Source organism: Pelobates fuscus, chromosome 8 (assembly GCF_036172605.1).
Source record: "Pelobates fuscus isolate aPelFus1 chromosome 8, aPelFus1.pri, whole genome shotgun sequence".
Classification (NCBI taxonomy): Eukaryota; Metazoa; Chordata; class Amphibia; order Anura; family Pelobatidae; genus Pelobates; species Pelobates fuscus.
In genome coordinates, this window is record NC_086324.1 from 65222381 (window position 1) to 65366559 (window position 144179).

Genomic DNA, 144179 nt, shown 5'->3' on the forward strand with positions numbered 1-144179 from the left:
CGGTAGGAACACACAAATGTAATCCAACATTACAGATAGCTGCAACATTGCAGTGAGAACAAGGGATTTTCATTAAGACATAACTTCAATTCATAAAAGCTTTTTCATCTGGACAGTGAAAATATGAGTATGTCCAAACTTTTAGAAGCGCAAGAAAAAACTAAAACCTTTTACAGAGATTGCATATAGGCTCCAAATAATATTGCGCTTGAGGCAGATGAAAAAAAAAAATCGTTTAGGAAAAGATTTAATATTTGTTTAAATCAGCCTTAGGGATTAAAAAGACATATCTCCTTTTTATAAGCAGATGAGAAATGGGATTTCAGTAATTAATTTTCTTTTAGCACTCTGAAAAACCAGCAACCCATATCATTGATTTTCCACCCGGGTAAAAATGGTGAAGTCTAAAAATAAATGCACATATTAAGACACACATTAAGAGAATGATATTATTTATATATCTGATTCTTCAGTACAATAAAACCATAAATATCTTTGCAATCTAGTATAGTTATTCAAAAAATTGGGATTTTATTGCTAAAAATACTATTATATATGAATATACTATTCATGATAATTAGAGTGCAGCAGTCAAGAATATGACATAGTGACATTTTAGAGGGCACATGATCACACTGGGTTTGCCAGACTTACAAGGTTATTCAGTAAAGTGAGATTAGCAGAGAATTCAAAGTGGTTTTCAAATTTAAGGCCAAAATACTAAAACTGAAAACAGAATTGTCTTTTGAGAATTTTTTTCCATTTTGGCTCTTATAAATTTTGACATTTACTTTGCAGCCCCAACAATTCTCACTTTTTACAGAGTCTGTTTTAATTTTACTGTAAGTTTCACATTACTTCAACATATAAAATATATAAAACAGCAAGTTTGGCAGCCATGTTTGAATCTGTGAGCACTTGGCGCACAGTAGAGATAGAGAACCAAACTTTACAATTTATCCGTCTATTTATAGCATAGTTCGTACAATATACATATTAAGTTCTAATATTTACTTTTAAGTCCACTTAAAATAAACTCTCTCCCCCAATAAAAAAACAATTATATATATTTAAATGCTTTAAGAATGCTTTAAGAATTAAAATCTGCGTGCAACAAATTAGTATTGATAAACCTATGCAAGCTTATTTCTAAGGGATAATTATGGCAGTTTGAGCTTTATGCTTATCGTCAGATTTCAAGAAATCAGTATTCTAAAATGTCCTGCGTACAGCAGATATATTGCTAAATTAAACACACAGCAAAATAAATGTGTGCATTTTCACTTTAAGGGAATACAGCTTGGTCGTGGTTCCATTTGGAAATATTTTTTTAAAACTCATTCTCATTGTAGCACAGGTAGCAGTTGGAAGCTGGTAATACAATTAATGAGCCAGTCGGATTGGACAAACCAGACTTTGCCCTGACGAACAGTAGATGGACAGTATTTAGATGTTTTGTCATAGAGAATGTATTGGGTGCAGAACCTCTGGTCAGAGTCCACTTCCGCATGGTAAGCTACTGTGTTAATGCTCTGCGTAACGTCACTATCTGGCTTTGGCTGCCGATTAAGAATCTGGCCTCCAGCGACCTTCACTAACTCCATCATGTCCTCCTTACGATGTTCTTTGAAGCAGCCAAGGAAGTAAAAGTAACATCCATCCAGCAACTTTGGCAGCTATACAAAACAGAAATATCAATTATAGTATGACATAGCAAATGAGAACCAGCCAGGAAAAAGAGCCAGAAAACCCCCAACAAATGAAATAAGATTTTCAACGTGCATTTTCTATGCATCATCGTCTAAGACTTATCCCTTGGGTGGATAATCATCAAACCTCAGATTGTAAAAACACATTATTAAGTAACGTTTTCTTTCCTTGGACATTTTGAGGCACTGTATGCCCTATGACCTCATCTAACCCTGTAGTCTAGAGAAGTGGTCCCTAAACCCAGTCCTCATGGACTACCAACAGTCCAGGATATATGTATTTCCCTTTATTTAAATGAAGATACTGACCAAACCTGCACTGTTGGTGGCCCATGAGGACTGGGCTGGGGACTACTGGTCTAGAGGTGGAGCAGGAGAGCTTGAGCAACAGGCAGTACATATCTCTTGTCTGCTCCTTCATAGCGCTACACAAGCTCATAGACCTGCTGGAGGCATACAAATACATAGAAAAGTTGTGCAATATTAGTAACAATACCACCAGTTGCCTATTTAGAATGTGGCAATTCTTTTTCATGAAGTAGCTTGTCAGCTAAAAAACAAGTTTAAAATAAATAAGAAATGTTAAAGAAAATGACATTATATATCTTCAGACTTGATAAACAGAGCTTTACTAGTGCCACAAAGCCAATTTGGCTCACTATGCACCTAATTCCAGCTGTAATACTATGATTTCTCCACATACAGTATTTCTGTTAATACTGGATTTCAAACTAAACTCTAATCATTGAACCAATGCCACTTGGAAGATTATGTAAATATCTACCACCATGACATCCAAGTCAAGAGTCTGAAATTACCAGTATCTCTTCTATGATTACTTGAAAGCACGGTTCTGAGATTTTAACAGATGCTGCCAGTGTTTGTAACTGCCCATCAAAATATCATTCTCCTGCTACGGAACAAGTGTTGATGGTCTATAAAGTGTGGTTACTAAAAGGAATTAAAAATTTACCAGCTGTTCTCTGTTCAACCTGGCTCTATGAGGTCCACCGTGCACTTCATACTTGTTTTCAGGTTCTCGGCCTTGAGATGTAAGAGAAGCTTTCACCCCTTTATAGACAGGAGGAAATAAAGTTACAGTTCTGTGCTGATGAGAATTTTTCACCAGGGTCTCCCACAAAGAAATCCAACAGTGTTTGACACACAACAGCTAGCAAAAAAAAACTCTTTTAAAGGTTTTTTTCCCCCAATGTATTTGTTTTTAATGTATGCAGCTGCAAAGTTTTATATATACAGTCAAAATTGCTCTGACAGGATCATGCATTGTACTTTTGTAGCAGAGCTAGACAGATGTCGCAATAACATCGCTCTTGTGGATATTAAAAGCACTTATTTAAAATGTTGAATTATTTAGAGCTCTGTTTTTTTTCTTTTCATTTTTCCCATTGTTTTTCCATATAATAACATGTGTGCATACGGTTAAATATGAACCAGAACCACTGCAGCTTAATGAGGTGGTACTTTTTATCTATATACTGTCCCTGCAGGCTCAGCAATGTAAACGCTTCCTTCTCAGCTACTAGACGGAATTCCTGTTAGGTCCTGCGTTCTGTGCAGGACCTTCGTTGAGCAATGCTGAATGCTCCCCAAAGTGTTTAATTGATTTAGTGCATCTCTTTGAGGAGCAGAGCAGCACGGTATTTGGCACAATTGCATCCCAATGCTTTTGTTTAGGAAAGCATTGGATTGGCTGAGATCATTAAGATTGATAATATCAGCCATGGAGGCAACAGGAGCAGCACGGTGAGGGAGAAGAGGTAAGTAAAATACCTTTTAACTCAATCCTGATGGGGTCCTGTTGCCTAAACACGTAGTCCAGCACTATAATGTTAGGAATAAAGGATTGTATTCCTAACACTATAGTGTTCATTTAACTGACAATGTGTTAAAGGATCCTTTCATTTTACATTAGCTAACCTTTTTGTTTCCTCCTAAAAACCAAACGGGAAAAAACAGCAGGGAACCTTAGCAGAATAATAAAATATTTGCTCATAGCTGCTTATATTGCTATTGGCAAATAAATTCTACCCACACTCACATATATACAAATAAAAAGTGCTTGATCTGGCAACTGTCTTTCTATAATAATCTACAACTTGATAAAAATTGGGCGAAAAAAAGTGGTTACTACAGCAACTAATGCTACATTTATGCTGAACATGTTTTCTGTGAAGTTGGAACCCTGGAAATTGTAGAAATATGTTTTTTACATCAGGGCTTGACAAATTTGTTTAGAATCTAGGAGCCAGCTAAAAAAGTTAGGAGCCAGTCATTTTCAACGAGAAAACACAATTCTTAAAGGGACACTATAGTCACCAGAACCACTACAGCTTGATGTGCCTATAGCCTGTCCATGCAGGCTTTTCAGTGTAAACACAGCCTTTTCTGCGAAAAGGCAATGTTTACATTGCTGCTTAGTAACACCTCTAGTGACTGTCACTCAGACGGCCACTAGAGAGTCCTGAGTCACTGTTGCACCACGTGCAGCCCCCAGGTTCAATGTCTCTAAGCTCTGCATGGAGGTGCTGAATGTTCATCATAGAGATTCATAAATTTAATGCATCTCTATGAGGAGATGCGGATTGGTACATTTGCTGTGCATGCACAAAATCCTCCCAATGCTTTACTAGCTGAGATCGTAAAGATTGATAATCTGAGCCATGGAGGTGGTACCAGTTATCCCAAAAAATTGGGGGAAAAAGGAGAGTAAAAACACCTTCTTCGTGCGATCAGATTGGGCAGATACCTAAACGCGCACACACACATACACTGACAGGCACACACACACTCTTGACAGGCTCTCACTCACACACACACACACTCTCTCTCTCTCTGACAGGCTCACTCACATACACTCTGACAGACACACACATACACACACGCTGACAATAGGCTTGCACGAACACACTCTGAGACAGACACACACACACACACTCTCTTGACAGGCTCTGGCTCACACAAACACACTTTGACAGGCTCACACACACACACACACACTCTTTGACAGGCACACACAAACTGACAGGCTCTCACAGGCACACACACACACTGACATGCTCACACACACACACACTCACTCACTCTAACAGGCTCACACACACTTCCATTTTTACATTTACTCTGCCTGTAGCTCCTCTCTGCTCCCTCGCACTCTGTAATGATGCCGGGGCCGGAATTTCTTCATATTCCGGCTCCCGGCATCATTAGACAGCGCAAGGGAGCAGAGAGCAGCTGCAGGCAGAGTACTGCTCCCTCACGCGCCGCCCACAATGCTCCTGCGGACTGCCGCCCGCCTCCATGCTCCTCAGGGCAGCCGCAAAGCTGCCTCGGCGGCCACACTTACCAGAGAGCTGGCAAATCCAAGGCGCCAGGGTGAAATTTCTGGGATTTGTCGAGCCCTGTTTTACATATTATGTTAGGAACCTTATATAGACGTTTCCAGGGCAGACGTTAACATTTCTTCAGGTTACATTTTTGGGGATTTGTGTACACAAAGCATACATTAAAGATTTACAATCTGGAGGTTGAATTGCAAAATTGATATAAACACTTTGGATTCCCTGTCTCTGTAGTGTGAAAAAGGCTGTCAGGCATTATGTGAAAAAAAAATGTGAATTTTTAAAATGTAAATAAAATAGTATGTAAAATTACCCACAATACTTGTGTAAAATCAATACAATTAACAATGTTCAATTGGCCCAAGCTAAAAAGGCTTCTCTAAAGTCATTACTTTCCAAGTTGTGCTTGCAGAATTAATTGGAACTCCCACTTTGAAAACAATTTGTTGAAGGAGCTGAATGCAGTTCGTACATCACGCACGCACGCACGCACGCACGCACGCACATATATATCAATCCATAAAAGGATAAAAGTTGCATTACAGTACATTTCCTGGTCTGCTTTTGTATAATAACTATGAAAAGTAACACTACCTGTTTATGGACATATTTTTGGAAATATTGTGAACATGCTCTAGGAAGTTGCAGGACAAAAAACACCCCAAACAAACAACCCCCCCCCCCCCAAAAAAAACCAACAGTGAGGTTTGGTGAAAGGGAGCACCGCTAGATGTGCATATTGAAGTAAAGTGATTGTACAGCGGAGCAAAATTTGTTGGCACTTTATAATAATAATAATTATAAAACAGTGGAACCTCGGAACTCAAACTTAATCCGTTCCAGAAGGCTGTTCGAGTTCCGATTTGTTCAAGAACCAAATCAACATTTCCCATAAGAACTAATGTAAATTTGATTAATCTGTTCCAGACCCCCAAAATTACAGCATTTTAACACAAATGTTATAGAAGAATAATGCCTTACATCATGGGTCGTCAACCTGGTCCCTACCGCCCACTAGTGGGCGTTTCGGGATTCCAGGTGGGCGGTAGGGATTTTCAAATTTTTTTATGGATTGGGTGAGCGGGCGGGCGGGTGCGAGCCGGCGGTACCCCTGCGACCGGGTACCGCCATCACCACTTGCGGCCCCGGCCCGGGCGGCAGTCCGCCGGGGCCGCATATAGAGGGGTCCATCGGGTGGCCCATGCTGTCAGGGCCACCCGATGGATGTGGATTGTGAGGGGGCCCGGTCAGCGCTGGGCGCTTTAACAGCGCGACCGGCCCCCTGTGATGACATCATCTCTGCTGGGAGGAAGTGATTCCCCGGTCACTCCTCCCAGCATACTGAGAGCCGCGCGGGAGGAAGGAGGAGGAGGGAGTCAGAGTGGGAACTCTGACTCCCATCCACCTGAGCCACCACTGGACCCCAGGGAAAGTCACCCTCCTGCACCTTAAAGGTAGGAAACAGGAGGGTGACTTAAATATAATGTGTGTTTGTTTGTGTATGTGTCTTTGTATGTATGTCTTGTGTGTGTCTGTATGTGTGTCTTGTGTGTCTGTATATATGTGTCTTGTTTTTGTATGTATGTCTTGTGTGTGTATGTGTCTTTGTATGTATGTCTTGTGTGTGTCTGTGTGTGTGTCTTTGTATGTATGTCTTGTGTGTGTCTGTCTGTATATATATATGTGTGTATGTATGTGTGTCTTGTCTTTGTATGTATATGTTTCTTGTGTCTGTCTGTGTGTATGTGTCTTTGTATGTATGTCTTTTGTGTGTCTGTATGTATGTGTCGTGTGTGTGTCTGTCTGTATATATGTGTGTATGTATGTGTGTCTTGTCTTTGTATGTATATGTTTCTTGTGTCTGTATATATGTGTGTATGTATGTCTTGTGTGTGTGTATGTGTGCCTGTCTGTATGTTTGTGTGTGTGTCTGCATGTGTGCCTGTCTGTCTGCATGTGTGTCTTGTGTGTCTGTATGTATGTATGTATGTATGTGTGCCAGCAGGGCCACCATCAACAATTTTGGGGCCTCTAACACAGCTCAAGGTCTGGGCCCCCCTTCAAGCCCGCCCACAGGGCCCGCCTCCAAATCCTGCCCACAGGAATACACACACACACACTAACAGATACAAATACTGCAACAGGCATACACACTGGCATACACACAGTGCACAAACACTGGCATACACACAATGGCATACACACACTGGCACACATACACTGGCATACACATACACTGACATACACTGGCATACACATATACACTGACATACACTGGCATATACACATACACTTGCATACACACACATACACTGACATACACATACACTGGCATACACACATACACCTCATTGGCTGGGGATGATGTGAGTCGGCTGCCTCTCCTTGCGGCCTTTCTCTCCTCCTTCCCGCGCCGAGTAAACTGGGAGGAAGTGACCGGACGTCACTTCCTCCCAGCAGCACTTGCTTCCGGCTGCATTTTTTTTTAAAGGGGCCCGGTCGCGCTATTACAGCGCTGACCGGGCCCCTGAAGATAATAGGGCCCATTGGGTGGCCCTAAATGCTTGGGCCACCTGATGGGCCCCATAAGCGTGTGGGCCCCGGTGCAGATGCACCGGCGGCAGTTCCGCTGATACATGTGGGGCCCGGGCGGCCGGGCCCCCCAGGGCCGCCGGGCCCGTGACAATTGTCACGGTTGTCATGCCCTGATGGCGGCTCTGTGTGCCAGTCTGTTATAGTGGGATACCTAGCTCAGCCTTCCTACTGGGCATTGCTATAAGGAAGGTTAAAAAAGGGGGAAAAAAAGGGAGAAGAGGGGAGTTGACGCACAGATGAGAAATCCTATTATGCGCAAACAGAGAAGTCGTCTGAATATCACCGAAAGAGGAGATATTTGTTTGTTCCTTACGAAAATCTAACCGGATATCAAATATTTAGTCTTGCAGCATCAACCTCAAGGATCTCATTAATCACTAGTAAAGGTAATTTCTATTTACTTTATTGTTTTCTCATTAAACTTTATAAAGTTAAAAACATTATAAACATGCATTAATTGGAAATAAAAAGATAAATGAACGTACATTTTTTTTTTTTTAAAACACCCTCCTTTCGAAAAAAATATTCCACACTTGCGCGATAACTGGTGGGCGGTAAGGAAAATTTTCAACCAAAAAGATGCATTAGTGGGCGGTAGTAAGAAAAAGGTTGACTACCACTGCCTTACATGCACAAAAAACATATAGGAAAATGATAATAAATACTATGTACAGTAAATGAAATGAAAATGCAACTTCACTTTACTTCGTTCGTGTACCAAGACATTTTTTACTCAAAATTTTTGTTTGACTTCCGAATTGTTCGAGAATTGGACCGTTCGAGTTCCGAGGTTCCACTGTAATAGGATAGTACTTGTAACCTCAGTTCTTGAAAATACCTGGATATAGTCATGCAATCATTTTACAATTTTAGGCCAAAATAACAAAACTGACCATACTGGAGATTCCCACCGTGCAATTTAGGACTATTTTGCAATAAACATTTTGTATGATATTTTTTTGGTTTAACAAATATGTACTTACAGGAAAATGTTAAAATCCAGCATCCGACCAGTGTACCCATCATGCATTTCATGGTACGTAGCATTGGCTCATCATTGACAATGACATGAGTAACTAAATTGAACAGAAATCACCATTATTTCTAGGTGCAGTATGTGTATTATTATTATTATTATTAACATATATTATTTCAACTATACTAAGATTAGGGTTAATGGGTGCAGGATCAGGCATTACAATATATTTTTACAACTCAATGTCCGCAATATACATAAATTAATTTACACACATGTATGCACTTTGTAAACACACATCACAATTTATGATACTGCATGATATGTCATACACAAATAATTATCTAAAACTGAAAACAAAGCCCATTTGCAAAGTATTAGTCTATTTTCCAAGTTCTTAACCCCTTAGTGATCAGACTGCTTTTCAATTTTCTTACCGTTAAGAACCAGGGCTCTTTTTACATTTCTAAATGACAATGACGACGGACCTATTGTTCCGTCCCCCACCCATGAGCGGCGGGTGGGGGCCCTACATGAAAATAGGGGGGGACCTAGTGTCCTTTTAAATTTTCCCACGCTGTGTAAAATGACTCAGAACACTGATTGGTTGGAAACAGTTTATTAAACATAAAAGTAAAAAATATATTAACCCCTTCAGGACCGGCCTGTTTTTGCGATGTTTGTACGTTAAGGACCAGAGCAGTTTTAACACTTTTGTGGTGTTTGTGTTTAGCTGTAATTTTCCGCTCTCTCATTTACGGTTCCCATACAAGTTATATACTGTTTTTTTCACGACAAGAAGGGCTTTCTTTACATACCAGTATATATATTATGTCATATATTGTATTTAAAAAAAATAATAAAATATGGTGAAAAATAAAAAAAAAAACATGTTTTTGGACTTTTACTTGAAAAATCTTTTACTTATCTACAAAAGCTAATGAAAAAAACTGCTAAATAGATTCAAAATTTTGTCCCGAGTTTAAAAACACCCAGTGTTTACATGCTTTATTGCTTTTTTTTGCAAGTTATAGGCCTATAAATACAAGTAGGAAATTGCTGTTTCAATATATATATATTTTAAATGTATCAATAGTGACATTGTTACACCGTTATCTGTCATAAATCCCCGAAACACACCTAACATGTACATATTTTTTAAAGTAGACAACCCAGGGTATTCAAAATGGGGTATGTCCAGTTTTTTTTAGTAGCCACCTAGTCACAAACACTGGCCAAAGTTAGCATTTATATTTGTTTGTGTGTTAAAAATGCAAAAAACGCTAACTTTGGCCGGTGTTTGTGACTAAGTGGCTACTAAAAAAAGCTGAACATACCCCATTTGCAATACCTTGGGTTGTCTTCTTTCGCAAATGGTATGCCATCATGGGGCTAATTCTCATTCCTTGGCTACCATACGCTCTCAAAGGCAACCTAACCAATCTGACAAATTTCAATAAAAAAAAAAAAAGTAAAATCAAGCCTTATATTTGACCCTGTAACTTTCACAAACACTATAAAACCTCTACATGTGGGGTACTGTTATACTCAGGAGACTTCACTGAACACAAATATTAGTGTATCAGAACAGTAAAATATATCACAGCAATAATATCCTCAGTGAAAGAGCTGTTTGTGTGTGAAAAATGCAAAAAACTTCACTTTCACTGACAATATCATCGCTGTGATATGTTTTACTGTTTTGAAACACTAATATTTGTGTTCAGCGAAGTCTCCCGAGTAAAACAGTACCCCCATGTACAGGATTTAGGGTGTCATAGAAAGTTAAACACAGTGCTAGCAAATTAAATTATCTGGACTTTTGGCCTGGGTTGGCAGGCAGGTCCCTCAAATTGCAATCATTAAAATTACTTAATTAGGTAAAAATATTACATAAATATGCACGTAGAATTTTAATATATATACATATTTATATATTTGACGTCTACGTGTATATTTATGAAATTATTTATGTAATTATGTATGTGGACATATGTATATTTCGTATTATTTTTATTTATTTATTTATACATAGATATATATATCATTACATTCTAAGTATATTTTGATATAAATATATATATATCAATATCAAAATACTGTTAGAATAAAACTGAATATATATATATATAATTTTTTTTTAATTATTAAAAATTATTTTTATTTTTTGTTATTTATTTTTATTAACATATTATTTGTATTTTATAATAATATATATATACCATATATATAGTTATTATATATATTGTATATATTCGTGTGTAATTTAAATATAAGTGTATTTTTATAATTATATACGTATATATAAATATAAAAATACACTTAGTGTGACATTATATATATGATATATATACATATATTATATATAGGTATATATAGATATAATACATGTATATATAGCATATATATACACATATTTTTTTTTTTTTTACACAGATTTTTTTTTTTACACTTTATTTTGGATTTTTCACTTGCAGGGAGACTGCCTGTCAGCACAGACAGTCCCCCTGCAGGCAGACACATGGACACCTATTGCGGTCATGTGATCGAGTGATCACATGGCCGTGGGGTCCTGATCTGCCGAAGGGGGACTGCCTGGGCAACCCCCCTGGACCGGGTGGAGCACTGATCGCCGCCGTGGGACCGACGGCGATCAGGTAAGTAGCCCAAAACCGTTATGACGGTTCAGGACCGTCAGCGGTCCAAACGCACGTCAGCGGTCGTTAAGGGGTTAAAATAATGATCTGGAACAGTTCACAAGAAAGTGGTCAGCAAGATGGAGATAAAAAAGGACAGTAAACCTGTGTATCCACCAAGGATGGAATTGGATTCTGTTGTTGGTGTATGCCCTCTGGAAACCAGCTGCCTGTGAGGATGGCTTGCTTCTCAGTCCGTTCCAGCTACAGACCTCACTCTAGGCGGTAAGCACTGCTGCGATCCAGGGGTGTCACAGGTCACTGACTCTGTGAATCTCCTGCTGATCTCTAGTCTGTATCCTGTTAGATCTGGGTGGTCTTGGTCTTACACGTTTCGTGGGTGTCAGCCCCACTTCTTCAGAGACTTGATGGCATGCAGTGTTCAAGGGGTTCATTTTATACACATTATTTTAAGTTTTTTGGGGGGCGCTCTGGTTTTTTTTATTTTATTAATCCAACGGGCTTTATGGTTGGCCTTTTTTGGGGCTGAAAAAAGAAGATTTAACAAAAAAGAAGACTTTAAGTGGTATTTATTTTTATTTACAGGGACTTAGTTGTATTGTCCCCCCTCACTATTTTTAGGGTGAGGAGTGTAGGTAGATTTTTTTTTGGGGGGGTGGAGTGGGCTAGGGGCCCCGTTTTTTTTCTTTTTAACATTTAGAGCCTCCCCATATTTTCAAGTAGGTCCACCCACCGCTCATAGATGGGGGCCGGGACAATAGTAGTCTCTAATTTGTCTTATGTTTTAAAGTAAGCTAGAGCAGACATGAAGAAATGAAGAACAGATCCTGAGCAAGGGAGAGAAGAGGAAGCGATCTGAGAATGGTAAGTTTGGCATGACAGTGCCGATTTCATTTTTCAAATTTTTCTGTATCACAGAGTTGGAGATCTTGCGTTCTGTCTCATAGAGGATATACTACAACTGTGCACATTGTATATCAATAATGTATCATAGAACTCTATTGTACCTCTATAGGAAATTGTCAGTTACAGCAGGACTGGGGCGAAAGTGACCTCGCCACTGTTTTTTGGAGGGGCCTGTTTGCTAGCCTCCTGCCCTGGGATGTATTGCCCTTCTAGGAACTGATTTGGGCATATTGTATTTTATTATGCTGCTGCTGGCCCTTTAAGAACCATCTGGGGACATACTGTGGAGTTACTGGGTGGCCACCATTTCATGTATCAGAGGCACATGGTGAGAACAATGAATGGCGGCCATTTTAACTCAGAGACACTGTTTGGACTTTTCTACACGGTGCCATCTCGCCGGTATTTGGTGCACAAAGACATAGTGGAGTAGTTTTAAACTATACAACAGGGGACACATTATACAGTAATTATTTTTCAAATAGCCTGTATATGTTCTGCTTGACCTCAAAACGAAGTGTCGTCTCGTTATTGGGGGAATTGGATTGTATGCTGATTGCCAGGAGTGTAAGCTGATTGTATGCTTTTCCTGTTCAGCTGTTTACAGCATTCATATGCTTGAGAGCATTCATATGCTTCTCCGGTTCGGTGGTTGTGGTGTCTGCTGCAGTGCTTGGAGTCCTCAGGAAGCGCTAGGAGCATCCTTCATCGGAGGTACCCGGTCGGGGTGCCAGGTGATCCGTTACAAGTACCATCAGCTGCCTATGAATTAGCACAGCTAGAGCAGCAAGAACTATCAGAAAAGGCAAGTGTACATAAAAATAACCTGGATATTTTTTTTAAGTGGGACAAATTAAAACTATTCTCATGGAACATCAGATCTTAATAGGTCTGAATTTTAAGATATTTTAAGGTGACAAGCCAAGTAAAAATGCCTTAATCATATTGGAGTGCTTTTAAGGCATATATACTGCCCCTGAAGTTTTCCAAATGAAGGCAGTGCGGTGTCTGAGAAATGGTAGTACTTGCATTTTAAATTTTCCACACCTAGTAGTGGATATTACACAAAATGCTTCTCATAAACATTTAAAGAGAAGCACTGGATAGTGATTGCAATGATTCCCATCAGGAGAGTTGATTGTGGGGGAGCTGACAAGGGCTAGCGTCCAGAGTGAGCTCCTGAAAATTCCTTGATGTAATTTTGATATTTTGCCATTAGCCTGAGTCCCTTGTAACACTGAAAAATAACACCCCCAATCACATAATCTGCGACACTACCACTTTAATGCACCATATTTGAAGTTAATTATTGAGCTTAGTGTGGAGGTATTGTTGTTGGTGTGGGATATAAATGCAGTGGGTGAATGGTGAATACAGCATGGCTTAGAAGTTAATAGAGCAGGTGTGAAGTTTACAAGTTTACATAATAATCATAATTCAATCAAAGATTTAGTGTCATAATGTGATTTATAGAACATACTAGTGTTTTACATTGGTTTTAGATTTGGGATTTAGAGGTGATTTAGGAGGGTCTTAAGTCAACATATGCAGGAGGAGCCATACTATGTACCCTTGAGCTGAAGGCCCTGTTCGCTTTGCCACCTAGCAACGCCACGGTTTACCGTGTAAAGGCTCTGTGTTCTCACTGCTTATCTTTGAGCAGCATCTGTCTGAACGGATACCTTGGCCCAATAATTCAAGTTAAATCACACATTCGAGTTAGCACACAAGTCAGTGACCAGAGGGTTGCTAAAAAAAAAAGAAAATAAATCTTATAGCAGCCTCCTAGAGTAGCACAAGAAACGTTATGATCTACAAGTAAAAATCAATTAATCCCTTCCTGCGAACAGACAACAAAACTCCAACACAACATAAATAAAATAAACTTACAGAAAAACTCTACACACTACACACAGGGCAATAGGGCAGGCAAATTACTAGCCAATAGGCTCAGACTGACAAGCCCAACTCTAATCCCCTTACTTGCTCTCCTCATCAGGACATAAAATACAGACATCAAAAGATATTTCTAATGAGTTTGCCAAGTATTTACCCTACTCTATACAATCTAAACATATATCAGTGTCAGGCACAACCCACTAAGGAAGGAATTCGTAATTATGCGGACAAAATGACCTTGCCATTTTTGAACCTTAAACAAAAACAACTTCTAATGGCCCCAATAACAGTAGAGAAATGTATTAATCTGCTAAAAAAAACTCTCCAAATAAACAAGGCAGCTGGCCCAGATGAATTTTCTAATGCCGATTATAAAAATATTCTCATATTCTAGCCCCACATGTAACTCAGATGTTCCAACAAACAGTAGAGCGTGGCGCAGGGTCCTAGGGGTGGGAAATGCAGCAGCTACTGGTAAATTTCTAAATAAAATTAGATCCTAAAAAAAATATATTAATTGAATATTTATTTACAGTGTGTGTATAATGAATGCAGTGTGTGCGTATGAGTGCAGCGTGTGTGTGTATGAGTGCAGCGTGTGTGTATGAGTGCAGTGTGTGTATGAGTGCTGTGTGTGTGTGTATGAGTGCAGTGTGTGTATGAATGCAGTGTATGAATGCAGTGTGTGCAGGGCCGGTGCAAGGATATTTGCCTCCCCCCCATATGTCCTGACCTCCCCTCCTCCTCCCTCAGTGGTCCTTACCTCCCCACCCCCGTGTTCCTTCACCCCCCTCCCCCAGTGGTCCTGACTCACCCCTCCCCTAGTGGTCCTTACTTCCCCGTCCCCTCCCCTAGTGGTCCTTACTTCCCCCTCCCCTCCCCTAGTGGTCCTTACTTCCCCCTCCCCTCCCCTAGTGGTCCTTATCCCCCCCTCCCTCCCATAGTGGTCCTTATCCCCCCCTCCCTCCCATAATGGTCCTTATCCCCCCCTCCCTCCCATAATGGTCCTTATCCCCCTCCCTCCCATAGTGGTCCTTATCCCCCCCCTCCCTCCCTCCCATAGTGGTCCTTATCCCCCCCTCCCTCCCATAGTGTTCCTTTTCTCCCCCCCTCCCTCCCATAGTGGTCCTTATCCCACCCCCCTCCCTCCGATAGTGGTCCTTATCCCCCCCTCCCTTCCATAGTGGTCCTTATCCCCCCCCTCCCTTCCATAGTGGTCCTTATCCCCCCCCTCCCTCCCATAGTGGTCCTTATCCCCCCCTCCCTCCCATAGTGGTCCTTATCCCCCCCCTCCCTCCCATAGCGGTCCTTATACCCCCCCTCCCTCCCATAGCGGTCCTTATACCCCCCCTCCCTCCCATAGCGGTCCTTATACCCCCCTCCCTCCCATAGTGGTCCTTATCCCCCCCCTCCCTCCCATAGTGGTCCTTATCCCCCCCCCTCCCTCCCATAGCGGTCCTTATACCCCCCTCCCTCCCATAGTGGTCCTTATCCCACCCCCTCCCTCCCATAGTGGTCCTTATACCCCCCCCCCCTCCCACAGTGGTCCTTATACCCCCTTTTTTTATTATTATTATTTTTTTTATTATTATTATTATTTTTTATTATATTTCTTATTTTATTTATATATTTTTTTTTCGTCCCCCCTCCCTGCTTGATATATGGCAGGGAGGGGGGCTCTCCTTCCCTGGTGGTCCAGTGGCAGTTCAGTGGGGGGGAGAGGGGGGCTGGCAGAGCTGTAACTTACCTGTTCTGCAGCTCCTGTCAGCTCTCTCCTCCTCTGCGCCGTCCGTGCAGCTCCCTCTGTCAGCTCCCAGTGTAAGTCTCGCGAGAGCCGCGGCTCTCGCGAGATTTACACTGGGAGCTGACCGAGGTGCTGAACGGACGGCGCGGAGGAGGAGAGAGCTGACAGGAGCTGCAGAACAGGTAAGTTACAGCTCTGCCAGCCCCCCTCTCCCCCCAGTCTGTATTATGGCAATGCAAATTGCCATAATACAGACCTTGACTCGAGTATAAGCCGAGTTGGGGTTTTTCAGCCCAAAAAATGGGCTGAAAAACTCGGCTTATACTCGAGTATATACGGTACCTTACCAAAACCTCGCAAACCACTGGTTTGTTGTCAAAACTTCAGACTAATTTCTAACTAAAGCATTATACAACCATCCATAATTAAAGTCATCATATGCAGAGTTCATGTCAGACCCCTTTTTACATCACTAATGGTACCTGCCAATGGTGCCCTCTATCCCCACTACATATTCAAATTGTTGAGCCATTAGCAGCAGCCGTATGGGAAGATCACAATATATATGGAGTCAAGATCCAAAACACATAGCACACACTCAATCTATTTACTGATGACATTTACTCACACTCACTCAACCAATGATTTTCCTACATAATTTACACCAACTAAGGCACTATAGTGAGCAATCCTACTATAAACTGAACATCATAAATGTACAGGCACTTAGGACAGAGATTGACCAACGCACTCCTCATTGGCCTAAAAACAGCCTTTAACTTCGACTTGCAGTCGGATTATTTAACATGCAACACCTATTTTCCCAATATGATCTTGTTACCAAAAGAGCAACATTTGTTGATGACACTCCAAATCACTGTCAAAAATGTTCCTAAGCAAACTCCATTCCTTTTTCAATAGGTTTATTTGGCAAAACAAAAAGCCTAAAGTGGCTACCGACATATTACATAAACAAGTGCACCCACAAAAGATCTGGAGTTTAGCGAAACCTGGCATAGAGACATTGGTCACACACTAGAACCGGACCAATGACTCAAACTTATCAAACACATTTTTTTTTTTTTAATCTCTGCAGTTTCCATCTGAAACTTGTTCCGAAACTGTTATATATATGGCACCTAGAGCCAGCTAGATTATCTCATATGTACTCATCAGGTGACAACACATGCGAGATTTCATATTGAAGCTGGCACAATAATGCATAGTCATGGTAGCCAACTCTCAACAGCAAGAAAAATTAAATTTGCCCCATCGATAGTTCTTCTTCTTCTCACTGAAATAAGGGATAAGATATATAATGCTCTAGGTATCCCACAACTGGGCTCTCTGAACCATCTACACAATCATGGGAACCACACTCCCTCCCCCTGTTACTTTCTTATTCTCTTATTGTTACCCCACTTTTGATACTTTGCTTAATTTGGTGTCTCAGACATAATCTTGTGTAAACTTGATGATGAAGCTAAGTATCTTCTCTGTACACATTCACAATTAGAGAGTTCCCTTAATACTAAAACAATATAGAGCCTTGGTCTTGGGACAGATTCTCTGTCAGCAATACCTACTTTACGATCACTTACCTGCTTTGTTAAATTCAGAACATATTTCCGCCTTTAATTGTGCTGCAAGCTTGGAGAGATCAGTACGTTGAGCAGTAGTTAGGCCACTAGCAACCAGTACAATAGGTTCTTCCTGATGTTGACGAGGACTTAGCTGTAGATAATAACAAAAGAACCCCCCCCCCAAAAAAAATTTTTTTATTAAAGAATAGTAAAATCGGTCTTGTTCAACTTCATGGCTCTCTACAATATGGAATTAATGAATTCTATTCTCAGTAGCTAATAGTTAAGGCATCTGAATAAGCAGTACAATTTTAAGCTCTTGGGGGCTTGTAGTTTGAATAAAGCACATAGTACCAAATTAAAAAGCAATAAAATCCGAGGTGTACTAAGAATTCAATACCTTAGTTAGATTTTACTGGCATACTCTCTTGTTACAACATAACTGATGATAAGGGGTATTTCACTATTTACTATTGATGATGAAATAGATAAATTAGGATTATATATTTTTTTTATGTGGATTTTCTATGATGTTGGTAAAGATAGATATAAAAGTCTACTAAGCACTTACAACAGTACATGGGTGTGTTACTTGTGGTTCTTTATTTGTTCGTTTTTCAAGAAAAGCGGACTTGATCTCCTCTGTTTCTGCGTAGTCTACAGGCCGCAGACCGAATATATTACTGGTAAAACAAGCACAGATGGGTTTTAAGTAAATGCAATATGTGACTGGATTATTAACTAGGTACATTAGCAGAAACAAGTTTTATTTCCCGTGTCTTGTTTTTCCTGTAGGCTGGACTCTCAACACATACACAAAAAACATAAGCCTCAGAATTACAAGCAAGGCAGATGGGCTGCAGGAGGACAAGCTGCTGAATCAAACACGCTGAATAAAGGAGACGGAAACGACTTTCTCTGCCGAGATGCAACTGTCTCCTGTGTGCTAAGGCACTGAAATGAACTAAATACAGTAGCATACTTGGGAACACATTTCCCTAAAAATCCTATTGTATTTGCCAAAAACAGTATTTCCAGGTGCTAGAGAGGTCTCAGTTTGTCCAGGACATATTATACTAAATTTCTCATATAGATAAATAGTCAACTCCAGAGCAGTTTCAGAATGAAAGTTAAACCAGACAGTCTTTCACTGCTCAAGAACATAGTATATCTTGCAAAATGCATTTGTATTCCAGTGAGTATTTATCTACATGCCTCAAAGTCTCATTTCTGGTGTTCGAACTGTGGAATATAGCCCAGCACATCTCAGTAGTTTTAAAGCACTCCAAATTTATTGAGATCTCATAACACGTAGCCTGCTGCACTATTTTCTAATATATGATAACTGTTTAAAGGAAAACCGACGGTTCTCTGGAATATACATCGTTGAAAGCTACCTATTACTCGTGTTGAACTTTTATTCATGAGATGCTCCTTTTGGATTATATATTAAATTATATTATATGGTTTCATCTTTCTTTTTCTCTGCATGCGTTCTCTGTGCTGACTGACAGGTGGAATGGATAGAATTTCTAATAATATGATTGGCGGGGAGTTAAGATAGAGGTGTGCGGTTGCAGGATAAATATATATAGATGTCTACTTTTAATTTTTTTTTTTTCATACTTCAAAAATACATATGTGTTAAATATATGGATAAGTGAACATAATATTAAAAGTTCTGGGAAGGGACAGTTCTCTTTCAATGTGCATCGTGGAACCAGGGTCATTTAAACACCTACTTTCAATATAGTGAGATCATGAAAAAATTGTGAGCTTGCTAGTAATTTGAAAATGTTGTGTTATCTGCATTAGCTTCCCTTGAAACTTGTTGAAACAAATATAAATTACATTGCGTTACAATGCACTGGATGTAGACAGAAACAAACGTACTACCCATTCAAATCAGGAAAGCGCATGGGTAGTACAGACCTGTCATAAAACACTTTTGGATGTCGACATAAATGCAACCACATCATGCAATGTATAGTGCACTACTACTTTAAAAGAACTGCATAGATAAACGTTATGGTTAAGCAAAATACATACTTACTCTGGCCTGTCTGTATGTATCAGAAGGGCCGCCATCAGGGGGTGACAACCATGACGGTTGTCACGGGCCCAGCGGCCCTGGGGGGGGCCCAGACTGCTCTGGCAGTCCTGGGCCCCACTTTCCCTCTCTGCACACATAGATAGCGAATATCGCTATGTGTGCAGCCGCAGGCCCCCGGCTCCCTGTTACCGCAGAGGGGGCCAAGCAGCAGACGGCTTCTCCTCTTTGCTAATAACTCTCGCAAGACCCGGTTGCCATGGCAACACTCTGCGGGTCTCACGAGAGTTATTGGAGGAGAGAAGAGAAGAAGCAGTGTGCTGCCTGGGCCCCCTCTGCGGTAACAGGGAGCCGGGGGGCCCCCCACCGGACCACCAGGGATGGAATCTCCCCCCTCTCTGGACAAAGGTAAGCAGGGAGGGGGGAGAAACAATTTAATTACATTTACATTTTTTAAAATAAATTTATGTGAAAATGCCCCTTCCTCCGCCTCCCCCTCCCCCCCAGATTGCACATTTACACACACACACACACACACACACACACTACATCCACTGACACTAAAAACACACACACTTCATACACAGACACAACACACACTGCATACACAACACACACACACTACATACACTAACACAACACACACTACATACACTAACACAACACACACACTACATACACTAACACAACACACACACTACATACACTAACACAACACACACACTACATACACTAACACAACACACACTCTGGATACACTAACACAACACACACTCTGCATACACTAACACAACACACACTCTGCATACACTTACACAACACACACTCTGCATACACTTACACAACACACACTCTGCATACACTAACACAACACACACTCTGCATACACTAACACAACACACACTCTGCATACACCAACACAACACACACTCTGCATACACCAACACAACACACACTCTGCATACACCAACACAACACACACTCTGCATACACCAACACAACACACTCTGCATACACCAACACAACACACTCTGCATACACCAACACAACACACTCTGCATACACCAACACAACACACTCTGCATACACCAACACAACACACTCTGCATACACCAACACAACACACTCTGCATACAACAACACAACACACTCTGCATACACCAACACAACACACACTGCATACACCAACACAACACACTCTGCATACACCAACACAACACACTCTGCATACACCAACACAACACACTCTGCATACACCAACACAACACACTCTGCATACACCAACACAACACACTCTGCATACACCAACACAACACACTCTGCATACACCAACACAACACACTCTGCATACACCAACACAACACACTCTGCATACACCAACACAACACACTCTGCATACACCAACACAACACACTCTGCATACACCAACACAACACACACTGCATACACCAACACAACACACACTGCATACACCAACACAACACACACTGCATACACCAACACAACACACACTGCATACACTAACACAACACACACTGCATACACTGACACAACACACACTCTGCATACACTGACACAACACACACTCTGCATACACTGACACAACACACACTCTGCATACACTGACACAACACACACTCTGCATACACTGACACAACACACACTCTGCATACACTGACACAACACACACTCTGCATACACTGACACAACACACACTCTGCATACACTGACACAACACACACTCTACATACACTGACACAACACACACTCTGCATACACTGACACAACACACACTCTGCATACACTGACAACACACACTGCATACACTATACACACACTGCATATATTAATACAACACAAACACTGCATACACTAACACAACACAAACACTGCATACACTAATACAACACACACTGCATACACTAATACAGCACACACTACATACACTAACACACACACCGCATACATTAATACAATACACACACTGCATTCACTAATACAACATGCACTCTGCAAACACTGCACACTAACACACTCACTGCATCCACTATACTGACACACTCTGCATTCGCTACACATTAACACACTCTGCATTCACTACACTAACACACTCTCTGCATTCACTACAAATTTACACACACACTACATTCCTTACACTAACACACTCTGCATTCACTACACCCTAACACACACTCTGCATTTATTACACACTAAAACACACTCTGCATTCACTAAACTATGCACACAATCTGGATTCCCTATACTGACACACACTCTGCATTCACTACACTAACATACACTCTGCATCAACTGTACACACAGCATCCACTACACAAGCATCCTGTATTGACAGTACACACACTACATCCACCACAAATTGAAACACTCTGCATTCACTATACAGAGACACTGCGTCTAATACACACACTACATCCACTACAGACACTGCATCCACTAAACACATTTCATCTAGAACATACAAATACTACATCCACTACACAAACACACACTACATGACTGTACACACACTACATACACTACTCAAACACTCTCTGCATTCACTACACATTAACACTCTGCATTCACTACACTAACACACACTCTGAATCCGCTACACACTAACACACCCTCTGCATTCACTACACATTAACACACTCTCTGCATTCACTACACATTTACACACACTACATTCATTACACTGACACACTCTGCATACACTACACACTAACACACACTCTGCATTCATTACACACTAACACACACTCTGCATACACTAAATTATTCACACACTCTGGATTCACTATACTGACACACACTCCACATTAACTGTACACACAGCATCCACTACACAAACATCCTGTATTCACAGTACACACACTACATCCACTACAAATTGAAACACTCTGCATTCACTATACACAGACACTGCGTCTAATACACACACTACATCCACTACAGACACTGCATCCACTAAACACATTTCATCTAGTACATACAAACACTACATCCACTACACAAACACACTACATCCACTACTCAAACACACTCTGCGTTCACTATACACACTGCATCCGCTACACAAACACACACTCTGCATTCACTGCACAAACAGTATTTAATACACACAAACACTACATCCATTACACACATTCTAATTCACTTCCACTATACACACCACATTCAGTCCTGCATCATTGTCAGCGGACTAGGTAGGGCGTGGGCAGGCCCGGGAGGGAGGGGGTGGAGAGGGGCCCAGACCTTGTGCTTTGTCAGGGGCCCCAAAATTTCTGATGGCAGCCCTGTGTATCAGTAACAAAAGTGATTAGACCACATATTGCCTGTTCCAAAATTATGTTACACCCTTTTCTGTGATAACTGGATCAATTTTGTTTTAATACATACCCCCCAGTACCAATGCATTAATAATGTGTTGGGAGCTGGTACTTTACAAATGCTGAAGATTAACATATAATTGGTTCAGTTTTAGCACACCTTCCCGGGAGTTCCAGACCATTAAATACTGTCATGATGCTCTGTGCTGGCATGTATCACCGAGTTCCATTTGTTGGCCATGTTTAAAGCTCAGGTAGATGACAATCAAGACCGGATATTAAAGGGATTCTCTAGTGCCAGGAAAACAAACCCGTTTTCCTGGCACTTGAGAATCCTGGAGTGCCCCCCATCCTTCAGACACTTACCTGAATCCAGCACCGATGTCCCTCAGCACTGGGTCAGGCTATGCCCATGCTCCTCCCCCGCCGCCAGGGGAGACATAATGCGCATGCACGGCAATGGCCGCGCGTGTGTGCATTAGACCTCCCCATAGACCTCCCCATTAGACATCCCCTATGGGGATTCTGGCGATGCTGGAATCATGCATAGCGTGAGGACGTCCAGTGTTGTTTAGACGACCAAAAGTCGTCTAAGAAGCCTGAAGTCCCTCTAGTGGCTGTCTGGTAGACAGCCACTAGAACAGAACTTAACCCTGCAAGGTAATTATTGCAGTTTAATTACAGTTGCAGGGTTAAGGGTGATGGGAGTTGGCACCCAAACCACTTCAATGGGCTGAAATGGTCTGGGTGCCTACAGTGTCCCTTTAAAGAAGTATTCTTTTACATATTGGTTGCCATTCATTCATATTTCCTTTAAAAAATAAATAAATAATTGATTGATTGGAACTTGACACAAACAAAAAGTCTGGAGAGCAAGACTGATTTGGCAAAAAGTAGGATCTGGCTGGCTGGGAAGGGCAGGCATAGGGAGAGTTGTGGTCTAAAAATAGTTCATAGGATGGTCAAAAGGTAGACAGACCCCAGCCAAGACATGGACCTGATACTGAAACAACGTAAGGTGTAAAGAGTGCAACAATTTATTATCAAAAGCCAGAAAGGACGTGAGTAATGCGAGGATCCTATTTAAAAACATGCCAAATAAAATCCTCATACTAGAGTGTAGAACTCGGTAACAGTTTAATTTGCTCTGTAATTATCTGATTACCTTGCTACATAAAGTTGGAACATAATAAGGCATTGATAGCAGTCAGAAAATTGCTTTACCAAATATACCTACCTTATTTCTACCTGCTGTGGAACATCAGTTTAATCTGCTTCTTTCTTCACATGCAACTTTTATTCTATGTCCTTCAATTTGTAATACTACTAAAATAATTTTCTCTAAGGATGCAAAGCTGAAAAGCTTGCATTTTATAAATAGCCACAGCCAGATAATGATATCATATATGTATATATGCATACATCCATGTGCATACATTTTCAACAATTCTTTTATGCATGTGCAGTCACGTACAGATGCAAATCTCATGTTGATCCATGGCTGTGCACTCGCACACTACAAATATTAATTTAACAAAATAATTTTAAAACTAAGGAAAGAAGGAACCTTGCATATAATTTCTATATTAACCCTTTCACTACAATGGTTGTAAGCTTTTTGTTTTTTTATGTATGGCGTTACCAGGTTAAAGAACAATATAGTAAAAAAACAAAACACTATTAGCTTTGCAATTCTTTATTTTAAATATTGATAAAATTTAATGTAAAGGCTTTATTGGCACAGCCTTGAATTGTTTGCAAATTAAATATATTTTGAGCTCCACACAAGGGATAATGGAATAAAGCAATGTAATGTGTGTTTACAGAGTGCTGCCAATTGCAGCACAGGTAAGTGTGTTTCGTACCTATCTCTGCTAAATACCTTGCCCTATAGAATAGATTTTATTTGACTAATGAAAATAGGGACTTTCACCCACAGAAACATTACTGTCCCTTCTTATTAAGGTTTTATGATTAAAATATGTTTAAAAGTAACTTTATATATAGGGATGGATTTAGTAATATTGTGGAGCATGGATTGGTAGATCTAATTCTGAAACACTTTAGTACCATTTAGACCTGTGCACACACTAAGTTGGTTGCAAAACGGTTTTATTAATAAAAGCAAAGCAAATAACATTGACAGTTAAAAGGTTTTAAAAAATTTACATTTTCCATTCTAAAAAAATAAAAATGTGTGATTGGGAAAAAGTAGACTTTTAAAAATTAAAAGCTTAATATAATCTTCAATATGTGAAGAATAGCTAAACCTGGACACCCACCCCCTGCAATTTCACATCTCCAGTGGAAAGTCCAGAGAATAGAAACAGCTTTTGCTAATACCAATCCTGCTGTGCATGAAAAGCTGGCAGGACAGTCCATTTCAGTTGAAGTGTTTATGAACAACTGTGAAATTGCAAAATGTGCAGATCTAATTTGTCAATGACTTGGCTCGCTGTGTATCGGTCAGGGGGAGGCACAGGAAATCGGAGACAGCCCATGAAGAAGAGCTGCTATAAAAATATAAATTAGTTCTGTGCAGAAGATTAACTTAAGGGAAAAAATTAACTAGACCAGCGGGGCAATTAATAGGTCCATTGGTCCAGATCGCATTTTCCATTTGCAGTTTGCTATCTTTCCTACACAGGGGTAATTTTCTGAATAGACAGGAAGCAGGAGCACTTTGAAATCTTAAAGATTTCACACACATCACCAAAGGGGCCACTACATTATCCCTGCTTAGCAGATTGCGCTCAGACTTGTAAAGAAGTACATTTGCGTCTCGGAATAAGTAATATAGTTTCAGTGCACTAAAGTACTATTTGTCTACTTAAAAAAAGCGTGTGCTATTTGAGCTTATTATTTTTGATAATAGATTACTGCATATTTCACAGTTTCATAATTTAAGCAAAGAGTAATAATGAATGTCACAAAGGGTTCGAGAAATAGCCATTCCTATGTGGTTTTCAAGAAGAAATCATTAAGCAAATTAATATTACTATGGAACTAAACCTTTATAGTATTTCCATATTAAACTATTTGTCCAGGTTTAAAAGAATTCTTCTTGTCCACGAATATGTGAGTATTGTCTGGTTGCTATGCTAAGTAAATAAACACAGTAGTCACATCTGATGATGTGGCATTAAATCAGTAGATATAGGATGTATATGCCATCAAATTGGGTGGTCGTTAAAGGGACACTCCAGACGTCAAACACTTTTATGTGTGAAGAGTGTGTCTTTTTTTGTTGCAAAAAAATACAGCTTTCAACAGAAATTTTCACTTTTCTAAATTAACCTGGTTACATACACTAGCTTTCAATCAGACAACCACTACTGTTACTCCCTGGTTTTGTTAGCCAAGTGGAGATAAACTCAAGAGGCAGCAATTACCCAGAGCACCTGCCTTGCAAAGACTTCTCAACTGAACTGCATTGGGAAGTCTGTGATTGGACAGCCACAGAAAGTCTGGGCTTGGTTAGAAGGGGAGGGCTAGCAAAGGCTGCAGACAAGAGAACTGCAGGTTTTGCAACAGGTTTTTAGATTTACCACCAATGGAAAAAATGTATAATAAAATGCATGCATCATTTCATTTGGGGAATATCTACGAAACAGTGAATTGTATTTTGTATTTCGGCAGTGTATTTCAGTCTAGCTACACAAAGCTATTGACAGTGTAGTCACAATTCTTACATAGAACTATTTAGACTTTCTATGTACTTTCCCACGTACTCCATGTGCTACATACATCACAACAGGATGGGAGTTCAAAAGATCTACCAATAGCAAGGGAGTGTATTGTCTGCACCTCAAGAAGTAAAATTAGTGTGTTGTAATTTAAACGCTTAGAATTCTAAAAGTGAAATAGCAGCTCAAAACACTCAAATGTGGCAATACCCCTATACCCTATTCCAACTGAGGAAGCTCAATCCAGTGAATGCGTTTTGGCATCGGATTACAAGGACTTCATGTTTTTATTCTTTTAATTATATTTGTTTTATGTATTTGTTTGGCAAGACTATTTGAGGTCTTGTCAACCCTGAATTAGGCAACAGGTACTCAATGCCAGAGCCAGGATTGGCGGGCTCTGAGCAAGGTGAGCTTAAAAACCCTTTAAGCTAGTTCATATATAGAATATAAAATATACTGTTGCATTGGAGTTCTTTCTCTTTTTTTCTACATACCCACATTTTGAGACCCACTTAATGGATGGTGGTATGCTACCATAAAGACAATGATTACAGAGCCAATAGTTACAGGCTCTGATCCATGTGAGTGGATTTTATTATACCTCAATTCCATGTGTATTGTCATCTACACTTTATATTTGTTTCCTTCCTTTATGTACTCAATGTATGCCCGTGATACAACATTTTGTTAAGGGTAAATATAAATGCACTTGCACTTTTTTAGCACTCCACTTTAGTACTTGTTTCACATTTTAGTAGATATTGGCTAGCCTTTGGCCTGAATATGACTGAGAAGAAAACAGTTTTACATGTATTAGATTTACTGTACCTTTATGTTTTTCAGTATTATTTACCTCGTTTCACCTATAATTTCTACCTTAATACCTTGACGAACATCAATCATTAATCTGTTTAATTTTTTTCCTGTTTTCTTTTTCATGTGTGTAAGAGCTCATGCTGTGATATGCTAGTATAAATAAAAATATACATCAATAAGGATTTTTGTAATGGAACACTGCTAATGGAAACTCTAGTAAAAGTCTAAGGTCAGGGTTATAATGTAGCATAACAAACCTGAGGTACTGCTATAAATACAAATTGCTGCAATAAAATGTTATGTTATAATGTATGGCCTTGTTGGATTGTTAGTATTATATCACTGCATGTATTTTTTGCTAATATTACACCAGCCATTCCGGATTTGTAATATTATTTTGGTTTTGTTAAAACGGCACTGTCATGCCGAACTTACCTTTCTTTAAATCGATTCCTCTTCTCTTCCTCCCTCAGGATATGTTCTTTATTTCTTCCTGTCTGCTCTAGTTTTCTTTAAAACATAAGACAAACTAGGGGCTATTTGTGTTATGGAGGTTTCCTATGCCTGACCATCTCTGACCAGCGGAGGAGCAAAGTGTGTTTAATTTACGGTGGTCCGATACATTTTCCCACAATTCTCACCTCCTTTCACTTTTCCAGAACGTCGGCGAAACTACCGAATTGCGTCCTAACAGAATGAGAACAGTTTGCATCTTGCAGCCGCTTAGTAGATAACTCCTTAATTACCACAGTTTTAAGGAGGTATCTACCAAAATGCTGAAAGACCTAAATTGGTCTGTCAGCCAAATTTACTAATACTAAGTAAAGATTACTTAGTATTGGTAAATGCAGCTCTTACTCGCTATACTGCGAGTAGAGGCATGTCTACTAAACAGTGAGCACCCAAAACACCTAGTATCCCCCCTCCAGAGCCCCCACCAGTGTCGCGTGAGTGGGGGTTATTAAACTGAAGGGGGAACCCAGCCCCCTAAATAATAATGGGAGGGGCCTATTGTCCCGGCCCCACACCAGTGAGCGGCGGGTAGATACCCTAAATAATAATGTGGGGGGGGGGACCTATTGTCCTCTAGCCCCGAGCGTCGGGTGGGGGCCCTAAATGAGAATGGGGGGGGCCTATTACCCCCTGAGCCCCCACCCCTGAGAGGCAGGTGGGAGCCCTAAACGAGAATGAGGGGGGAACCTATTGTCCTCCCACCCCCCAGAGCGCTGGATGGGGGCCCTAAATAAGAATGGTGGGGGGGCACCAATTGTCCTCCCCCGGCCCCCACTGCTGAGCAGCAGGTGGGGGCCCTAAATGAAAATGTTACTCCCCTCCCCAAGGTGACTAGGGGTCCCCTAGCCTCTAGTCACCCCCCCACACACAAAACAAAAATGAATAAACCCCTACCTACCCCCTTACCCTAGTGAGGAGGGAATAAAAGAACTAAGTACCTGTATAAAAAATATAACTTACCATTTGATGTCTTCTTATTTCTAAAATCTTAATTTTTCTGCCCCCTAAAAGACAGGACGTTCGGGAAAAGTGAAAGGAGGCTTCACGGGAACACGGAGGAAAGGTGAGAATTGTGAGAAAATTGCTCTGACCGGAAATGAAGCACACTTTGCTCCTCTGTTGGTCAGAGATGGTCAGGTGTAGGGAACGTCCATAAGACAAATAGTCCCTACTTTGTCTTATGTTTTAACGAAAACTAGAGCAGACAGGAAGAAATAAAGAACAGATCCTGAGAGAGGGAGAGAAGAGGATCCCCATATCTATATAATTATATTGCAGTAGGACTGGTTGCTCTTCCCCTTGCGAAATGTAAATTATTGATATGTCTATGTTTAAATGGGTACCAGTACATAAATTTATAGTGACAAGAAAATCAGAAATACTTGGCTACTGTTGTCTACCTTTTTCCTTTCTAATCTATAACCTCAGACCACATTTTCCCATTTCTCTTTTTTTAATTTTTTTATCAGTACAACATATTTTTTAATCTTATTGGAAAGTTATTTTTTTGTTATATAGATCATCTTTATTAAAGTCTGAAGCATATATACAGCGCTACGGAATTTGTTGGCGCTATATAAATAATAAAATAATAATAATAATAATAATATAGGGTACAAAACAGAACTTGACATACATATATATGTTTTAGCACAAGGCTTCAGAAATATTTTCTGAACTAATCAACATTCTATCCACATTCATACTACATACATCATTCATATGTAGGTGGTTCAGGTTCAGGATTAGCTTTTAAAACCGTTGAGCTTGAGATTCACAGTTTAAAGATCTCAATTAAACTATCTAGAGTATAATCTAAAGTGTATTAGTATAGGAAGATGTTAACCATTTTCCCCAGATTTTTTTATATAGGGCCAATTGATTATTCATCAAAAAAATTAAATTTCTTCATAGAGCATTGGTAGTTTATTTGAGATGTTATTTCATGCCAATTGTGATGACCTTGCTTTTTCCAATTTCTGGCTGTGCATATTTTTACTGCCAGCATAATATGGATCATTAAGATAAGTGAAGATTTTTCCAATTGGGGAGGATCTAAATGGAGGATAAAAAGTTGCGGGGACAATAGTATCTCTGTCCCCAAAATGTCTGCGAGAAGTCTTTTAAGATTGTTTTTCAAAGTATCCAGGTCCAAGCACTCCCACTAAATATGGAATTGGGATGCCTTGGCGTTGCTACATCTCCAACATTTATCTGAATAGTTATTGTACATTTTGCTTAATTTAGATGGAACCATGTACCACCTATATAATACTTTAAAATATAGCTCAATCAAATTTACACAGTGTATACTTTTTTGACACGTTTTATACTTTGTTTCCAGATATGTGGCTCAAACGTTTTCTTAAAATCTAATTCCCATTTCAGTATCCCATTTTACAAACATATCATTAATACTAAGAAGTTTGAGTGATCGAGATATTCTTTTCTGAGGTTTATGATTCTCTAAAAAAACTGTGATACCAGTACCAGTTCTCCTTTTAGAGACAGAATTTAAGCATCATCAGCCAGCGTGAAAAATAATCAAAATTTTGACATTATTCATCCTCATTTAAATTGTATGTTCTGGATACAGTCTATGTCTAAAGGAGAATGTCCTTCATAAGGTAAATTCCCCTGCTAGATAAATATGCCAGGTGTAATATCTTGGTTTGTATTTTCTAAATTGAATAAGTCTTTTATGTATTTATCTTCTTTGGTTAAAGACCTGCCAGGTTAATATACATCTATATTAAAGGACCACTCTAGGCACCCAGACGACTTCAGCTTAATGAAGTGGTCTGGGTGCCAGGTACCTCTAGGATTAACCCTTTTTTTTTATAAACATAGCAGTTTCAGAGAAACTGCTATGTTTATAATGAGGGTTAATCCAGCCTCCAAATCCTCTAGTGGCTGTCTCATTGACAGCCGCTAGAGGCGCTTGCGTGCTTCTCACTGTGAAAATCACAGTGAGAGCACGCAAGCGTCCATAGGAAAGCATTGTAAATGCTTTCCTATGCGACCGGCTGAATGCGAGCGCGGCTCCTGCCGCGCATGCGCATTCAGCCGATGACGTCGCGATCAAGATGGAGAGGAGGAGGAAAGCTCCCCGCCCGGCGCTGGAAAAAGAGGTAAGTTTAACCCCTTCCTCTCTCCAGAGCCCGGCGGGAGGGGGTCCCTGAGGGTGGGGGCACCCTCAGGGTACTCTAGTGCCAGGAAAACGAGTATGTTTTCCTGGCACTAGAGTGGTCCTTTAACTAAAAAGTACTAATACGAAATCTGACGTTCTTTATAAAAAAATATGCATTTATTCTACTTCAAAAGCAAACAATACTATACTTAATAGATGTTATTTCTTAACGACGTTACAGATAATTTTTAAGAAATCTTTTTAAGTAGTCGTCTTTGTATCATCAATTCAGGACACACCAAGAGAGGAGAGCGGAGAGTAGGAGAAGAGAATGTGGTCCTTTGTCCTCTGTTCTGCTGCCTTTGACACTGTTGATCATGGCCTCCTTCTCCTAACTCTTTAATCTCTTGGTCGTTGTGACACAGCCCTCTCATGGTTCTCCTCCTATCTCTCCCAATGCTCCTTCAGTGTCTTTTTCCAACGACACCTACTCTCCTCGTCTTGTCTCAGTCCCTCAAAGTTCAGTTCTTGGTCACCTTTTGTTCTCTCTCTATACTGTCTCTCTTGGCAAACTCATTAATTCATATGGATTCCACTACCACCTGTATGCCGACGACACCCAGATATACCGATCCTCCCCTGATCTCTCCCCTGCTGTCCTACAACGTGTCACCCAATTGCCTCCCTTCTATCTCTGATTGGATGTCCTCCCGCTTTCTGAAACTTACTCTTAATTTTTCCTCCTCATAACACTGATCCTCCTCCTTCACTCTCCCTGCAGGTTGACGGTACTGTTATCCCTCCTAATTGGTCTCCTCAGAAGCAGTACTGCCCCCCTATAATCTGTGATGAATGCTGCTGCCAGGCTGATCTTTCTCTCCTGTCACTCCTCACACACATCACCCATCTGTGAATCCTTACACTGGCTTCCTGTACCCTACAGGTGTCAATTTAAAATACTAACCCTTACCTATAAAGCCCTATCCATGCCCTTCTCGGTCTCTCAGCTCTACTGGTGACCTTCTCCTGTCTGCTGCTCGCACCCTTACTGCTCCTTTCCTTTGGAACAGCCTGCCTACCCCTGTCAGTTTATTTTCAGGATTGCTCATGGCCTCCACAAGTAACGTCTTTCTCTCAAACTTTCCTCTTGCTCTTCCTGCTGTGTTTTTATACCCCACCTCCTCTAGATTGTAAGCTCGTTTGAGCAGGGTCCTCAACTACCTATTATTGCGTTACATTTTGTTATTGTCTCATTTGGTAAATTCCACTTTTATTGTAAAGCGCTGCGGAATAAGCTGGCCTCATATAAATAATAACCAATAATAATAATAATAGGCAAAATTGCGTCATAACTTTATATTAAGACTTGTCATATAAGGAAATTCCCCATATAAGGACCCTACCCCTAATCTCCCTATACAGCACATTCCAGATTCCTCGTGGTACAGAATAGCAAACTAGCATCTGTTCTTTTTAACTCATTAGACATGCACAGCTTAATATGTATTTGGATAGGAACATATAGAATATGCAATATTCTACACCATGCATAGTATTGAAAAGCCTTGATGTAATAACAATAAAACTAATTCACAGTGATACTGCCTTAATTATGACTGAAAATAAGTCAAACCTCATTTCATTGATGGTGAACCTTTTTTCGCCAGATGCATAATGGGAAATGGTTAGTATGCAAATATCCAGGAGGAGAGGGTCAGGTCATCAATGATAACATCTCAATATACTTTCTCTGAAACCTTAAACAGTTACTGAATCAGGGGGCACTGAATCCAGGGGCGCAAGTGTTGTAATAATTGATATGTCACCCTGTGCGACCCGGAAGTGGAGCGCACGACGTGCAACTTGGAACGCACATTGCGTTCCACGTGCGCAAAATGCCGAAACCCGGAAGTAACAAGCAGAAAGGTGGAATCCGGAAATGAACGCCAGCAACTAGGTACATAAAGCCAAGAAGACTCACCACAACATCAGACCGACTGAGGAAGCCCCCATAGGGGCGAAATGCGTATTGGCACTGGTATAGAAGTTACCACGGTACCATTTGGACTTTTATTGTATATTGGACTTATTTTTTATTTGGACTTAATTTTTGGGTCTGGCCACTGACAGCACCCATATACAGATATTCAGTATATATCTTTTTTATCTGCTTAAGCATATAGATATATGTGCTTATTTCACCAATAAAGAATTGTTTACTTCTGAAAAGACATCTTCTCATCTATTACTTCTGCTATTTTCATCAGGAAACTGGATTGGGGACATCCTTAAAGAGTCCTCTTGTGCAACTCATGAGAGCCGTATGATTTTATTTGGTTCCATGTTTGTGAGTATCTATATTAATCCTATATTATCCATTTTACTCTTACGGTATTACCCTATGTGATATTCTTTCCACAGATTCGCTTAAAGTGTTCCACCTACTGTATGTATTTGTATTTTGATATTTAGAGTGGTATAAGGGGTTCCCACTCAGGTGGTTTATAGCACTTGTTGCTAACACTTTTTCCCACTTATTGTGTATTGTTTTTCTTTGTTCAAGTTACTGAATCAATCTGATCACATCTTCATTGCAACTTGCTCTGCCAGGTAAGAAATTTAAAGTAACACTTTGGGGCAAATGTGCCTATGCCATGAGCTCCTGCAAAGAGCCTGCTAGCTAGCCTCCTTCCCAGGGACGATGAGCCACATACAAAGACCCTGTTCGGGCATTTACCCTGCCCAGACGCCATTAACACCTTTACCTGGGTGTTCCTGGTTCGGCACTTTCCCTTCATTTAAATGGAACCGAACACTAGCATCCTGTCTCATGAAAAAAAACACGAATTGACCTCAGTGGTACTTAGCCACGATCGTTATGGAACTAAATTTTTGGGTCCTCAGTCACCTCAGAGGTACTTAGCCGCGAATGTTATGGAACTGTTTTCAGCATGAGGTCACCGTGCGATTCCCGGACAACTTGGTCCGGGGTTTTGAACAACAGGAGAGCACTTTTTGGAGAGAAGGTGCCTGACACTAAGGGGCATAAATGCTACCTAAGAGCCAGGTGAAGCACCCCACATTTCGGATGCAGGAGCTCCCGAAAGTTGACTGGCCAAAGCACCAAACACCCTGGAACTATTTTGGGCATAGGATCACGTGTGCGGCCAGTCAGAACTTTAACACGGTGGCATTTCCTCTACACTGCATGGATTTGTGCCCTATTTGGAGAACTTGGGCGCTCAGATCAGGGCTATTTGGGTATGTACTATTTGTGGGGTTATTATATATTTTTATGACGTTTTGGGGTATTTTTATGTTTTATATTTTTGTGTTTGCCTCTCTGTTCCTGGGAGATAATTAGCTCACCGATCGTTAATGCAATTATCTTCCAAGCACAAAGATTTATGTGAGGGGCTTGTCTTTTTTGACTGGGGGCTGTGTATACAAGCAGGCAACTTGGCCATAATAAACCAGTTCCTTTTCACCCTTCACTCAGTCTGGGCTAGTGTTTGGGTGGATCAGCTGTACTCTCTGCAGGAGAGCTTAACCACTTGAAGTTGTACCCAGGACCCTGTTCCAGGACGGCAAGCGATGGAGAGACCCCAGCCAAGCTGCGGCAAGGCGCTGAAGCACTCCTATGTCCCAGTGGAGAGTTAGGAAGCGAGCTTGACCAAGGTACCCAGTCGGGGTGCTAGGCGGTCCGCCACACTTCAAGCAGAAAAACAACTACAACTAACTGTGGTTATGGTGTGTTGTCGCCCACTTCCTCCATTGTAAGGCAGTAAATAGTTTTAGAATAGTTTGACTTCTGTTTCCTAGGGTCTGCTTATTGCTATGCCCCACCATCACTACTACTCAGTGAGAGTCAGAAGCTATCTTCACCAAGCTAAACATCTCAGTCGAGGTAAGCTAACTGTTCCTGAGCAGAAGATTATGACTCTCACAGAGTTGTAGTGGAGGCAAAGACTAGCAGTGCTCAGTTATAAAGTCCTAAAACTATTTAACTTCTTACATCCAAGCTCAAACGTGACCTGCTATTTAAAAACTCCCAAAATTCCTGGAACAATTTTTTTCCCTTCCTAAAATGCAGTTCTAAAAGCAGTGTAGGTTTCATAGACCATATTCTTGTACAGGTATAGGAAATATAGAAATAATTTGTTAAGGCACATGAACACAAGCAGAAACAGCTTTAAAGCCTGCATTATTAGCTAGAAGACAAATATATGCAGCAAAATACACTGATATGAAAGAGGGGGTCTAAAAGAATAGGAGAAAGACGGACTGTTAAAATGCCTGGAGTATTGTAAATGTTATAAAGTGGAGGTAATGAAAACATTGGGAAAAAATAGAAAAGGCTGCAAGGGAAGGAGCAGGTAAAAAAGGATTGAATGAAAGCGGTTTGTTTTCCATGGTGGCACATAGATATTTTGTGACAATGTAATTACTGCTAACTATACATGTACATTTCAAATATACTTACAGTCTGGGATAATGGCATGGTATGATTAGTCTGAAGGTAAGTGTCATTAATACGCAGTAAGGCTTTAAAGCTACATTATTTTACAAAAACATTCTAGAGCTACTCCAAGCACTTTTTATGCGTGGACTGTTTGAATGAAGTCGGCCGAGGGAGGAGAGTTCCCCAGCGCCGAGAGAGCCCAGCGCTGGAGAAAGGTAAGTATTTAACCCCTTCAGTCCAGCAGTAGTGGGACCCTGAGGGTGGGGGGACCTAAAGACCCTATAGTTCTAGGAAAACTAGTTTGTTTTCCTGGCACTATAGTGGTCTTTTAACTGCCACATGGATAATTACATTCTTACATCCCTCCCAGACATGCATACAACAGGGTTTTTACCATTAACCTGTCAATCTCAGTTCTTTAAATTACTGGCAATATGGAACATTCCCTATGTTTATTTAGGTTAAAATATGAAAATATAATCAGGGAGATGTAAATAAAGAGGAAGATGTATTTGACACTATTCATATCAAGCCTCTATAATTAATGCACAAAGGGGAGAGAAAATCAGGGAGTATACATATAAAGAATTACACACTTCATAGTGAGCTTATTTGTCCAGTTTGTAATTTGCAGGGATTTTTTTTTGTTCCCTTCATAAACTGTTAGAACCTTTTCTTCTCTTCAGATGGAACAAACCTTTAAAGGTCACTTGTGGAAAATGGGCTGCACAAAAACTCTCAAAAGGAAACAAAATGCAGAGTTGTCACCCATAAGGTACAGCCAAGCGAAGAGAATCTCTCTCTGTATTGCCTCACGCGGTCACACTGCAGTGGAGTCTGCAGCAGCAGCCAAAGAACCGAACACCAGCCGCATACCTAAGTAGCAACGGAGACTGTCCGATAATCCACAATGCACATTGTGAATCAGTTGCAATGTGCATGGAATATACTGAATACATTAAAAAAAACACTGCAATGTATGTGAGTTTGGCATTACAGCCAATACATTAAGGGACCATTTGCCTACCAGACATGCTAATAACATGTCACCACCAGCCACCCCCACCCAAAAAATAAAAATAAAAAAATTAATATCGATAAAATCTTTATGAAATAAAGTTTATGTTGGAATTTCACTGAAATTCCAACGCAGTCAAAAGTTATCATACGATAAAAGCAGAGCTACCACTGTCAAGCCATCACTAGTCACAGCTGAGAAAAATTAAAATAAAAATAAGACTTTGTCTATAAAGGATTGCATGGGTTCCTTCGTAGACATCAGTGTTATACTCTTGCATATGTGCGAGAGTACAACACTGATTTTGTCTCCTGGCAGATGAAAATCAGGAAGACAATGGCGGTGGTTGTGAGGGACCTGGTTCAGGTAGGTAAAACTCCCCTTTCCCTGTACCCCACGGCAACCTCACAACTAGCGATAAAGTCACCATTGGATGGTCCTTTTAAGTGTCTGAAGGTTAAAAGTTATAGACACAAAACTCCACTCTTATCTTAATATGCCCTTTAATAGGATTAGTGACCACCTATAATGATATTGTTCATTCCCTCTTGTATACAGTTATATATATATATATATATATATATATATAGTTAAAATGAGCTATGCATTCACAGATAAAATGTTACAGAAATATTATATAATATATTTTATATTATGGCTGCGAAGCGCAAGTTGTTATACTAAAAGATACACTTAGAGGTCTTAAACTGTGTAAACCACACAGGTACTCTCTAAGTGATTGATTGACTATCGGTTTTGACGATTATTAGCCGATATTCAGCATTTTCCTGAAAATCAGTATCGCCCTTGTAACTTTCTCACCTCTCCCAGTTATCACACACTGTCTTCTGCATCCAGAAACTCTAGCCACCAGCCAATGGAGCACCACGTCGTGACCTCGCATGCGGGATCCCCACATGAGGAGCTCAGTTAAATTTAGGTAGGTAAGACAGTGAACAATCTACTGTAATGTACTGGGCTGGCTGACAAAGTAATAGGAGTGTAATTGCTTTCATCAATCACACTAATATCAGTAACATGCTGGGATCTCAGTAACTCGAGCATGTACTGGCTGTCTGAGAGCGATTTGAGTGTGAGTGATGACAGCAATCAAACTCTTATCAGTAATAGCACTGTAAATGCTGGGATCTCTCTGATCCCTGCATGTACTGGCTGCCTGAGAGTGATAGGAGTGTGATTGCTGCCAGCATGTTTAGAACAGTTGCTAAGTACCAGTAAGGTATTGTCTGGTATAAAACTGGGCATTAACTCTCAGGATGACAATATCATTTTGCCTCTTTATAAATCAGTGGTAAGACCACACCTTGAATTTGCTAAGCAATTTTGGGCACCTATTCAAAAGAAGGATATTATGACACTAGAAAAAGTGCAAAGGCTGGATACAAAACTAATGATAGTAATGAAACAATTTATTTATGAAGAAAGGTTAAGAAATGTAATTCTCTTTGGTTTAGAAAAACAGCACCTCAGATGGGATATGATAGCAGTATACAAAAACATTTGGGTCCAATACAAACCATTGTTTGGAAATGTTTTCATAAGCTGGACTATACATAGGACACAAAGTCACACATTTAGACTGGAAGAAATGAGATTTAGTCTAGAGCAAGCATGTCAAACTCACGGCCCGCAGGCGGCCCACAATGAATATTTTTGTGGCCTGCGAGCTTGACATGCTTACTAAAGCAGAGTAGGCACCTGCTCTCCCCACATTGTAGGTGCCTACTCTGCTCATTTACCCAACCGGGGGAGAGGTCTCTGGCGTCAGCGAGGGAGCTCAGTCTTCTTGCTCCTCATGGCTCCCTCGTGCGCCGTCTGAAGTGAAGCCAGGCGCCTGAATATGACGTAATATTCCGGCACCACTAAACTGCGCGCGCGAGAGCAGTGAGGAGCAAGAAGACTGAGCTCCCAATAGAAGATCAGGGAGTATGTAATGCCAGATTTGTGTAGAAAATGTGTGTTTTTCAAAACTTTAAATGCACAGAATATCGACTTCATTTATCGGCAATCAACATGTCATCAGCTCTGAAAAAATTATATCAGTCAACCCCTATTCTTCATTATGCAGATACTTTGATCTCTAGTGACAAAGTTATTCATAGAGATGAGATGTATATTTTGGGAGAAGTACATTAGTTAACAAAGATATGCATTATAAAATGAGCACCCAAGCTGTTATTTTAGAAAACTGGTTTACATAAACACTACCACCAAAGTTAAAAAGGAACACTCCCGCTTGATAAAATGCTTCACGTGGGAAGAGTGTTCATTTTACAAGAAGTGTGGATTTCAATAAAAATTGGCACTTTTATCAATTAACCTGGTTACACTCCCCTGCTTGTCAGACAGTCAGTTCTGTTACTTCCTGGTTGTTAGCTCAGTGGAGGAAAACAATTGCTCAGAACACCTGCCTTGCAAAGACTTCTCATTGAATCTATGCTTAGACAGCCACAGAAAGTCTAGGCTGGTTTAGAAGGGGAGGTCTTACAAAGAGATCATCAGTTTTTGCATGCTGTGTTTAGATATGACGAAGTACAGTGATTTTATTTTGGCTGTATTTAGACAGTGAAGTGCCCCTTTACAGGAGCACTCCAAGCACTATAACCACTACAGCGCAAAAAAACAGGTTGACTACTTACAATAGAAGGGTGTCAAGACACTCCTGGTACCAAGCCACTCTAGCAAGCCTATTGCATGTTTGCAGTGTTCCTTTTTATATTTACTTTTCTATTTATTAATCAGTTCTAATTCAGTTTTACATTATTTCTTCCAGATATTTGCATGTATTGTATGTGTACATCTTCTTTTTAGTATAGTTCTGCCCCCCATTACTTGGCAGCACAATCTCAGAGTATGTCTATGAGGTGGATTGTGTCAGTTGAAATGGCACTTTAAGTATCAAAACCACTACTGCTTAATGTACTACTGTTGGTACCTAGATGCAGTCCCTTCAGTCTAACAAATGTAAGTATAGTTGCTGTCAGACTAGAGGCACTGTCCCCAAGAATGTGCTTGTTTTTGGAAGGAGTCCAAATTTGGTGTAACTGCAACAATGAACACAGTTAAATCTCTGCATAGAAAAGAATAGGATAATCTGAGTGAATCAAGGCCATTGATTTAGGGCTGCAATGCTTCTCTAAAAAAGACATTTATCCACATTTTCTCAAAAGTGTAGGAGCAGATGCCGCGCTGAAATCGGTAAGCCGCTGGATTAAAGGTGAGCTTATCTTTACTTTTTATATATTTGTTTTACAAAAGAGCCCTAAATATAAATAGTCAGCAGAACTCCCTCATCTTATAAATATGTATAAAGTTAGACTATCCCTCTTTAGGCTTAAGAAAATTTAGTTTGGTTAAGGATAATGGTTTCTGATGGAAAAGCGTTGTGATTGGCTCAGATCCCCACTTCTGATGATGTCAGCCAACTAGACAAATAAGGGGCAGAGCCAGCAGCAGAAGACTAGAATAAAAGTAAGATTTTACTATATTTACAGGGTTATGGGAGACAATGGGGGCTAGAAGGTGTTTATGGCTACTATAGGTTCAGGAATATATGTTTGTGTTCCTGACCCTACAGTGTTCCCTTAGGTTAAAGTTTAAATGTAGTGTTATTTTAATTGAAAATATTAACAGCTACGGATAAAACACATTAACTCCTTAGAAGCATTAGAACAGGTAATACATGCACTACTAAACAGGTTTCTCAAATCATACAATAAAATCACGTATAGTGAACCAGGAGATACAGTACACACACTTCATTATTCTATTTTACCAACACCCACTAATTTTACATTTTCAAGAAATAATTATGGCAAGTAACAAACGGCTAATAGGCTCACTCCTCCTCCCACTGATTGCGTTCCCATAACTGCCTTGTCCTAAAATGTGTGCTTATGCCAAAGCTGCACAGCATGCAATCAAAGCGTGCTGTAAGGTTGGTATCATTATGCTTCAACTTCCAGCTGAAGAATAAAAAAAAAGATCACATGTATAAAAATCGAGTTTCAGTTAGGCTTACGAAAAAAGTAGGAGAATTGATTATAGGCAGAAACAAAAAAAAGAAAAATGGAAAAAAGCAGGGGACAACCAAGATCTAATAATGTATAAAGAAAATAAAAAAGTTAACTTTTTAATATGTAGTGGACCCACTACGAAAACAGTATTACATTTAAGGTAATTCCTTTTACCTGTGATAGATTGATCCATTTCATATGTAGCTTAAAACTTAAAGGGATACTCTAGAGTCAGGAACATAAAGCTGTATTTCTGGCACTATCGCTCCCCCTGCCTTTTCCCTTCCTCCACTGTGAATTAAGAGTTAAACACATTAGACCTCCCTATAGGAAAGTATGGGGTAAAAATCTGACACTGGATGTCCTCATACAGAGCGTGAGGAAGTCCAGCGTCAGTTACCGGACCAAAGGTCCGTTTCGATCCAGGAAACACCCCCGGTGGCTGTCTGGTAGACAGCCACTGGAGGCAGACTTAGTGCTGCAATGTAAACGCAATGTTTTAGATTGCAGCACTAAGTGCAAAAGGGACACTGCACCAAGAACACTTCAATGAGCTAAAGTGGTCTGGGTGCCTATAATGTCCCTTTAACTAATTTAAATTAAATATGCATTTAGTTTGCAGATTACATTTAGTATCCCATATCTTGGTGAAGAACCCCAAATATTCATTTATAGATATTAAATTTGTAAGCTCATTGTCTACATTTAATATTTAGTTGAATTATTCGAGAACCCAACATTTTTGTATTAATATAAATGCTCTAGAACCGTTTACTGTGGTTGCCTATAGCTGCAAAGAGAAATGTGTCCATAGAGTCTCGGTATAAAACAAAAAGCACAAAGACAAAAACATAACAAAGATACATTGTCTTGTTTTCTAGCAAACTATGTATTTTATATTCACTTACACAGCATCTGGTGATGATCCATGGCTGAGGAGAAGCTGAACAATGGCTAAGTGGCCATTCTTAGATGCATCATGAAGGGGTGTGTCATTCTGATAACCTGCTGTATTCACCAGAACATGATGCTTCAGAAGTAACTCCACAACTTTTGTGTGTCCATGGTTGCAAGCTTCATGCTGAATGAAAGAAAAACATAAAAATAAAGCATACAAGGTCAATGGTTTTATTAGTACAAAACATATTCTTCAAACAAGGCTTAAAATTAATTTGCTGTACGAAGTTTTTAGGTTAAAGGGACACTATAGTCACCGAAACAACTTTAGCCTAGAGGGACACTATAGTCACCAGAACAACTACAGCTTAATGTTGTTCTGGTGAGTATAGTCAGTCCCTGCAGGCCTTTTGCTGTAAACACTGTCCTTTGAGAGAAAAGGTAGTACTGTATTTACATTAGTCTAGTGACACCTCCAGTGGCCACTCCTCAGATGGCTACTAGTTGTGCTTCCTGTGTAAGTGCTGCACAGTGTACAGCACTGACATTCATTGTCTTCACCCACTGTATGGAGACACTGAACGTTCCTCATAAAGATGCCCTGATTCCTATTCCTATGGGTAAGCATTGTGATTGGCTGAGATCATAATTTCTGATGATGTCAGCCATGGAGGCAGATCAGGGGCAGAGCCAGCACACCGGAAAAAAGGTAAGATTTTACTATATTCAGTGGGGTCAAGGGGATAGATAGTGTGTTTTTTTTTTTATTCTTTATTTATTCCCCTTACTCATGAGTCTGAGACGGGCATATTATTGCGGTACAAACATTGTAAAAGAAACAATCATATTCTGGCATTAGTCCTTCCAACTAGTCATAGTACAACCGGTAAACTGGTGAGTTGGGGGTTTTGTGTATAAGAGAAATGGCTAAAGTCTGGTATATGTGCTCAGATCTATGGATAGATAGTGTTTTTAATACTAAAGGGTCAGGAATACAGGTTTGCATACCTGACTCTATAAAGGGACACTATAGGCACCCAGGCCACTTTAGCTCATTGAAGTGGGCTGGGTTCAGGGTTCATTTTGCACTTAGTGCTGCAATGCAAAACATTGCAGTTCTAAAGAAATTGCAATGTTTACATTGCAGAGCTAACCTGCAGCCAGTGTCTGGGTGCGCTTCCTGGATGGAAACGGACCCTTGGTCCAGTATCTGACGCTGGAGCTCCTCACACTCTGCATAATGACATCCAGAGTCAGATTTTTTTCCCCATTGATTCAATGCTTTCCTATGGGGAAGTCTAATGCGCGTGCGGCACTTGCTGCGCATACGCATTAGCGCCCACTCGTTGCAGGACGTCAGAGGGGAAGAGCGTTGACCCAGCATTGATGTATATTGGCGCTGGGATAAGGGAGATGGGGGTGCGAGGGAAGGGGGTGCGATAGTGGAATGAATACAGCTTTGTACTCCTGGCACTACGGTATCCCTTTAATGAAGCTGTTTTGGTGTGTAAATCATGCCTCTGAAGTCTCGTTGCTCAATTCTTTTTCATTAAAATAACTTTTGTTTCTTTTTATACAGCCCTAGTCACACCTCTCTAGACTCTGACTCACAGAGCCTGCATGGGAAAAAAAATGGTTTTACTTTCAATCAGATAGTAAATTACTTTTAAAGTTTTTATCTCCTGCTCTCTAAATTAAACTTTAATTACATACAGGAGGCTCCTTCAGGGTCTAGCAAGCTGCTAACAGAGCAGAAGATAATAAATTCTAAATTAAACAGAATTTGCAATAAATTAAAGTATAAACATTAGATGACTCTTTACAGGAAGTTTTAAGAAGGCTGTGCAAATCACATCAGGGAGGTGTGATTAGGGCTGCATAAACAAAGTGATTTAACTCCTAAATGGCAGAGAATCGAACAGTGAGATGACATGGGCATGATCTCTAAACCAAAACTGCTTCATTAAGATAAAGTTGTTTTGGTGATTATAGGGTTTCTTTAAGGATTTAAATGTGTGATTGTTTGCAAATTTTTGCAATTGATAATGTATGAATTAGGGTAGAAAGAAACATCTCCCACACATCTGCCTAATATGTGATCTATTTAGAATTTTGGAAGTTTCCTAACACAGTGTTATATGTGTATTAAATGTATCAATAGACTATAAAGTCAGTTTTTTTTTACCAATAGAAGGCAAACAGATGAGAAGCCATGTTTACCAGGGCTGGGAGATATAACTAGGATATAAGAAAATCAGGGGTTTGTAGCTAAGACAGCTACTTCTGCAATCTCCGGAAAAACACATGCTAAATAGGAGTTGGCAGTAGCTATTCGATCCTATTTGGCCATCAAGTTTATTCACTTAAAACAAGAAATGTAGATATATGAAACGGGAATTTCAAATACTAGACTAAATGGGAAAATTAATTTACATTATTTATCAAACCCATTTTTAGCATTCAAATTTGAAAGTTCCTTATCAATGCTTCACAATTTTGGTTTATTGTCTATATGACAACAAAAAGTAAGTTTCAAGTGTGGTAATAGTCCAGGTAGAGTATATAAAAAATACCAAAAGTGAAGATGTCCAACATTTTAACTATTCTTTCTCGCTCTTTCTCGTTAAATGAACTAGAACTTGGGAAGAAATTAATCTACCCTAATCTCAAAAACACTAAACGGTGTGACAATGCAGTTAGGGGACATTTATTGTAGTCCCTAACTGAGCAAAAGTAAAACTAGCTTAAATATTCCAGAGCTGCAGCAGAGAACATTGACACACTTTTGACTATAGCAGGAAAATAAATTGAATATATTTAAAAGCCAATGCTGGAATGCCATATAGGAACTGTAAAAGGATCCTCTTTGTTAAAGTTTTCAGCTGACCTGGGTAACTTCTACAGTTGGCCAATCTTTTATTAAACAAAACCAAAAAGCAAAAGCAAACACAGAGTAAAATGGCCATATTCGATTATTGGGAAGGGGGAGGGGGGGGCGGGGGAGATCTTAACTTTCCTCCTCCATGTGCACAACAATGGTAGCCATCATGGTAACTCCTAATCTCAAGGTAAAACTTTGCAATTTGCATTTTAATAATCTACCCCCCACCTTTGTTCCTCCCCTCTTACTTTGTTTTTTCACATCCTGTTTTTTTTATTTTTTTATTTCTATTGGTATAGGTAAGTTGTGCAATAGTGACTCAATCCATGATTTTTTTTGCTCTTATTGCTCAGAGTTCTTTTTATTTTATCATGTAACATTAAAAAATAAAGTTATGAAAAACACAAAACATAAATACAAACAAACAACAAAATAATCGCTACTCAGACTATAAAACACACAACCATATATGAGAAAGAATATAAAAAGTAATAGAGTTTTACCAAAGGTGTCCAGCCGGCATTATCCTTTACATTTGGGTTGGCTCCATTTTTAAGAAGTACCCCCACTTCTTGCAAATCACCCTATAGGATACAAATGATACAGTTTACCTATGAAAAACCAGGACTTTGTATGAGGCCCTAAAAGCAAACAAAAAGAAAAAAATATAGATATTTTGCTTATTCCATGATGATTGCACATTTTTTGTGACAAATATGAAATGATTTTTCAGTCTGTTTTATCACTCCTACATATATATATATATATATATATATATATATATATATATATATATATATATATATATATATATATATATATATACACATAAGTAATAAATATGATTTCAACTTCAGCTTCTGGCACAAAAAAAATAAATAAAATTATAATAATAATTTAGTATTCTATAATTAATTCCATCAGAATTGAATAGCAAATGAATATAAAAGAACAGCAATATTATATTCACTAGCAGTGAAACAAACAAAAAAATAAAAAAAATAATCCAACATCCAATAAGACAATTTTCCACCTGCTTTATGAGGTTACCCTTTCAGCGATCACACTGTTGGATGGAGATATATATATATATATGTAAATCTTGGCGAAGAGCTTACTGGATTATAAAAATGATATAATAACAATCCTCACCTTTTACCTTTTTATTATTGCTTTCTGAGATATTTTAGAAATCCTCTGCTCTTCAGCTTTTAGGACATTTATAAATTATTAAGAAGACTTTATTGCAAGGAGTGGAAGATGCAGCCTTTGTTTATTTTTATTAGAAATCAAATGTGAAGACATTCTGCTATTCAGTTCCCATGAGCAAATGTTATCTTACAACCTGACAGTCACAAGTACAAAAGTACAAAACCTTACACATATAATGGTTCGTTATACTGCAGACATCCCTGGGGTGGAAATGTTACTCGTTTCACTCCTGTTTGCTTAGTGAATTTGAAAACAAAGAAAAAAAAATACCATAGATTAGGGATGTCTTAAAGTTTGATGTCCTGCTGGCAATGCATCAGAGAGTTTTCTACGATGTGACCACCCCAGGCATGGGCGTAGGAACCCCAAAAAATCTGGGGGTGGGATAGCATTTTTACTCGCCGGGTATATTCTTATTCCGTAAACTAGGAGTTGTTTATCCCATTGTACAGCGCTACAGAATTTGCAGTCGCTATATAAATGATTAAATAATAACATTAAAGGGTCACTACAGGGAAGGGGTTTTACTTACCCGGATACAGCGCCGGGATCCTCCTGATAAGAACCACCCCTACCCCTCCCATGAATATTAGCACCACCCCTACCCCTTCCATGCACAAAAGAACCCCACCTACCCCTTCCACGTATATTAACCCCCCTACCCCCTTCTATGCATATTAGTACCCCCTAACCTCTTCCATGCATATTAGAACCCACCCTACCCCTTCCATTCATATTAGTACTCCCCTAACCCCTTCCAATAATTGTTCTACCTACCCCCTCCTCCCATCCATATTAGTAGCCCCCCTAAACCCTTCCAATTATTTTTCTACCTACCCCTCTCCCCCTATCCTTATTAGTAGCCCCCCTAACCCTTTCCAATTATTTTTCTGCCATGTTAACTAACGCCAGTGCTGGAGTGCCGCCGTGTTTACATTAAAAGGCCTGCAGGGACAGGCTATAGACACCAGAACCACTACATTAAGCTGCAGTGGTTCTGGTGACTATAGTGTTTCTTTAATGTGAGGTAAATTAGACATTAGTGCCACAAATAATATGCTAGATTGCCTACTTACAACCAGATGAGGATGATGATGGGCTCTAGCTGCAGTCTGGCTCCACTGGTCTGGTGTAGAACAGGCTCTCTGGAGGCTGTTTGTAACTGTGGTCACAAAAATCAATGTTCTGGGAGAACGGGAAGCAGCTCCATTTTTTGGGGGCCCTTTACACAGCTCAAGGTCTGGGTCCCAGGGTCCACCTTCATGTTCCACCAATGAGTTTGTTCACAGGGGGTGGAGTGTGTAGGGGATGTCCTGATATGTGTGTAAGGAATGCATTGTGCGAATCTGTGTTTGTATGTGTAAGGGCTGCAAGGTGTGTTTCTGCGTCTGTAAGGGGTGCATTGTGTGTGTGTGATGGATGTCAATCTCCCTCCCCCCATGTCACTCTCTTTCTCCCCCTCCCTCCCCCCCATGTCACTCTCTTTCTCCCCCTCCCTCCCCCCCATGTCACTCTCTTTCTCCCCCTCCCTCCCCCCCATGTCACTCTCTTTCTCCCCCTCCCTCCCCCCCATGTCACTCTCTTTCTCCCCCTCCCTCCCCCCCATGTCACTCTCTTTCTCCCCCTCCCTCCCCCCATGTCACTCTCTTTCTCCCCCTCCCTCCCCCCCATTCACTCTCTTTCTCCCCCTCCCTCCCCCCTTGTCACTCTCTTTCTCCCCCTCCCTCCCTTGTCACTCTCTTTCTCCCCCTCCCTCCCTCGTCACTCTCTTTCTCCCCCTCCCTCCCTCGTCACTCTCTTTCTCCCCCTCCCTCCCTTGTCACTCTCTTTCTCCCCCTCCCTCCCTTGTCACTCTCTTTCTCCCCCTCCCTCCGTTGTCACTCTCTTTCTCCCCCTCCCTCCGTTGTCACTCTCTTTCTCCCCCTCCCTCCCTTGTCACTCTCTTTCTCCCCCTCCCTCCCTTGTCACTCTCTTTCTCCCCCTCCCTCCCTCGTCACTCTCTTTCTCCCCCTCCCTCCCTCGTCACTCTCTTTCTCCCCCTCCCTCCCTCGTCACTCTCTTTCTCCCCCTCCCTCCCTCGTCACTCTCTTTCTCCCCCTCCCTCCCTTGTCACTCTCTTTCTCCCCCTCCCTCCCTTGTCACTCTCTTTCTCCCCCTCCCTCCGTTGTCACTCTCTTTCTCCCCCTCCCTCCGTTGTCACTCTCTTTCTCCCCCTCCCTCCCTTGTCACTCTCTTTCTCCCCCTCCCTCCCTTGTCACTCTCTTTCTCCCCCTCCCTCCCTTGTCACTCTCTTTCTCCCCCTCCCTCCCTCGTCACTCTCTTTCTCCCCCTCCCTCCCTTGTCACTCTCTTTCTCCCCCTCCCTCCCTTGTCACTCTCTTTCTCCCCCTCCCTCCGTTGTCACTCTCTTTCTCCCCCTCCCTCCGTTGTCACTCTCTTTCTCCCCCTCCCTCCCTTGTCACTCTCTTTCTCCCCCTCCCTCCCTTGTCACTCTCTTTCTCCCCCTCCCTCCCTTGTCATTTTCTTCCTCCCCTACCTCTATTGTAGCTTGGCCGAGCCCTGTATGATCCGCGGGTACAGGGAGATTTTGCTTCCTGTACCCGGCCGGACTAAAAGGAAGTGCATTCCTGTTAGTCCGGTCGGGTACAGGAGACAGATGCTCCCTGTACCTGCGGACCATACAGGGCTCGGCCACGCTACAGTGAGGGAGTGACAGGAGGGAGCACTTCGCGCTTCCCTCCTGTCAGCCCCTCTCCTCATGCTGCGCCCGGGCGGTGCGCCCTCATGGACGCACCAGCCCGGGCAAAGCTGCAGCCACCTGAGGCTCTCTGCAGAGCGCTCGGGCGGCTGCAGCATGAGGAGGGCCGGCGGAGCTGGGGGGGATTTAACCATAACCTGTCCCCCCGGCATGATTTGCTGGGTGGGATGCGTCCCCCCCCATCCCCCCCGGTTCCTACGCCCATGACGGTTAGTAGAAATATAAAGACTATAGGTAATCCTGACGCTTGCTAGCAAGAGAGGTGTAAATACAAAGAGATACTTTAATAGTAAAAAGTTAAGCCACTTGCTATAAACAATGTAACTGAATTCAAGATAGAAGGGTGGAGTATTAGTATCCTCTGAACTCCTCCTGCAAAACAGGGTCTGCTGTATATAGATGAAGTGCCTCTAATACGAAAGAGGTTAAACAGCACACCAATGTGGTTGCAGTAGTTAATAGAAAAGAGGCAGAGAATACCTGTAAATAGGGAGGTATAGGAGGCAGTAGCAAGCTAGGATTAGATGCAATGATAAATAGAGATGTAGAAAATATAGGTAATCCTGACGCTTGTAAGATAGAAAATCTAAGTGCCTTCGAGGGCACCCCTTAATAAATGCCTATACTATATAACAACCCCCCAAAAGGAATAAAAAGACAAAGGATAGGACAAGAAAAAAGGATGCCTAGTTGTAAAAGCAAGATCGCTAGTAAGACCGCGGCTGAAGAAGTGCAGCAGCAGAGGAATGTCAAGCTAGGCGTCCTGAGCCCCTAACACGCGCGTTTCATCTGGGTTACTCATCAGAGGGGAACTGAAGACAGGTAAGTATTGGGCTTTTAAATATGAAAGTAACCAATAGGGTTATCTTTATACATATTGTTCTAATACAGCACTGATAGGGTTAACCATTAGAAGTGTGGCAATTACAGCCCCTCCCCCCTAACCCTACTGGTTACTTTCATATTTAAAAGCCCTAATACTTACCTTTTATTTGAAGCAACACTTCTTTTGCTATTGGTTCTATTTGAGGTTTAATGCCGCAACTAGTTTATAGGACATATTATTTTGTAGCCTTGTGCTTTTTGTTTTGTTTTTATCTTTTCTATTTTTACATTTTAATATATCCATTAAAAGTTATTTTTTATGCTCATTTCATTGTGACTATATTTACCAAAATGTTGAGACACTTTATGGTAGTTTTTTTTTCTTTTCTGTATTCATATAAATTCTAATTTTATAACAATGAAATTAGCAAAATGATTTTTTTGTTTAGAGGACGTTTCAGTACTACAGATTTCTAAACCTTAAGAATCTGAATGTGAGAGATTGAAATAAAGAATATGCTGTGCTCCAGCCTAAAAACAGTCTTTAAATCTATTTATGAAGATTCAATTGCATAAAAGCTTGAAAAGTGACTAAATCTAGACATTTCTAGTATTGCGAACTATAAATCAGGTCAGCATATATAACAATCAATCTGATGCACAGTGCCCTGAAAGAGAATTTGAAGAGAAACATATTTGTTGCCCAGGTTATCAACTTACATTCATCTTTTTCTTGCACAGTTATTGTCAGTCACACAATAGTCACAGATAGCTTAATTGCAGCAGCTTAACATTTTTTAGTATTCTCCTGGAGACGCTCACTGGTTCCAGACCAATTTTCTTACCAATGGAGCATTTCCTGGAAAATGCATGATAATCAGGCACAGCTCCCATTGCCTTCCAAAAGATTAAATTAACTGAATCAGACGCCAAAAATTGAACTAATAGGCATCCAAGAATGGTCATAAAATGTGGTAACTATTTCTGCACATAGAGAATTTTAGCTCCGACAGCTGAGAATAGCTACAGATTTCAAGCTCAGTGATAAAAACGTACGTATTTAAAGGAATATGTGTTAATTATATATATATTTCCAACAAAATAGTATTTATTCTGTTAAAGAATTGAAAATCTAAATTGTAACTACTAAAAGAATAACATACCATAAACTGTTCTGTTATCTTACTGGGGCTGCATTAAATGAACTATGAATCATATTCATTAGAGCATGCTACAGTACACACAGTGCTAGAAGTACCCTTGTAGTGTAGTTTGATACTTACCTGGGTCCTCTTGGCATCTCCAGTCTGGTCTTCTTTTCAGATAATGCAGTCATTCCTACTTCTGCATTAGTGACATAAATTCCACCCAAAGATGGAAGAAATGTAAGTACTTAATGCAGAGGGGGAACTTCTGCTTCAGATATAGCAAAAAATGAAGACTAAAAAAAAAATAAGCAATAATCAACCAATCTAAAGTAATATAATATATAGTCAAGAATTAATAAAGAAGCTAGACAAATTTCAAAACTCTTAAATTAATACACATCGTATTTAAAAAAATACTTTTCAAAGAAGAATAGGTTGAAGGTCTCAGCACTACAACCACAGTTTATATTAGCAGTTATGGTGTGAGAAATGTTTGACTACCATGATTCCATGTTTGACCAAATCCTGTTCGAGTCATTTGACAAAAACTTTGGCTCACGTTGCACCAAAGTTTGGCCCTTTGCATGCCACTCAAATAATGTACAGGTTAAAGGTCTAGCTGCTCCCAGTTGTTGCAGCCTATCACTGCATTACAAGCTTGGTTTTCCGCAGATAACGCAAAAGTCAGAGGCAGGTTATCAATACGCTAGGTTTAGGGTTTATGGCGAACCATTCCAAAGCGGTTTGACGTTCTATATGGGGGTGGGTAAACACATCTATTCCAACATGGGCTGAAATAAAAACTCAAATACATTTTCAGAGAGATGCAGATAAACTCATCTTTGACAGAGAATCAAAGACATTACATCTGTTTCAATTTAATTATTTCTTTTTCTTTTCATTGTTCCAGACATATCCTTGCAGTATGCATCTTGTTTTGTGAAATGACAACTATTATTCACTACAATATTGTATAATATATATACACACATATATATATATATATATATATATATATATATATATATAATTTTACATTATATATGCCCAGATTTCATATATATGATTTATGTATGTCTTTCTTCAATGCAGAAAATTAATAAAGATTAAAAAAAAAATATGGGGGTGGGTGTTAAATATGTAAAGATATATATATGGTCTGGATGCAGTGCCCCTGTCTGTTTAACTCTACAATGCAAAAAATATTGCAGTTTCTGAGACATTGCAGGCTTAATTAGACCTCTTGTGGCTATCTTCCAGATAGCCCCACTAAAGATGCTTCCTACTCCCGAACAGAGTTTTACTCTTTGCATAAGGACATCTAACATTTTCAAGTTCCTCATAGGAAAGCACTGATTAATTGTGACATCACAAGAGGAGGAGACCTAGCATGCTTGTATTCCTGTCACTATAGTGATCCTTTAATTTAGTAAAGCAATTAGTCCCATTGCTCTGGAGACAACCGATAGGTCCCCCATTGAGGATGTGGCTTAACCCCTTTAAGGACCAAACTTCTGGAATAAAACTGAATAATGACATGTCACACATGTCATGTATCCTTAAGGGGTTAAGAAGATGGAGAAACTCCATACTATAGAGAAATTACCATTTTGTGCATTTGATACATTTCTCATCTATGCTGCAATATGGCCACAATTGCTTCTTACTACTAATACTATTGAATTCCAGAGTCCACTATAACCTGTTAAGAGAGTTTGAGACTGCCCCCCTCCTATTTCTTCCTAACTTTTGACTTACCCCCTCCCCTTTGAGCCATCCACTTTTCCTCAGTCCTTTTACTTTTATATTTGTTTTTTGTTTCGGAGATTGGTGTAAATGTCCTGCGCTATGGCAGACCCTACCGATATGATAAACAAAATTACCATATTACTACTCACAAAGTCTGATATATTTTTCTTTTTTGTTTTGTGGAACCTGTGTGTCATGACATATGTTGCTACTGAATACTGACTTTCGGTCCTGCAAGACCAGATACTTAATTTACCTGTGAACATGTATGTCTAATTGTGTACCTTTATTGTATTGTCCATTTATAAATCAAATAAGATAAAAATAACACACCTTGGTAAATTGAAGGTTTCTTACCTTTATGGAAGCCAAATGCAGCATTGTTTCGCCTCTGTGGTTTCGCTTTGCGTTTGGAAATCTATTTGGGGACACTCTAACAAAATCAGTTTTAGCTGTCTTGGCAACATCTTTGGAACAAGCAGTAACAAAAGAAGGGGATTTATAGAGTGATTTAGTATTACCAGGGCTCTGTTCATTCGCTTTTGAAAGTCCAGTAGTGTCATAAGCATCTAATGCTATGCTAGAACTCCCAGCTGGTGTAACAGACTGTATGGTTTCTTTGTTTTTCAGGTCATTCGTTTTTCCTTTTCTAGAACGCTTTGAGGCTGAGACTATTGGCGAGACAGTCTGCTGACCCTTACATTTGCCAGAAGTTATTTTGGGCTGCCTTTTTGGGCTTTCAACAGACATTCCATCCACGTCAACACTCTTTGATGCTGAAGGGTTTTGATTTTTGAATTGGTCTAGTAGAGTCTCTTCCAATTCACACTCATTTTCTTCAAAGAGGTTTTGTAAATGTAGAAATCTATTTGGGAACACTCTAAGAGAATCAGTTTGACCTGTCTTGGCAACACCTTTGATACCATCAGAAACAATAGAAGGGGATTTGTAGAGTGATTTAGTATTACCAGAGCGGTGTCCATTCTCTTTTGAAAGTTCAGTAGTGTCACAAGCACCTAATACTTTTCTAGAACTCACAACTGGCGTAACGGACTGTATGGTGTCTTTCCTTTTCAAGTCACTAGCTTTTCCTTTTCTGGAGCATTTTGAGGATGAGACTATTGGTGAGACAGTCTGCTGACCCTTACATTTGCCAGCAGTTATTATGGGCTGCCCTTTTTGGCCTTCAAAAGAAACTTCCTCCATGTTTACACAATTTGATTCTGAAGGGTTTTGATTTTTGGATTGATCTAGCACAGTCTCTTCCATTTCACACTCATTTTTTTCTGGGATGTTTTGTAAATGTGGAAATTTATTTGGGGACACTCTAAGAGAATCAGTTTTACCTGTCTTGGCAACACCTTTGGTACCATCAGGAACAATAGAAGGGGATTTGTAGAGTGATTTAGCATTACCAATGCTATGATTATTCTCTTTTGAAGGTTCGGCAGTGTCACAAGTATCTAATCCTATGCTAGAACCCACAGCTGGCGTAACAGACTGTAAGGTTTCTTTGTTTTTCAGGTCATTCGTTTTTCCTTTTCTTGAACGTTTTGAGGCTGAGATTATTGGCGAGACAGTCTGCTGATCCGTACATTTGCCAGGAGTTATTTTGGTCTGCTTTTTTGAGCTTTCAAAAGAAACTTCATCCATGTCTAAAAAATTTAATGCTGAACGGTTTTGATTTTTGAATTGGTCTAGCACAGTCTCTTCCAATTCATACTCATTTTCTTCCTGAACGTTTTGTAAATTTGTAAATTTATTTGTGGACACTCTAAGAGAATCAGTTTGACCTATCTTGGCAACACCTTTGATGTAGGCAGAAGCCACAGAAGGAGAAGGGGATTTGCAGAGTGATTTAGTATTACCAGGGTTCTGAACATTCTCTTCTGAAATTCCAGTAGCGTTACAAGCACCTATTTCTATGATAGAACTTGCAGATGGCATAATGGACTGTATGGTTTCTTTGTTTTTCAGATCACAATTTTTTTCTTTTCTAGAACGCTTTGAGGCTGAGACTATTGGTGAGACAGTCTGCTGACCCTTACATTTGCCAGCAGTTATTCTGGGCTGCCTTTTTTGGCCTTCAAAAGAAACTTCCTCCATGTTTACACAATTTGATTCTGAAGGGTTTTGATTTTTGGATTGATCTAGCACAGTCTCTTCCATTTCACACTCATTTTTTTCTGGGATGTTTTGTAAATGTGGAAATTTATTTGGGGACACTCTAAGAGAATCAGTTTTACCTGTCTTGGCAACACCTTTGGTACCATCAGGAACAATAGAAGGGGATTTGTAGAGTGATTTAGCATTACCAATGCTATGATTATTCTCTTTTGAAGGTTCGGCAGTGTCACAAGTATCTAATCCTATGCTAGAACCCACAGCTGGCGTAACAGACTGTAAGGTTTCTTTGTTTTTCAGGTCATTCGTTTTTCCTTTTCTTGAACGTTTTGAGGCTGAGATTATTGGCGAGACAGTCTGCTGATCCGTACATTTGCCAGGAGTTATTTTGGTCTGCTTTTTTGAGCTTTCAAAAGAAACTTCATCCATGTCTAAAAAATTTAATGCTGAACGGTTTTGATTTTTGGATTGGTCTAGCACAGTCTCTTCCAATTCACACTCATTTTCTTCCTGAACGTTTTGTAAATTTGTAAATTTATTTGTGGACACTCTAAGAGAATCAGTTTGACCTATCTTGGCAACACCTTTGATGTAGGCAGAAGCCACAGAAGGAGAAGGGGATTTGCAGAGTGATTTAGTATTACCAGGGTTCTGAACATTCTCTTCTGAAATTCCAGTAGCGTTACAAGCACCTATTTCTATGATAGAACTTGCAGACGGCATAATGGACTGTATGGTTTCTTTGTTTTTCAGATCACAATTTTTTTCTTTTCTAGAACGCTTTGAGGCTGAGACTATTGGCGAGACAGTCTGCTGACCCATACATTTGCCAGAAGTTATTCTGGGCTGCCTTTTGGGGCTTTCAAAAGAAACTTCATCCAAATCTACACAGTTTGATTCTGAAGGGTTTTGATTTTTAGATTGGCCTAGCACAGTCTCTTCCAATTCACAATCATTGTCTTCAAGAACGCTTTGTTTTAGGGTACCACACTTAAAACCAACTTCTTGCTCAACATCAGGACTCTGAAGGAAGTCTGGTGGTGTAGAAAATGACACAGTTTTACTAGAGTTATTGCACTCTTTCAACGAGTCACTGTCTTGATTATTCTGTCCAAAACCCCATTCCTGGTTGATGTCTTCAAGTTTCCTCTTTTTCATCTTCCTTGGCTTTGCAGCACATTTCTTTTTTATAGGCTCTGTAGTAGGTGATGAGGATACAAAATCATATGATGATAAGTGTGGAGAATGTTCAGAGTTAAATGGAACCTGTTGCTGGTTTCTCTCTCGCTCCAAAACACAACTTATCTTCCCACTCCTAGCACTGAACCTCATCTTTATCTGTTTTTTCTTGCACTCATCTCCTTGAATAGCATTTAGTTTGAAGGAGGTATCTTCACATAATTCCTTTTTGTTTTCTGAAAAAGAAGTGACATTTGTAAAGTAATTTTCTGCAATTTATGTAAGCACCATTAGCCCCTAATAGAAGCAATTATTCTGAAACAGTACTCTTTTTAAGTGAAGTTAAGTTAGGGAACTCTTGGGAATACATTTTACCTGGTAAGAAAGCTTTGTCTTGATTTGACTATTTTTTTTTTTTTTTTTTTTAAAGCTGCTTTAGAAAATTATAAGAGGGAGAAGAATATAGACCGAATCATTTATTTCTCTATTCATTATACCATAATTTGCCTTTTCATGTCAATCTATCCTCCAACAAAACAAAAATTAAATTATACCCATAGGTAATAATAAATAGAGAAACTATAGGTAAACATTTAAAATTTACTGTGCCACGTATTTGTGATGAATTACCAGTTTGATGGGTCTCCAACAGCTACTTTTATGGATACATCTCATAATTCAATAACAATAATTATACAAATTTTAATTAATTAATAATGATTAATAATAGTTATTCCTATTAAACTTAAAGGAACACTGCAGCTTTAGGTTTGGTTAGGATTACAAACCACTCGTGCATTAAAGCTTCCCCCATAGAAAAGCAATGAATCAATGCTTTTCTATGGGAAATTTGAAGATGTCCACTTGTGTGAAGACATCCACCATTGTTTCACATACAAAAACTCAGAGAGCCACTAGAAGTGGACTTAATCCTGCAATGTAAACATTGCAGTTTCTCAGAACTGTAGTGTTTCACATTGCAGGGTTAAAGACAGGGGCACTGCACCCATACCACTTCAATGAGATGTAGTGGTCTGGGTGCCAATAGTGTCCCTTTGATAGTACACATTGTAGTCAACATCTAAATAATGTACAGTTAACTGTTATTTAAAATATTTTTATTAATTTTATCACAAAGTATATAAAATTAATGTACATAAAGAAATACTTTACAATGATATTACTTTGACACATATTACAAAGATACAAAGACAACAAACACCGAGGACAACAAACAACTTATCAATTGACAATGTATGAGTACTCTATAATAACCCAAACCGGGTTGTAACCTATAGCCTTTATTAGTCTTCATCGATTGACCACTTACAAGTTCTTACCCCAATTTCCCCTTTTGTCCTATATTAATCACAGTCAGCAGCACCTCACCTTAGTCGGCATTAGACCCCAAATTATGGGGAAGAAACCATATAAAATATGCCCATCTTCAATACTAAGGATGGGGACACTCTAAATACAAGAGAAAGAGGAGGAGTAAAAAGAACCATGCGGAAAATAACTATAAAAAAGAGGACAGCCCCCTAAAATCCCCAAAATACCCATACCTCAACATCCACACACATACCACATACATTGTTCAGAGATTCCATGGGGAGGTGAGCCGACAAGAGGGAATAACTATGAAGAATTTTGTCCAAGGGTCAAACAATAGTCATCCCAAAGAGCCCAGCTATACTTCGGAACTATTTGGGCGCCTAAATGACCGTCCTCTCTTTCCATTGTCCTATTTCTTTGCATTACCCTTTCCACTTCTGACCACATTGGCAGCCTTCCTCCTTTCCAATTTACAGAAATCAACCATTTCGCCATCGGTAAAATATAAAACAGAAAAGATTTTAATTCTTTTGAGCGGTGGCTAGGGAAAAGGTGAAACAGGGCCAATTCTGGGGTTAATTTAATCTTCTCGCCTACAATTCGAGATATTCCACGTTTGACCTCCTTCCAATACATTTGCATATAGGGGCACGACCACCACATATGTATTGCTGAGCCAGCTTGATTACAACCTCTCCAACAAAATTTATATGTATCTTCTTTTTTTATTTTCCAAAGCTTAAGTGGCGTTATATACCATCTATTTATGATTTTAAAATACGTCTCCCTATATGAAACATGTTTAATTAGTTTGTCCATTGAAGCAAAGGCTCCCAACCACATTTCCATGGGCCATGATTGATTAAGTTCTTCTTCCCAAGTTCTTATATTTAAAAATTTAGTGCCCAAGTCTCTCTCTCTCTCAAAAGACAAACATTTTGATAGCAAGTGCTGCTTATTAGTTGAACATATTTTTTTCACAGGGTGTCAGTTGTCTAGATTCTTTTAGACAGAAACTGGACGTCAAAATCCTAGTCTTCACCTTGATAGATTCCATCCACAAGCTAGTTGGAATTTTAAAATTAGATTGTAAATAGTCAAATGAGAGGAATTCATTATTTACATATAAGTCGCTTAAATGTCTGCATCCCGATTTCAATAGTATCTCAAGCAGAGGGGAATTAATCTTTTCCTGCAGGCATAAGATGGGAATAATCGGGGCTAGGAAATGGAACCAAATAATATTAATGATTCAACTTCAACCAGCTTTTAAAACTGTGCCATATAATCGATGATTTACTATGCACTATGCCAGTGGATAAATCATCTCGATAAAGGATTGAGTTCAAGTGGGTTTGTTTAAGAAAAGAAGCTTCAATCAATCCCCAATAGTTGTTTTTTTTCCCTCTTCCTCCCATCTCAGCATATGTGCCAGGAGGGCGGCTTCCTGATAATGTCAGGATATGCTATCCCTCCATTCGAGAATGTTTTAACCATCGTTGAAATCTTAATTATCATTCTTTTATTCTGATGGATAAATACATCAATCACCCTCTGTAATTTGTTAAGCAGATAAATGGGACACTGCCAGGGTATGCATTGCATAACATAAGTGATCTTAGGTAATATTGTCATCTTAACCGCTGCTATTCTACCTGACCAAGAGATATTAAGATTTGTCCACGTGGTCAACACTTGGATTATATTAGAATAAACTAATTGAAAGTTAACAGTCATTGTTCTTTTCATTTCGGCGAACAATTTTATTCCTATATGGGTTATTGAGTATTGCCAATTAAATGGGTAAAGTTGACTTAGGAAATCGGCTTCCGATTTCTTTACATTTAATTTATAATTGGATATTTCACTATAGTCTGTTATAATATCTTGAAGAACTTTTAAAGATTTTTCCGGTTTACTTAGTTATTATTACATCATCCGCATATAAGGAAATTACATGTGATTTTTTATTTACTTAAATTCCTGTTATATCTAAAGATTTCCTTATCGCTATCGCCAGTGGTTCTATAATTAAAGCAAAAATTAATGGGGAAAAAAGGGCAACCTTGCCTAGTGTCATTTAAAATGTCGAACCTTCCTGATCGGAAATTTTGGCCAATTACACTAGCGCTCGGAGAAGAATATAAAGCGGCAATCGCCTTAGAGGCAAAATCGCCTAAGCCGTATTTTGACAGCGTGAGGAACATAAAGTCCCAATCCACCCTGTCAAATGCTTTCTCAGCATCGAGTCCCACAAAAATTGCAGCTATGTTTTTATATTTAACCACTGAGATTATATTTAACAGTTTTCTGATATTATCGGGACCCAACCTCCCCTGCATAAAACCCGTTTGATCAAAATTGATCAACTTATGGATATATTGATTCAATCTTTCCGCCAAAATGTTAGCATAAATCTTTATATCCACGTTAAGCAGCGATATAGGTCTAAAGTCACTGCATTCTGGGGTTAATTTGTTTGTTTGGGGAATTGTAATTATTTGTGCTTCCAACAACTCTGGATGAGCTCGGCCTGCATTTTTTATTTCATTTAATGTTTGGCACAAGTAACTAGCAATCTCATCTTGACAGAGTAAATAATATTGACTGTTTAGGCCATCGGGACCAGGAGCTGAGCTCAATTTCAATTTTGAAATTGCCCATTTAATTTTCTGTTCGGTAATATCTTCATTTAATTTTGCCAACTCTATTTGAGAAACTTTAGAAAAATGAATCTTATCCAAAAATTCCACACTTTTCTTTTTTTTTTTTCACCTACTATCTATATTTGGGGAATTCAAATTATAAAGATCACAGTAATATTTCTCAAAACATGCGGCAAGGTCAACCGGCTTAACAAAAAGTTTGTTATTATGTAATCTATTTATTCTACCATTACTTAATTTTTGTTTAAACTTATTAGCCATCAGTTTCCCAGCTCGATTTTGACCGTGATGTAATCTTTGTTGCATAACCCATAATGATTTATCAGCCAACAGTTGCTGAATTCTTTTTATTTGTAATTTTTTTTCTCGAATTTTATTTGTCTTTGACTCAGAAGAGGATTTTTTATTCTCTCTATCTAATAAAGTAAGTTCTATATATAAATCTCTTAATGATTTACCTCTCTTCTTCTTTAATATTGACTGCCATTTTATCATTATTCCTCTTATATAGGCTTTATAGGAAAGCCATACTATTTCTTTCGAGTTTTCCGTACCATCATTACTTAAAAAGAATGCAACCTTTTCATTTTTCAGATTTTTTGGTATTTCCGGGTCCTTTAGTGATTCTATATCCATTCTCCATGGTCTGTTATTCTTAACGGGAGAGTCTAAGCCCAGACTTACTCCAACCAACCCGTGATCCGACCACGTAATCAACTTGATTTCTGCATGTTAAACTTTAGAAATACTCTGCCCATCCACAAAAATATAATCCAATCTACTATACATTTTATGTATGTGAGAAAAAAAAAATGAATAGTCCCTCTCTAAAGGATACAACGTTCTCCAAGTGTCATACAAATTATATTTAAGTAATAACTTATAAAAATTTTTGGAGTTTTGAGTTAAGTGACGCTCCGATTTTATTTCTCCTATCGAATTTCTATCCACAGTTGGATCCAGAGGTAAATTGAAATCCCCGCAAACCACCAAAGTTCCCATAAAGAATTTTTTCATTAATTTCAATGTCTGGCTAATAAATGTAATTTGCCCTTTATTAGGGGCATACATATTTAAAATCGTGAATTTCTGAGAATTAATCAAACCGACCCATAATAGATATCGTCCTTCTTTATCTTTTATGACAATTTCTTCTTTTATTAATAAAGTTTTATTAAATATTATTGAAACCCCTCTCAATTTACTTTTCACATAGATGGCACTATAGGGATTAGAGTAATAACTATTGCCAAAAAAGGGAATTTTATTAGTCTGCCAATGGGTTTCTTGAATACATATAACATCTGGTTTACCCCTGAACAAATTTTTAACAGCTATACTCCTTTTGCCCACAGTATTTAGACCCTGGATGTTTTGACTAATAATCCTCAGATTCATGGAGAGCCATACCCACCACCAATCTGAGGACTTTCTAGCCCACCTCCATCAGCACCTTCCACCCCACGTCTCGGAACCTCCCAAAGATCAAAACATACACATTCACCCCCATTCATCCAAACACTAAACAAATACTGTGATACAATCTTTAAGGATCTACCTACTTAGAGAATCCCCACTCCTCACTCTACCTCCCCTAACAGTGGCGGATAAATCTAAGTATCCGAAGAATCCTGAAAAAAAAGCTCTGAATTTTTGCAAAACAAATCCAAATGGCAAAATAGCTATTTTTACTTCCATTTTTCCATGCAGGCCTAATTTGTAAAAAGTTCACAGTTTAGCAAATAGATCTGTCAATGTGGCAGACTAGATGGGCCAAATGGTTCTTATCTGCTGTCACATTCTATGTTTCTTTCTAATGCCCAGGGCTCTTGGCAGGGGCCCTGATCTTTGTAAATTAAATTATTTTGTGTCATGACAAGAAGGCTGGGCTACCACTTTAGTCTCTTGGACAAGTTTTTCAAAAATTACACACCCCTGAGTATATTGACATATAAATTATGTAACCATAGCATAGATGTTCTATTTTTCTTTACTTTTTCCATATACAGGATAAAAACTGCTTTAACATAGTAATTTCATAAAAAATCTAGAAATGTACCAAAGAAGAAAAAAAATAAATAGAAAAATCAGTTGTCAATTTAGCAGGTTTTTCCCCCTAAAATTGTCTGTACTCCAAATCTCTTCTAAAGTATGTAAAATCTATATGGCTAAAGCCGAGTTTCCCCACCATCTAACAAAAACTCTATGGCAAAATGAAGCAATTACAAAACACTGCTTTAACAGCCATTAATCTGCATCAAAGAAATATAATCATCCACACTGTGTGCCTTTCAAATTATTTCCCATTACCAACAGAAGTTGAGAAATCTCTTTGATAAACTCGTCTCTTATTAAAAATCAAAGTAAAATGCTTTGGTGCCATCTGGGTAACATTTTTGATTTTGTTTTACAGAAGAAAAAGAAAAAGGCAGCCGTTTAAACACTAGTCCTGATCCATTATGTGAAATTCAGCATATGCTACATATGTAATACATATCACACAGTGAGTGATTGAATTGCGTGTTTATATAATCATACATAGTTAGTAAATAGATATGATAACTACATGAAGAATCTGTGAAACCTGTCCTTGCCACTGTTGCTGTTTAGGACCTAAAAAATAATACTGCTTATAAAACCGTAGCATTTACAATCCATCAGTGTAACAGAACAGAAAGTAAACCACTTATATAGAACTCGTGGTGAATGAAGAATGAGTTATCCGAGGTATGAAAAACCATAGTTTCCTACAAGAATTATTTTCTTCAGGAAAGAAGTGGAGACTTTCAAAAATCATCATAGCATATTCATTGCTGAATGTTAGACAGTCATTTGCTAGAGGCCGAATGGTATCGAATTTGCAGCTGAACTGCCATATTCAACTACGGGTGAAACTATTCAAGACTGGGTAAAAAAAAAAATGTTTTGGCTGTTTATTAACCCCTTAAGGACCAAACTTCTGGAATAAAAAGGAATCATGACATGTCACACACGTCCTTAAGGGGTTAAAGGAACACTATAGTCACCTAAATTACTTTAGCTAAATAAAGCAGTTTTAGTGTATAGATCATTTCCCTGCAATTTCACTGCTCAATTCACTGTCATTTAGGATTTAAATCACTTTGTTTCTGTTTATGCAGCCCTAGCCACACCTCCCCTGGCTAGGATTGACAGAGCCTGCATGAAAAAAAAAAAACTGGTTTCACTTTCAAACAGATGTAATTTACCTTAAATAATTGGATCTCAATCTCTAAATTGCACTTTAATCACAGACAGGAGGCTCTTGCAGGGTCTAGAAAGCTATTAACATAGCATGGGATAAGAAAATCTTAATTAAACAGAACTTGCAATAAAGAAAGCCTAAATAGGGCTCCCTTTACAGGAAGTGTTTGTGGAAGGCTGTGCAAGTCACATGCAGGGAGGTGTGACTAGGGTTCATAAACAAAGGGATTTAACTCCTAAATGGCAGAGGATTGAGCAGCGAGGCTGCAGGGGCATGCTCTATACACCAAAACTGCTTCATTAAGCTAAAGTTGTTCAGGTGACTATAGTGTCCCTTTAAAGAACATTTCTGATGCAAAACAGAGTATTCTGACATGTTGTATCTTACCCATTCTTTTTCAATCACTATATCAATAGTAGTCCTTCAAAAGGTCCTTGTTGTATATGGCTTGCAACAAGCTTTTTGTATCAGGAAGTGAAGCTTACTGTACGTACTTTCTATAGCATTGCTAAGGGTATCCAGAAAACAGAGCTTCATGGGCACAGTGAGGGATTCTGGGAATGCAAGATCAATTGTCAGCTTTCTCCAGTAGAAAGCTGACAGCTAAACTACACCCCCGGACACCTAAGCTATGACAGTATGTACAGAAGTACTTTCTTGAGCAAACAAGCAAACTTGCACAAAAAAAGGGAGAAGCAGAAGTGTGGGCTTATTACAGAAACAAATTCGTTTTTGTTTTTTTATAAAACTAAGAAAGATTAAAAGGAATATGCCACTACGGGCCTTTCCAGAAACAGGAGCAGGAACATAGTTTAGGTAAATTGGTGTCTGGAAGAAAACTCCTCATGGAAACTTTGTTGCTTTAAAGGGATTCTCCAGTGCCAGGAAAACATATTAGACCCTGGAGTGCCGCTCTCCCTCCCGCCCCCTATCCCAAGTTGCTGAAGGGGTTGAAACCACTCAGTGACTTACTGGAGTCCAGCGCCGATGTCCCTCGGCGCTGGGTCAGGCTCCGCCCATGCTTCTCGCCCACTGACGTCAGCCGGCGAGGGAGACCTAATGTGCATGTGGGGCAATGGCCGTGCACGCGCATTAGACCTCCCCATAGGAAAGCATTATACAATGCTTACATATGGGGATTTCGGCGACGCTGGAGATCCTCACATAGTGTGAGAACATCCAGCGTCGTTTTAAAACACTTTTAGTGTTCTATGAACACGGAAGTCCCTCTAGAGGAGGACTTAACCCTGCAATGTAAATATTTCAGTTTATGAAAACTGCAATAATTATACTTGCAGGGTTAAGGGTAGTGGGGGATGGCACCCAGACCACTCCAATGGGCAGATGTACTCTGGGTGCCTGGAGTATCCTTTAAGGAACACTATAGTTAATCCAGATTTAGAGATCCACCCTCTTTATTTTGACCTGTCAAAAATAGTTAAAAACTCAGTGCTGCAGGACACTCCTCTTCCCATGCCATCAATCGGTCAATCCAATGTGTCTCATCGAGAAGTACTGGGGATGAGATGTGCATGCGCGGCGAGCACCATGTACACATGTAATCAAATGCTTCTCATAGGGATGCATTGAATTCAGTGCTTCCCTATGAGCTGCATTTGAGGAGGTTCAACATCTTCATGGATGTCAAATGTCACATGACTGAGTGAAATCGGTTGTTGCAGAAGAAGAAAAAAAAAATCTGTATGTGTGTGGTAACTGCAGTGCCAAAAGTATTAATAAACACTTGTGCAGCACTAATGCAAAAACTGCTGGGGGGTCAAACAGCAGAAAAATGTAAACACAGGTGCTGCTTTCGTTAACATGGGCTCACTTGAGAAAACCAGTATATCCAATGTAGAACACCCTTACACAAACAAACCACCACATAAATAGTGAAGAGGGACCCTCCACCAACCAAACAAAAGATCTGTGATCTGGTGCCATTGCTCCCAGCTTAGGTCTTGGGGCATTACGCAGAACTAGTGTCCATTGTACAACAACTGGTCATCTGGTCTGGTAGTGAACCTTTGGTAATGGAAAGAATGAAGAGACATAACAGGGACATACATGAAGCTAGGGAAGGGCATTTCAAAGCCAAGGAGCAAAATATGAACAGTTCATGAGAACTGGGTCACTTGTATTACTACAACAATCATCTTTTCCCTCTATGCATAACCTATGTTTCTACAGACCACTTCACCATACACTCTGCTTTTCATTCATGCACCACAAAGTTAGCTAAATAGAGGCATTATAGCTATCAAACCTCTACCATGCTATTCCTCCTCTTGTCTTCAGGAAGTGTAATTCCTGGTGTCTGACTGACAAGGCTTGTAGGAGGAGCTATGAATTCTGCTATAAAAGTGACATTTTATGAATTTGGTACATTGGTTAATACAAAGACAGGATAGAACCATAGCCACGTCACTAAGCCTGAAGTAGATCTGTTTCAGTGTCTAAAGTAAATATAGTACATATGCAGCAAACAGAAAACTTTCAATCTTACAGAAATATGTCTAAAACCTCTTGGTATAAATCTAAAAAATTTAAAAAAGTTTTAACGTTCAATCCACAATCTGTACTAAGGAATAACACTACAGGTTTGTTTTTAAAAAGGTCACCTCAGGCCAGAAATCACAGAATACATAATATACTCCACTTTGAAATTCCTAGGTTTGCTGCAAATCTCTACACCAGACGTCCCAAGCTTTCTCAATGCTTTCAGTGGGCATGTTTAATATATCAAATAATGAACTCCCAGATACAAATTTTGATCAATCAGAAAAAAAAATATGTATCTGCTGTCCAAGAAAATAGCAGTTGCAGCCCTGACCAAAAGTGGCATTCAAACTATATTGAATGGAGCTAAACCTAACTGGGCAACCTGTGACATATCCCTCGTACGATTGTTTCTGCCTTGCTGTGTGTGTAGCTGTGAGTTGTAATGCAACAATGCTCGAAATTGGCAGGCTTTATGGGTCTACTAAAATGAAAAATATCATGACAGAGTTGTATTACTAGTTTAAAATAACACTTCTTGAGTAATCTTTAAGGGTTCACCACCATATCCCATGAGAGTACGGTACGATCAAGAACTGGTATTGCTTTTTGCAAACTAATTCCCAAAGTTGACCTTTTATAAAGAGAAACGTCAGAACACAAACCCAAAAAGGTCTTTGTGAACTGAATAAGACCAAATCAAAGAGGTATTCGGGTGTAATTGCGAAGTAACATATAGTCACTGGGTAACAAAATATGTACTGCTTATATTAAGCCGATTTCATTGTGTGACATCTCCGTAATTTAAACAGCACTCTAAATCAACTATATAACTTCAATCTAGTAGTAGCATTTTCAGTATTATTTAAAGAATGAAAATTAGTAGTATGCTCAAACTCTCTAGTCAACCAGGAGTTTGAGTATAATATGCATACAACTGTCTAGTGAAGCTTAAGGACTCTAAATGAGCCTCTGAAAAATATAGCCAAGTAAAATGCGGAGACATTTTGATGTGTACTTTACCATGGTAGTTTCATACAGACAGTATCTCTAAATGGTCTCTTACCATCTGGCTCCTTGACATCCAGCAATTTACTGAGTTTGCCACAAAGTTGGATAATGTTTTCCAGCTGTCTGTTTATTTGCACGTCTCGTACCCAGGATGGAGTGTGACATATGGGGCACTCACAGCCAATGTTCTCTTCGACACAAGCCCTATAGAAAGATGTAGAGGACTTTTACATCAAAGCTACTAAAAAGGTTTTTATGACAATTAAAGAAATGAACACACTTTTTTGTGATTTCAAGTACTAATGAAAAGTAGATACACTATATACATCTGTAACACTCTTAAAGCTTATCCTGCATTTCCATAAATCAATTTACATAGTAAATGAACACTATACACAAATGTGTATTCCTAGCGCTATAGTGCCATAGTCACCATTTAGGTGACCAGGCCTCCCACTGCCAGAGTTAAAAAAGTGGTTTTACTTACTTTTAATCTCTGGAGTGCAGCTCTGCCTCTTTGGCTGAGATCACCAGTCTCAGCCAATCAATTTCTTCCCAACAGGAAAGCACTGCAGTATGGCAATGCTTTCGCTACAGGAAAAAAATCAAGATGAAGTGGTCTGGGTGCCTAAGTGTTCCTTTAACAAAGAATATTATAAATGGTGACCAAGTCGTTACGCTCTGAACACATATGCATATGTTAAAATGAAGAATGTACACCCACTGTTGGGACCCTAGTACAATTTACAAGCCTGCAGTAATGGATGCCTTCCATTCATTGGAATCCATGATCACTAAAGACAAAAAAACTTGAGTCTAAGTTTCAGTTATAGATTTAAGGGAGATTAAAGGTTAGTTTACCCCAGAGGCATATACATACCAAGCCCCTATTATCTAATATCAATGATTCAACTACTGTTACCTGGAGCTGTACTTGTAAATAATGAGACCTCTTGGTCCACGTGGCTAATCTGGTATCCAGATTACAATACCTGTATCCCATTAACATGCGCCAATCTTACAGCAGTTCCCAGCAGTCCCTAAACACTAAAAATCTATATTTAGGGGAGGGGGGGGTGGGGGGGTGAAGCCACAACATAGGTAATATCCATGTGCATAAAACTTTTCTTGACTTACACTTACAAGTTAAAATTGATCTGCATTTAAAAGGGATATCAAGCATCAAAACCACTCCTTTTTAATTAAGTAGTTTTGGTACATAGACTGTCCCTTTTTTTATACCACGTAAGAGATTGCTGTTTCTGAGAATCTGCAGTGTTTGCATTTTGTTGAAAACCACACCTCTTGATGTGAAGATTGTAAATTTTTAAAGATCTTTAGAAAGAAAAGTATTGAGTGTCTGTCAGTTTGACCGCCACTAGAGGCATGATTTTGAACATATCTAAGCATTGCCATTCCTCAGAATCAGTAAAAAAAAAAAAAAAAAAAAAAGTTCTCATTGTCTGACAAAAAGGGACATGGTCTATGTAACAAAATCACTTAATTAAGATAAATAAAATATTACTAGATTAATTAAGATATTAATGAAGACAGTTGTTGTGTGGGCAGGTGTGTCTTGGTGTCTTCTAACCTTCAGTGGTAACACCGTTTTGGCATAGGTTTAACCCCAACGTTCGGGCTCCAACATGCGGAACTTCTGACTGCTTGCTTCCATTCCTCTCTACACTGCAGTATGAAGAAGGATTAGCTGGGCGATCCAGTGATTGGCTAAGAGAATCAAGTGATGCTCTCAGTCTATTAATGGGTTCCCAAGTAATAGTATGTTGGTTTAACTCCTAAAGACAAGAAGGCCCCAGACATTCTTGCAGCCACCAGAAATTTAATGAGCTTAAGTTGTGGGGGTAGGAGCCTTTCACTAGATGTAATTTTGTGCACACAGGTATCTTCTGTGCTGGATTAAATGTTTCACCCAGTGCATTGGATTGGTCAATTAGAGGCAGAGTGGCTGCATTCAAAAGACTGTCCCAGGGCTGGAAAAATTTGAAGTTTTACCATGATTCTTTACCTTTTGCCTGAAAAAAAATTATAAAAAAATATATATCTATATTTTATTTAATCTTAATTTTAGGCAAAAAAGCATAATTCATTTTTCTTGAATGTTAGAGGTGACTACGTTAATCTCTTAGGTACTCTAAGCGTGGAAACATGCAATTTGGCTTATGTATGTGGACCTGTGTTCATAATATCTGATATAATCACCAACTAATGTACAAAACTCATGACAAATTGTACTTGTATTGTAATATCAGGAGATCCAGAGGCCTCTCTGAATAAATATGCAAGAAAAGGTTTTCTAAAATGCATCGATGTGTTCAGCCCTATAAAATGCTTACCTACAAAATATATGCTCACAACCACCCAAGCAAACCGGTTCCTTCAAGATGGATATACTAAAAGAAAGGGGGAAAAAATTGGAGGAAGAAAACATTTTTAACACACTTACAAAGAAAGAATTTGGAAACAGAGTGTAATTAAATATAACAAAAGATGATGTCTTTAAACACTTTCTTGCATCTCTGGAAATAAAGCTTTTTTCAGTAACCACTTTAAAAAAGAAAACATTTATTTGCCAATTTGCCAAACGTTTTGATTATCCACCTGACAAAACACATCAGACGCCCTTAGCTTTCTGCTATCGCATTTCATTTGTTCTTATTGTGCTCAGAGCAAACTTTAGAAGTCTTAAAGAAGCAGACCCACTAGGACGCAATAGGTAGGTAGGCCATAGTAATAACATATGGATTCTGTAATGTCCATGTAACAGGTCATTTAACATCTGAAGAACTAAAGGAACACTCCAATTCTCCTAAATACTATAGCTTATTATTATGATCATGGTGCTGTGTGGTACCCAACAGCAGCTGCTGCAGTTTAAATATGTTGAGATACCAAACAACTCTAGCCCTGAAACTTGACTCTTCCTTTTGACTTGTTTTGGCTTTTCCCATTTAACTCCATGTATTCAGCCTATAACATGATAAGAGGTTAGAATACCACAAAAAGACAATAGGTGGCGCATTCAACATGCAAACAAAAGTGCAAGTGTAATACCTGATGAAGATCTACTGAGAGGTCGAAACGCGTTGTGTTTTAAGGACTCTGTCTGAAGGCTTTGTATTTCTTTGTAAGATTTTACTATTCTTTTGTTAAATAAATTTTATGTTTACATCTAGATCTGGTACCTTTCCATTTACATATGTTGGGAGAGAGGCTTTTTGCTGGAGTGAACATCGGATAACCATCACCACTTCAAAAAAACGCTCTTTTCTAAACCAGTTTCTTACAGGCTCAAAAAATGTGAGTGGGATGTGAACATTTAATCTTATGCATAAGTATATAAGATATCAGCTGTATCTTGACTATACTGCTCTATGCCAAGTTCATTTCTTACAGCCATTTACTAAGAAAACAAACCTGATTAGGTATTAATTTATTCTGCACTTGCACTTTTGTTTGCATGTTGAGTGCGCCACCTATTGTCTTTTTATGGTAATAGTCTGTATTTGGAGAACTGGGTGATTAATTCCCACTTGTTGTAGGCGGCACCTTCATAGCGCTAAATTATTGCACATTCTTTGTTTTTTTCTATGATAAGCGGTTATGTCTAGTTCACAGGTCAGTAACCTATGGTATGTGTGCCATACATGGCACTCAAGGCTGCCAAACATGCTCTGGCCTATCAGTAGTCACAGACTGAATGGTGATTACAGATGGTAAGGGACAATCCTCAATATATGCATTGCAGCATATATCGGAGATCACTTCCTCCCAGCACTTGTGAACGGGAATCCGCAATGGAGTAGAGCAGACCGCAGCAGTTATCGCAGCTGACAGTGAATACCATTGATTATATTGTTACAATGGAACCTGTCAAGGCGTGGGGTATATAAGACAGAAGTAAACAGTCAGTTCTTGAATTTCATGTGTTGGAAACAGGAAAAATGGGAAAGCAAAAAAATCTGAGTGACTTTGACAAGAGTCAAATAGTGATGTCTAGATGACGGTGTCAAATCATCTCCACAATGATCTTGTGGGGTGTACCCAGTATGCAGTGGTTCCTAATTACCAAAAGTAGTGCAATAAAGGACAACTGGTTAAACAGCACCAGGGTCATGGGCACCCAAGGCTCATTGATGCATGTAATGAGCGAAGGCTATGCTGTCTGGCATGGTCACACAGAAGAGCTACTCTAGATCAAATTGCCGAAAAACATAATACTGGCCATGATACAAAGATGTCAGAACATAGTGTGTAGTATGGCGCTGCGTAGCTGCAGACCAGCCAGATTGCTCATTATGCAGGTGATATTAATATTGTGGCTGATCAGTGTATATTTGGAGAACAACAACCGCTTTAGTCCAACTACACCCCATGATGCTGTAACTCAATGACCGCTTTTAAAAACGGGGGGCTCTTAGTTCACCCAGGATCTGATGGCCTAATGCAAAGTCAGTGGGTAACACCAGAAATCCTGTAAGAGTATATACCTAAACAAAGCAGCATATTTTTCGAAAATAAATCAAAACCTTGACATGATTAGTTGCTCTGCCTCTCTGGAATATCTTTACCCATTAATAATGGTGGGGGTGCAGACACAGAATGTTTTATTTTTTTTTTTATTTTTTTTAAACAGTTATCCTTATTAGTGTTATGTCATGCCAAATGATGAACAAAAAAACAAAAAAATGAAATTGGGCAGTGCACCTCACCTCAATCCTAAATTTAACTTTTCTTAAACACTAGCATTCTTTATACACCATTACTAAAGGTAAACCCACTTTAACCCTAAACTGAATATTTATACACACCCTTTATAAACCTATAACTCTTAATGCCAAGCACTACCATTGTGCGAACACCATGGACAGAGTGGATACGTTAACAGCTTTCAAGCACCAAAGCCACTGCAATATGCTGCAGACTATACCTTTATATCTGAATAATGCTTAGCTCCATGAATGTAGTACAATATTTACTCTGTAGTCTACTCAACAAAACCAAGACTACAATATGAATGTGCATATAAGGGGTACAGTCACTTTCCTGTACTTTTAATAGTGTTTTACATATCCTTAGCAAAGATATATTTGTGAGGTGTGAAAATGTAAATTACATGTAGAAATCTACACCTCTTTATCCTGCAACCGGGTACCTGGCTCTAAGGTCTGAAAAATTGTTATAAGCTCTGTTCTTTGCACTTGGCCATCGGAATAGAAAAAGCATATAAAAGACGAGATTAAAACAATGTTTGTATTTTACTCCTTATTTATAATGCTTGCCCTAGCTCTGCTTTGTCTGAGCCGATTAATGATGCCGTTTGCTAAATTATTAATATAAAGTTAAATGAAAACTGAACATCTCATAAAAGAGGGTTAACAAAAAGTGATCTGACAGTTCCCCTTTAAATACATAGTATATCTGCCAATTACTCCTTCCTCTCCTAGCTATTACTATATCTAGGTATTCCGATCACCTACAAAAAGATCCACAATTCCACTACTTCACATATACACTATATACTTTTCCTGATATGTTGATACCCCGGTTAGATAGCAAAAGACAGAAACTCTAATAGCTGTGCCTATAAAACCAGCCTAACAGAAAAAATCCTACACAATCAAGATCAGTAACAAAACATGCTGATGTGATAAAGGACTATTGCTGATAGGTTATAGGTCACCCCAGAGCGTCTCTGTGCTAAGTGATGTTTCTTTGTCATGATTGAGATGCATGCATAGTGGGGAGCCTCTGATGTTTATTTGAGCATAAATATTAATTGCTGCAGCTGTGTGATTTGCATTTCATTTAGGGCCAGTATATGTTTTAACTGTACTGAATGACAATGCTTTTCTTAAAAAGGAAGACCTGTTATTTCTATTTTTTGTAACATCTTTTTAGGCAAAAAAAAAATTATATATATATATATATATATATATATATATATATATATATATATACACACACACACACACACACACACACACAATAGTGGCATAAATATCTATTTCTAGGTATCCTCACTACTGTATTGCTTATAAAACATGTTAAATAAAGAATGTCACTAAAATAAAATTACATTTCTAAAACAAGAAAAAACAAACAAACAAACAAAAAAAAAACAACTAGTTACCGGTAGTTTAATTCCGCTGAAACAACGTTTATGACTTGCAAACTCCGTTGTAAGGATTTGTGTCATAACCATCTCAATTACATAAATATATTAAATATTCTGTTGAATTCTTACAAGATGACTGATATCCAGCAGCAATGTATTCAAATATTTTGGAGATAAAACAAGGGGCTTTCACTCTGAAAAATCTTTGGAGTCTTCTAGTACCTTAGAAAATGCAATATTTAACACAGAAATGCCTGCACATATATAGACTTGAAATCAATATTCTAAAAATGCAGCCCCTACACTATTGTCCACAAGTTCTAAGCATAGACATCTTTACATAGCTGGCACAGGGGTCTAAGCAGAGTGACAAAAGGGCGCAGGAGAACAATTCGAGAGGCAATTTTCCTTCTACAGGTCACAATGTTGCTCTTCTTGCAAGTATTTTCAACATGTTACCTTGTAGTGCCAATCTAAGCAGAGAGGGGGCAGCAGCAGGGCAGGACCAGAGGGTGCACATAACCACAGATTACCGTATTTATCGGCGTATAACTTTTTCTCCCTGAAAATAGGGGGAAAATGATGGGTGCGTGTTATACGCCGATATCCCATATTTACTTACCTGTCTTGAAGCGTGGGCCGGTGTTCAGCGCGCACCGCGGTACTGGAACTTAAATTTCAGGTTCCGTTTTCCGGCGGGACTGAAAGGAAGTGTGCTCACTATTGTGTGCACACTTCCTTTCAGTCCCGCCAGTACTGGAACTTAAATTTCAGGTTCCGGTTTCCGGCGGGACTGAAAGGAAGTATGCACACCGGAAACCGGAATCTGAAATTTAAGTTCCAGTACCGCGGTGCGCGCTGTGAAGCCGGCCCACGCTTCAAGACAGGTAAGTAATTATGGGACAAGAGGGAAAGTGCACTAGGGGACACTATGGGAGGGGGGAACACTATGGGAGGGGGGGGAAGAATACTATGGAAAGGGGGGGGGGACACTATGGGAGGGGGTGGAAGAATACTATGGAAAGGGGGGGACACTATGGGAGGGGGTGGAGAATACTATGGGAGGGGGGGAAAGAATACTATGGAAAGGGGGGGACACTATGGGAGGGGGTGGAGAATACTATAGGGGGGAAAGAATACTATGGAAAGGGAGGGAACTCTATGTGATGAGGGGGGGAACACTATGGGATGAGGGGGGGGGAACACTATGGGAGATGGGGGGGAAAATACTATGGAAAGGGGGGGGACACTATGGGAGAGGTGGAAATTTCCTGGAATTTCCTTCTGAAAATGAGGTGCGTGTTATACGCCGGTGCGTGTTATACGCCGATAAATACGGTATTTCCCACAGGCACTGCTAGTGTGAGAGGTTGGAGGCAAGTACAAATATAACAGGTCCGAGAGCAGACTAGCAACTGTCTTGACTGTTTTCCACTTTTGAATAATCTTTCTCACTATAGAATGATGGACTTTAAATTGTTTGGAAATGGCATCATAATTATTCCCAGTTTGATAGGTCTGGCGGACCGCCTGGCACCCCAACCGGGTGCCTCCACCAATCACTGCTTCCTAGTAATCCTTGAGTACCATAAGCAATGCACCGGACACCATAATCACCGTAGTCACCACTTCCAGCATTACAGCTTGGTTGGGGTCTCGCTATCCTCCACCCACCTTGGACCCAAGACCAGGATCCAGAAGTTTAGCAATCCCCAGAGTCAATATAGCTGTCCCCCCCACACATGAGATGAGACTATGTTGAGGGTAAGCAGGAACTCTGTTATTGGCAGCCACAACTGGCCTTATATGCAGGTCCACATGCAAAGGGCACCCCCCACAATTACATTGGCTCTAAGGTCCAGGACACTCCCACACAAAACAAGATAATCCCTCCCCTGTGCCTGAGAGATAATTGAGTCAGGATACTAAACTCAATTATCGCCAGGCACAGAAAACACACATTTTAACAACCTCCTGAAAGTACCCCTATAACACATGGAAACCCTGTACATGTCACATCCCCTGATAGGCCCGATCCGCGGGAGCAACATATCCAAAAATCACCAAGATCGGTTCAGGGGTTCGGGATTTCCATGGAGGTCATAATTTAACAGACCACACACAAGGCTCCTGCCCAAAAGAGTTCCATGAAATCAGGCTGTGCGGTCGGTCTCTTTCGGAAGTTCACAAAAGTACCAAACGTAGCAGTTCGTGGGTACACTCAGTGTATGTCCCTTGTTCGGGAGCTTGCTCCCACCGAACGCCACTATTATTATAGCAATACAGACGAACGTATGTAGAGATGGAAGTCGCAGCGGTGGTCATGCCGTTGAGTGTCCGATTATAGTTCCATGCACTCGACGACCAAACAACGCTGTATGTATTCGCGGCTAAAGATGGCTGCCACCACGTGTTTGCCCATACGAACGACGATCACCCAGCCGATCACCCATTAAGTTGCAGTTTAGAGGTATTAATAGGGTTAACAGCTGCACACTCCACTTACAGGTGGTCCAACTGTTCGGTAACCGAACAGAATAAGTACAATCCGTTTGGTAAGCCCCATATACCGAACCATATAAGTCTAAAGGCACGAACAAAGCTTTTCCACAGTCCTGAACCAAGGTCTAATACATGGGCCATAGTCCTGGGGCAAGAGGCTGGCAAGCAAGCCCCTCCAAGAACCAGTTGCAAGGTTACTTTTGCCACAATAGGTAGCAACAATTGCTTCTCTAAGATCATTATAGATGTCTTTCTTACTTGGCATTGTATTAACACACGTGAATGACCCAGAGGAGCAAACTGCTAAAACTTCAGCTTTTATAGAGGTGGTCAAACTTGATGATGAGCGATTAATCAAGGGCGTTTGATTAGCAGCACCTGTCTGCTACTTAGTCTTTTATTTGCTATGGATGCAGTAAGGATGTACTTAATTTTTCACACATTTAAAAAAAATAAATCATGAAATGTCATGTGTTGTTCATCTGAGGTTGTATATACTTTATTTTAATACCCGCTAAGGATATGTAAAATAAATAAAAAAAAAAAAAATATATATATATATATATATATATATATTTATTTTTTTATTTTACATATCCTTAGCGGGTATTAAAATAAATTAATTTTTTTTTAATAATTAAATAAATATATATATATATATATATATATATATATATATTTATTGCTTTCCTCACCCCTCCTAGATGCTATATCTACTCCTCATTCCCAGGTCCTCTACAAGGACAGCAGTACCTTAGCTGTTTCTAGAGCTGCACTCTTTAGGACAGCGATCTCAGATGTCCCACTTGGAATCTGTTGTACATATCCCTGAAGAAGTCCCTCATATATTATTCCGGACGAAACGCGTTGGATATATGGACTCTGATTGTTCTTAGTACTTATTTTATTCTATTGCCTCCATTTGCTCTGCTGCTTCAAGTTGGAATTTTGCTGTGTTTTCCACGCTGCCTTGCAGTTCCACTGAGAGTGGAGACATGCTCAGAACATCTTTATGTTTGTAAGTGTAACCAATAAATTCCTTTTGTATATTTCCTACATACTTCACCATGTATGGTTTTCTTTATCCATTTCTATGAAGACATATACCTATCTGAATTTCATATTTGGAGCTACTATCAGGTTTCATACTTCACATACCCCAAGGGGATGAGAGGGCTGATTTCACCTTTGTTTGTGAGTTTATTACCAACATCACCATTCCACTTACATTATATCACAGTGTTATGCTATGATTTGTATATGTTTATCTTTCTAGATTCTACCATATTCTTATATAGAATATCTCTACTCTGGTTATATTCCCAGGTTGTATATATATGTTGTATGCTTATTGAATGTGGTCTCCACTTTGTTGTTTCTTGTTTCACTATTTTGGGTGATTAGTGAGGTTCACCTGGGACCCTTTCAATCCAGCAGATTTATTATCTGTGATTAGTTTGTATACTACTCTGTTCTCACAAAGTATGCACAAGACCTTGGATCGGTTTTAAGATTAAACTGTGGGTCCCTCCTCCAGTTTAATTTTCCTGGGTATACAACTGGATTCAATTTTGCAGTACACCTCCCCATCCCCCAAACAAGGGAAAAAGAAAATATACCTATTACCGTTTGGATACCCAGTCTTTCCTTGGTTCTCTGAACTTTGCCATGCGCATTCACCAAAGTCGCTACTTCATTTCCCGACTACTCAGCCTGCTCCCTGGTTACCTACTGACAATTGCACTGAGATACTCAGGCTCGAGCAGACCCATTCATGGGGATAAACGTCCTATGCCACTGGAAAGGGAAAGCCAGGTTCATTCCCCCACTGTCCAACGTATCCCCGATTATCTGTACTGATGCTGCTACCACACTGGATTGGAAGCCATTTTCAGGAATTGGTTCTGTGAAATATAGCCCACAGACACACAAAGCCTACTTCCTTTGGTCCTTAAAGGGATTCTCCAGTGCCAGGAAAACATATCAGTTTTCCTGGCACTGCAGATTCCTTGGGGGGGGGGGCCTAAAGCGCATGCGCGGCAATGGCCGCTTGCACGCAATGGACCTCCCCATAGGAAAGCATTACTCTGGCGACACTGGAAGTCCTCATGCATAGCATCGTTTAAAACACTTTTCGCATGGTCCTTAAGAAGTTAAAGGAACACTGTACTCACTATAAGATCTTCATCAAGATTAATTTGTTATTGTGCCTAGTTGTTCCCTGCTCCCTAGTGAACCCAAATCTAAATATTTCACCAATGAGACTGTGACTGAGCTGAGACTGCATTTCCTAGCTCTCATACCTTAACATACCATGATGTCGCACGCATGTGGTCATGGTGTTTCATAGAGAATCGCATGCAATGATTTTCTATGGCAGAATCATAGGCACATGCGCCTACAGTCCCTCAACTGGAGACGCACATGACGCTAGGAGGAAGCTGTGGCACCGCTGAGATAGACTCGGTGCTGGAAAGCAGACGAGTAAATCATTTAGTTTTGTTTTTGTGCAAGCTGGGGCACTAAAAGTAGGCACATGAAAACTGTAACATTAGGAATACATATTTGTATTCCAAAGCCATGTTCCTTTAATAGTGATCCTAGCAACACATGAAGTCTTATCAAACTTGCTGGCAGCAATGATTTTCATACTTCCTTGAAGAAACTCTTTAAAGTTTCCCCACGAGAAACCTGAGATGTGTTGTTTAGTTACAGAGGGAATGCATTATCACATCTCTCCTCTCTCCCACCAAGTACTATCCTGCACTCGGTGTGGTGACGTAAAACCCATACAGCGAGTATCTGATAGCATAGCCCCGCCCCTTGGAGGTCCGCACGCTATTCCCTCCCCCGTTGCTCTCACCAGCTATCTCGTTCCGCCTTTATATCGGTGACCCCCCCGCCCCCTCCCCCTCCCTCAGTACCATTTGGAGCACAGCAGTGTCGTCTCCAGCTCTCGTAGCGCTGCTCGTGTCCGGCTCAGGTTTGGCAGCACGTATGTAACGGGGTCTCCGCTGCCTGTAGCGAGGGAATGATCCCCGGACCGGAGACTTTTTGACATGGCTTGAGAAGAACCGGAGCCCGAGGAGTGTGGACACCGCGCGTATTGTGTGGATGGCGGGAACTTCAAATATGGCGCCAAGGCGCGGCCTGACCTGCTGTATGGGCGGGATCTGAGTGACCCTAGAGCCAGAGGGGAAAAAATAAACAACAACATAATGCTATGTAGAAATATAGAACTTTGTACCCAGTATCTCTACATAGCTGTTATAAGAGGCACGAAGGTTAAATAGCATATTTTTATGTAACATTTATTTAGAGACTTAAGAATGTTCATTTCCAAAAATGCAGTAATAAGACCTTGCATACGTGTAGTTGCACTGTATTCTTTAACCCCTTAAGGACACTTGACATGTCATGATTCCCTTTTATTCCAGAAGTTTGGTCCTTAAGGGGTTAAAAAAAAAATCAGCAAGCGTGTGTATATGCTTAGAAATATTTAACCCCTTCAGGACCGGCCTGTTTTTGCGATGTTTGTACGTTAAGGACCAGAGCAGTTTTAACACTTTTGTGGTGTTTGTGTTTAGCTGTAATTTTCCGCTCTCTCATTTACGGTTCCCATACAAGTTATATATTGTTTTTTTCACAACAAGAAGGGCTTTCTTTACATACCAGTATTTATATTATGTCATATATTGTATTTAAAAAAAATAATAAAATATGGTGAAAAATAAAAAAAAAAACATGTTTTTGGACTTTTACTTGAAAAATATTTTACTTATCTACAAAAGCTAATGAAAAAAACTGCTAAATAGATTCAAAATTTTGTCCCGAGTTTCAAAACACCCAGTGTTTACATGCTTTATTGCTTTTTTTTTGCAAGTTATAGGCCTATAAATACAAGTAGGAAATTGCTGTTTCAATATATATATATTTTAAATGTATCAATAGTGACATTGTTACACCGTTATCTGTCATAAATCCCCGAAACACACCTAACATGTACATATTTTTTAAAGTAGACAACCCAGGGTATTTAAAATGGGGTATGTCCAGTCTTTTTTAGTAGCCACCTAGTCACAAACACTGGCCAAAGTTAGCATTTATATTTGTTTGTGTGTTAAAAATGCAAAAAAGGCTAACTTTGGCCGGTGTTTGTGACTAAGTGGCTACTAAAAAAGGCTGAACATACCCCATTTGCAATACCTTGGGTTGTCTTCTTTTGCAAATGGTATGCCATCATGGGGCTAATTCTCATTCCTTGGCTACCATACGCTCTCAAAGGCAACCTAACCAATCTGACAAATTTCAATAAAAAAAAAAAGTAAAATCAAGCCTTATATTTGACCCTGTAACTTTCACAAACACTATAAAACCTCTACATGTGGGGTACTGTTATACTCAGGAGACTTCACTGAACACAAATATTAGTGTATCAGAACAGTAAAATATATCACAGCAATAATATCCTCAGTGAAAGAGCTGTTTGTGTGTGTGAAAAATGCAAAAAACTTCACTTTCACTGACAATATCATCGCTGTGATATGTTTTACTGTTTTGAAACGCTAATATTTGTGTTCAGCGAAGTCTCCCGAGTAAAACAGTACCCCCATGTACAGGATTTAGGGTGTCATAGAAAGTTACAGGGTTAAGCACAGTGCTAGCAAATTAAATTATCTGGACTTTTGGCCTGGGTTGGCAGGCAGGTCCCTCAAATTGCAATCATTAAAATTACTTAATTAGGTAAAAATATTACATAAATATGCATGTAGAATTTTAATATATATACATATTTATATATTTGACGTCTACGTGTATATTTATGAAATTATTTATGTAATTTTGTATGTGGACATATGTATATTTCGTATTATTTTTATTTATTTATTTATACATAGATATATATCATTACATTCTAAGTGTATTTTGATATAAATATATATATATCAATATCAAAATACTGTTAGAATAAAATTGAATATATATATATATAATTTTTTTTAATTATTAAAAATTATTTTTAATTTTTTGTTATTTCTTTTTATTAACATATTATTTGTATTTTATAATAATATATATATACCATATATATAGTTATTATATATATTGTATATATTCGTGTGTAATTTAAATATAAGTGTATTTTTATATTAATATACGTATATATAAATATAAAAATACACTTAGTGTGACATTATATATATTATATATATACATATATTATATATAGGTATATATAGATATAATACATGTATATATATCATATATATATATACACATATTATTATTTTTTTTTACACTGATTTCTTTTTTTTTTACACTTTATTTTATGATTTTTTACTTGCAGGGAGACTGCCTGTCAGCACAGACAGTCCCCCTGCAGGCAGATACAAAGACCCCTATTGCGGTCATGTGATCGAGTGATCACATGGCCGTGGGGTCCTGATCTGCCGAGGGGGGACTGCCCGGGCAGTCAGGCAGTCCCCCTGGACCGGGAGGAGAGCTGATCGCCGCCGTGGGACCGACGGCGATCAGGTAAGTTGCCCAAAACCATTATGACGGTTCAGGACCGTCAGCGGTCCAAACGCACGTTTTACCGCTGACGGTCCTGAACCGTAAGCGGTCCTTACGGGGTTAACCCCTTAAGGACCAGACTGTTTTTGCGATGTTGTACATTTGCGACCAGGCATCTTTTTACACTTTTGTGGTGTTTGTGTTTAGCTGTAATTTTCCGCTCTCTCATTTACTGTTCCCATACAAATTATATATTGTTTTTTTTCAGGACAAAAGGGGCTTTCTTTACATACCATTATTTATATAATCTCATGTAATTTAATTTTTACAAAATGAAAAAATATGATGAAAAATTGAAAAAAATACATGTTTTTTTACTTTTATGTGAAAAATCTTTTACTCATCTACAAAAGCGAATAAAAAAAACTGCTAAATAGATTAAAAATTTTGTCCTGAGTTTAAAAATACCCAGTGTTTACATGCTTTTTGCTATATTTTTGCATGTTATAGGGCTATAAGTACAAGTAGGATATTGCGGTTTCAAAACATACATTTTTAAAATGTATCAATAGTGACATTGTAACACTATTATCTGTCATAAATCGCTGAATAACACCCCACATGTACATATTTTTTTTAAAGTAGACAACCCAGGGTATTCAATATGGGGTATGTCCAGACTTTTTTAGTAGCCACTTAGTCGCAAACACTGGCCAAAGTTAGCGTTCATATTTGTTTGTGTGTGAAAAAAGTAAAAAACTAAATTGAATGCTAATTTTGGCCAGTGTTTGTGACTAAGTGGTTACTAAAAAAGACTGGACATACCCCATTTGCAATACCTTGGGTTGTCTTCTTTTGCAAATGGTATGCCATCATGGGGGTAATTCTCATTCCTGGGCTACCATACGCTCTCAAAGGCAACGTAACCAACCTGGCCATTTTCAATGTAAAAATATTTGACCCTGTAACTTTCAAAAACGCTATAAAACCTGTACATGGGGGGTACTGTTATACTCAGGAGACTTTGCTGAACACAAATATTAGTGTTACAAAACTGGAAAATCTATCACAACAATTATATCATCAGTAAAAGTGCTGTTTGTGTGTGAAAAATGCAAAAAAAGTCACTTTCACTGACAATATCATCGCTGTGATATGTTTTACTGTTTTGAATCACTAATATTTGTGTTCAGCAAAGTCTCCCGAGTAAAACAGTACCCCCCATGTACAGGTTTTAGGGTGTCGTAGAACGTTACAGGGTAAAATACAGTGATAGCAAATTAAATTCTCTGGACTTTCGGCCTGGGTTGGCAGGCAGGTCCCTTAAATTGCAATCAATAAAATAACTTAATTATGTAAAAATATTGCATAAATACGCACGTAGAATTTAAATATATATGCATATTTATATATTTGAAGTCTACGTGTATATTTATATAATTATTTATGTAATTTTGTATATGGACATATGAATAGTTCGTATTCTTTTTATTTATTTATACATAGATATATATACAATTTCATTCTAAGTGTATTTTGATATAAATATATATTAATATCAAAATACAGTTAGAATAAAATTTCGTATAGATATATAATTTTTTTTTAATTTTTATTATTTTTACATGTTTAATTTAATTTAAATTACTTTTTATTTGTATTTTATAATAATATATATATATATATATACACGTGTGTAATTTAATTATAAGTGTATTTTTATATTAATATATGTACATATTAATATAAAAATACACTTAGTATGACATTATATATATATATATATATATTATATGATATGTAGACATATATTATATAGGTATAATATATGCATATATATATATATATATATATATTTACATATATAATAATTTTTTTTAATTCACTTTAACTTTATTTTTATTTCTGATTTTACAGTTGCAGGGAGTCCCCCTGCAGGCAGACACATGGACACCTATTGTGACCATGTGGTCGCCCTGTTGGGCGATCACATGGCCACAGGGGTCCTAATCCGCCATGGGGAGACTGTCTGGGCTGCAGGCAGTCTCCCCACAACGGGAGCACTGCCGATCGCCGCCGGGGGAACGACGGCGATCGGGTAAGTACATCTTAAATTTAGGACGGTTCAGGACCGTCGTCGGTCGGCAATGGAAAAATGCCGATGACGGTCCTGAACCGTCCTGCGTCCTTAAGGGGTTAAAGGAGCACTGTAATGTTTGGAATACAAAACTGTGTATTCTTAGCACTATAGTTTCTTGAGGCTGTCCTGCTGGCAAATAATCTGGTTAAAAATATATATTTTTTCCACTTACCTGATTTTTGAACCAATGTCATTCAGCGTTCGATCAGGCTCTGCCAACTTTGCCGCAATCCAGGAACCTTGTGTGGTGAGCAGTGTCCTAACATTAGTCCGATAAAAAAACATAGATTCAATGCTTTCCTGTGGGGTTTTGCAGGATGCTAGATATCCTCATGCAATGCATGAGGATGTCCAGCTTTGTTTCAAAGAGTTAAACGCCTTTAACCCCTTAGTGACCAGAACAATTTTCTTACCGTTTGGGACCAGGGCTGTTTTTACATTTCTGCAATGTTTGTGTTTAGCTCTAATTTTACTCTTGCTCATTTACTGTACCCACACATAATATACAGTTTTTATCGCCATTAAATGGTCTTTCTAAAGATACCATTATTTTCATCATATAATTTACTATCAAAAAATTCTAAAATATAATGAATAAATGTTAAAAAAAAAAAAAAAAACATTTTTGAACTTGGACCCCCAAAATTTGTTGTGCATCTACAAATGCCAAAAAAACACCCGTGCTAAATAGTTTCTAAATTTTTGTCCTGAGTCCTAGAAATTCCCAATGTGAACATGTTCTTAGCTGTTTTTGGAAAGTTATAGGGCAAGTTACATTGTAACACTGATATCTGTCAGGAATCCCTGAATAACCCTTCACATGTATGTTTTTTTTAAAAGACTCTCCTCATGCAACCATTTTACTATCAATCTTTGCAAATTAAAAAATAAATAAAATAATTGGCAGTTTTTTGTTTTTTTTTAACACATAGCAATTTAAGAATACATGAAGAAGAACTTTACGCGTTACTGCCAAAGAACACCCCAATGTGTGTTCAGCAGCATCTCCTGAGTACAGTGATACCACCCATGTATAAGTGTTGGGTTCTCTGGGGGCTAAAAGACCTTATTTGGAGATTGCGCATTCCAGTTTTCCAACTTGGAATTTTCACAGCTGGTCATCATGCACCCATGTCCTATTTGGGCCATTTTTGAAGCCGGCCAATGTAATTTACCCCCATCAAAACATATATTTTTGAAAATTAGACGCCCTAGGGCAGTAATGGCGAACCTATGGCACGCGTGCCACAGGTGGCACGCCGGGCCCTCTCTGTGGGCACGGGGCCGTAGGTTCGGCATCACTGCAGAGTAGGCACCTGCCTGCCCGAAACGGCAGGCGCCTACTCTGCTTCCTTGTCGGCAGGACCGGAAGCAGGGGGGAGGCATCTAGGAAACAACTCTCCTGTCCTCCCGCGAGCTGTGTGGAGCGTTGCCGCGCGTTACCATGGCAACGCTCCACACAGCATCGCGCGGGCGGACAGGAGAGCTGCAGGCTCCTGTCATACATACTTACCACCACCGGACCACCAGGGATGGCTGTGTCCTTCACCAAAGGTAAGATGAGGAGGGGGGAGGGGGTGGAATACTGATTCAGTATGCTTTTTAAAAAAAAAAAAAAAAAAGTTTTTAATGTATCTTAAACCCTCCCCCAACAGAACACCCCTACCCCCCCAACAGAGCACCCCTACCCCTCCAATAGAACACCCATACCCCCCCCAACAGAACACCCCTACCCCCCCAACAGAACACCCCTACCCCTCCAATAGAACACCCCTACCCACCCACCCAACAGAACACCCCTAACCCTCCAACAGAGCACCCCTACCCCCCACAGAACATCCCTACAGCACCCCTACCCCCCTACACAGCACCCCTACCCCCACACACAGCACCCCTACGCCCCCACACACACAGCACCCCTACGCCCCCACACACACAGCACCTCTACCCCCACACACAGCACCTCTACCCCCACACACAGCACCTCTACCCCCCCACACACCACCCCTACCCCCCCACACACCACCCCTATGCCCCCCCCACACACACACAGCACCCCTACGCCCCCCCCCACACACACAGCAGCCCTACGCACACACACACAGCACCCCTACCCCCACACACACACAGCACCCCTACCCCCACACACACACAGCACCCCTACCCCCACACACACACAGCACCCTTACCCCCACACACACACAGCACCCCTACCCCCACACACTGCACCCCTACCCCCCCACAGCATGCCCACTGCACCCCTACCCCCACACACAGCACCCCTACCACCCCACAGAGCACCGCTACCCCCTCTCACACACAGCACCCCTCACACACAAACACATACACTGCACCCCTCAATGCAGTATATGTGTGTGTATTCAGCAGTGTGTGTGTGCATTCAGCTGACTGCGTGTGTATTCAACTGACTGCGTGTGTATTCAACTGACTGCGTGTGTATTCAACTGACTGCGTGTGTATTCAACTGACTGTGTATGTATTCAGCGGACTGTGTGTATGTGTGTGTGTGTGTTTGTATTTAACAGACTGTGTGTGTATTTAGCAGTCTGTGTGTGGATGTATTAAGCAGTCGATGTGTAAATGTGTTCAGCTGTGTGTATGCATTGCATTTGTTGGAGAAACTAATAAATATGTGCTTAATTTTATCTATTAATATCATTATTTAAAATTTGTATAATTTAACTCTCTGTTGTGTCTTCTAAAACAAAAGATGTTAACTAGTTCGGACAACTGTACGAGTTGTTTTTTCTGAACATAAATCTCAGTATTCAGGTTTAATTGCCATGTTGTCACTTTGAGGAAAAAAAAGTTGACATGTATTGCGGTTTGGGCACTCTGGCTCAAAAAGGTTCGCCATCACTGCCCTAGGGTATTTCAAATAGTGGTATTTTAACACTTTCCATGCACTAATTCTACCACCAGTCTTTGTCAAACTTTTGTGTAGTCATTTTTGTTGTTTTTCTCTCATATTGTACTTTAGGCATGGATTCTCAGCTCCTGTTCTGTATTACTGCCAAAGAACACCCCAATATGTGTTAAGCAACATCTCCTGAGTACAACTGTGCCTCCAATGTACCGGTCTTATGGGTTTTTGCAAACTTACAGGGGTCAAATGTAGGACTTTTCCATGTTTGCACATTGAAATTTGCCAGATTGGTTTGCTGGGCCTATGTTGCCTTTGAGACTGTATAGCAGCCCAGGAATGAAAATGAACCCCATCATGGCATGCATGGCATTTGTAAAAGTAGACATCCCCGGTTGTTCAAAATGGGGTATGTCCAGTCTTTTATAGTAGCCACTTACAGATTACTTGCCAAAGTTAGTGTTCATATTAGGTTTTTTTTTTACACAAAAACTGCACTTTTACTGGTGATGTCATCGTCGTGATAAGTTTAACTGATTTATAACACTCATTTGTGTTCAGCAAAGTCTCCAGAGTATAACATAACCCCCCCATGTACAGGTTTTATGGTGTTTTGGAAAGTTATAGGGTCAATATAGGGCTTCCCCAATTCGGTGTTGCCTTTTGAGACCATATGGTAGCCCAGGAATGTGAAATAACCCTCATCATGGCATACCATTTTCAAATGTAGACAACACGGTATTCAAAATAGCCACTTTGTCACAAACGCTGGCCAAACTTAGCGTTTTTTTTACATATATATATATATATATATATATATATATATATATATATATAACAACACACAGTATGTTATGTGAGTATGTAATTCGTGTATGTGTACACACACAAACTTTTATTTCCTATATATGTATATGTTATAATTAAAGCAGTTTATATTATACATACATAATTCATATATATGATTTCGTAAGTGTATTTTGAGATGTGTGTGTATATATCTCAAAGTACACTTATTAAATCATATATATGTATATTATAAAATACTTTAATTATTTTATAATCTATTATACAAATATATGTATAATCTAAATATATATTATTTTTTAATTTATTAATTTTATTAAATTTATTTTTTTACTTTTAATATTTTTTTTACCAGTTCAGGCAGTCCCCCTCCTGGCAGCACTGTGGACACCTATGGCGGCCATGTGACTGCTTTTTTTTTTTTTTTTTTGAGTGGTCACATGGCCCTGGGGTTCCTAAATTTGAGAGGGGGGACTCTGGGCTCAGTCCAGAAGCTGGATGGAACGACCTGCTTCTGCGTAGACTACCGGAGACTAATACCCAAGTGCTAACAAAACATTATCTGATGCCTACCCTATGCCAAGGATAGATGAACTCTTAGACAAAAAGGCAAGGGGCCAGTACCTCACTACAATCGATCTTTGTAAGGGGTACTGGCAAATTCCACTCGCCGAGGAAGCCATCCCCAAGTCAGCGTTTGTCACCCCGTTTGGCTTAAGGTCATGCCATTTTGGATGAAAAAATGCTCCAGCTGCTTTTCAGAGGATGGTGGATCGCCTATTGGACGGGTTCCAGGAGTACGCTTGAGCCTACCTAGATGATATACATATTTATAGCAACTCCTGGACCGATCATTTGACTTGCATAGGAGCTGTACTAGACCGTATCAGGGAGGCAGGGCTCACCCTTAAACCCAGCAAATGTCATATAGGGATGGCTGAGGTACAATATCTTGGCCGCCGAGTAGGGAGCGGCCAACAAAAGCCAGAACCAGCCAAGATAGAGGCCCTAGCCAAATGGCCAACTCCACACACTAATACCCAAGTGCTAGCATTCTTGGGAACCACAGGATATTAACGGAAATTCGTGCCTGATTACAATACCCTAGCAAAACACCTTACAGATTTGACCTGTAAAAACCTCCCTAAGCAGGTAGTCTGGGCCCCAGATTGTGAACAGGCATTCCAGCAACTGAAAACTGCTCTGATTAACGCACCTTTACTTGCTGCTCCTGATCCAACTAAACACTTTCTTGTTCACACAGACTCTTCTATGTTTGGTTCGGGAGCAGTTATGCGACAAGTCGGAGCAGATGGCCGTGAACATCCGGTGGCTTACTTAAGCAGAAAATTACTACCACGAGAAGTAAGCTACGCTGTCATTGAAAAAGAATGCCTGGCCGTGATGTGGGCCCTTAAAAAGCTACAGCTGTATTTGTATGGACAACCCTTTTCCTTACTCATAGATCACAACCCGTTAATGTGGCTTAACAGGGTATCAGGAGACAATGCCAGGCTGCTTCGCTGGAGTTTAGCGCTGCAGCCTTTTGACTTTACCATCCACTACGGCCCTGGAAAACTAAATGGCAACGCTGACGGGTTATCCAGACAAACTGAACTTGAAAAGTGATCTGTGGGTACTCCTCCGGACATCCCCAAGCCGATATGTTGGGATCAGACTGTGTATGCCGGCTTGTGGTTCTGGGGGAGCATTGTGGCAAAACTAGTCACTTGTCTAAAAAAATTAAGTTGGTTCGTCTATTTTGACTTCACGAACAAAACAGGTACATATCGTTTGTGAAGTCTAATAAACTACCGAATGAGAGACCACATAGTGGAGTCGTGTGTTTCTAATTAAGAATTGGCAACATGTTGAAACCGCAAGATCAAAAGGGTCGGATGGGTGGTCGCCGTTCATATGAACGAACACCTGGCATCTTAGTAATCTTAGTGCATGGAACTAAAATTGGACACTCGACATTGCGAACACCGCTGGATTTCCATCTCGTTAATTTGTGTACTACCGTTCATCCAAACAGAGCTGCGTTCGACTAAATGCAACCACCGACCGCCAGACACACGACTCCCCAGTTTCTGAATTTGTACATTAGTCTGTTTTACTCATAGGAACTCCCAAAAGGAGACCGGTCAAAGCCACCAATTGCCTGGAACTAATTTGGGACTTCACTTCGTGGCTGACCGGTCCAAAACTTCACTCGAATGGCTTTTCTATTCTACCAAACGGATCTGAGCGGTAATTCGACAGATTGAGTGATCAGATCCTAGCTTTTCAGTGAGTTCTGATAAATATTATAAAAGTTATGATGTTTTTAAAATATTGTTTAATGTTCTGTACTGGGAGATGATTTATTTAAAGCAGTTGCTCTTATGCAATTACTTTCCCAGTACAGAAAAGGATCATGGGAAATGTAACTTTTGTTCCCAGTCTTCCACAAGGTCCACCAGGGAAAACCCCCTTCTTGCATGGGGATGTGTATAAAACCTGCTGTGGTTGAATAAAAGTTCAGTTGACTCCCAAACTGTGTTTTGTGCAGTTGTTGGGGAATGGGATTGAAATTACTACGCTACCTTCTATTTGTATGCGGATTACGTCTACCAGCGGAGATATTGCAGTTTATACTCCTACTCCGCTACTATATATATAATAATGATTTATGTATGTGCATATAAAAGTACTTCAAATATATATATTCGAATGACCAGAATGTGTCATTTACAAGGTTTCTCCTATTTGTGGCAGCATTTGCCAAATTCACTCTTCGGATCTAGTATTTGGGGTAGGTTACTCTATTATTAGTCGGATCCATGATCTGGGCCACACACATATATATTTATATATTCAGATACTTTATTACATCACATCTATAGGTTGCAGCTCGTATCTACTCCCACCCTCCTTACTGTAATTCTGCTGAGAATCATCATTTCTGATTCTATCTCAGGTACGACATTTACAACTCCTATATCTTAACCCCTGTTAGCAGATAGTACTGGCTATCACGGATTTAGGTGGTCCAAATAGTTTTTCTGGTCTTAAGCCATAGGCTAGTGGTCCCGCGAGGCCAACTCCCATCCACATACTCTGCGGTATATGCCCATCGATCCATTGTTATTTGCCTCGCATGGTTGCATAGAGAGGGCCTCACGTGTCACTCCCATTCTATCTTCAGCATTAATCACCGAGAGGCCAACACCCCGCCACAATGTTCGGTGGCCTCAAATTCCCTCGGGCCAACGCATAGTCTCTCACGCCTCTTGGCGACTAGCAGGGCCTCACATGTCACTCAGGTGGTAGTATAATTTTTTTGCTTGGCATTAGCTAGCCAGCCAGTACCAGGCTATGTTTCACTTATGGTAATTACAGAGATGTATATCTCAAATTCCCAAAGTACCAGAAGAACTATCCCTCCCTAGCACCCCTGCTAGGTCCCGTACCTCTGCCCATGGAGCTGATGCGACTAGTCCGTCTTCTCTAAGATCGTGGACTATTCCACGTCTCACAGTAGAGCTCCATTGAAGATGTATTCCTTTCCCAACTACTGCCACACCTGGTAAGTCTTGCACCCCATTTAAAGTCCCTGAAAGTATCAACCCATCGCATATGGTCCCAGCTAATCTCAAAAAGGACATCCTGGAGGGCAAGGATATGAACCTAGTCTTGCTCCTAATTGCTTCCCAGGATGTCCATGAAAACAGGACCTTTGCGTATGGGGACATATCAGTGGTGCTGAGGGCTGGTCACTCAGTCAGATGTTTTTCTGACAACCTAGCCACTTGCAACATTGGAAATAAAGGCCGGTCTTCATCTGTGGTAATTATGAGGTTGTTAAGGAAACTCTCATGGGTATTGGTCACTTGACAATTTTTCATCACCTGTATTCACGTTCCGGGTGTCACAAATATATCAGCTGATCACTTATCTCGGTTTCGCTTTCAGGCCTTTTTCCAGACTCTGCCAACCGCTTCCTGGCTGGCTAACCTGACCCATCATTCCATGACATGCATCTAGATTAGATGTCCTATTGACTCATGTACGTAATCTTTCCCACCTTGCACTTTCGGTTAACTCTAGAAAAACCTATGGTCGGGCCTTTCACATTTTCACCAAGTTCGTAGCGGAATTTCAAGTTCAGAACATGTTTGCTTTGGAGACTATATTGGGGTTCACTTATTTTTGTCACCTTAATTTAAAATTATCTTTTAACACAATCAAACTTTATCTAACGGACATCCAACACCACATACTATTACAACATCCCAATAGAACAGGATTCCTTTCATCATACCAGATAAAAACTTTGCTGAAGGGAATCCAAAAACAGATACACATCTACTCCCTCAAAGACTACCCATCCACAAAATAAAACTATTCCAAGCATTATCCGATTTGTTAGATACAGCTCCGGTCGAACATATGGCAAATATTGTACTTAAAACAGTCATCTATCTAGCATTTTATGAATTCTTACGTCCAAGGGAATTCACCACCAGTAATGTAGCGGCCTCAGACTACATTAAAATAACAGATATCCACAAATCCATAGATCATTACCTTCTTACACGTCACCAATCTAAAACTAGCCAGATGGAATGCACGATTTACATGCCTTTTTTCCCTACCTATAATAAATGGTGCCCTGTTAAGGTTTTGGATACATATTTCAACACTTTCCACAAACAACCACACCAACCACTATTAGAACTACACGGTTCCATTCTCACTACTGCTAAATTTATGCACTATGTCCGTATGCTATTGAATAGACTGGGCCTAAATGCAAATCATTGCTCAGGACACTCTTTCCGCATCGGGGCAGCATTATCTGCTTCCTCCAACCACATTTCAGCTCATATAATCAAAGCTATGGGATGCTGGAAATCATCTGCTTACACTCTATACATACCAAACCCAGTTAAAGAGTTACTGCAAACATTTCGTGATTTGTCCAAATAATTGACGTTTGTAGTATGAATAAAATTGTGTATGGTACACTACTTTTTGCCCTCTTTATTACAGGCCTACTGCATTGTCGGTTCTGGCACACCACAACCGACTGGTGTTATTAAAGGATCACTATAGGGTCAGGAACACAAACATGTATTCCTGACCCTATAGGGTTAAAACCACCATCTAGCCCCCCTGGGCCCCTCATGCCACCATAAATATAGCACAATCTTACTGTATTCAAGCCTGAAGCTGTAACTCTGCATGCTGTTTGACTCAGAAAAACATGCAGTCTGCTGACATCATCTGAAGTGGTAGCCTGATCCAATCACAATGCTTCCCCATAGGATTGGCTGAGACTGACAAGCAGGCAGATCAGGGGCAGAGCCTGCATAATTCAAACACAGCCCTGGCCAATCAGCATCTCCTCATAGAGATGAATTGAATCACTGAATCTCTATGAGGAAAGTTCAGTGTCTGCATGCAGAGGGAGGAGACACTGAATGTTTGGATGCATTTTAAGGAAGCCATTACCCAGGAAGGATCTCTAGCAGCCATCTAAGGAGTGGCCAGTGAAGTTATCTCTGGGCTGTAATGTAAACACTGCATTTTCTCGGAAAAGACTGTGTTTACAGCAAAAGGCCTGAAGCTAATGATTCTACTCACCAGAACAAATTCAATTAGCTGTAGTTGTTCTGATGACTATAGTGTCCCTTTAAGCAAAATAGATGGTAGGAACCTGTCAGGGTACCTGAGGTCTCTACCTCTGGCAGAGGTAGAGACTTAGACGTCTATCCATCCGGACGGCCTGTTTCCCATGTTCCTCGCGGTCCACCCGGTCACATAAACGCCGGCCGCGAGGGAGTCACTTCCTTTTGTAGCATGACGTCCGGAAGTCGACTCCATGACGCCAATCCGGAACGACCTGTCACTCAATTATTTGGAGACTAATCAGGACTCGTCGGAGGCGTGTCTACCCTTCTGAGCCAGGGTATTTAACAGTGCTTCTCTCATTTGCTCATTGCCCTGTCGTGGTTCTAGCCTGCCTAGTCACACAGTGCTCTGGTATTTTCAGTTATCCCTTTGGTTCCGACCCGGCTTGTTTGACTTACTCTGTTTACCTCTGTTATCCTTGACCCGGCTTGTTCCTCGCTTACCTGTCCTCTCGTTCCCTCGACCTCGGCTTGTCTCTGACTATTCTCTATATTCTCCGTACGTTAGTCCGGCCATTCTAAGGTCCGGTATACGTATCCTGTCCTGTTTGTACTCTGCGTGTTGGATCCCTGTCCCGATCCTGACAGAACCACACTCATTCCCAGCGGCCACGGGTGCTCCAGAGCAGGACCAGCAATCCCAGAACAATAGGTAAAAAAGAAAGAAAGAAAGAAAGAAAGAAAATAGTGTCCCTTTAACTATGTTTTATTGTATACGAATATGTTATCTTACCATCACAGCAATATTGTCCTGACCACAAATTTAAGGCTGGGCCTGTGGTTTTGGGAGGGGCTTGGGTCCCCTTTATAAGGGCTTTTAATCCTCTTCCACTTTACTGTTGTTGGTCTGGCAGGTTACCCCTCCCACCACTCCCTTTATTCACATCGCCCTCTAAGGTGGGCACTCTTTTTATTACAGGCCTAGTGTTTTGTCGGTTCCGGCACATCACAATCAACTGGTGTTATTAACTATGTTTTATTGTATATGAATTATATGTTATCTTACCATCGTGGCAATATTGCCCTGACCACAAATATATATATATATATATATATATATATATATATATATATATATATATATATATATAATGCCTTGGCACTCACCCCTTTTATAATCACTAGATAATCTTGCCTTGGTGCTCCCTTTGTGTAATAATATAATCCAATAGAGAGTAGGTGCACTCACAGGGTCTTTTTCTCAAACTTTTTCTTTATTTCAAATCACATCAATAAGGGTCTTTTTCAAGATCAACATACAAGTGTAAATATATACGAAATGTAAGATAATGACTTACCAATCATTTATGAGGAATGATCCCACACCCGACCGAACCCGGAAATGCACAGGCGGGACACGTGTATTTGTTTTGTAGAAATTGCTTCTTTTTTATTTTTTTTTGTCAATCTTTCTTTTTATTGATTTTTTTGTAGGTGAAAATACAGAGAAGCAGTAACAATTTGGTTTGTAACATTCACGTCTGCGTATATACATACAGAGTTATAGCTCATATCTATGTGATTGCGTAGAAATGTCCATCTATATCGACTTTTGAAAGCAATTGTTGGTTTTAAAGTTATAGTAAGTAAGTCAATTCTTGTGAAATAAAAAGCAATTGCATTCAGATGTTGAGTAACAATGGTTGCAACTTTCTACTTGGTTCTTTCAACATTAAACCTTGTGACGTCTTTCGCACTTGGAGTTAGCGGTTTCCCTTCTAAGGTTTATGTGAAATATCAGGGTATATAGCGTAAAATCGTGTGTTCAATAACCAGAGTGGCTTCCCCTATATATGTCTAAGTGGTAAGGGCTACTCGTCATTTGAGGGCCCTATTACTTTCTGGTGTCCACTATGGAGTAATCTTGGATTCACCAGATTTTATCTTTCACTGCTAGTGTTGATCTCTTGGGTGTGTACTGCTTTTCTTATCTTATGTCAAGCGTGGGGCTCTATAGTGTTGATGTCGGTTAGTAGCAGTGATTGTGTTAGGGAGCCTCTGTACCTATATGCCTCCCGTGTGCTGCCCACCTTCTCTCGTTCTCGGGTCCGGGTCTGTCAAGGGTTGGGTTTGTTTTTTTTTTGCACTATGTTCAGGCTCTGCATCCTTGCTGGTTACTCGGTCGTTCCAGGAGTGACCCGCTTTGTCTGTACAGCCCACTGCGAGTACCAGAGAAGGGCAGAGTTTGCTATGTGGAGGAGTAAGTGTAGTTAGATCAGAGTTAGCAGTAGTTAGAAGAAAGAAATATAGGGGTTAGATGGTATTAGGGTTGGAGGGTGGGGTAGAGGTGGGTAATATGGTCATCACGGGGTACCCTCTTCTGGGGTTACAGCGCCTCTCAGCGCCCCTCCACAGAGTCCCCCCTGGAGCGCCCATGTTCTCTCTTCCCCCTCTAGTGGTCCAGGTACAGCCCCTCCCTCTTTTAAGGCGGCTGTGGATGCCGTTCTTGTTTTTTCAGTTCGGTCTCCCCGATTCAAACACGAGCCACGGGGTCGAGGTCTGCATGTAGCGTTCGGTAGTGTTCTGGATGGGGGCCGTGAGTTGTTCCATTCCGTGGATCTCTTCTACTTTGTCCATCCATTGTAGGAGGGTGGGCACTCTGGGGGGATTGCCATCTCAGTGGGATAAGGAGTTTGGCCGCATTTAGTAGGTGTCTGGTCAGTGATTTTTTTTTTATAACTTGAGAGAGGTAGGGGGATGTGATGAAGGAGCATCTGTAGCGGTTTAAAGGGGAGCTCTACATCCAGGATGTCTTTAATCTGTGTGTGGATTTGTCGCCAGTATGGGGCTATTTTCCTGCACGACCACCATATATGCAGGTCAGTGCCTGTCTCAATTCCACATCTCCAGCAGGTCTCGGAGGTTTCCGGCATCATTTTGTGTAGCCTCTCTGGCGTCCTGTACCAGCCAGTCAGCAGTTTATAGTTAAGTTCCTGGTGTTTGGAACTCATGGCGCTTTGGTGTGACAGGATGTGGATTTTCATCCATTGGGGGGCTGTAAGTGTGACCTCTGTGGCCTCTTCCCAGCGTGTCATATACCTCATGGGTTCCGTCTTTGTCGCGGCCAAAATCATTTTTTAGAGAGAGATACCACGGTTCATGTGGGAGCGTAGTATGCATAGGTTTTCAAAGTCTGTTACAGGTCTATAGAACAGGTGGTGCCCATAGTGTGACTGATAGTAGTTTTTAACTTTGAAGTATCGGAATCTGCCGAGGTATTGCTTCCTGTATCAGGTCCGGGAGTTGCTTCAGTGCGTCCCATGTACACCACTGTTGCATGTATGTCCATTCAGCCTCTCCGAACGCCTTAATATCCTCGGGTGTGAGGTTCCCTGCTAGGTACGAGTTGTGCATAATCGGGGTCAGCGGTCCTGGGGTTGTGGACAGCTGAAGTTTTTTGTCCTGATAGAATACCAGGTTCGAAGTGTCGCCCCTATGAGCGGGTGGTGCCGAGTCCGCAAGCTTGTCAGTGGACCACTAAGCCATGCTGCCGCCGGGAGTTGCTCTGTGGTAGTCTCTTATGGAGGGGAGACCCGTTCCTCCCTGATCCTTCGGTTGGTGGAGGTGTATTCTCTTCAGCCTAGGGGTTTTAGATTGCCATATAAACTGGGTGGTTCGGAAGATGGATGCCGTTGGGTTGATAGGTATGGTTTGAAACAAATATAGAAGTCGGGGTAAGAGGTTCATCTGAATTGCATTTATTCTCCTGAACCAGGAAACGCAGAGGCTTGCCCAGCATGTCAAGTCTGCTTTCAGTGTGTGACGCATCGGTGCGAAGTTGTGGGCATATAATTGGGTAAAATCCGGAGAGAGCCAAATCCCTAGGTATTTGATCTTGTGTTGGCACCATGCAAAGGCCTATTGGGTTTTCAGGTGGTCGGTCAGTCCCCTTTCAATGGTGATGGGGAGCGCTTCTGATTTATCCGTGTTTAGCTTCATGTTGGATACCCTGCCATATTCTTCAAAAGCCTTCAGTAGGTTTGGTAGGGACACTATTGGGTTATCTGCGAAAAACACGATGTCGGCATAGGCAGCCACCTTATGCATCTGTCCATGGATAGTGAGTCCCCCAATTCCCCCGTCCCGTCTGACCGCCCCCAGGAATGGCTCCAGGGAGAGGGCAAACAGAAGGGGGGAGAGCGGGCAGCCAGTCGACTCTGTCAAAAACTTTCTCCGCATCCGTTGAGAGGAGTAGGATCTTTTGCGAGGATTGTCGTGCTGCGTGGATGACATTTAGGGCGCGTATGGTGTTATCCCTCGCTTCCCTCACTGGGATAAAACCAACTTAGTCAGGGTGTACTAGCTCCGGCAACACCCTTCCAATACTTGTTGCGATTACCTTCGTGAAAAGTTTCAAATCTGCGTTCAGGAGGGATATCGGTCTATAGCTTGCACAGTTGGTCGGATCCTTTCCTTCTTTAGGTATGACTGTGATCATGGCCGTTAATATATCTCTTGGTAGGGTTCCGCCCTCCAGTAAAGAGTTAAGGCCTGTGAGTAATTTAGGAAGTAGGACATCTCCAAATTCCTTGATATATCTCATCGGTAATCCATCTGGGCCTGGTGCCTTGTTTAGTTTGGCGCCCTTTAATGCTGACTGTAGTTCCTCTAATGTTAGGGTGGCTTCAAGTTCTTCCGCCATTTCTTGGCTTACAGTGTTCGTGACGTGTTGTTGGAGGTAAGTCGCTATCCTGGCTTCTTTGCGGTGCTCTGCGTCTGTGGAGTTCTCCGTAGGTAAGTTATAAAGCGCTTTGTAGAATCCGCGAAATGCGTCAGTTATTTTGTCTGGGAGCTGCGTGATCGTTTGATCTCTAGCTTTGATTTTTGTGATTTGGCACATCCGGCGTCTCTTCTGGAGTGTTCGGGCAAGGAGGCGACCACACTTGTTCGAATATTCGTAAAAGAAGCGTTGGGATTTACGGATGATGTACTGCAGCTTCCTGTGCAGGATATCTCGTAAGGACCTCCTGGCATCTAGGAGGGCTTTTATAGTTGTTGTCTGTCTGGGTGGTCTTGTGGTCGTTTTCCAATTTCGCGATCTGTGCAGTCAGGTCCTTTATATGTTTCTGTTTCTTTTGTTTGTGTGTGCATATTTTGATAAGCAGTCCCCTAATAACGCACTTGTGTGTTTCCCATATCGAGAGTAATAGGTCTCCAACCATCCACGAGGCCGGCATCTTGCAGCCCTTCTCTGATGTTCCGCAGTCCATGGGGCGGGAATACACTCGCTCCTCTAGATGTGTCAGATCTTGGTTCAAGGGCAACATTTAGGTCCTCGGCTGCTATCAGTGAGCCCTCTCGTACCCTCTCCAGCTTGCTTAGCGTCTGCCTGAGGAATCTGTGTTGTTGCGAGTTCGGGGCATAGATGCTGGCGAAGGTGTAGGCACACCCGGCTATTGTGCCCTTGATGAAGATGAAACGTCCCATCGTGTCTGTTAGTGTCCCCGTGCAAACGAACGGGACCGTGCGAGCCAGCAATATCGCCACCACCGCCTTTTTCGCTGTTGGATGATTCACAAAGTAGCCCAGCGGGTATCTTGCATCTCGAAATGGTGTGCCCTCCTCCCCCCGGAAATGGGTCTCTTGTAGGAATGCTATTGACACCCTCTTGTTCCATAGGGAGCACAGGAGGTGCGATCTCCGCTCCGGCACATTAAGGCCCCGGGCGTTATTCGACCAGATGTGGAGAGGCGCAGGAGTAAATCCCGTTCCCATGTTCCCGAGGTGGAAGGGGAGGGTATGGGGAGAGGGTGTGGGTGAGGGAGTAAGGAAGAATAAAGAGTCTTATCTAGAACCCTACTTGGGTCGCAGTGACTCGACACCAGAGGTGGGGTTGTCGCGCGGTCCACTCCTGAGGAGCAGTCCCCGTCCCTCCACCGATTTGGGCGCGGTGTCTATCACGGGGCACCAGTCCCAATGAGCACCAGCACAGTGCCTAGTCTGTGTGCTTAGAGTGCAGTGTGTCGCGTGTTTCTTGTATTGGTGTTGTCGAGTTAGTTAAAGTAGGTATGTCTACTCACAGCGGTCGATACCCTTCGTGGGGTCTGGACGGGTGTCTGCAAGTCTATACCACTAGTCGCCCACCCCCCTGGCCGAAGGTGTTGAGGCATGTCAGGAGGCATAATGGGTGCCGGGCTCTGTCAGTTGTCCCTATAATCGCATGTGGTCATGTAGGGTCGGTTAGGGGAGCTTCTCACCTCCCGTGAGGTCCCGTGTGTCCGGGGGAATACCCCTATCCGCTCAGGGTCCGGACAGGGACTGTGGTCTCATTATGGGCCAGTCCCTCTTGTTAGTCTTTTTTTTTTTTTTTTGGAGGGGGTGTTAGGTCTCTTTTTGTTCCGTCGTCTCACCTGCCTAGGTTTGGGGGTCTGACGGTGGCCTGCTACAGTGTGAGTAGGGTCGGAGCACTACCTATGGCTATGGGACCTCTGTAGAGTGTGGGGTGCAGGGTCTTTTAGTGCGCTTGTGGCCTCCCTTTCCAGGGTAGCCTCGTCTCCCGCCCCGGCTCGGTTCCGTTTCCCTCCCCCCCCCCCTCACAGTCTTGAGCGTATTTCAACGAAACAAGCTAATCATACAGTAAATAACATCAACAACTGCTTGTGTGCATTCAAAGTCAGGGGACCATAGACCTGTGCTCACTCCCAACCCCCTGTTTTCTCCTCCCACTACCACTACCATGGGGCCTGTGTCTTTCTAGCTCAGTGTCTCTGGCATCGTACTGTGCAGACATTTATTTAAAATAAAGAAAGAAAATAAAATAAATAATCCCTTGCACTATTTGCCTTTACGTAAAAGTGTTGCAGTTCCCTATCAGCACTAAAGGTCTATAATGCAAACAATCAAAACATCAGCAAAGTTACAGGATGACAGCATTGCACAGAATTAAATCTAACTTAAAATTTTAATTTAACTTAATATCTGATCCCTAGATTACCAGTAACACATGGTTTTCGGGGTCCGCTAGAGGGTTTTTCGAGTAGCCCAGCAGGACCCTCGTGACCCTCAAAGGTCCGCATTTTTAGCCGGAGTGTCCCCCGGGTAATGCCTGGTACCTTCTCCCCTCCCAAAGATCCAGCATACCCCCCTGCACTCCAACGCAAACCCCCGGCCATTACGCCATTATTCCCCTTCTGCCTAGTATCCTCAGGTGGCCCTAAGTTGCCTGGTAGGCTTTGACTGTATGCACGTGTGGGATCTTTGTAGCTGTTCCAAGCCATCGGCAGGGGCCAGGCAGGGTTCCCAGACCCGTCACATATGTAGGACCCCTCCCCCCCACCCCTCCCCAAGCATCGTAGGTGTCTCCCCCTTATCCTTTCTTGTCTTCCCAGATGTGTGTGTCTGTCCCCAATAAGTCCATTCAACTCACCCTTCCCCAACCGACTTGTTTAACTGCGGGCTATTCTTCGGGGCCGTCCGGCCCTCCCCGTCTACGCGGTGCGGCCGATCCACCTGGTGCCGTGTCTGCATGTCGCAGTGGTAGCAGAGGGTCCCTCCGCGAGGCTGTGGCTTCGTCCAGGATCCAATTCTGTATCCTTGTTGGCGGCAAACCCAGGGTCCTTTGGAACCTCGGGACATCTTCTGGTCAGCGGGCTGTAATCCAGATGTCCCCGTGTTTCGCCTGGAGGCTAAAGGGGAAGCCCCACTGGTAGGGAATCCCCTTGTCTCTTAGGGCACCAGTGACCGGTCTCAAGGCTCGTCTCGCATCTAGTGTCAGGCTAGATAAATCTTGATATAGAGAGATGTCTGTTCCTCGGAACTGAATGGTAGGCAGGCCCCTCGCTGCAGCCATAATTTTATCTCTTAGGCCTTGCGTAGCTATGCAGCAGATCACGTCTCTGGGGCTGCCGTCCTGCCTCGCCAGCCCTAAGCCTCTGTGTGCGCGTTCCATAGTGAACGTTGCAGGGGACTCTGCTCCCAGGAGCTGTGTGAACAGTGCCGTCAGGGTGATTGGGAGCGGCTCAGCATCTGTTTCAGGCAGGCCACGGACGCGAATATTATTGCGTCTGCTTCTATTCTCCAGATCTTACACTTGTCTCCGGAGGGTGATAAGCATGTTACCTTGTCTGGTAACCGCAACCTCTGTTGCTCTGTGTTGGTCGTCACAGCCCCGTGCTACTGACTCTTTCATCCACTCTCTGCTCCAGGTTTGTCAGGTCTGTTCGTAGGCCTGCCAGTTCTTCTCTTAGAGCTGCTCTAAGTTCCTGCACAATGGAGCCTGTGTCCGCTCTGGTTAGCATCTTTCTGGATATCTGGGTGAGCTTGGCTCCAATTTGTGCCAGGTCACCAGCCTGTCTGGGTTCCGTCTGGGAGTCTCCCGCTCCCTCCGAGTCCACATGGTGTGCGCCGCGGAGGTCGGACGGCGTGGCGATAAAATCGTCCATCGGCCCGGTACTACGGCGTGGGGAGCTTGCTGCCGTCATTCCCGAGGTTAGGGGCTTTTTATTCCGGATCATTGCCCCCCGGTTTAGTGCTTAAATTAGCTATTTGTTTGCCCAGGGGTGCAGAGCCCCTTCACTGTGCGTCCTGCACCATGATCGTCCAGGCCACAAGTATCCTCTTGGTACATATTTATATGTTGCCCATACGCAGGGGCGTATTAGCCGCGAGGCAAACAAGGCATTTGCCTTGGGCGGCATTTTCCAGGGGGCGGCAAAAAAAGCCGCCCCCGAATGCCCAAGGCAAATGTCTTGTTAGCCTTGCGGCTAACAGACATGCCGGCGGGCTGCTGGGCGATCTGGCGGGCGGCCGGCCGGCGAGGGAGCACTTCCCCTGAGCTGTCTGCTCAGCTCCCTCGCCAGCCGCAGAGTGAGGCTGGGAGGCGGAGCCGGAATATGACGTCATATTCCGGCTCCCAGCCTCACTCTGAGGCGCGCGAGGGAGCTGAGCAGACAGCTCAGGGGAAGTGCTCCCTCGCCGGCCGGCCGCCCGCCCGCCCACCAGGCAGTGCCGCCCGATCGCCCAGCAGCCACTGGACCACCAGGGAGGAAGAGACACCCCCCCTCCCCAGCATTCCCAAAGGTAAGGAGGCTGGGGGGGGGGTGTTAAATTAAAAAAAAAATTGTTAAAAAAAAATTTAAAAACAATGTGTTAAAAATAAATTTAAAAAAAAACATGTTAAAAAAAATTTAAAAAAAAATTGTTAAAAATAAATTAAAAAAAATGTGTTAAAAATAAATTTTAAAAAATGTGTTAATGTGGGTGGGTGAGTGTGTGTCTGTGTCTGTTAGTGTGTGTGTCTGTTAGTGTGTGTCTGTGTCTGTTAGTGTGTGTGTGTGTGTGTCAGTGTTTGTGTGTGTGTGTGTGTCTGTTAGTGTGTGTCTGTTAGTGTGTGTGTGTGTGTGTCAGTGTTTGTGTCTGTTAGTGTGTGTGTGTCTGTTAGTGTGTGTGTCAGTGTTTGTGTCTGTTAGTGTGTGTGTGTTTGTGTCTGTTAGTGTGTGTGTGTGTCAGTGTTTGTGTCTGTTAGTGTGTGTGTGTGTGTGTGTGTCTGTTAGTGTGTGTGTGTGTGTCAGTGTTTGTGTCTGTTAGTGTGTGTGTCTGTTAGTGTGTGTGTGTTTGTCTGTTAGTGTGTGTTTGCCTGTGAGTGTGTGTGTATGTTAGTGAGTGTGTGTGTCTGCTAGTGAGTGAGTGTGTGTCTGTTAGTGAGTGTGTTTGTCTGTTAGTGAGTGTGAGTGTGTCTGTTAGTGTGTGTGTGTTTCTGTTAGCGAGTGTGTGTTTCTGTTAGCGAGTGTGTTTCTGTTAGCGAGTGTGTGTTTCTGTTAGCGAGTGTGTGTTTCTGTTAGCGAGTGTGTGTTTCTGTTAGCGAGTGTGTGTGTGTATTTAGAATGCGGGGCAGGGGGAAAGGTTGGGTGGGGGTGGCGCGGGGGGAGGGGGGGTGCCTGAGTTTTGTCCTGCCTAGGGCAGCACAAAACCAGGATACACCACTGCCCATACGTTAACTAGGCTGGTATCTCCTGTAAAATTTTCCTCAAAGAACTGTTATTGATGCTAGTTATTCCAATTTCGTTCAATTTTATATTTCCCCTTAATTTCAATACATACTGAGTCATGATCAGACCACACCACATTTTTAATCTTGATTTTTTTTATTTTTTTTATTTTTTTTTTCACAATCTGAAACGGAGTCAGCCTTAGTATCTTATCTATTCTCGAGTAAGATTGATATCTATGTGAGAAGAAAGTATAATCTTTACCCATTAATAGTCTGATAGTTCTCCAAATATCCTATATTTTGTAATTTCCCAGTGTATCTTGAAATGCTTTTGCTAGGTTATTTTGTCTATTACTCCTTTTACGATAAATTATATTATGTTTATCCATATCGAAATCAGCAAAACAATTAAAGTCTCCACAACAAACCTACCCTGAATGCAAGCACTCACTTTCTGTAAAACTGCATTAAGAAAGTGTATCTGCCTGGAATTTGGTGCATATATAATAAGTATTGAAAATACTCTACCTTCTATCTTACAAACCAAAAGGGAAAATCTTCCTATTGAATCGCTCTGTTTATATATAATTTCTATTTTAAGATTATTCAAAAAAGAATAGCTACACCCCGTTGTTGTTGTTTTTTTCCTGTAGCGAGGAATGTTCTATTACAGTGTATTTTCTATTATTTAAACACACTATTTAGTTTCCTTGCATATGAGTTTCCTGAATATAGCATACATCCAGATTTTCTTTAAATATATATTCATAAAACAAAGCTCGTTTCTGAGGAGAATTTACTCCTTGAACATTCAAGGTCATAATTTTAATTGAAGCCTCCATTAAATAGTCTTACTATGCTTTTACCAGAAGTCCGCTTCTTCCTTGCACACAAAATACCATAACAACAATAAGTACATCTAAAAGAGTCCTTACATAAGGACTATTAGAACATAACTTATGGAATAGAGAGAGAACCTTTTATTCCTTAATTTCACATTCTCCCTTAATAATCAAAAGTGAGGGTCCATGCGGGGTGACCCTTTCCAAGAGGAGGAGAAGAAAAAAAATCCTGTTATGTAAAAAATGCCTTTCTTTCACAATAAAATGTTCTCTCTTATAATCATTACCCATCTTATCTCTCCTTTTCACTGTCATCCATTTTACATATCTTCCATCCCCAAGAGAGATTTTATAACATGCCATATTTTCTATTACTCCATTAATAAATCACAGTATTAAAAGCCAACAAATACAGTTAAATGTATACCATGCAACATATGATCTTTCAATATGGATTTTAAATATTGCCTCAAGAAATAATGATATCACTATATCTTCTATCTCCTTCACTACCTTGCTATTCTACTATTGAATATTTCTAATCATAGTATTTATGCCCTAAATCCTTTCAAAATAAACTTATATAAGTCCTACTAAGAAAGGAGAAATACCAATAAGGTGTTATAGGTGACCTCAATATGATTCTAAGTGTTTCTAATAATTGTAGATTTTACTAGCTTTAGTGTAACTATAATCTTAATTTTATTAATGACAGGAGGCGAATATTTGCTTAAGTCTCTCTTTACTAGAACTCCACAGCAGCACATTAACATAGAGATAAAAACACCAGAGACAAAAAAATCATGAATCTATAAAAGGCTTCTCCCAACTAACTATTTCCTCTTTCACGCTGCGACAAATAAAGTACATGAACAATACACCACAAATACAATAACAGGAGAAACAAACATAACATAACGATGAATGCCATGCGAACTTGAAACCGTGGAACCAGTGGGTGAAGCCTTGACCTTTATCCTGTAGAGTAGTCGGATCTAAGAACTGTAGCCAAACCATTAAACTGAAACAAGAGAAACAGAGTCGAAAACACTGATTAGCGAAGGAAATGTACTGAGAAAACATGAATCCCCATCGTAAATACTGACAGTATAATATCCTAGAAAGTGAAAAAACTTGAATCCCCATCATAAAATACTGACGGTACCATATCCCAGATAAACCCCAAGTCCCCCAGATAACCCAGGAGGCCACGTGAATAAACAACGAGTCAGTCAAACCAACAAACAACAAGGGGAGGGAGAAACTAGGAGGGAAATATTCGCCTCCTGTCATTAATAAAATTAAGATTATAGTTACACTAAAGCTAGTATAATCTACAATTTTATAGCATGACAGGAGGCTTCATATTTGCTGTTTTAACGCTCGGACAGCAAAGACCAAAGAAACACCATCCGCCGTACCAACCTAAACTCTGCGAAGATAGCTCCTCGTAACCGGCAGGAAAGCGTACAATGTCTTGGAGAAAAACGCTCGCCATGTCGGACTGAAGTGAACCAAAAAAACCTATACGCCCCGCCAATGCCAACCACAACCAAGCGGTACATGAAGGGCGAGAAAAAGGGAAGTACCATTTAAACAAACGGTGACGTCGAACACCGCCTAAAGGTGGGAGCACTACCAAAGTAATAATATGACCCTCGGGTCCGACTAAGGCTGATCCGAGGGGATCAGATCCCTTTATCCCAAGCACCTCCAGCGGTCCAAATTGCGTTTAGGATAGGGTCGTCTGCCACCCCAGACTCGGGGCCCCATCTGCGAAAGTGGAGGCAAGTGTGAAATTCCGGGTCAAGGGTCCAATCCCCTATAAAAGGTACGGGTTGGAGCTGAGATAAGCCTCCATCAAGTATTTCCATGTAAAATAGGACACCTCTTATACTTCCTTGTATGTTCTGCTAGCACAACTCACTCGTGTAGCGGAGAACAATCGGCTTGCCAGTGTGGACTTCATAGTATAGACCAGTGATGGCGAACCTATGGCACGCGTGCCACAGGTGGCACGCCGGGCCCTCTCTGTGGGCATGCGGCCATAGGTTCACCATCAATGCAGAGTAGGCACCTGCCTGCCCGAAGCGGCAGGCGCCTACTCTGCTTCCGGGTCGGGAGGCAGGGGAGGGATCTGTGATGCAGCTCCCCTGTCCTCCCGCGCGATGCTGTGTTGAGCGTTGTTGAGCATTACCATGGCAACGCTCTACACAGCATCGCGCAGGACGACAGAGGAGATGATTCACAGATCCCTCCCCCTGCAGTGCTTACCACCACCGGACCACCAGGCATGGCTGTGCCGCCCCCCACCTACTTCATTAAAGGTAAGAAGGAGGGAGGAGGGGGGGTACTGACACACAGCACCCCTATCCCCCCAGCAGTACACCTTCCCCCACAGCAGTACCCCTACCCCCCACAACAGTACCCCTACCCCCCAGCACCCCTATCCCCCCACCAGTACCCCTACCCCCCAGAAGTACCCCTACCACCCCCAGCAGTACCAGTATCCCCCCAGCAGTACCCCTACCCCCCACAGCAGTACCCCTACTCCCCCACAGCAGTACCCCTACCCCCCACAACAGTACCCCTACCCCTAGCAGTACCCCTACCCCCCAGCACCCCTATCCCCCCAGCAGTACCCCTACCCCCCCAGCAGTACCCCTACTACCCCCAGCAGTACCCCTACCACCCCCAGCAGTACCCCTACACACAGTACTCCTACTCTCAAGGAGAGTCTGACTCATTCAAGTCACTGGTTCAGGGCCTTCACCCTTCCAGTAGCGCTTATATGCCCTTGCCTGCTCTCCTCTAGGAGAGTCTGACTCATTCAAGTCGCCTGCCGTTTTAAAGGTGGGCCCTCTAGCGTTACGCTCCTGATAAGCTTAAGGGAGGACCCTGGCTAAAGCCTAATTCCAAGGAGGCGGTCACTGCCATAGTAGTCATTGTCTGCGCTGTTAATCCGGATAAGGGTTCTCCTGTGCAGCGGTCCCAGGCAAAGCGACCTCAAGGAGTATAGAGGACAAGAGTCACCGGCAGGGAGATAGGGGCAGCCCCCCCTATAGTGACCGAGGCAAGTTGGGCAGCGCATGCAATGCACAAGCGTGAGTATGTGGCAGTAGGCTTGGCATGCAGACATTCTGGCACAGACAGCACAGGCCAGATCAATGGGGCACAGACAAAGCAGGCCAATCAATGGGGCACAGACAAAGCAGGCCAATCAATGGGGCACAGGCAGAGCAGGCCAATCAGTAAGGCATGGACAAAGCCGGCCAAGTCCTGGGGCACAGACAAGTCAGGACCTTCAGAGATGTACAGGTGAGGAACTGCGCATTCCATTCTTCCGATAAAATATACCTTTCGCTAAGATGTACATAACACTTCTTCAGATTATTAGCACATAACATATTTCTGTGTAACTGTAATTAACACTCTTCTGTGTAACTGTACATAACCTTCTTCAGTGTAACTGTACATAACACTCTTCTGTGCAGCCGTACATAACATCCTTCTGTGTAAACATACAATACGTTCTTCTGTGTAACCGTACCTAACGCTCTTCTGTGTACCTGTACATAACACTCTTCCGTGTAACTCTACATAACACTCTTCCATGTAACTGTACGTACATTCTTCTGTGTAACAGTACATAACATTCTTCTATGTAACTACATAGTATATTACTGTGTAACTGTACATAGCCTTCTTCTGTGTAACTGTACATAACATTCTTCTATGTAACTGCACATAGCATTCTTCTGTGTAACTGTACATAGCATTCTGCTATGTAACTGTACATAGCATTCTTCTGTGTAACTGTACATAGCATTCTACTGTGTAACTGTACATAGCCTTCTACTGTGTAACTGTACATAGCCTTCTACTGTGCAACTGTAGATAACGCACTTCAGTTAAATAGTGCCTGACACTCCGTAAATAGTGAACTTGCATATTGAGTACACCTGTAGTCAGGGAACTCACCAACTGAGTTACCTCACAAGAGGTGCTCCATTGGTCAATATGATAAAACAGAGCGCTGCAAGCAATCATCTGAACAAACAAAAATGGGGGGGGGATGATGAGTATAAGTGGTAACACTGCCAGTTGTGCCTGTAACCCTTGAGGGGTTGTGCACAGCTCTATATAGCATGCCTGTGATCTATATCATCCACGATAGTCCCCAGTAGCCTAACCTGCCAGCCACATGGGGCACAAAGCCAGGACAGCCTGAGGGTGCAATGCGCCCAAGTCATAGCTGAGTGCCAGTCAAAGCTACAGCACATGTGCCTGCCATCGACGGAACTAATGCGGTAAGTCTGGTAACTGGCCGGCCCCGCCCCCACCTGACCACGCGGTCGCAGGGAAGTGGATGCTCGTGGCCACCGCACTGCATGGGAAGGTAACCCCCCCACCCACGCCGTGGGAGCAATTATATCGCGAGCGGAAGCATGGGTCGGGTGGGGTGTGGAAGCAGAGGATCCCGCTCAGCGGATGGAGCCGGCGGGCGGGATTCAACACGTGGGACCGCCAGAGTCTTACTCCAGGGTCTCGGCGGTCGGCAACGGAAAGCGGTCGGAAGACCGCTTTCCGGCGGCCGCAAAACGGACGAAAAGTCAAGGGGGCAAAGCCACCCGGAAAAGGTAGAGGGAGGAAGGGAAAAAAGGAAAACCCGCCCCCAAAACCATGAAAAAAACGATCCCCAGACAGGGGGGCCCAAAACAGGAAAATGCAGAAAAGTCATAAGAGAAAATACATCCCTACAGCAAAAAAGTAGGGACAGAAAAATACAATCTAAATAAATAAATCATAATGGCAGTAGGAAGGTAAACACATTCTAAACAAATAAATCCCTGCAGCCATAAGAAGGTAGATGCAGAAAAACAGAGTAAATCAATCAAGCAATCACTACAGCACTAAGCAGGTAGGTGAAGAAAATACAGATAGCTAAATTAATCAATAACTAGAGCACTAACAAGGTAGATGCAGAAAATACAGTATAGCTAAATAAATAGATCCCTACAGCACTAAGCAGGTAGGTGTAGAAAATACAGTATAGCTAAATAAATAAATCAATCCCTACAGCACTAAGTAGGTAGATGCAAAAATACCCTTAAAACAAATAAATCAATACAGTAATAAACATATAAATACAGTAAAATATCCATAACCACCCATATAAACAGGAGGCAGTGGTACTCTGACCTGTACTGTCTGCGGAGCAGCAAAGAAAGAGGAAATAGTTAGTTGGGAGAAGCCTTTTATAGATTCATGATTTTTTTTTTTTGTCTCTGGTGTTTTTATCTCTATGTTAATGTGCTGCTCTGGAGTTCTAGTAAAGAGAGACTTAAGCAAATATGAAGCCTCCTGTCATGCTATAAAATTACCTAATTTCCTTCATGTAGTATAATACGTGAGTAGGATATCAATTTTCCCACAATCCTTCAAAATATATTCAAAACATTTTTCTATATACCCAAATGTGTCATATCATGTGTTTCTTACATAACTCCTCCAAAAAAGAACCCCTATATTTTCTTCTACTTTCATTCAGGTATTAAACCAGAACGATTATTATATCTAGAGCCTATTCACTTCCATTAATGTAATGCCTATACTCTGAATACTGTGCAATACTTACTTTACTTTAGGAAAAAAAATCCATGTTCATTCTCCCTCTATCGCTAACCCCTACTTTTCCCTCCCACTCCCGTCCCCCTCCTTTAATTCTGTGTGTGAAAAAGAATATATTCTATTTTAGTGTGTATTCTTACTTTTTATCATCTCATTATTTTCAATACCTTTACTTAACAAGAATCGTTCTGTGTATATATCTCTTAAATTTTTTTTATTTTTTTGTATTCTTTATTTTGGGTTGTGCAGATGGTTACAGGCTTTCAACGAACGCCACAACAGCGTATTTTAAGTATCATAAAAATAAACATTGGCATGATAGTTCGCACATTTTATATATTTTCTGTATGCTTAACTAAACAGTTGTTACTTCAGACTAGGTTTGAATAAAATTAAGTAAGATAAAGACGTTTAACATTACTAGTTCGCCTATGCTAGAGTAGATAGAGTGCGAGCAAGTTTTACAGCAAAGCAGTAGCTAATTCTGACATGGTGCAAAGTAACGTTATGCTATAGGTAGCTGATGAGGCTTCTTATTATAGTTAACATTGCTAATAACTTGTCTATAATATGCCTTAACATCGCTATTCTCTCAAGATGATTGCCCTGTGGCACATTGCTATGTCCAGCCTGTCACTCAAAATAGCTTTCCTACGCATTCCAGGCATGGGTATTAACTGCTTTGTCAATTTTCAGTGTCCATAGGACCATCAGGAACGGTTGTCATCAGATTTAGTGTTATTAACACAAGTTCATGAGGATGTATGAGCATAGTCCATTCGTGGTTTGAGTTATGCTTCAGGGTCCGGGTACTCAGTTGGATTGTGTGCTCTGAACAGTCCAGCAATCTTTCACCCGAGTGAAGCAGTGTGGTAGGCACTTCATCCTATGCCCAGTGCTGGTAGGGTCCGCAAGCTATTGCTGTTCTTCTTGTCATAGCGGTCGCAGGGCCCGGTGTCTTCGTTTTGGGGGCAGGGCCGGACTGGGGATACAAAGCAGCCCTGGAAAAAAAAAATCTATGCCAGCCCCATAAGTCATTGCGCCATATATTGTCGCAATATATATATATATATATATATATATATATATATATTGCTTTTTCTAATATAATATATTGGTCCTTTCAGAGTAAAACATTTAATTATACAGTAAGCATACTCACATGCAGACACAGGCAATCTCACTGACACACACAAGCTCATTGATACACAGCCTCATAGACAAACAATTTCACTAATATACATAAGCTCATTGACATAAAAACACAAGCTCACTCACTAGCAGGCACACACACACACATATACACAAGCAAGCAAGCTCACTAGCAGGCACACACACACACAGCTTAATGTAGTGGTTCTGGTGTCTATAGCCTGTCCCTGCAGGCTTTTGAATGTAAACACTGACTTTGCAGAGAAAAGGCAGTGTTTACATTGCTTCCTAGTGACACCTCTAGTGACAGACACTCAGACGGTCACTAGAGGCGCTTCCTGTGTCAGTGCGGATTGGCTGAGATCATCAAGCTTGATGATCTCAGTCATAGAGGCAGAGACCAGCACGACGTTGGAAAAAAAAAAAAGGTGAGTAAAACACTTTTTAAAAACACACACAGATACCACGACTGACACACACACACACACACCACGACTGACACACACACACACACCATGACAGACAAAGACACACACACACACCATGACAGACACACACACATACCATGACAGACACACACACCATGATACAGACACACCGTGACACAGACGACACAGACAGACACACAGCATGACACATACAGACACACACAGCTTAACACAGACAGACAGACACACAGCGTAACACAGACAGACACACACACAGCATGACACAGACAGACACACAGCATGACACAGACAGACACACAGCATGACACAGACAGACACACACACACACACAGCATGACACAGACAGACACACACACACTGCATGACACAGACAGACACACAGCATGACACAGACACGCCGCATGGCACAGACAGACACACACACACCGTATGACACAGACAGACACACACACACCGCATGACACAGACACACACACCGCATGACACAGACACACACACAGCATGACACAGACAGACACACACACAGCATGACACAGACAGACACACACACACCATGACAGACATACACCATGATACAGACACAGCATGACACAGACAGACACACAGCATGATACAGACACACACACACAGCATGTCAGACAGATACACAGCATGGCACAGACATACACACAGCATGACACAGACAGACACACAGCATGATACAGACACACACACAGCATGACACAGACACACACACACAGCATGACGCAGACACACAGCATGACACAGACACACACACACACAGCATGACACAGACACACACACACACACACACAGCATGACACAGACACACACACAGCATGGAACACACACACACACAGCATGACACAGACACATACACACACCATGACAGACAGACACACACACAGCATGGAACACACACATGCACACACACAGCATGACACACACACACACTCCCACTGACATACATATTTTTTAGTACCTGTGGGTGGGCAGACTGGTAGCTGTGCTGGCGGCCGCAGGGAGAACTTGAAAGGCGGCCGCAGGGGAAGCTCTTCATGAGGCCGCTGGGGGAGCAGGCTCTTCTGGGGGAGCAGACTGTTCTGTCTCTGCTCCCCCTCCCTCGCGCGCAGCTTAATGAGACCGGAGCCGGAATATGACGACAGAACAGCCTGCTCCTCCAGAAGAGCCTGCTCCCCCAGCGGCCTCATGAAGAGCTTCCCCTGCGGCCGCCTTTCAAGTTCTCCCTGCGGCCGCAGGTCACCCCGGCCCCAGGTGCCGACGGCCCACCGGGAAATTTCCCGGTATCCCGGTGGGCCAGTCCGGCCCTGTTTGGGGGTTAGCTCTAGGACGTCGCTTCGTGGTGAGCAGTTTCCCCTTCACTTGTATCACAGTGTTGGTTGAGGGGTGGCGCTCATTACTGCGTTGGAAGCCGGGACTCAGGTAAGGTGTTTTAGTAATGTGCACCGTTGTTGGATTGAAGGTCACGGCTTTGTTTGTATGTGGGTGAGAGCGTGTGTCCGAGAGGCCTGGTGCTGGGTCCCGTCTCGATGCCCTATTGTGTCTGACGGCCATCTTGGATGCGTGGGGTACCTGTATGCAATGCCTGCGTCGCGTTGTTGGTCGCAACCATGAGGCCACCATCTGGTCAGCTTGGCGGCGGTTTCGCAGTGCTGCCTTGAGACCAGCGCAGGTCCTCTCCAATATTGTCATAGGGGACGTGTGTGTCCCTGAGCGGGTATTCTGCCTGCTCAGCTCGGGTTGGTCGGCCATTTTGGCTGTACCTCCATGGTCCGTTGCCCCGCCATTTCTTGTGGTTGGTGTGGTCTTGTTCCATGCTGGTTCATATGTGCTTTGGAGACCGGGATGTACCCCACCGGTCCAACTACTGAGGTGTAGTAGCTTGTGGATTCTTGCGCTGAGGGGAGCGGCCGCCTCCCCCCTGCTGCAGCCCCAGTAGGCCGCATGTGGAACTCCGCTTTCCCGGCATTGACAGGCACCGGGGTGGTGTCTGTATGCTCAGTGGGGCACCCCCAATGTGGGTAGTGCACCCTCCGATGCTTTTGGGCTTATTAGTCGTCGCTGATTCCCCGGTTTCTGCCCGCTGGATCGGAGCTCGTGGCAGATGCGTCCTTAAATTTTGTTTTTTAAATGTTTCTTTCTAGTGAATTTGATCTTTAAAAATGTCCTTCCACTGGGGGCGGCTCTTGACTACTGAGGCGAATGGTCGCATGGCTGAGGAGCTCCGAGTCACTAGTACCCAAAAACAACATTCTCAGCCCATACAAATGGGTTAAAACCTTCCCGTGGGGACCCCAAAGCACACTAGCACCAACATGGGGCGAAAAGCTATGAAACTCAAACCTGATAAGCCCAGAATGGACTTACACATCGATGAACTCTGGCGACAGGCCCAGGGCGCAACTAGCTCCAAAATGGCGTCCATACATGGAGGATGCTCAGACTTTTATGAGGATACGTCAGATGAAGCGGAGGAGATGACCCCTCCGGCCCAGCCACAGCAGCCACCGAATCGGAAACAGCCCCAGCCAGCCACGGTAAAATCCACGCCGGTGAGCATGGAGGCAATAAGAGACCTGATGGCAGAACACCACAAAAAAATCTCGCCCGATGTGGCCTCAATCCGGGAGGCCTTACAGGGCCTAGGCGGCAGGCTTGGAGTCGTGGAGACCACCGTAGAAACCCACGGCGGCCAAATAAAGGAGCTGCAGCATGCAATTAAAGAGCTCAAACAACTGAACGAAATGACTGAGCTGAAGCTCGCCATGATGGAAGACAAACGCCGCCGGAAGATAGATATATCTGATGCAGAATTGCCTCACTTTAAACATAGGCTCATCACAGCACTGTTGACCCCGAAGTCTGCCAAGGCAGTGGCGCTGGAGGGCATATTCCGTGTTCCAAAGCCGGCAACAGCCCCAGCCACGGCTACAAGGGACGTGATCTTACAGTTTCAGACCCAGAGGGACAGGACCGCAGTCCAGACGGCTGCCAGAGAACACCCAACCTACCTTTTTCGAAGAAATGCCCCTTGAGTTCTATTCGGATCTCTCTGGAGCCACCCTGGCATGGAGGAGAGCTTTGCAGCCATTTATCGCCCATCTGCGAACACACCAATTGAAGTACCGCTGGGGCAAAGGCGACACCACGCACACCATTCGGTCCCTACGGGAGGCAACGATGGCCCTGAGGCATCTAGGCCTCCCCCTGGACATGCCTAACTTGTCTAAGCCTCCAGCGAGCCCCACACACCCCCCAAACTGGGCCACTGCCAACTCCCCGGAGTTTGTCCCCAGGCGACCTGCAGAGGTACCGACTGACGCAAACACTACCTGAACTCCAACTACGACTGGAGACCCCATACCTCAGGGTTCTTGCCCAAATCCAAAGGTACTTTTGCTCGAACTTTTACCTACATTTTTGCTCTTGAGCTCTTGGTTCTAAATGTTTAATAGACACTCTGCGGAATGCTGCCACCAGGGAAATTGTCGCCCCACTTTGCATATGGACGCACACGACAGAACACTGATCGAGATGACCCCAGCATACGCCGGGAACACACGGACTATATGTTTTTTTCCCTTGTTATATGTTTCCTCTATTAACCCTAGTTTCCTATGTTCCATCAGCCATGACACAAGTAAATGTTAACAGCATGCTCCCCATCATTAGTATATAAAACAGCAGTAATAAACCTATACTAATTTATTATATGGATGGAAAAGCGTAGTTCAACAACTAATCTTTTAGGATTGCCAGCCTCGCAAGACTAAGCACCGCTTTATGCTCAATAGCCATAGCCATAACCGACCAGTATGTATTCCAATGTATTTACTGAAAAACAATGCAAGGAAGCTAAACCATGACACTGCTTTAACATATAGTTTATAGTCTGGGATTGAGCTACTGCCGGGTCATAACAAGCCTGATAACCCTATCCCATCGAAACTATCGGTCCATATCTCCAGCTTTGCTTGCTACTCAGGGTTTTGTCTTTTATTTTTATTTTTATCACCGATAAATCCTACCGGAACAGGTATATTATTTATCTTGATATTTATCTTGAAATTTGCGAGACCAGGCGCCTTGTTATGGTATAAGACCCTCATGTGATAGCTTGTAACATTAACATTTAAAAAATTGTGCATGCATATTGGTTTACCCCGTTGTTATACATGATACGAATTTGCTTGGGGAGTGCCTTTGTGGTACCTCAGGCTGGTATGTTACTCTTGACCTGCACTACAAAAATAAAGAATATAAAAAAAAAAAATGTCCTTCCACATGTTTTCAATCTGTGTATTCATTATTCTCCACCTATTAGAATGCAAACATCCTTTTCTCCCTGTTTTGATTAGTAGTGTTATACAATCATACTATATTTTTTATCCAAATTATATCTGTGTCATATTTCTAAATGAGATAAAATCAGCTACTTGGTTACTTAGGAGGGAGAGGAATAAATAAATAAAATCTCTTTTTCCCTTTTCTCTTGGCTCCTTTCGATTCTTTCTATCTTTCTATTTTGCTGGATGTGCCTCTAGCCATTTGTGTTCTTCTTCAACCGTATGTATGGTAAATCTCTTGTTTTTTATATCAAAAAATAATCTGGTTGGAAAACCCCAGGTAAATTTAATTTGTCTAGATCTCAGTTTTATATTTAAGTATTTAAAGGCATATCTCTTTTTCCTTGTGCCATTAGATAGCTCTTTAAAAAAACAGGAGGTTTTGTATTTTTCCTCATTGTAATTGAAAGTTCTTGAAGCTTGGTAGTTTTTTTGCCGGATAAAGAATGATGAGAAACTAACAATTATGTCCCTTGGGAGGGTTTCTGAAATTCCCTTAGGTTTTACTGTTCTATGTGCATGTTTTATTATATATTCCTTTTGTGCATCTGAGACTCCCATATTTTTAAAAAGCTCCAGTAGAAAAATATAATAATAATTGGGAATCTATATTCTCATTTATCCCTCTGATTCTTAGATTTTTTTCTACGCATTCTATCTTCCGTATCTATAGATTTTTCTTCCAGCTCTTGTACCAAATTCTTTAGAAATATACATTCATCCTGAACACTTTTTAGTTCAAATTCCATTGACTAATTTTTCTGTTCGTTTATTCAAATTCTTTCCCCAAGTACGACTATTTCTTCTTTCATAGAACCCAATAATTTATTTAATTCATCTTTAAAAAGATTAAGTTGTATGTTCATACACTGCTTAAGATATTCCAGTGTAATTAGTTAAATTTCTTGCCTTAATTCCTGTATTGTTTCATGGCACAGATTTTGTTTTACTGAGCCGGTTGAATGTCGTCCTGATGATTCCAAGTCATTCTCCACTATACCGAATGAACGGCTTGTCAAATCCATTTTCTTTGAGCCCTGGGGGGAGGATAATGTATTGATATTTTTATTTTTCCATTTCTTATTTCAGCATCTTTCTTGTCTTTTTTTTGCTTTAATATCACATTTTTTTGTAGCCATGTTCTTTTTAAATCTCTGATATTCAAGTAACCACTTAGCAGACTTGCCCTTTATTCTTACTCTCTTTTCTCCGTCTCCTTTTCTCTTTCCTTTCCTCCTCCCTAATGTCTTAGCTTAATTATGAGGAAGTTTACTTGAGTTTAGAAGGACTCTTATTCTTGCATTAGTGATTCAGCAATTTTGCCATGTATAATTTGGTTATATTTCAATATGGAAGTCAGATCCACATTCACCAGTAGCTTCTCTGTCTATCGAAGCAGCACAGCATGTACAAGCCTTTCAACATAGGATCTTGAGTAATTACTGAGGAGTTATACTTGATTTTATGGGGATATTTAATATGGGATTTTACTCCCTACTCCCCCTTACTCCAAATGCATTCCCCAGTATTTCCAATTTATAATGTATCGCCACTACATTCCCATTCCTACCTCCTCCAGGACTCTATTCTTGCGTTGATGATTTGGTAATTCAATAATTTTGTTGTGGATAATTTTGACTGTATTTCAATAAGAGCGCCAATTTACTCAGCTAATTCACTTGTCAACAGCGCAATTCATGCACGCCAGTGATTTTTCTCTCAGACGGACAGCAAGGCAAACAGGAGCAGTTATCCTCCTGTCTCATCCAGCAACTCCTCGCGTCCTAGATCGAGACGTCATGCAAGATCCTCGATAAACGCCCTGCCCCTAGCATCGTACGTCATCACGTCCCCCGCCAATCAGTGTGCTGTGTCAGTAACAAACTACAGAAAAGTATATATACGTTTAAATATCACCACAATGGATAATGTGTATAAGTGAAAAAATATATACTTATCTTAGCATTCAAGTAAGACCGACTCCCAGGTCATCACCCAGATTGGATGACCTTTACACAGCAAAATATTTATATATATATATATATATATATATATATAATAAAAATATAAATGCAGGCAGCTCTTGCACTCTTCACTATTTGTAAAGTACCTGGTGCTCTGGTAGCTCATGCACAGCAATAGAAAAAATATACCAGCACTCCTAGGATTTTCAAATGAAGTTTTCCTTTTATTCCAAAGTACAATATCGACGTTTCAGCTCTCCCTCAGAGCTTTCATCAGGACATATACCTATATGTATACCTATAGGTATATGTCCTGATGAAAGATCTGAGGGAGAGCTGAAACGTCGATATTGTACTTTGGAATAAAAGGAAAACTTCATTTGAAAATCCTAGGAGTGCTGGTATATTTTTTCTATTGCTATATATATATATATATATATATATATATATATATATATATATATATATATATATATATATATATATATATATATATTTGCTGTGTAAAGGTCATCCAATCTGGGTGATGACCTGGGAGGCTGTCTTACTTGAATGCTAAGATAAGTATATATTTTTTCACTTATACACATTATCCATTGTGGTGATATTTAAACGTATATATACTTTTCTGTAGTTTGTATCTATTTTACCCAGTACTATACACACATCTACTATTAGGCCAAATATGGCTACAAATGTTAACTTTTTGTCAAATCTGCAACATAACCGCAGAAAGAAATTTGAGGCTATGTTCCAAGAGTGGGACAAACCACAACCCCTTAAGGGGATGGATGAATTTTTTAAACAAAAAGAAAAATTATTGGTGACCGAAACAAAAAAATGGTGGGAAGTAGCCTTTTTGGATAACTATCTTAAGGAGGGTTTAATCCCCAGAGGTCTGAGGATTGATAAAACCCCGGCCTTTGGATTGGAAGATCCACTATTTCTAGAGGAATGGGATGAAATCCTTACCAATTGTTCTTTTCAATTAATACAACTTATTATTAAATATTCAAAAGATATTCAAAATAAAGTAGAAGGAGAACTAAACACCATGGAGGCAAACTCCACTCTAGACCTAGAAAGTAAAGAGTTTAAAGAGAGAGAAACAATTTTACAAACTAATATCAAAAATCTTGATGAGAAAATAGCAGAGACTAAAAGTAAAAAATATAAAAGGGATAAGGAAGATAAAATGTCCAACACTTTCTCAACACAAAATAAATTACATCGGAAAAAAATGCGACCACATACATATAGGAACACTTTTTCTAGAGTACCCTCCAGTAAGAGGACTACCTCAGTGTCTAAAGATGGCCAAGGAGACACATACCAGTCACACACTTTTCAACATCAACATTCACACCACTCTAACACTACTCCTCATCAGGAGAAATCACGTTTACCACATAGGAGATCATCTCCTGATTCTAATAGGGACACTCACTCCTATGCTCAGGTTGTCAGGAGCAAATTAGATCAAGGTAGAACTAATACCCGGTTTAATGATAGAGAACGGACCAATACCCAGTTTAATGACAAAGAATCAAATTTTCAGGGGCGTTTGAAAGGCCCACGAGAAAAAAATATTACCAATTACTTCCGCCCCAGGGCAGAAACATGGGAACATCCCAATCGGTTCTCCCTGTTACAACAAGATTCTCCCCAAAAAAGAATAAGGACGGACAATTAAATACCTCTCCCCCTATGGCATATCCCCTGAGGGAAAAAGAAGTGGTGAAGGGTATATTTAATTTAACTGAAACACCACTATCAGATGATGAAATTAATTTACTGTCGAAAGGGATGAAATTTGCCCCTAATAAATCGGCGAATGACTTTAAATTATATATAGACCTTAAAAAATATATTAGGTCAATGACCATCCAAAGGCATTTTCTCTTGCATCCCTCACCACTTGACACCAACGGCCCAAGTGAGAATACACAATCTAACTGCAAATTTAAACCTAAATCTATTTTTTTTCCTGTACAAAGCAGGGGCCCTTATTTAGAAATATTTGAATGGATGGTGGAGAAAGAATTTCAATCCCTGACATGGGACAATAAATCTAAGGGGTGTACCTATAACCTTACCAAAAAATAATCTAACATCTTAAAAAATCTCATGAAAAGGGATGACTTGGTTATTAGGGAAGCGGACAAAGGGGGAGGTATTGTTTTGATGACAATTACATATTATTTGGAGGAATCTTCCAATATTTTGAATGATACAAACACATATGTACTTTTAAAATCTGATCCTACACATCAATTCAATTTAGATTTAAAAAATATTCTAGAACAAGCTAAAAACGATGAAATTATCTCTCAAAAAATTTTTGAATACCTATTTCAGAAAAATCCCATCATTCCCATTTTTTATTATCTCCCTAAGACCCACAAACGTCTCCCCAATCCACCGGGCCGCCCGATCATAAGCGGGATAAACTCGATCACTGCCAATTTATCTGCTTTTGCAGATTTTTATCTGCAGAAATATGCTCAAAATTCACCATCTTATGTTGAGGATACAAAATCGTTCCTACAAGAAATTGAAAATATCGAGTGGGATCCGGAATATAGTTGGGCCACCCTGGATGTTACATCCTTATACACAGTTATTAGTCACCCATTAGGGCTAGAGGCGATTGACTATTTCATGGCCCAAGACCCTGATCTACCACAGGGCTTAAAAACTTTATTTTATTTGCTGTTAGATTTATTTTAGAGCACAATTATTTCTTTTTTGATGGAAAGTTTTATTTACAGATCACGGGGAACGCCATGGGCACCAGGTTTGCCCCCAGTTATGCCAACACTTATGCCCGCAGATGGGAAGAACTATTTGTGTGGTCAAGGCATGACTGGAGGGAAAACCTGGTGCTCTGGCGGCGTTACATCGATGATGTGATTATTATTTGGAAAGGGTCTTCTAGTTCTTTTTTTGAATTTGTTAAATTTTTAAATTCTAACCAATATAATTTAATCTTTACCCCAGTTTGGAGTAAACAATCAATTTTTTGGACCTCACATTGTTTAATGAAGCTGGCAAAATACGTACTAAATGCTACTTTAAGCCAACTGATGTCAACGGCTTCGTACATCAGGATAGCTGTCACCATAAGCCGTGGCTTAGTGGGATAGCTAAAAGCCAATTCACACGACTTAGACGCAACTGTTCACATGATCACGATTTTCACACCCAATCACATCACATTAAAAAGAAATTATTAGAGAAGGGATACAAGAGAAAATGCCTTGGAAAAATAAATTCACCATTTAACACAAACCAAAAGAAACACATTATTAACGGACAAACTCACTTCTGATACTGTGGGCAACCGATTTAGGTCTGCTTTTTTGACCCAATACAATATTGACCATAGAAAGATCAAAAAAGGATTACAGAACCATTGGTCAATACTGTTACAAGATCCAGTGTTGGGAAAACATTTATCCCAATACCCCCAAGTGATTTTTAAAAAGAATCAAAATGTAAAGAATATGTTGGCTCCTAGCTATGCTATCAAAACCCCCTCTACGAATACAAATATAGGATCTTGCAGGGGATGCAATGTGTGCAAAGCCTGTAGGACTGTGTCTATTGAGAGATCGGACACCTTTTCTAGTTTTATTACTGGGAGGATGTACCACATTAAATCAGACATAAGCTGCCACACGGACTTTGTGGTTTATTTACTACAGTGTCCGTGTGGCAGACAGTATGTGGGTCGCACCACAAGAATCTTAAAAGTTCGCATACATGAGCACCTGAATAAAATCAGAAAGGGGCTAACCACTCATTCAGTTTCTGCTCATTGTAGTACATGTCCTTCCTTTTCATGGAAACAGTTCAGATGCATAGGTATTGAGAGAGTTGCCCCCCATTGGCGTGGTGGGGATAGGATCAAAAATCTATCCCAAAGGGAAACCTTTTGGATTCACCAATTACAAACATTAGAGCCAATGGGATTGAATGTGGACATCGATCTGATCTGTTTTTTTATAAAATATAGTGGGTTTTTGGTTTGCCTATGCATCTATATGTATTGGCAGATTAATATTTGTTTCTCCCTCTTTTTCTTCTCTATACTTCCCTTTCTATTTCTTAAGAGGCAGTGGTATTGATTCAAGCTCTCATACCACAACTCAGTATATACTTTTCCAAACGGGAAAAAAAGTTGTTAATAATTGTTCTTATTATCCAACTAAGGGTGTTTCATTGGGATAAATATATGTTTATATATAAAGAGTACATTTAAGGTAGATGTGTGTACCATTTTTCTAATTCGTATATATCATAATTCTAAGCTATTCTAATATTAAATTACAAACAAATTGAATTCATATTAATATCTATAGGGCACTTTAGTATAAGTGATTTATGTAGCTGTGTGCACTATTTTTCTAATTCGTATATATATCATAATTCTAAGCTATTCTAATATTAAATTATAAATAAATTGAATTCATATTAATATCTATTGGGCACTTTAGTATAAGTGATCTATGTCTTACAAATCTATTTCTCCATTTTGCTGCCGATATTATCACGTTTTTTCTTGATAGATTTATAATTGTTCAACATCTATTCCCTGGGACTGTTCCCCTGGCGACCACTAGATGGCCACATTACCATATATTTCAACCTTTTGAACTCCTCTGTTGGAACGCATGATTCAGTGGAACGCGGAAGTGAAGGTCCACTTCCGGTTCCGGTTTTCGGCTGATACAGACCGCGGGAATTTCGACAACAATTAAAACCGAAATAAATCAGCTGGATGTGATCAACTACCCCACCAATGAAGGATGGAACAGAGGAGGACGCCCAGATTATCACCAATCAACTCAGGGGTTAGACCTATAAAACGGGACTGGTGGGAGGGTGGGATTAGGCTGTATTTTTTACTCTGTTACTTCTGTATGTAATTTTAATTTTTTGGTCCCTGAGGAAGTTCCACACTGTGAACGAAACGCGTAGGACCTTATTTTAAGCCTGTATTCTAATTTTTATTGCTGGGTGATGTTTCATCCTTAATAAAATCGTTTTATTTTTTCCACCATCCTGGAAGTCCTGTTTTTTCACCTATCTTTTTGGAGCAAGTGGAGAAAGACATCAGCCCCCCATTACTATCGGGGGAGGCACCCTAGAGCGCTATCTATCATCTATATCTCGTGAGTGCATTTCATGAACACTTACCTAATATCAAATATAGATTTACACTATGTATACTTTTGTCTTTTAATTTTAGGCTTCTCAGCCGCATCCCAAATATTTCTGGTTGTTTTGTATTTTGCTGTGTCAGTAACCCTTAAAATTCTCAGTACATGTATTCTTAAATTGCTATGTGTGTCAAAAAATCACCAATTATTATTTTTTTTTTTTAAATTTGGCATAGATTGGTGGTAAAATGGTTGCATGAAAAGAGTCAACATACCCCAAGTGTAATACCTTAGGTTGTCTTCTTTTAAAAGTGTGTGTGTATATATACATGTGAAGGGTTATTCTGGGATTCCTGACAGATATCAGTGTTACAATGTAACTTGCGTTAATTTTGAGAATAAAAAATGGTTTGGAAATAGCGAAGTGCTACCTGTACTTGTGGCCCTATAACTTAAAAAAAAAAGCTAAGAACATGTTAACATTGGGTATTTCTAAACTCAGGACAAAATTTAGAAACTATTTATCATGGGTGTTTTTGAGCGGTTGCAGATGCGTAATACAGACTTTGGGGATCAAAGTTAGAAAAGGTGTTTTTTTTTTTTACAAATTTTCATCATATTTTATTAAAAAAAAATTATAGTAAATTATGATATGATGAAAATAATAGTTTCTTTAGAAAGACCATTTAAGGGTGAGAAAAACAATATATAATATGTGTGGGTACAGTAAATGAGTAAGAGGAAATTTACAGCTAAACACAAACACCGCAGAAATGTAAAAACAGCCCTGGTCCTTAACGGTAAGAAAATTTAAAAACTGTCTGGTCACTAAGGGGTTAAATAAAATAGATCACTTTTTAACCATGTTCCCTCCTCCTAAATCTTAACATCAGATATTTGCATAGTCCAAGCTAAAAATAAACTGTCATTTGGTTGCTTTTATCACTACAAAATAAGTCCGCTTCAAAGAAAAGGGGAAGATCCACTTTGAAGGCTGTTGGCTCTGATCGCTAGTTGGTTGCGGGGACACTGAGCCTAATCTCTTCTGGAGATGAGAAGGCATTCCTGCAAAAGCTTAACCTACCGGCGAAGGGGCAGCTGTCTAGGTCAGCTGTGACATGACAGGCTTCTATATGTTCCCAATAGTTCAAGACCTTATAATGCTCTAGTCCTACTTTGGGCTATATCCCAGTTATTTTATCCCACTCAATATGCCACCATAACTTTGTGATCATCAGATACACAGTATTTAGATATGTGTCCACCACTATTGGAAATAGGTTGTTAACCTAATACACTTTATTCTGAGATGTCTTGACCAATACCATAACAAGACACCTATCTTATTTTAATTTAATTTCTGTGCAATGACAAAAATGTGTACTATGTGTACTAAGCCAAATAAAATATACATTTAAAAATAAGTAATGACTTATTAGTAATATACTTAGCCAGAAAAAAATAGTGAGAAAATAGAGTGGAGCAATAATTGTCAATAAAGTGCAAAGTCAAGACTGGGCAAAGTATGTCACTATTAACACTCGCAATGCCTTATGCTCCATGCATGCCCACAGTTATGGGGAACCCCCTGCCAAGTCCCCCCTGTATGTTATTAGGGACTTAGCAGCAATTGCTACCTAGCTGCTAGTAATTTATAACTGCGGGCAGCCACTGGCTGCTTGCTGCGTAGTGGACATGCTCCCACTTGCAGCATGCTGAGTGGGTGCATAAGAGGTAATAACTCACTTGTTACCATGGGGGTTACCATATTGACCTCCATAATTATTAAAAGAACAAAAACAAATGCCTAATAAGTTTACTTAGTAAATAAGGCTGACAAATGTGCATTCCCTCCACCCCGCAATGATATATATATATATATATATATATATATATATAAAAAATCAATTGAGGAATTGCATGAATCAATTTTACCCAAAATGTAATTTTTCAAACCATCCCTATCAATCCGCCGACCTCCTTCTTTCGAGCCGTCGAGACAGCAATCACCCAAATTATATGGCGCTCTAAGACCCCCAGGTTGAAGAGGATACACCTCCACCAACCGAAAGATCGAGGAGGATCTGGCCTCCCTTCTATAAGGGACTACCACAAGGCGACGCACCTGCTCAGGGTAGTGGACTGGCATGTGTCCAGGACCGACAAAGCGTGGATCCACTTGGAGCGAGCTCAACTGGGGGGTGCCCTTCCGGCGGCCTGCTGACTAACTCGCGGACTCGGAACCACCCTCTGATAGGGGCGACACTGCGGACCTGGTACTCTGTTAGGACGAGGCTCCAGTTCTCCACGACGCCGGGCCAGCTCACCCCGATCACACACAATCCGGAACTCGCAGGGAACCTTTCTCCCCGGGATATCAAGGCGTTTGGAGAAGCTGAATGGACGTTCATGCGCCAATGGTGTACCGGGGACGCACTAAAGCAACTCCCGGACCTGATTCGAGAGGCAGTGCCGTCGGGCCTTGACAGGTTCCGATACTTTCAGGTCAAGACCTACTATCAGTCACACGCTGGAAGCCACCTATTCCATAGACCGACCACGGAACTTGAGGACCTGTGCGTGCGACGAGCTCATATGACTCGCGGTATTTCTACCCTCTACAAAATGATTCTCACCGCATCCATCGGGGAACCCATGAAACACATGACACGCTGGGAGGAGGCCACGGGCGTCACACTTTCGGAACCCCAGTGGACGAAAAGCCACATTTTGTCCCACCAAAGAGCCTTGAGCTCAAAACATCAAGAGCTTAATTATAAACTACTGACCGGCTGGTATAGGACTCCGGTACGGCTACACAGGATGATGCCCGAAGACTCCGAGGTCTGCTGGAGATGCGGCAAGGCGGCAGGCACTGACTTGCATATTTGGTGGTCGTGCGAGAAGATAGCCATGCACTGGCGGCAAGTCCATGCGAAGATTAAGGACATTATGGATGTAGAGCTCCCCTTCCAACCGCTACAGATGCTCCTTCACCACACCCCCTACCCCTTTCACGTTATAAAAAATCACTGACAAGACACCTCCTAAATGCGGCCAAACTCCTTATCCCGGTACGATGGCGGTCCCCCCAGGTGCCCACCCTTGTCCAATGGATGGACAAAGTGGAGGAGATCCATGGCATGGAACAACTCACAGCCTCCCTTCAGAACACCACAGAACGCTACCTGCAGATCTGGACTCCATGGCTCTTGTTTATCTCTGAAAGCCGCACTGCCAATACACAACCAACGCACGATACCACACTCATTACGGGAGAGGGGGCTGACTAGGTCATTTGAGGGCCTCGGAAGACCTTGGGCGCCCCTTGGAAAGTCATTGTGGAGGGGCGCAGAGAGGAATTGCACCCTGGATGGGGATGCCCCGAGATGTCCATGTTGTTCTCGACTACCCCTCCCTCATGCCCTTCGGCACTCCTACTCCACCTCCCCCCTTTTTTCTTTTTCTCCCTGAATCCCCGCTCGCTCCACTCTACCTGCTTTCACTCCTCCAGACCTACCGCACTGACGACGTCTAGCGCTCGCTGTGAGCGGTTTGGGCGACGTGGGTTGCTGCCAGGCCACCCGAGTACCCAGCACCAGTGACACCTTGTACTTCATCCCACATATTACCGGGGAAACCAGTATGGCCCAAACATGGGTTTGAGAGTAGATGGGCAGCGCACGGGGGACATAAAGATACAGAAGCCCCCTAACCCTAACGACGCATCCCAAAGACGGCAACACAAACATCATAGAGGCCCACGTTCAACACATAACAGGGAAGCAGCACACCCACGAAAGACCGAAGATGACTGTAACGAGGGGACCCTGGAATACCCGTGACTACTTCACGACTCGTGACACTTAGACCTATGCCCCCCCCCGATAGATGGCTCTCGATAAATAACAATCCCATAGGGGAGCCACCCCGACGAGTTCCATATAAGCCTCCACATGGTATAGGCTGAATACACGCAAATCACCTGTGCACTCGGACGAATGCGGTGCATACCCACACTCGCAACCCAGACCTACAGCTGTTCCACCATAGGTGCTCGACCCTTCTCTCTAGCACTCCCTAACACTGCTAAGGCACGCAAGGACACCCCGAACTAACTTATAACTTAACACAAGGTTTAGTTTTAGCGCACTTACTTTTAGAGAGCCTAGGCAACAGGTAAGGTCCAACCTTCATTACTCGCTTGCAAGGTGCAGGAGTGAGTGCCCCTTTTCCTCCCATTTTCTTTCACCCTGGCCCCATGTTATCTCCTACTATTTAACTATCTCCGATAACTAAGGTTAAAATGTAACTATTTGATTAGCCTACCTTATGGTACTGGTAGCGCAACACTGCTGGCTACCTCCCTTAAATATTGCCCCTTACATTACTGCTGCGACATACTCACTGGATTTACTCATCTCGAGATAAAAAGAGACTCATAATTACTCAGAGATGTCATATGGTGCTTTGTATATTATCTGTTATATAGGGAACTTTGTTGTCCCTCTTTTTCATCCTGTTTCCCATTTAACTTTATGCCTTAACGATTCAATATGTTACTAATCTGACTCTGATTCATAGCTTTTGTTTTCAACTGCAGTCTAATGGCAAAATTTATTTTACCTTTTATAAAAAAAAAAAAAAAAAAGAGGCACTGTAATCTTGGAAGTGTAACCTACTTATGGTGTTGGTTGTTTGAACCCTATATTGTAACTCATGTGTACGTTTCCCTCGATTTCTCTTCTGTACTCCATCTTCAATGCCTTCAATAAAAGAAAGATTGACAAAAAAAAAATGTAATTTTTCTTCACTTGCCTTAAAGGGATTCTATAGTGCCAGGAAAAAAAAAACGTTTTCCTGGCACTGTAGAATCCTATAGTGCCCCTCTCCCTTGCACAGCGCTGAAGGGATTAAAACCCCTTCAGTCACTCACCTGAATTCAGCACCGATGTCCCTCGGCATTGGGTTAGGCTATGCCCACGCTCCTGAGGAGACCTAATGTGCATGCGCGGCAATGGCCGCGCTCGAATTAGGCTTTCGCCATAGGAAAGCATTAATTAATGCTTTCCTATGGGCAAAAATCTGATGCTGGAAGTCATCATGCATAGTGCGAGGACGTCCAGCATCAGATAACGGACCAAAGGTCCGTTTCAATTCCGGATGTACCTCTAGTGGCTGGTAGACCGCCATGAGAGGAGTAGTTAACCCTGCAAGGTAATTATTGCAGTTTCTCAGAAACTGCAATAATTACCTTTGCAGGCTTAAAGGGACACTATAGTTACATGAACAACTTTAGCTTAATGAAGCCATTTTGGTGTATAGAACATGCCCCTGCAACCTCATTGCTCAATCATCTGTGTGTTCCTTCTTATGCCATTTAGGAGTTAAATCCCTTTGTTTATGAACCCTAGTCACACCTCCCTGCATGAGACTTGCACAGCCTTCCATAAACACTACCTGTAAAGAGAGCCCTATTTAGGCTTTCTTTATTGCAAGTTCTGTTTAATTAAGATGTTCTTCTCCCCTGCTATGTTAATAGCTTGCTAGACCCTGCAAGAGCCTCCTGTATGTGATTAAAGTTCAATTTAGAGATTGAAATACAATTATTTAAGGTAAATTACATCTGTTTGAAAGTGAAACCAGTTTTTTTTTTTCATGCAGGCTCTGTCAATCATAGCCAGGGGAGGTGTGGCTAGGGCTGCATAAACAGAAACAACGTGATTTAACTCCTAAATGACAGTGAATTGAGCAGTGAAATTGCAGGGGAATGATCTATACACTAAAACTGCTTTATTTAGCTCAAGTAATTTAGGTGACTATAGTGTTCCTTTAAGTGACATGGGACATTGCACCCAGACCACTTCAATGAGCTGAAGTGGTCTTGGTGCCTACAGTGTCCCTCTAAAATATTTGTGATTCGGCCATTCTTGGGAATTGCCCAAAATACGAATGCACAAGTCTATAAAATAACAATGGTAACAATTGTGCAAACATTCTTGTTACTTTTCTGTATTATCTGGTGCCCTCCTTTTGTGTCATTTGTAATAGTTTAGGATTACACTTAGTTGTACCTTTTGTTTTGACTTAAGTAAAAAACAAAGAATATGAGAATGGACAAAAGCTTAGAGAAACTCAGTAGCTTGCCCTTCAGTAAATCCCCGCACAGGTCTCAAAATAATTTTTGCTCACTTGTGCTATTACAAAGAGAACACATCTGAAGCATATCAGACTGGTCCCACCTATAAGGGCAGTCCAGAACCGAAATGCCAGCAAGTTCCCTCTGCACAAGAGATATAGGAACCCCAGAAGGTCGTTTCGGCCTTCTTTGGACCTCGTCAGTGAGGTGCAGCCGATACCCCTCTAGGCACAGTGAGAGTCTTTGTTTTTGCTAATATGCATGATGCTACTTACAAGTGAACAAGGAGGGAAAAAGATATTACGTGTTCCTTAATATTACATTACACAGTATGTCAGTATGTTCCTGTTTCCACTATTTGTTTTCTTCTGTTGCGCTTTTCTCTGTTTTTCTTTTTTTTTTTCTTCTAGTTTTACGGAAAGAAAGATAAAGTACCCATACTCTGTATTTCTCAGATATATTTAATGTCATTTATCATGCTAGCTATGTCACTGATACATTCTTTGGATTTTTTTCAATCTATTCCCCTGGTTTATCTTTTTGTCTCTGAAGATACCACTGCAGAAATTCTTTCTTTGTGTGCCCTGTGCAATTACTGAAGCGCATAAAATGGTTATAAGAAAAATTTATCTCTTTCAGGTTCAGCTGCAAAACTCCTAGCCAAACAGAAGAGTGTCAGCTCCAGACACAATTTATAATAGATCCTTTGACATTTTATGTCTCAAAGCAAATAAGCATCTTGCCATAAATCTGCAAGCAAATGTGATTAAGAGATCACGTTATTCTTGCAAGAACTTCAGGATAAAAGACTTTTCTGATGCAAAACAGTAAAATTGCTTGACATAAATGTACAGAAAACAGCTGTCAGTAAATTGTGCAAGCAGCTTGACAAGCAAAACAGATGCTAAAGTAAATATCAACCTTATCAGAGCCAGGTGGATATGAACCACACATAGCAATCCCTGTTTTTTTCTGGCATATGGTGGCAGTACCATAGGGTTTGCCCCTTTCCTGTGAGACAAGCATCTAACAAGTTAATTACATCGAGCAAATCCCTCCCCCTTGCCCTATAAAGGGCTACCAAGCAAACCTACCCCAGTTTCCTATCTTGTCCCTTCAGGGACGGACCGGCATCTAGGAGGTGAGACACACGGGTTGCTGGTCTGGGGGATCCGGCCCGAGAGCTACCCGGGTGGTGAGCTGAGTGGCCATGCTCCTGCCTCTGTCGTTACGGAGCGAAGACTGTGTTCCTTCTTATGCCGAGAATGGTTCCGGCGTTTCTTCATGGAGGCGGTCCTGGGCGCAGGTATGATTAATTGGCCCTTCACCTGTGCACATCGGTAGAACGCACGTCCGGGTGGTGATGTGTTCCACCTAAAGTTCCGATTGTGCTATTGCGCATGCGCAAACCGAAACTTAAAAAAAAAAAAAAAGCGAAAATTGCATTTTGGCGTATAAACAGCTGTGCAAGTACCCACTGACAGCATGGATGCTTGCCAGAAGAGGTACGCCATGTCACCAGCCCCCCACATGGCTCACCGATATTTTGAGATGAGATTAACAAATCTTTACTTTAAAATGTTCTCTGTAGAATTTAACAATATCTAAGAAGGATGAGGACAAAATTTTAAAAGTGCCATTATTAATTTATTTACAGATATGTCTAGTCCTGTTTATCCAGAAATGGAGAAGGATAAATTGTCAGCACCTACGCCTAGAAAGGCTGCGTCAAAGTCTAAGCATTTAACTTGCAGTGAGTGCAGTGAGCTCCAGAAGACACGAGGAAAAAAGTGTGCAATCAGTGTACTGCAAACTCCTTGGAAAGGTTTAAACAGAAAGACATGCAATCTTTCCTAGCCTCGTTTCAGGATAACTTGGCCCAGACATTGGATACTATTAAAGAATCCAAGAAAGCTGATACTGCAATTTCTGAAATGGGTCAGACGTCAAGAAAAGGAGAAGATCCTCTTCGGTGTCTGATACGTCATCTGGTGAATGTTCTGCCTATACAGATTCAGACATATCAAGCTCATCTTCATGTGAAGTTCTGGGGTTCCCTTCAGATGAACTACGCAAGTTTATGAAGGAAGTTAACCTTGCCTTGATACCAGAGGTGTCTACAAATTCAAAAAAGGGTTTTCCTGTTCAACAGCCTCTCAGGGATCTTCAGAGAGTGGAAAAATCCTGAATTTTTTTAGTCGAACGCAATCAGCGGTGTTTTGTCGTCAAGATAGTAAAAATACAGGAAAGGGCTTCGCTTGGATAAAACTTTAAATAATACGAAAAGTCTGGATAAAATCAGTGAATAAAAGGAAAGAGTCTTATCTGGCAATGTCCATTAAAATCGTATTGTGTGATGGTACTTGGTCTGAAACAGCAGTCTTGCTTATTATCTTCCTTATGGGACGTCTCATATGCAAGAGATAAGAACAAATACAGAGCCAAAATAGTGTAGTATATCTTAAAAAAGAGGAATTAAAATGTAAAACTTGATTGCAAACTCACATTTGAAAGAGCTAGAACCAGCTCTGGTGTAGAGGGCGTACAGCGGTTTAGATCCCCGCTTGTAGGATATGGGATGGCTTTCCTTCATGTACTTCCTCCTTCCGTAGTGTGAAAGACACTCAAATGAAAAGAGACAGCCAATAGTGTTCTCTGCATAAAACTTTAAATGAAATATATAATAGTAAAAGTGGATACTCACAAGACAGGAGCAGATCAACTGCTCCTGATAGTTCGCGTTGGTGGTATAATCCCCACCTAGGATTACTTGGAGTCCAGCAGATAAAAAGGAATGATGCCAGGTAGCAATAATAAATAAATGTGTATAAAAAGATAAATGGTACAATAAAAAGTTACCAAATATACTTTAATATTTAAAATTTACACAATATAAAAACCATAAACACGTTTCGCCAATCGGCGTTATCAATATGGGCAAAGAACCTGATACCTGGCAGTGGATCCTTTAAATAGCATATACAAACATTCAAAAATTGGCGCCAAAATTTGGGCAGCCAATCAGAATACAAATGAGATTACATATGTTAAAACATAGTAAAAACAAGTTTAGTATAATAAATATAAAACAAGGTAAAAATAAATGTTTAGAAAATCTAGTGATATATTGAAAACGAGTTGTACATAACTAAAATAGATATAATGAAGCTCGGTCACATGACCGGCATCACCGGCCAAGGGGGGTGATGGGACATGTAGTATGACGCCGGCTGGCACTGCGCAGCTTCTGGCATCATGGAAAGGGGCGGGCAACTGGCGTCATTTCGCATAGGCGATGCGGCTGGCGCCAGTGGGTTTGGGGATGGACGTCAGCACGCACATTATGCGGCTGATGTCGGAAAAGGGGAGCGGTAATGTTGATGACGGCGGCACGCACAGAACTGCGGCCGTCGTCATCAGGAAGAAGGATTTAAATAGACGACGGCTTACACGAAGCTGTAGCCGTCGTCATGGGAACGTAATAAACAAAACGGCCAGCGCAAGAGCTGCAGCCGGCTATAGTGGGATAAAAAAAAGGAGGAGAAAGGGAAGGATAAATAAATAAAATATATTGGAAGAAATAAGATCAACAACATGCCTAGTACACTACAAAGCAGGCATGGTGACTAAAAGGAAAAGTGTGATAGTAATAGTAAAAGCAATGAGAAGAAAAATAAAAAATAGAAAATAAAATGTAAAAAATGCATAAGACAGAGAACAAAAGGAGTGGAATTGGATAATAAAAAGTAAAATACTAAATATTCATAAAAAATTAAACAAGTCAAAATCAACATTTAAACCATAAGGTGCAAGAGTTTGAAGTTTATAAACCCACTCAATTTCTTTCTTTTAATATTTCCACCCCTCCATGGAACCATACATTTTCCTATAGCAATACATTTCAACATTTTGGGGTCTTTATTATGTATAATAAAATGTTTGGAAACTGAATGATTCAAGTATCCATTCTTAATGTTTCTGCAGTGTTCGCTCAAATGTATTTTTAAGCACCTTGTGGTCATTCCAACATATTGGAGGCCACAAGGGCATTCAAGCAGATATATCACATTTTTTGTGGAACAATTAATAAAATCATTTATTTTGTAAACCTTGTTTGTCCTTTTTGATACAAATTCTGTTACTTTAGAAGGAACATCAGGGTTAGTGGTTTTACACACAATACACAATTTACACTTACAGAAACCTTTAATTTGTGGGAAAAAAGATATAGGAGTTTTTTTTTTTAGATTCTCTTGTATAATTGTTAGTTAATATAGATTTAATGTTTTGGGCACCCCTAAATATAATATGGGTTTTGGGTTTGTATTTTAAAAGTTCATTCCTATCTTTTTTTTTGAATCTCTATGATGGTATTTTCTAATTCTGATTTTGAATAATTCTTTTCAACAAACCTATCTTTCAAAAGGTCTGCTTGCATGTCGAAGTCTCTCAGTTCTGAGCAATTCCTCCTGAGTCTAAGTATTTGACTTTTTGGGGTGCTGTCTAACCACGGTTGGTAGTGGCAACTATTCTTGTCAATAGCAGTAAAAACACAAACCTTTTTGAAAAAGTCTTTGTGTGTACTTTTCCATTTTTAATAAAAATATCAAGGTCTAAAAAATTAATTTGTTCTCTGCTATATTCGTAGGTGAGGATTATACCTCTATTGTTCAGATTAAGATTAGTAATAAAATAATTAAGTGCTTCTTCAGTACCATCCCAAATAAAAAAGAGATCATCAATAAATCTAAAAAAGGAGACCAGGTTTGCTCTCCACGCGTGATTACTAAAAATGGCTTCTGACTCCCAGTCAGCCATAAACAAGTTTGCATAGCTGGGAGCAAACCTGGTCCCCATAGCCGTACCTCTTTTTTGGAGATAAAATTTATTTATTTTTTAAAATAATATTAATACCTTCTAAAATAAACTCTATTTGTTGGCCTGCCATTTTTCCTTCTTTAGTTAAAATATATTTTACAGCTCGACAGCCTATATCATGAGGTATAATAGTATATAGTGACTGGATGTCGCATGTCACCAATATAAAACTAGATTTCCATATAAAATTATTTAAAAAGTTTAAAAGAGCCATGGAATCTTGGAGGTACGATCTCATAAGTTTGACTGAAGGCTGTAAAATGATATCTATATATTGGGAAAGATTGCTTAAAAGGGAACCTATGCCTGATACAATTGGTCTTCCAGGCGGTCAGGTTTCACTTTTATGAATTTCCGGGAGGAAATAGATTACAGGTGTTATGGGATATTGGTTATTTAAAAAATTAAATTCTTGTTTATTTAAAATGCCTTGCTCTACACCTTTGTTTAAAAATTCAGTAAAAACTTTTTGGATTTGTTTGATAGGATCTGATAGAAGTCTTTCATATACGTTGACATCATTTAGTTGTCTGAGAGCCTCATCTATGTACATTTGAGTTGATTGAATCACTAATCCTCCACCTTTGTCCGCTGGCTTAATGACAATATTTTTGTCATTTTGGAGTTCTTTTAGAGCCAGCTTTTCTGAATGAGTTAGGTTATGGGGGTCATATTTATTATTTTTTATTTTTTCTAGATCTTTTGTGACTAGTATAGTTGGTAACTTTTTATTGTACCATTTATCTTTTTATACACATATATTTATTATTGCTACCTGGCATCATTCCTTTTTATCCGCTGGACTCCAAGTAATCCTAGGTGGGGATTATACCACCAACGCGAACTATCAGGAGCAGTTGATCTGCTCCTGTCTTGTGAGTATCCACTTTTACTATTATATATTTCATTTAAAGTTTTATGCAGAGAACACTATTGGCTGTCTCTTTTCATTTGAGTGTCTTTTACACTACGGAAGGAGGAAGTACGTGAAGGAAAGCCATCCCATATCCTACAAGCGGGGATCTAAACCGCTGTACGCCCTCTACACCAGAGCTGGTTCTAGCTCTTTCAAATGTGAGTTTGCAATCAAGTTTTACATTTTAATTCCTCTTTTTTAAGATATACTACACTATTTTGGCTCTGTATTTGTTCTTATCTCTTGCATATGAGACATCCCATAAGGAAGATAATAAGCAAGTCTGCTGTTTCAGACCAAGTACCATCACACAATACGATTTTAATGGACATTGCCAGATAAGACTCTTTCCTTTTATTCACTGATTTTATCCGGACTTTTCGTATTATTTAAAGTTTTATCCAAGCGCAGCCCTTTCCTGTATTTTTACTATCTTGTGTTTTATTTTAAGGGTTCTTGAGGGATTCCCTTATAGGGTTGCTGCTAATCTGTGTTATTTAGCGCTTACTCATTGTTCTGGTTTTATGGTGTTTTGTCGTGGACCGTGTGGAACTGATTCCGGCTACCTTTTTCCACGAACACCGCTGAACTCCTACCTTCTGTGCGTTCGACTAAAATCATACGAACGAGGCGCTAATTCGTACAGTTATTCATCCGAACCAGCTGCATCCAATGATGGTCGGCATGAATGGCCCCGTTCGTGCATTTTATACTTATAACCAAGAGAAGAGAGACTGAAATTGTGGAACTATTTTGGGCAGAGAAAACATGCGAACAGTCGGTCACAGCCACATTTTCACTAACTCCTGAACCCTTGGTCCAATTCGTGCCATTTTTGGATATGTTGTTCCCCTGAATGTACTGGTTTTGAAAATGTGACTTTTGTTAAAAGATTGTGTGTAATTTCGAAGTCATGAAAAAGGAGGAAAAAGTATATTTGTTAGCTTGGAGATAATTGAGCTGATATACCACTTAACTCAATCATCTCCTAAGCAGAGGGGAGGAATGTATTGAAATTACTGGATGTGTTTGCACTGTACCATTGTGACTGACTGTTGTAATTGCATTGTTGGTGCCCCACCAGGTCCAGTGGGTGGGACATTACTGTAAAATCCTGCATAAAAGCAGCTGCTGTGTGGTCATTAAAGCCAGTTCTACTTCACCCTTCAAAATGTAGCCTCATCTCGTTATTGAAAGGGAACTTGCTCCGCTAATCACTAGCTCTTTTAAGAGCTCTGCCTCTCTACTGCTCCAAGGATTCAGCGGATGGGATCTCGCCTCTCCACTACAGCCCAGCACTTTGCCTGGGCTGTAGTGGAGAGGCATCTGGGTAGCCATTACAATAATGTACAAAAAAGAGAGATTTGTTTACTATATAATACACTAGAAAGACACACCCCCAAAAAGTGTACCTCACACACACTATATAGAATATGCACAGAAGCATGTATATAACCCCAAGGGTGGGATACACAGGTAGAGGGTGGTACAAAACAATACAACCTGTATATGGCTGATCATGAACGTGGAATCTATTAAATGGCAAAAATACAAAATATGGTGAAGTAAATAAGGCAAAGATAAATTTTGCATGTGGTAGAGAACTTACAAGAGAGAGATGGTAATCACGCCTGTCACCCTGTCAGGGGGATTATCCAAATCAAGAATCAGATGTATATAATAGAGACTGGATAGCAGTGGAAGCAGGTGTCTGTCTCGCAGTATATGGAGAGGAGAAGTTCCAAATTCAATCGTTTATATGGCAATATCACTTTTTCTCAGGAATAAAAGAAAAAAGGAATAGTGCAGATTGTATAAAATGTACAAAATTTATTACAAAGATTGCACTTACAAGAAATCAGTGGTAAAACAGCATGTCTCCATAATGAAGTTATGGCACGGTCTCCAGATGGTAATAGAAAGAGATCCCAGAATGGAGATGCACAAAAAAATAAAATAAAATAAAATGGACTATAATAACAGTGCTAATAATGAGCATAAAATGTCCAAAGTGTAGTATCCAACGCATTTCGTCACTGTGGTGACTTCCTCAGGGATGTGGTGATGTGGTGAGGTGGTGAGGAAGTCAAAAATTTTCTTTTTTTTTTTAGGCCTGCAGGCCACGCCACTGCATATAAACTCTTTTGATACAACCATAAACTACAATGTGATACAGTACATCTATGTATTGTCTGTCTCCTGAGGCCAAAACAGCCACTGTGCAGCACAACCTAGAAAACTAAACAGTAATGAAGTATAACATATTCTCCGTCTGATGGATGGATGACAGATACACTTCCCACAGGGACAGCCCCAGTATAGTGCACTCTGGGCATATATAGCAATAGTGTACAAGAAACAGATCTGTTGTAGCTGTTGGTTCAAAGAAATTACCGCAGCATTCCTAGCCACTAGCAACCACGCTGTCAAATCATCAGATAAAACATGAAGCATAGTAGTGATACTAGAGCAAGGGTATTTTGCTCAAAACGTTTGCATCATGAATTTGTGCTGCATCCAGAGGCATAAGCAGTCACTACACCCCACACAATCTATCATTCAGACCGAACACAGTGTTTGGGATTAATTTCATTCAGACCTCTGGGGGCCATATTAACTAATGTATAAATCCAAAATGCATCCTTGCACTAAAGTTTAAAACCCATCGCTGCCCCTTGGTGAGTATTAGATATGGGTAATACCTGTAAACTTCAAAAAAGGGTGTCCAGTGCAGCCTTTTTAAATCAAGAAATGTATTCCTGTTGGAATAGAGGTAGTTACTAAAACATTCTCTCAATTGGTTCTTGGTTTTGACTATGTATGCCAGTCTGCAAGATAGAGGTTTTCTGTACTTTGGGATGCACATAATGCGGTGGTGGATCTTTTACTCCTTTCTGGTGTCTGAGTGATGAATAACTCTGCCAGAGATTTAATACTTATGTATTTCAAAAACAAGGGGTCTCGGTTATAGTACTTATCACATTGTGATTAATACATTGTGATTTGCAAGCCCTGTCTCAATACTTCTCATATATTCCCCAATTCTAATATAGAAAGGAAGGATCTGGTAGTTCTTCCCATATATCCTAAACTGAACATCCTAGATAATCTATACAATTTCTACTCTTGCAGTTAAAAAAAATCCTGAATGTTATGTCTTTTTGTATATTTTCTTAATATTAAACTTCTGTTTGTTAAAATCCAAAATGAACCATGTTTTGCGATCTTTCTCTTTATGTTAATCCTATTTTGAGTAATTATTTCATATCAGTCTTGGAGATGTTTTTTGATACATGATTAGATTGATTCTTCTTTATAATTCTTCTTAAATTTGCCTTTCATAATCTTCACTTCCTTGAACACAGTGATTTCTGAGCAAGTCCTCCTTATTCTTATTTTGTTATGTGTGACGTTTTTAAGCCACAAGGCGAAGTGACAACTCTTGTAGGATATAGCTATTAATATCAACTTCCTTGAAGAAGATCTTTGAATTTCCAAAAATGAGCTTTTACAGATGTTCCTATGCTATTCAGTTAAATTCCCAATGAGTTTTGATTAGGATATGATAGGAATTTCTCAAATTTTGTATATTGTCCTTTCTAAATCATAAAAATATAATCTATGTACCTTTTATGTCACCAGCTTTGAACCCCAAGAGTGGGATGATCACACATGTATGTCCTCCTAAGCTGCGATAAACAGATTGGTGCAAACCTGGTGCCCATAATGGTACCTTTGATTTTCTGTTAAAATTGGTTCTTAAAACAATAATTATAGGTCAAAATAAAATAAATAACTTTTATGCTAAAATTGCTCAAATCTATCTATAGTTTGTCCATCTCATGAGATCGTGCAAGAATGTTCTTTGCTGCTTCACAGCCTGATTGATAGCAAGTATTCATGTGACATCATGGTGTGACATCACTGGTCAGTAGAATCATTACTTCTTCTTATATACAATCTTCTAAGAAATGGAGAATGCTAGAAGTATCTATTAGGTGTGATCAAACTCTGGTAAAAAAAAAAAAAGTGTAAAAAGAAACCACAATATTGGGCTAGAAGTGAATTAATATAGAAATGTTGGGCCTCCAATGAGGATTCTTATTATTTTTAGGTATTTATGAGGTATAATAGAAGACTGGAATCTTTGTTCATTCAGAACAAAGTCATATTCCACTACTGAGAAAAATATGTTCTGTGTGTGCACCCAATTTTCTGTGATTATTTGAAATCCAAATCACATTCTTTTTGGGTTGAGCAACCCACCACTCCACCATGCGTGCTCCTTCAGAGGTGACCACAAGAAAGCATATATTTGAGCATCTCTAGAAGCAGTTTAAAGGGACACTATAGTCACCTGAACAACTACAGCTTAATGTAGTTGTTCCGGTGAGATCTATAGCTCCCTGCAGGCAATCTAATGTAAACACTGTATTTTCAGAGAAAATACAGTGTTTACAATGATTGATAGGAATACCTCCAGTGGCCGTCACTCAGACGGCCACCAGAGGTACTTCCTATCATTTATGGCCCTAAAAAGGCCATGTACACGTCAGACGTATTAAAATAAGTCTGACGTGTGCAGGAAAGAGAAGGCACTATGTGCGCGCCTTCTCTCTCCAGCCTGTCAGCAGAGGAGAGGGGGCGAGCAAAGACCGCGAGCTGAGCTGTCAGCTCACAAATGCGAGGTAGTGTGCTCAGGACTTCATAGGGCGGCATGAATGCCACCCTATGAAGTATGTGCGCATGTGTGGCGAAGCCACGCATGCGCACAAGGGAGCAATGACGCTTCCAAATGGAAGCGTCTGATTGATCCCTGCTTGCTACCGCCTATTTCGTCATTCTGACGAAATAGGGGGCGTGGCTTCACGAGGCTCCCGGCGCTGGAACGAGGTGAGTAAAAAGGGCTGCCTGGAGTGTTCCTTTAAGCAGTAAATGTTGCAGTTAGCATGTGTCACGATTCTCAGTGCCATCCAGACAGCTAGGCATGGCCGCCCCACAGGGGCAGTTCTAGCCCTGTTTACATGGTATAGTCTGCAGCACTGGAGGCTGGACTTCACCTGTGGTTGCTGTATACCACTCTAAGTCCACCTGAAGCAGATTACTCGTTATCCATGTATATAACACTGCCTCTCCCTGAGGGCAGTGTCAGTTCGTTTTTTCCTGTTGCCTAAGACTAACTTGGCTTGTGAGCCCTGTTTGTGGAATCTTCATTATTGCCTGTTTGCTGCCTGGCCTGACCTTTGGAACCGTGCCTGACTACTCTTCTGGATTTGCCCTTGTCTGTTTCCTGGTACTCGGTTATTGTTCCTGTCTAAGCCCCCGTGCACAGATTCACAGCCCAGTTAGCTTCTTACCTGGTTACCGTGGGTTGTGTTTATCTGCAAGGGTGAGCATACATCTCTGCACTTCAGACTCCAACCAAGGCATGTTCCTCTCCCATGTTAGTATAGGAACTACCGATATTGGGATCCTGTGATGTACTAGGGGTCTAAACACAATATGGCCATATGGTGTAACTGAATCCCCATATTTGTTTACTAAGATAGGTGATTTTATGTAGCCTTGTATAATATAAAACTGTATTTTTTTGTATATGCACTGTTCCTTAATATGTATTTTGCATATATTTTGGTCTTTACTGCAGCACCACTAAATGCATGTGTGCCCCCCTCCCCCCCTCATTACCATATTTAACTACATGCCCATTTGGCTTCGGGCACTCTTAATGGGCAAATAATTTGTATTTTTCCTGTGCCAGATTTGAAGCTTTCTAAATCAAATAGCTGCCCAGCTTAAATTTAACAATCTGTCCGGTATGCTAACTACCTATTATGCTGTGTCATATGTGTCACAAATATATAAAATGCAAGATACATAGCAGAAGTTGGTCATAGATTGATGAAATATATTTGCAAAATATATTAATCCATTACACAAGGAAAACCATTTCAAAACCTTTTAAAATTTGCCTTTTAAGCAAAAAGTGAGATAAACAGTATTATATAAAATAGATTTCAAATAACAGATTGCATATGTATTTAAATTTCATGGTAAACACATTTCTAGCTGTTATTTTTTCTTTCTGATTGTGATTGGTTTAGACACAGTATAAATCATCTTAATTAGATTGTTGCAAGTCAAGTTTTGAACTCCATTTAATGGTGGGAAAGGAAGCTTCTAACAGACAATTACTGGCTTTTATCATTGAACAGAGAGGCTGTCTATATTGGCACCCTTAGTTAAGGTTATACTGTACTATAATGTCATGCAGGTCTCTTGAGAACGGATTATTTTATTCTTAATTTTTTTATTCACACTTAAAGGACCACTCTAGGCACCCAGACCACTTCAGCTTAATGAAGTGGTATGGGTGCCAGGTCCAGCTAGGGTTAACTATTTTTTTTATAAACATAGCAGTTTCAGAGAAACTGCTATGTTTATCAATTAGTTAAGCCTTCCCCTTTTTCCTCTAGTGGCTGTCTCACTGACAGCCGCTAGAGGCGCTTGCGTGATTCTCACTGTGAAAATCACAGTGAGAGCACGCAAGCGTCCATAGGAAAGCATTGTAAATGCTTTCCTATGCGACCGGCTGAATGCGCGCGCAGCTCTTGCCACGCGTGCGCATTCAGCCGACGGGGAGGATCGGAGGCGGAGAGTAGGAGGAGAGCTCCCCGCCCAGCGCTGGAAAAAGGTAAGTTTTAACCCTTTTCCCCTTTCCAGAGCCGGGCGGGAGGGGGTCCCTGAGGGTGGGGGCACCCTCAGGGCACTCTAGTGCCAGGAAAACGAGTATGCTTTCCTGGCACTAGAGTGGTCCTTTAACAGCTTTAAAATAAATATCAAAGTATTAAATATATCATACAAGCATGACATACACAAGTGCAAATACATATGCATATATACATATAATACATAATACATATATCTTGTTTTTCTAGAGAGCATTGATTGCCAGATGTTCCTGAGATTGCTTTGGGAAACCTTAGAGGGACACTATAGTAACCCACACAACTTTAGCTTAATGAAGCAGTTTGGTGTACATATCATGTCCCTGCAGTCTCACTGCTCAATTCTCTACCATTTAGACATCATTATATCACTTTGTTTATACAGCCCTAGGCATACCTCCCTTCATGTAACTTGCACAGCCTTCCTAAACACTTCCTGTAACGAGTCATCTAATGTTTATACTACGTTTATTGTAAATTTGTTTAATTCCAAATTTCTTATCCCCTGCTCTGGTAATAGCTTGCTAGACCCTGCAGGATCCACCTGTGTGTAATTAAAGTTCAATTTTCATAGCAGGAGATACAGACCTTTAAATTAAGTTACATCTAATTGAAAATGAAACCATTTTTTTTTTTTATGCAGGATGTGTCAGTCACAGCCAGGGAGATGTGATTTAACTTCTAAATGGCAGTGAATTGAGCAGTAAAACTTGAGAGGCATGATCTATACACCAAAACTACTTCATTAAACTAAAGTTGTTTTGGTGACTATAGTGTTCTTTTAAATGTTTGTGATTATTTTAGATACTGACAAATTGACTGCTTGTGCTTGAATTATCAGGAGTTGCTTCATTTTTTCAAATTTAAAAAAACAAACTTAAACGAACCTTGAACATATTAAAAGGAAACTAGTGCTAGGCCACCATGTAAAGAGTTAAAAACCCTTTTGTCATTTGCCTCATTTCAGTGCTGATATTCCTCAGTGCTGGGTCTGGCTCCACCTCCTGACCTCAGTCAGATCTAATTAACCCATTGCTAAACAAGGGGTACCATTTATATATATATATATATATATAACTACTATAACAGCATCTCTCTTCTTAGGATGCTTTATTGCTTTGAAACTGTGGCCTGCGGCACTATCCAAAAAACACGTGTCGGTTTCCCAAAAGCCCTGGCACAAAAAAAGTTCAAGAGGGGGAAACGGCTGCTCTCTGCCAGGACGAACTGCTGCCTCTCAAATTTAAAGATAAAAAGGAGGTGTTCATGCTAACATCCATGCATACTGAGCACACTCGAAGAGTCGCAGTTCGTGGCAGACAAGAAACTAGATGGGTGCTAGTCTGCATTAGGCAGTACAACATGCATATGGGGGGAGTTGACCTGTTCGACCAACTGCTGCAGCCATATTTAATACTGAGGAAGCAGCATGGTACAAAAAGCTTGGCATTTACCTAATGCAAATGGCGACACACAATGCCTTAATTCTATACAAAAAGGCAAATGCTGACATTAAATCCACCTTTCTGGATTTCCATTTACAGCTGAATTCTGGGCTGCTCACTGAGTGCCACAGTAGGGAACCATCAGCTGGGCCTAGCAGCAGAAGGGTTGAAACAGGTCACTTCTGTTTCCACATACCACCAACCCCCAAAAAGAAGACACACCAGAAAAGGTGCAGGTTGTGCTACCAGAGGGACATAAGAACGGAAACCAGCTTTTTCTGCCCTGATTGCCCCTCTCATCCTGGCCTTTGTATTGGCAACTGTTTGTTTTAAGGTTTTTCACACCCAGAGTGAATAAGTTGTAAATTGTGTATGTATGTATGTATATGTGTATATATATATGTGTATATATATATATATATATATATATATATATATATATATATATAACAAAAATAGTAATGCACTCCACCTTCCTTGATGTACTTGCCCGGTGCTTATCAGCAAACAGTACTTTTGGCTATATAATAATAATTATTTTTATTTATTTTTTATTATTTAGTTCTTCCATTTTAAAGTTGCTGACGACATTTAGGGCCAAGGAGGCTGCTGCAATTCTGACTCTGATTTTCATTATTTTTATTTTTATAATTTTATTTAGTTAATTAGGGTGCGTGGTAATTCATAGGAAATTGGGGAGTTTAGTGTTACATTAGGGGTGAAAAGCTAAAAGAAAAAAAATAGGGAACAAAAATCATTTATAACATTATTTAGTTAAAGTTCTTGTGTAAAAAGTTAAAAATGCTTAGGAAGTTCCCAATTCTATCAGCAGACAGAGTTGACAGACAGTGCCTCAGAGTTTGATGCAGGTTAATACAGTGATTATAACCTTATTTAAGAAATGGTAGGCCTTTGTGGGGTAGGTTGAATTATCAGCCTGCTAAGATGCTCTAAAATTGCACATCGACCCAGTGTCAAAATTCAAAGTTTGAAAAGAACTGATATGGCTTGGTCTCCAATGTGCCCCTTCAACATCCACATATCCCTGAAAAAAATACACATGGGGGTATTGTTGTACTAAGACGACATAGCTGTTATACTGCCGTAGCATACATAAGGATTGCAAAATATACAGTAACATCTCCAAGTGTGTGTCAAAAAGGCAGAAAAATGCTAATTGCTACTAGACTTGGTACAAACTAGCAAAAAAAATGATACTGCGCTAAGGTTTAAAATTTGCCATTTGAAATACCCTGGAGTGTCTACTTTTATAAATAGTAGGCTGTTGTGTTTTTTTTTTCGAACAGTCAAACTTCTATAATGCCCTGAATTGAAACATAGGCCCATCAAATCCGTCTCTCAAAATTCTACTGTAAATATTGAAATGGACAGGTCTCCTATATGGCACTGTATCTTCACGAAATACTGCCAAAGACATTTATTGGGGATATCGGTTTACTCAGAAGACTTAGCTGAGCATAATTTTGGGGCTTTGATCATAGTGGCACATATCAAATATACAAAATGCCCAGCAAAAATGTAATACGTATGTAAAAAAAATGCACAGAATTATTTTTTGCCACACATTTTGATATACATTGGGGAAAAAATGGGGGCATGTTAAGGCACCATATGAGATACCCTGGAGTGTCTACTTTTACAAATGGTAGGCCTTTGTGGTTTGTTTGTTTTCGAACAGTCAAACTGCTATAATGCCCCAAATTGAAACATAGGCCCATCAAATCCATCTCTCAAAATTCTACTGAAAATATTGAAATGGACAGGTCTCCTATATGCCATAATGAAATAGTGCCAAAGACATGAGTATGAGTATCGTTGTACTCAGCAGATATAGTTGAACATAAAATGAGGTTTTGTACAGGGAAAGCACACACCAACTTTACGAAATACACATGAGAAGTTCTTTGTTATAAGTTTGTATGTCAAAAAACAAAACAAAATTTTAGTCCAATATTTAGCAGAGATTTGCGTTGAAATGGCTACATAAAGTGTCAAAAAATGTTAGTTAAATAGCCTGTGATTGCTGCTTTATATAAATATATACTTTTGTGTGGCAATTTTGTTCTCTAATGGCTATTAAGCTTGCAAGACAAACATGCCAAATTCTAAAATTGCTCCACATTAAAAGTTTATTTTACTCCTTGTGTTTTGCAACCTGTAACTACCAAAAAAAAACTTCAAATCCTAGACACATGATATATTTTCTAAAGCAGAACAACTAAATTAATGTATTTTTAATAACTTTCCTTAACCTGCACTAATTATGCACACAATATTATTGCAATAATTGTAAAAAAAAAAGGTACCCATTAGTACGTTGCTCACTCTGTCTCTACTGTGGAAAGGCAGATTATTTACTGTAAAACTGCCCTGTCCGTCCAATATCATCTTTGGGTAAGCTGAATATTGCCTCCACCTCCTAGAAGAGGGATAGGCAACCTTCGGCACTCCAGATGTTGTGGACTACATCTCCCATAATGCTCTTACAACCATAATGATGACAAAGCATCATGGAGGTGTAGTCCAAAACATCTGGAGTGCCAAAGGTTGCCTATGCCTGTGACCTAGAACCTTGCAGCTCCTTCAGTTTCCGCTTACCTCTCCATTCCTATTTGCCTTCCTCCACGTTATTACTGCTATCATCGACTCTGGAGCTAGCTGCTGTTTCCTCCATTAAACAATTCTAAATTCCTGGTATATACCTACACATAAAAAAAAAACTTCTGTTGTACTTGATTGATGGAACTCCTCGGAAAACCGTGCCTGTGGACTTGGAGACTGAACCTGTTCGCCTTCTCATCGGCAAACATACCGAGACCATATGTTGTGGCCGTGACTTAAAGATGCATATTAATCTTTTAATTAATATATAATAATTAAGCAATAAGTAACAGCATTAATATTTTTTATAG

The 144179-nt window shown here is 40.6% G+C and overlaps 1 protein-coding gene across 1 annotated transcript; it reads right to left on the reverse strand.

The window, feature by feature from the left end:
• Positions 1–861: 861 nt before the first annotated feature.
• BARD1 (BRCA1 associated RING domain 1) lies at positions 862–77733 on the reverse strand. Its single transcript, XM_063429967.1, has 11 exons — positions 77544–77733; positions 68336–68392; positions 66037–66185; positions 52302–55483; positions 44757–44837; positions 41384–41556; positions 18000–18111; positions 17447–17579; positions 8647–8739; positions 2683–2780; positions 862–1676 (listed from the first exon to the last, which is right to left on the reverse strand). The coding sequence occupies exons 1-11, from the start codon at positions 77678–77680 to the stop codon at positions 1344–1346; spliced, it is 4548 nt and encodes a 1515-aa protein (XP_063286037.1). The 5' UTR covers positions 77681–77733; the 3' UTR covers positions 862–1343.
• Positions 77734–144179: the final 66446 nt, after the last annotated feature.

Coding starts and splice junctions, on each gene's coding strand:
- BARD1 (XM_063429967.1), bottom strand. CDS start 77,680: ATGTCAAAAAGTCTCCGGTCCGGGGATCATTCCCTCGCTACAGGCAGC. Junction 55,484..66,036: donor GGATGTCAAGGAGCCAGATG/GTAAGAGACCAT, acceptor CTTCTTTTTCAG/AAAACAAAAAGGAATTATGT. Junction 17,580..17,999: donor TAACACACCCATGTACTGTT/GTAAGTGCTTAG, acceptor TATTATCTACAG/CTAAGTCCTCGTCAACATCA.